At 50.7% G+C, this 134,169-nt stretch overlaps 3 protein-coding genes across 12 annotated transcripts; 2 read left to right on the forward strand and 1 right to left on the reverse strand.

Annotated features, from left to right (window-relative positions):
• The first annotated feature begins 437 nt into the window (after positions 1-437).
• NAXD (NAD(P)HX dehydratase) lies at positions 438-21,891 on the forward strand. 3 transcript variants are annotated; one of them, XR_009498766.1, is made up of 11 exons: positions 537-657; positions 3,927-4,077; positions 5,983-6,028; positions 6,662-6,750; positions 9,841-9,949; positions 17,421-17,471; positions 17,550-17,654; positions 18,481-18,601; positions 19,626-19,746; positions 20,221-20,361; positions 20,441-20,531. XR_009498766.1 is itself a non-coding variant. In XM_059903087.1 (10 exons), the coding sequence occupies exons 1-10, from the start codon at positions 485-487 to the stop codon at positions 20,637-20,639; spliced, it is 1,038 nt and encodes a 345-aa protein (XP_059759070.1). In that variant the 5' UTR covers positions 438-484; the 3' UTR covers positions 20,640-21,891. The 3 variants fall into 3 exon arrangements, 2 of the variants coding, with proteins under 2 accessions (XP_059759070.1, XP_059759069.1); XM_059903087.1 differs by lacking the exons at positions 537-657; positions 20,221-20,361 and adding an exon at positions 438-530 and having other exon boundaries at positions 20,441-21,891; XM_059903086.1 differs by lacking the exon at positions 20,221-20,361 and having other exon boundaries at positions 20,441-21,891.
• Positions 21,892-23,278: 1,387 nt separating this feature from the next.
• On the reverse strand, positions 23,279-59,171 carry CARS2 (cysteinyl-tRNA synthetase 2, mitochondrial). 6 transcript variants are annotated; one of them, XM_059903079.1, is made up of 15 exons: positions 58,936-59,171; positions 58,547-58,597; positions 54,778-54,895; positions 46,139-46,210; positions 45,929-46,034; positions 42,069-42,152; positions 39,850-39,979; positions 36,268-36,401; positions 33,863-33,930; positions 29,029-29,095; positions 28,099-28,237; positions 26,524-26,647; positions 25,924-26,022; positions 23,614-23,807; positions 23,279-23,493 (listed from the first exon to the last, which is right to left on the reverse strand). In XM_059903079.1, exons 1-15 carry the CDS (start codon positions 59,145-59,147, stop codon positions 23,349-23,351), a joined length of 1,743 nt encoding a protein of 580 aa, XP_059759062.1. In that variant the 5' UTR covers positions 59,148-59,171; the 3' UTR covers positions 23,279-23,348. The 6 variants fall into 6 exon arrangements, with proteins under 6 accessions (XP_059759062.1, XP_059759063.1, XP_059759065.1 ...); XM_059903080.1 differs by having other exon boundaries at positions 23,614-23,817; XM_059903082.1 differs by lacking the exon at positions 23,279-23,493 and having other exon boundaries at positions 23,720-23,807; positions 29,034-29,095.
• Positions 59,172-62,621: 3,450 nt separating this feature from the next.
• On the forward strand, positions 62,622-69,363 carry ING1 (inhibitor of growth family member 1). 3 transcript variants are annotated; one of them, XM_059902940.1, is made up of 3 exons: positions 62,622-63,016; positions 66,045-66,202; positions 68,423-69,363. In XM_059902940.1, exons 1-3 carry the CDS (start codon positions 62,685-62,687, stop codon positions 69,121-69,123), a joined length of 1,191 nt encoding a protein of 396 aa, XP_059758923.1. In that variant the 5' UTR covers positions 62,622-62,684; the 3' UTR covers positions 69,124-69,363. The 3 variants fall into 3 exon arrangements, with proteins under 3 accessions (XP_059758923.1, XP_059758924.1, XP_059758925.1); XM_059902941.1 differs by lacking the exons at positions 62,622-63,016; positions 66,045-66,202 and adding an exon at positions 63,808-64,129; XM_059902942.1 differs by lacking the exons at positions 62,622-63,016; positions 66,045-66,202 and adding an exon at positions 65,215-65,305.
• Positions 69,364-134,169: the final 64,806 nt, after the last annotated feature.

The following is a 134,169-nucleotide window of genomic DNA, read 5'->3' on the forward strand; positions in this document are numbered from 1 at the left end:
ACACAGCACAGAACAAATAAAGCTTTTCCATTGGAGCTAACTTTCTAATCAGGGTTAGACCTTTGAAAATGAATGAATGAATGAATGCACATGTCAAGTAGTGAAAAGTGCTATGAATTAAAGCAGGGCAAGGGTGCAGGATGGCGGGAGAGGGGGTGTGAATCCTCTTATACAGAATGCGCAGGAAGGGATTCGCACGGATAAGACGGAAGTTGAGCCGAGACCTAAATTAGATGAAACCGACCGTCTCCGGCCGTCTTTGACTGGCAGAGGCCAGTCCGGGGGCGGAGCGAGTCCGGACCTCGGACCACTGGGAGTCGGCCGCCCGCTTCCGGCGGCGGCGCGGGGGCGGCCGAGAGCCCGGAAGTCCGTCGAGGGCGGTGAGTCCCGCGGCCGCGCGGGGGCGGCCGGGAGACCGGAAGTCCGCCGAGGGCGGTGAGTCTTGCGGCCGCGCGGGGGCGGCCGGGAGACCGGAAGTCCGGGGATGGCTGTGTGTTCCGGCTTCGGGGCGGTCAGGGGCTGCCTGGGAGGTAAGCGCGATACTGGCCTTCCCGGCCATGGCCACCCGGGCGGGGGCCGGGGCTGCGGTTGCCGGCGCCGCCGTTGTCGCGGTGCTCTCGGCCGCGCTCGTGCTCTACGGGCCGCCACTGGACGCAGGTACTCCGCCGCGGGCTGCTGGTCCGGGCGGGAGGCGCCGCCGTGGGGCCGGAGTCGCGCGGAGTCGCGGGTCCTGGGTCCACCTGGGGAGGGGTCAACCGAGGGACCCCGAGGCCCCCGGCCAGGCCTTGGCTGCTGAATAGAGCGGACTGTGTAGAAAGAATCGGGCGTAAACGGGACAAGTGCGTCCGACTTGGAGAACCATCCCTTCCTGTATGGTTTTCCTCTCTTGCCCTGCGGATATTATTGTACCTAAGATTTTCCAAACCGATGGACAGTGTGTTGTATTATCTCACTTCTCCCAGCAACGTGGAGAGGCTGCTGTTTTGTACAGAAGGAGGCCCTGAGCCAAGGTTCCCAGCCAGAAAGTAGCTGAAATGGTAAAACGCGTTTTGGCTGTAGCCCTTAGCAGCAGGCAGGACGGAGAGTAACTGTTAGGGGGGTTTGGCTGTTTGGTTTTGGACACCGTAGTTCCAGGCGATTTGAGGAGCATTGAGGGGCCCCTCAGCTTCTGCACTTCGCTCAGTCACACCAGCCCAGGCGCTTCTGGGCACCAGTTTGTTCGGAGATATTTTATCGGTCGCAGTTAGTCTTAAATTCGTACACTCCGTGATTGGTTAGCAAGATTTCTCTTTGAGTCTGCTTGAGATTTCATTATTAGACCGAGCTGCGGAGCTTTTACCAAAAACTGGCTTCCCATCCCAGCTTTAGGGCATCTCAGTTAATTTGAAGATTGCTGTCACATGTTCCAAATTAGCTACGGTTCACATTAAATTAAAGCAAGAAACATTGGTATTGCAAAGTTGTGAGTGGCAAGTAATTCTAGAAAACAGCCCAGAATAAAGAAATCTGTTTAACTCTCCTCAGCCACACTTCTTTAAAGCAAACCAAAACCAGACAGGTGTGACCTGTTCTTCTAGATTCAGAATTGTATGAAGACAAATTACTAGGATAAATTTCAAGTTGCCTCTTGCCAAGGCCTTTTTATCCTTAAGAACTTTGATGTTCATATTTCAGTATTTCTGTGGATAAGTCCAAATGGTGCATGTCAGTAAGCCAGCTGAAACTTGCTTCTCTGTGGAGTATAGGGAAGTTTAACTGACCTTCCTTCGGCCCTCTCACTAACAGGTGTCGATCTCAGGTGAGTGTCACAAAACGCTAACGAGCAGGGAGGATCGTGCTTTAGCAGTCATACAATTGCAGTTAAAAAGTGAAAATGCTGTACTTCTCAACAGTGATGTTTTTTACCCATCCCAAATTGGTTTCAGAAGGCATTTGAGAAGGATTTGACTTGTCTTTTGGTTGGTGGCGTGATTATTTGATTTAAAAAAAAAAAAATTCTTCTGCCTGAAAATGGCAGCATTTTGGTAAACTGGTGTCTGATGCCCTGGCTTATCCGTTCCTAACAGTGGCATCTTCACAGGTCTGTCTCCGAGCCTCAGTTTCCTTGTCTGTAAACGAAGGATAAACTGGCTACGAGTGAGGAGAGTGAGCCAAGATGCCGTTAATTCCTCAGGCATTTATCGAGTGGCTTATTCTGTGCCGGACTCTCTTCCAGGTGGCTGAGGGTGGGAGGCCAGCCCTTAAGTCACAGGTGGGGGCTGTACCTCACTCTGTGGAGGCAGAAGGTGCAGGGGTGGCCCTGGGATTCTCTGTGTGGCTATAGCTGCTTAAAGTGATGGCAGCTAATAAACCCAAAACATTGTAAGGGACTCAGAACGATCCGTGAGTGACTGGTTAAGTTTGGATTCTGTCTTTACGATTTCCAGACTTTAAAAAGCACCTGTATTTATTGTTGTGGGGCATTTGGAGGAGAGAGCATTCTCCGATATCCTCGCATTGACCAGTCACGTCACGCGAGGTGTGTTCAAGTTTGACACACATGCATGGCAGGCGCCTCGGACGGCTCGTCAGCGGTCAGCAGGGCCGTCCTGAAGTCCGCCTGTAACAGCTGCGGTTCCTGTCCTGCAGCCGGCCGGGGAGCGCAGGCAGGGGTGTCTCACAGCCGCTCTGCACGGTGGCGGACAGTGCGTGGCTGGGAGTTTGGGGTGCAGGCGGCCTGCGGGAGGCTGGGGCGGGGGGCGGGGAGTGAGAGCTGGTTGCTCTGTTAGGTCAGCGCCTCTGTGGCCCGGCTCTGCGCCAGGCGGGGCTGGACTGATGGTTGAGCAAGCCTTGTTGTGCCTTTTCACGGCCAGAGGGTTAGGGCGATTCTGTTTGGAGTTTTAATCCTGTGTTGATTTGGAAGAAGGTAGGAAGGCGTTTGGATGGATGGTAATTAATATTCTTTTTGCATCTTGGGGTCTAAGCATCCGTCTGATATATCGGCTAAGGAGGCGTTTACATCTACTCATTAAAGAAAATTACTTGAATAACTTTGTTGAGTGAAAAGTAAAATTGTAAGAGTGATAGAAGATAAAGCTGTTTTACCATATGTATGGAGCTGAGTCAGTCTCTGTTCTTCACTTGGATTTGTGACCCACGTCTGGTTTTCCTCTGCTGCTGAGATAATGGGAAGATAAAAATATTGGATGCCTTTTTTGTGAAAATGTTGTTCATATCAGCAAAGACCCTTTAATTCTAGAAAAAAATGCATGCTTTATTATCTGTTCATACATTGGGCTCTACAGAACAGAGGATTTCTCTCACAGCTGAGCTTTTTTAATAATATGGCAAAACATACAACACAGGAAGTTTTTCAAGAAAGGCCAATTAAAATTAGCTATTTATAGACAATTCAATGATCAAACTATTTTAAAATGCCACTTTGAACCCAGTGTAAGATGTGTTCTTTATTTAGAACGCCCTTTCCAGGTTATTTGATTAGTATCTAATTGAGTGTTGGAACCGTGACTGGAAAACGAGGTGGGAATAACATGAACCACCTGTCTGGCTTGAACAGACCGTGGAAAGTAGCAAAGGGGAGAAGAGACCTAATAAACTTGAAGGAAGATTACGATGAAATATGTGTAGTTTTTAAGTAACAGTATGTTACATAAAACTTCCTGAAAGGTTAAGTAGACTTCCAAGACGTCTGATACATTCGAAGGAAATCTGGTCCATGCAACAGTATTAGTAGTGTTGTGTTTGTTGTTGCTTCTGAACAGCATTTGCTTATAGAAATGAAATGATGAACCATTGGATAAAAATCTACAGCATTCATATTAAGCCAGTTTTGGGAAGTGTTTTGATTAATGGGGTATTTTGTTCAAGTCTGTTCTTGATGTATGCTGGTAGACACTTACCTTTCTGAACATTTTCCTGTTTTTCAGTTTTAAATCGAGCATTTCCGCTGCATACGGCACGCTCAGTGACGGACATGGAGGCTGCTTTGCAGCTGGTGAGGAACGTGGTGCCTCCTCTGGCCGCCTGGCAGCACAAAGGGCAAGCTGGCAGGATAGGCGTGGTGGGAGGCTGCCCAGAGTAAGTGGCGCGGACGCAGCGTCCCTCTCTGGCTGCTCGCCTACCTGTCGTCCCGCCGTCCGTCCAGTTGGACCCCAGGGGTCATTTCCAAGTGTCCTCTGATAGTCTGGCAGCATTTTTCAGTGATGAACGTTTGATTGAATAGCTGAGAAAGCACGGGGCCCCGACTGGGTGGGGCTGTTTCCTCTTACTTTGTGCTCGCTGTCCTGACGGCATTCGTTACCGTGAGCCTGTGTCGCTTCTGTCATCCGGGTAAAGACACTCAGCGTCTGCTTGCTTTCCTTCCTTAAGTTAAAGATATTCCTGGAAGTTCCTCATGAAATTTGACAGATCCTAGCTATTTTCCAAGGCCCTTTTTCTCTTCTAGTTTAATATATTATGTTGCTGTGTCGACATATAAAGATTTGTAATTTGTCCTTGCTTGTAAGTGATACCTGCTGCCTTTGACTTAAATTCGATCTTGGTTACCATTCAGTTTCTGCTTCCTTTCTGTTTGCACTGATATGCTCTTTGCCTAGTCTTATATTTTCAACGGTTTAGCATTTAGTTGGCTGTATTTATTAAAATAACATGTAGCTAGGTTGTGTTTCTTTACCCAGTGTGACAGTGACTGCTCTTTCTAAGTGAGGGGAATGTATTTCTTTTGTTAGCGAGGCTTGTATTCACACTGTGGGGTGAGTGTGTATGTCCGCTGTCCTGTCCTTTGGCATTTCGGGCAAGTTCGTGGCTCTGCCCTGGGGAGAGTGTCACACGTGCAGCGTGCCCTGAGCGTGTGTCCCTGTTCGGGTTAGCAAAGCTCTTCTTCACCCCAGGGATTGAGGTAACAGTTACAGTCACTCATCTGATGTCAAGTTCACGGATTTTCCTTACTGTGCTTGAAGTGCCCTTAAACATAGTTACAGCAGTTTCTGAGCAAGCAGGTGGAAGCAGGAGGGAGGCGTGCGAGTCTTCTCGTGTGTCCCCACGTCCGAGGTGACAGCTGCCTCTGCTCACCGCGGCTCTCGGGGGTGGGTCCTTCTCCTTGGGGCACCAGCCAGTCCAGGGGCTCCGGCCTGGGGTCACCTCGAGCACTCTCTCTCTCTCTGCAGATGCCTGTGGGACACTCTCCCTCTCTTCTCAGACCTCCAGGTTTTGTTTTGTTTTGCTTTGTTTTTTCCCCTAACACACATCCCTACCGTCCTCCTTGCTAACAGAACCCCAGTCTTGTTCAGTCTATGTTGCATTTTCTCTTACTTGTATCTGTGTGCATTTCTGATAAATCAAGTGCTTTCTGTGTCTATATTAGTCTAGAGAGAGGTGTCATCTTTATGATATTAAGTCCTCTCATCAAGTGTACATCTTTTCTATTCTTTAATAGGTTTTAAAAATGTCCCCACAGAGTTATCATGTGTTTTATAAGGTTAATTCCTAGATGCTTTATGATTTTTGCTGGTATGGTAGATGCTATCATATATTCTAATCAGTTATTCCTGGTGTAGAAAAAAACATTTTTTTTCGGTTGATATAAATCTTGCCGAGCCATTGTATACTAGGAGATTCATTTTTTAACAGCTTTATTGAGGTCTGGTTGGTATACAGCAAGCTGCAAATGTTATAAATGTACAGTTTGGTAAGTTTGACCTCTGTATGGCCCCCTGAAGCCATCCATCAAGGCTTCAGTTTGAACATTCGCATTTCAGAGAGACCTTGGGGCACCTGGCCAGGATCTGCCTCTCCTGACATGGTTCAGAGGCCTCATAGGAAAGATTGACTTTCCTGGAACTGATCTGTGTTAATAACCCTTTCCCGAGCTCCTACTGAGGGTTGGGCTGTGCCCGGGTGCTACGTGTCTGTGTAATTTACTGATAAGCCTGGTGTGCTTGCCTCATTCTCAGAAGTTTTTGACTGTAAATATCTTCTTTTTAGGTACACTGGAGCCCCCTATTTTGCAGCAATCTCAGCTCTCAAAGTGGTATGTTTGTTCATAGCTTCTTTTTCAGGATTTTTCTAGTAAAGAGTTGGATTATTTAAATATGACTGAAGGAAATGTTTTCTGAATATTCTCTCAATATTCAGAGAAATCTGAATAACATTTTGGGTAATCATGGGAAGAGACGTACCTTTAAATCTACCCTGATCTCTTGTGCAGCCACAAAGTAACTTGGATTGGGACTCATTTTCTTTTAAACTAAACATTTTTTAGAATTGTACTTCACCGCAGTGATCCAGGCTGCCTTTTCAGTCCTAGCATAAGCAGTGGACATCTTTTACCTTGGCAGTTGTCACGGCAGCGTTTTGATCAAGTCCTGAAGGCCCAGTGGCACAGGGACTGTGACATGGGCTGTGCTCCCTGCGGACCTCATAGTGATGCCACCTGAGCCGGGCGGGGCCACCTGCCTCTCTGGCGGCAGCAGAAGTCCGCCTCTCTTCCCAGGCCTTTCTTAGGCTCTCAGCCGCCTCCTGGCTGTGGGTTACCTGCGGCAGTGGGTGCTTTTCTTTGGCGGACAGTGCTACGGAATTCGCACGGTTGTACCAGAGCCACCAGCGCTCTGAGTGTCTGTCGGGCGAGTCCCGCGTTAAGCCGGCCTCCTGTGCCCCTCCTCAGGGCGCGGACTTGTCCCACGTGTTCTCCACCCAGGATGCCGCGGCTGTGATCAAGTCGTACAGCCCGGAGCTGATCGTTCACCCGGTTCTGTGAGTGGGGCCCCGGCGGGCGCGGGGCTTGTAGCCGCTCTCCTGGGTCCCGGGGTCGCCGCACCCTCGTGGAGCCGCTGAGCAGTAGCTGCGGTGCAGGGAGGGGGCGGGTGGGAGGGTGCTGTCGGAAGAAGCGAGGGAGCTGTAATGAACCCGCCTCTGTAGTCAGTAAGACAGACAGGCAGACGGTGTGCAGGAAACCTGGGCACCAGGGCTGCCCGGGCTGTGCCCTGTGGCCCGTCGGCAATGGCCAGAGGGTCCTAGGCCCAGGGGGGGCTGTGGGCCTGCCTGTGACAGTGTCTCACGTGGCAGCAGTAATGCCCGTTCGATCGTTCAGCAAGCGCTTCGTGCTGGACGCTGTCCTGGGTTCCACGGGGACAGCATGTGACTGGGCAGCCCAAGACCTGCCCCCGTGCAGCTTCCTCTCCAGGGCAGCCCTGTGCCCTGGAACTTTCTGCAGCGGTGAAGCTTTTCTCTCGGTGCTGTGCGAGGCTGTGGCTGCCGAGCGCTTGAAACGCGGCCAGTGGGACTCGGGCGCTGAGTTTTCACTTTGACTTTAATTACACGTAAAAGCCCCGTGTGCTCAGCGTCTGCTGTATTGGGCCATGTACACAGCTTTGGAGGACAAACGAGGGAACAGCTTGTCAGGCGGTGCTGAGGACCGCAGGGAGGACGGGGCGGGGAGTGCTGGGCGCGTGCCTGTGTGTGGCGGGTGCTCCTAGGGTGCGGTGGGCAGTGGCGCAGGGCGTGGCGTCCAGCGGAGGCGCAGACGCGGGGGGCTGGGGGGGAGCGGGCGCAGGAGCTCGTGCTGCAGGCCTGCTGGGGACACTTAGTCTGGGGTGCTCAGGAGGGGCTGGGTGACCACAGAGGTTCAGGGCCACACTCTGCCGGTCGTGGGGGTCATAGTAAGGGTTCTGGCCCTTGGGGCCCAGGGCGGAAGCAGGCGTCCCGCTGGGAGGCTGTGGTAAGCCCCTGGGGACGCTTGCGTGCTGGGCTGGAGACCGGAGCGGGCCGGAGCCTGGCCACAGCAGGGGAGCGCAGCCCCGCGCTCGCTCCCGGCGGGCGGGATGCGAGACCCAGCAGGAGAGGAGCGTCGGGAAGCCACCAGGGTGTGGGCTGAGCAGCTTGTCATCTCCGCGGCCTGCTGATGTGCCGGCGGACGTGGCTGGTGGCCGTGTGGTGGGCAGGGGAGCCTAGATCTGGGAGTTGCCAGCGCGTGGGCTGCGTTTAAACAGGAGGCGAAGCTGTGTGTGGGTCGGGAGGCCTGGTGCGCTGGCGGCGGGCGGCTGGGAGCAGACGGGAGGGACGTGGAAGGGGCCCGAGGGCGTCCTGGGGCCGAGTGGAGAGCTTTGCGGACGGTCCTGGAAGAGCCCGTGCCTGGAGCCAGAGACGAGGCCTCGGCTCCCAGTGCGGGGTCGCTGGCAGCCCGAGGGGGGCTGCTGGGGGCCGGGGAGGGGGGGGCGTCTGGTAGCCTGTGGGCCCTGAGGGTGGCGGCCGGGCCTCAGAGTCGCGCGCAGCCGTCAGGCCTGGTCCTAAGGGGGGCTCCTGGTGTCGCGGGGGGTCGGGGCGCCGCCGGGCACCCCGCAGGCCTGAGGTGGGGACGTCTGCACCGCAGGTAGGAGTGCAGCCCGCCCTGCATCTGTGCGCCTGTGTGGTGGAACCAGACTGGCACAGGTCATTTTGGAATGAGTCATCGTGTCTTATTTTAACGTGTTTTACGTGTTTTTTCCCCCCGTGAGTCTTATTTAAAAAAAAAGAAAAAGGAAAAGAGAGTGTTGTATGATCATGATTATATACCCTGCATTATTGACTCTATTTCTGATGGGAAGGAAGTTCCATTTGCCTCAGCTTTGCTGAGACCCAGATCCGCTGCCTACCTTTGCGGAGTTCGCAGAAACACGTGGACCACTCGAGTAAAGTGCTTGGGGTCTGTCCCGGGGCCTGGCAAGGGGCCCGGCACGTGAGAGGCTCCGTGCTTCGAGAACGGAAGAATACGCCTCTGCCGCCCTCGCGTCACGCCGTACTGGCTCCTGGTCTCCGTGCAGCCAGGCCGGCCTTCGTCCTTTCCCGTAAAACAGCCCTTTCTCCCCGTGTTTCCTGCCCCTGCTGCGCCCTCCTTCTCCTGTCTGCTTGTCCCGAGGGGGTGGCTTCCCCCGCGAGCCTCCTAAGTGGAGGTGGCTTTTCCTTTGTTCCCCCAGCCACCGGGTCGGAGGTGGGATGTGCGTCCTCCCGGACCATCACCTCTCGTTCCAGAACCTCCAGCTCCTTTGAAACTCACATCCACTGACCCAGTACCCCTTCTCCCTGCAGCTGTCTCAGACCCCCCATCAGTCCGTGGATATTAATGTCTCGCCACCATTGCTCCCGGGACTGTTGCTAATGTGTGTGTAGGGAACTGCTTTACTGGGGTATGATTCACGATAAAATCCACTGACTCTAATTGTACAGTGGTTTGCGGTGTGTTTACCAGGTTGTTACGTCACAGATAACCTTAGAACACCCCCACCACTCCAAGACGGAAGCCCCTCCCCGTCGCCACCCCGGCCTGAGGCGACCTCTCAGCCGCTTGGCTTCTGAACGTTTGCCTTTTCTGATCACGTCTCCTGCATGGAGTCAGGCGCTTGCGAGGTCTCTTGTGCCTGCCTTCTTTTACTTAGCATCTTGTTTTCGAGAGAGTTGTCCACATTGTAGCACGTGTCAGTGCTCTGTTACTCTTTAACAAACAAAAACAAAACCCAGAAGTCCCCCCCCCCCACCCTGCCAGCTGCTGGCAACCGGCAGTCTCTTCTCTGTGGGTGAGTTTGGTGTTGTATTTTTGCGGTTTTTTTGTTTTGTTTGTTTGCTTTAAAGTTTCCACGTATAAGAGATAGCATATGCTATTTGTCTTTCTTGGGCTTGTTTCACTTAGCAGAACGCTCTCAGGGGCATCTGAATGTTGAAAGCTAGACAACTATGGTGGGGTCCTGGCTGGGGTCCTGGAACAAGAAAAGGACATTGGGGGAAAATCTGGAAAAATCTGTAGTTTCATTAATAAAGTAAACAAGTAAATGAAAATTTTAAGTAAGCTGTTTTGCCCTTTTCCTTTTTTAGTGACAGCCCCAGTGCCGTCCAGGATGTGGAAAAGTGGTTGCCCCGACTGCACGCCCTGGTCGTAGGGCCTGGCTTAGGCAGAGACGACGCTCTTCTCGAAAACGTCAAGGTAACGTGTAGAATTATTAACCACGCCTGTTCCGACAGGCTCGGCCCTTAGATCGGGGGAGTCTGATGGAATTGCATTTTCCGTGGTTTGTTGCTCTGTGTGCGTCTTGGAGGAGGAGTTGAGACGGACAGAACGTGGTCTGGGGAGTAGAGGAGATGCTAGGCGTAAAGGTAGGGAGGCGCTTAAACCAGAGCGGGGCCCCGCTGAACGGCGCTCTCACTCCTGGGGCTCTGGTCTCAGGCTGTGGCCGAGGAGGTCTCCGTGGGGCCCGACGTGACCAGAGTCCCAGCGTCCGGGCTGAGCGGGCTTAGCGGTGGCCGGGCGGGCGCTCAGGCTCGCGGTCGCCTCCCCGCGACCCCTTCCTGCTGGGGACCCCTGGCGGCCTGCTCCTGGTGCCCCCTGTAAGGGCGCGGTGCCCCCCCGGGGCTGGCCGAGGGCCACGCTCTGTGAAGTGCTCTTCACGGTGCCCGGTTGGGCGCACAGAGCAGGCCCAGTGGGAGTCTGTCACAGTGAGCCAATGGGAGAGGGTGCTTCTGGGTTGTTCTGGCGACTTCACCGTTGCTGTAAGTTGTGCGCTTAGAAACGTGAAAGGTGTTCTAGTGGGTTTAGCTTTGTGTCGTCAGCGGGTCCTCTTGAAAGCCCTTGTTACTTTAATTTCTTAACCTGGTGCTTCTCTGACCACCTGAGGTCCTCACTGGTCTAGAAATCCCTGGGCCTCGGGCCCCACGGGCCAGTTGTTCTGCTGCCTTTGCACTCTCTTCTGTCCCCTGCCGTCCTTTTCAGCTAAAGCCAGCGTAGCTGGCGCGGGGTGATGGGGGAGTGGGCAGGAGACCCTAGTTCACCCTCACGTGTACACGTGCATTCGTTTACTTTTTCGTTGATGATTTATGCTCTTCCTTATTACTGAAACTTTATGCCTGCTTTAATCTAAAAAGATGAAACTAATTTTTTAGCCTTAAAAAGTTGAAATAGAAGTAAATACTATCCTGGATCAGGGAAAATAGACAGCTCGGATGGCACACCAGCCCCACATTCTGTGTGTTCCCGCTGCCCAGGTCCTCCGACGCTGCCCTGGTGTCACTCTCTGAGGGGACACATCTCGGGGACCTTCGGAGCTCTTCCTGCCCTCCTTGGGGCCCTTCTCAGTGCCCCCAGACCGCCTGCCCCAGCTCCAGCCCTGGGAGGTGTCGGCTACGTGCCTCGAGGGGGCTAGCGGTCATAGTGAACCTGATTTGCCACTCTCGTTTCAGCAGCTGGAGGGGCTCTTGGCCCAGCTTCTGCTTTTTGAGTTAAACTAAACAAAAGCTCAAGGGAAAGAAGGTGTAGGGCGCTGTGAGTGTTGGTTGGACTTTCCTAGCAATCTCTGTGGGTAAAGAACATTTTAAAAGGCAGATGTGTGTTTGCTTTACCAGAATTTAGTGAGAACATGAATTTTAAGGGTCCCTTCCACGAAAAATCTTTCCAGCCTTTAGGGTGAAAGCTGGGGCTGGAAATCTCACTTTCTTCAAGCCCATGAATTATCACTGAGGAGAAACAGTAGCCGTGACAGGTGACTGGGGATGGAACTGAGCAGGAAATGTGTTTTCGACTTTAGCGTCGATAGTTGGTCCGTTTGTTATTGCCTTTTTCAAATGGTTTGGTTAAAACACATGTACCCTCTGTAGGACATGATGCTAAGTGAAGTAGGCCAGGTGCAGCAGGACAAACACTGCACGATCTCACTTCTGCATGGAGTCAAAATAGGTGAGCTCGTAGAAGCAGAGAGAAGGGTGGCTGTGGGGCGCTGGGGGTCAGGGGAGTGGGGAGAGTTTACATTCTCCCCCGGGGAGGTGACGGCGGTGTTGGTTAGCTTGACTGGTGATTATTTCACTGTCATCTGCACGGGCTCGCCTTGGAGATACCGGGGGTTCGGTTCCGGACCACTGCAATAAAGCAAATTCTCGTCATAAAGCCAGTCACGTGAATTTTTTTGGTTTCCCAGTGGAGATAAAGTTAACGTTTGTGTTATACTGTAGCCTGTTACGTGTGCAATAGCATTATGTCTAAAAAACAGTGTACTGGTTTTTAGAAAAGCGCTGAAAAGCGCTAACCGCCGCCTGAGCCTTCAGTGAGACATCGCTGTTTTGCTGGGGGAGGGTCTGGCCTCCACGCTGGCGTCTGCTGAAGGCTGGGCGGCTGTGGCAGTTCTTGGAACGAGGCTGCAGTCACGTTTGCCGCGTTCACAGACGACTCCTCTCACTGACGATTTCTCTGTAGCGTGCGCTGCCGGTTGATGGCATTTTACCCCCAGTAGACCTTCTCCCACAGCTGGGGTCAGTCCTCTCACGCCCTCCCGCCACCTTATCATCTGCGTTGAGGTGATATCCTGCACCTGTCGTCATGCCAACAGCTGACTTCAGTGTCTTACGTGGGCGCAGTTTGTGGCACCCAAAGCAGTCACAGTAGTATTGGCAAAGGTCACTGATCACTGATGATCCCAACATAGTGAGTATAATAATAACGAAAAGTTTGAAATAGTGCAAGAATCACCAAAATGTAACTCAGAGACAAAAAGTGAGCAACTGCTGTCGGAAAATGGTACCGAGAGCCTCACTGCACGGACGGGTGCAGCTCCCCTGACCTCGGGTCCCCCGTCCTCTGTCCTCGTCACCGTGCTCCTCCGACGGGGGACGGCTCAGCCGGAGCCGCGTGCAGATGTGGTGCGGTCCCTGTGCTGCGTGTCACCACGCTTACGAGTTCCCAGAGCAGCCCTCTAGTAGCCGTTAGTGTCGTTTGCATTTTAGGAAACTGATAGAGATGACGTCTGGGCGGGTATCAGACTCCCGCGGTCACCCAGGTAGGACGAGTGGCCTTTAGCTCCAAAACGTCTGGTGCCAGCATCGGTACCTCGGTAGCGAAGCTCTGAGAGAAGCATGTGAGCTTGTACTTGTAAGAGCATCTTCAGGGGCTGTGTAGGTAAAGAGCAGTATTCTTTGGAATCATGCTGCGGGCTCTGGGGACAAACCCCACTGCTGGCCGGGGCGTGGTAAAGAATTGGCAGGTCTTTGTCCCCCGTCCCTCGCTCCCGGGACTGACAGGAGTGCCTTTTGTTCCTGCTGGGCCCTTGGGCCGCACGGAGTTCGGGCAGTGAGATGACCAGGCTGGCGGCTGTTCACAGCAGGAACGGGGGGCTCGTGGCGGGGAGGGGCGCAGAGTGAGCCCGGCTGCGGCGCGGGCAGCGGTTGGTCCAGCTCCGTGGGCGTGATGAGACCCCGGTGACCTGGGGGAGCTTCCTGGGGGGCCCCAGGTGCCTGGAGAGTGCCTCGTGTCTCCTGATTCGGCGGGGGTGGCCCAGGAGTTGTCAGGGGACCCGCGCAGGCCTCGCCCCTTGTGTCTCTCCATCTGGCTGCTCCTGATTTGTGTCCTGTAAAAGAAAACCGATAGAAGGCATTGCGAGCCCCTCAGGGACCACGTTGCAGAGGGAAATACCTAATGCAGGGAGGGTCCTAGTTTGTGGGCGGTGTGTATGGAGAGTCTGTCCACGCCCACCTAGACGGCACGTAACGAAGCAAACTTTGATATGTTATTTGGCTGGAATACCTTAACTGTTTATTTTTTTCCTACAACCATATTACAGACAAGTGGGCTGTGATCAGCCGAGGAATATTGTATCTGAAATGCTAAAATAAGAAATAACGATTGATGACAGACACGCAAAAACACAGTCTGTATCAAGAGGGATTGCATGTGGATTTACGGTTATAAAAGCCAGAGTTCTCCGTGGTTCAGGGTCTTTTCTCTGTGACTTTAAGTTCATAATAAAACATTTAGTATGTTTATCTTTAAAAACAACCCACTTTGCAACGTGCAAGTTAGAAATTGGGATGTGAGCGCGCGGCCGCCGCGCTTCCCAGCCTAGACTCGAGTTCACGTCTCCATGCATGGCCAGTGGACTGTCCGCCCTCTGCCTGTGAGACAGCAGTCGTGCTCGTGGGAGTTCCTGGCGTGTCTGGAGCACTTCCTGGGTCCCAGCTAATACAGAGCACCGCACTGCGCTTTCCCCTCGGTGCCGCGCAGAGCAGGCGTTTAGTAGATATTTCCTGAGTGAATTCATTATCTGGTGTCATCCATTAAACAACCCCGTTAGTTAGATTTCTGTTCTCATTCGTGTTTTTCCGTGAGGAAATTGAATCCTGGAGAAATTGAGTTACAGCCCCAAGGTGGTCTGTAGCAAGTAATTTGCTGCTTTTTTTTTTTTTTTAACAATTTTGTTGAGATTTTTACATACCATTCAACTCACTCATTTAAGTGTACAATTCAGTGGCTTCTAGTATATTTATGGAGTTTGCAGCCATCACCACAGTCCGTTTTAGGACATTTTCATCACCCCAGAAAGAAGCCCCACCCCCGTTAGCACTTGCTCCCTGTTCCTCCCAGCCCCTGGCGACCACTAATCTACTTTCTGTCTCGATGGATTGGCCTATTCTGGACCTTCGTAGGAACGGCATCATACGATGTGTGGTACCTTGTAATTTCAAGGCTCACCCTGTTGTGGCAGGTTGTCAGCGCTTCACGCCTTCCGTTGCTGTGTGATAGGCCGTTGTATGGAGAGACCGCGTTTTTAAAATCTATTCATCAACTGATGGACATTTGGGTTGTTTACACTTCCTGGCTATTACAGATAGTGCTGCTGTGAGCCCTCATTTACAAGGATTTTTGTGGATTTGTTTTTCTTTCTATGGGGTATATACCTAGAGTGGAGAAGCTGGAGCACACGACAACTCCGCTTGGTGTCTTATCTAAGGGTTTTGCCTGACCCAAGATTTACTCCTGTGTTTTCTCTTAAGAGCTTTATTCTTTTAGCTCTGTGGTCCCTTTTGAGTTAAGTTTTGTGTATGGTGTTAAGGAAGGGGTCCAGTCCAGTTTTATATCCAGTTGTCCCAGCACTTCTTCGGGCCAGTGAATTCTCCAGGCATCCTTGTTGAAAGTCAGTTGACATCAATGTGAGGGTTGATTTCTGGGCTCTCCTTTCTGTCCCATCGATTGTACAGCTGTCCTCGTGCCAGTAACCACACTATCTTGATTATTGTATCTGTGCAGTAAGTTCTGGAATCGCAAAGTGTGGGTCCTCCAGCTTTCTTCTTTCCAGTATTGTTTTGGCTGTTCTGGGTCCCGTGAGTTTCCATGCGTTTTAGGATCAGCTTGTCACCTGCAGAATGGACAGCTGGGATTTGGGTAGGGGTCACCTTGAATCTCTAGGTCAATTTGGGGATCACTGCTGTCTTAACAATATGGAGTCTTCCAGTTCATAAGCTGGTTTTGAACCGGAGTTTGTGGATGTAGGATGATGTAGGATCTTGACTGACCCGCCTAGTATCTGTGCTCCTTTTGCAGCTTGTTGTTTTCCTTGATGGATGTGTCTTGTTTTCCTTGATGGATGTGTCTTGGAGACTTTTCCTGGCAGAATATGCAGATGTTCATTATTTTTAATGGCCTCATCATAATATGCTGTAATGTATTTAACGAGTTCATTTCGGCTGTTTACAGCATTTTTTTCTATTAGTGATGCCTTGAACATTTCTGTATATCTGTTTGTTTCTTTTGGGTGTTTTCTTTAGGATAAATTTATAGAAGTTCCATTGCTGAATCAAAGAGTATCTGTGGAAGGTAGAGATACTGAATAACATCCTCTGAACTGAGAAGGAACTTTAAGACCGAAAAACGAAGCAGGCAACTGAGTGAAGTGCAGTTCTGGAGTTTACGTGGGGACTGACATACAGGCAGGATCGGGTGGAAGATGACCGACCCAGGTGTCCCTAGCTGCACGGAAAGGGTCCAAGGGGATTTCTGAAAAAAGAATCTGACCGCCAAGTGAGACGCATGTCTGCACTGATGGGAACTGGGCTTTATTTCTCCCCCCACCCCGGGGGGTCTCTGCAGAGGCACTCCTCCAGTTTTCATATCAGACAAAGATGGTCAAGTCGATTGGGAACTTGTCCGGCTTGGGCGCATTCCTGGCGAGTGGGCTAAAGCTCAGTCACTCACGCAGGGAGGGGAAGGGGCAGGGCTGCGGGCCTGAGATGGAGCCGACAAAGTGGAGTCCGTGTGGTCCAGCCACACAGTGCGAACCTGAAACGTTTTTGAGAGATGCTCCCAGATTTCTCCAGAAGCTTGTAGCGGTTTGCTCTCCAGCAAGGGCTGCCCTTGCCGGGATGTGCTCTGGGGAGCTGTCACTCCTTACTCCCCCTCCTCGTGTGTAGAAAGCTCCTTGTTCCACTTTAGCCCTCCTGACCTGTGTGTGGCTGGCTCCTTCCTTTGCCCGTTCTTCCCTTAGGCTGTGTGTGTGTGTGTGTGTGTGTGTGTGGCTTGCTGCCTCGTCACGGCGTGTGCTGGTGGCGCTGACCCTCCAGATGCCGTGACCGTGACAGGGTCAAGTGCACAGGCCCTCTGAGCCATGGAAGCAAGACCAGCCCCCCGTTCTCTGCGTCAGGAGGCCGAGTGTCACATTGTGTGTTACTCATGTGCTCCCCGTGGTGTCGGCTCACGTCTCCCGGGTCTGAACATTCACTGGGCCACTGTCTTTGTAAGAGCTCTAGTAGGAAAGTACAAAGACTCAGAAAATCTGAATTGGTTCTAACAGTAACGCCCGACTCGGGGCAAGCAGACAGAGCATTTCCACTGTTTAAGAAGGAGAGAGGCTTCCGTGGGCCCCGTACCCTGACCCTCCACCGAAGGGGCTTTTGGACACACTCCCAGCACTCGGACCAGCGTCGGCAGGTGCGACTGAGGCCCTCGGGCAGGACAGCCGTGCTGGGTGAGGCTGCACTCCTCACTGCTACTCTACGGACGTGGGCTTATCTCCCAGTGTTTTAAATTATCCCTGCCTATCATGTATCTCGTTCACCGTTCTAACGTTTTCTGTTACCCAGTGTTTTATCGGGTAGAAGTCCTCTTCGCATGCTGTTGCCATAAATGCCCTTGTCATGAAATACTGGTTCATAATAATCAGCAGTCATGTTGATCAGACACACATATAATTTTCAAGCGAAAAACCTCAAACTTTTAGTATAGCCTTCTCAGAGAGAAGTGATTCACTGTTCATTATTACGGTCAGTGATTTGAAAACACGTGAAGTGTTACTTATGAGAAACAGATAAAAACGAAGGAGTCGGGGAATTCCCGAGACTTCAGCGCTCTCAGCTCGCAGTCCTGAGCGGTAGAATCTGTAGGAGATTCGGAGGTGCCGGCTCAGCTTCGTGGGCTGGCCTGGGACCCAGCACTGCGTGACGGTTCCCGTGGGCTCTTGTTTTCAGAGTTCCCAGCGCCCTGCCTTACAAAGGCTCTTTTCTGATTATTTTATGCATTTGCTTTATTATTTCCTGTCTGTTGGATGATGGCCTGATGTTGAAGTCCGTCAGGAACGGCTCGGTTTCTTTTACCTTCTCTGAGAGGCGACGGGCTTGTTGCTCAGCCTGGCTTCCCTTCCTCGCAGGGCATTTTGGAAGCGTCCAAGGCCAGGGGCATCCCCATCGTCATCGACGCGGTGAGTGCGGCCTCCTCTCCCGTCCCCTCCTCCCCGGGGCCCCCGCGGCCTCGCGGTGACCTGAGTCCTCGTCTGCAGGACGGGCTGTGGCTGGTCGCTCAGCAGCCGGCCCTCATCCAAGGCTACCAGAAGGCGGTTCTCACCCCCAACCACATGGAGTTCAGCAGACTCGCCGAGGCCGTGGTGAGTCAGCTGACGTCCCGGGCAGGGGTGAGGGGTGCGCCCTGCGGCTCTGCCCCGGCTCGTCCTGCGGTGCACCTGCGGGGACAGACGTGCAGAGGTGGGTGGACATGTGCATTCCCGGGTGTGTGTAATGATGGGGCATCTTCCAGTTAGCGTGTCTTTGACTGGATGAAAGGTGGCCTCTGGGGTCAGCCCGCCCTCCTGCCACCGTGCACCCTGGGCGGATCACTCCATCCCTGCCCCTGCCTCTGTGAAATGTGGAGCGTGATGGAATCTGCGTCATAGGGTTTGTGAGGACGAAATAAAATAATACAGCTGACCCTTGAACAGCGTGGGTTAGGGGCGCTGAAGGCTGCACGCTGTCAAAATTCTGAGTGTGATTCACAGTCGGCCCTCCGGATACGCGGTTCCCTGTGTCCTTGGTCCTGCATCTGTGGATTCAGCCAGCCTCGGATTGTGTAGGGCTGTGGTATGTACTATGGGAAACAATCCACATGTAAGTGGGACCTCGCGGTTCACACCAGCGTTGTTCAGGGGTCAGCTGTATATGTAAGCCCAGCGTCCTCACGTATTAGTGCCCGTGAATGTTTGCTCATTATCACTCGAAGTTGCATCCCTCGCAAACCTTTACAATCCCAACCATGGGCCAGTGGTCCTGACTCTGGGCCTCCTTCCCACTGGTGGACGGAAACGTCTCTGCACGTGGGGCCCGAGCTCGGCCGTCGGCAGGTGCCCAGCGGGCCCTCCCCCGGATGAGTCGGGATCAGAGAGGATGGGCTCTTCCCGTGTCTGATGACAGCTGTGTCTGTGTTGTCCTCCGTCGTAGCTGGGAGACCCCCTGGATGGCAGGGACCGCTGCAGAGCTGTGCTGAGTCTCAGCCGGGCCCTGGGCAACGTCACCGTGGTCCAGAAAGGGGAGCAGGACGTGATCTCTGATGGCGAGCAGGGTGAGTGGCCGAGGGCTTCACGCCACGTGTTGGCCGGCCACGGTGGGCCCCAGCCCCAGGGGGACCTCCTGTTCACACACGGTCGGTCACACACGGTCACACACATGCACACGTACCCCCCAGAGAGAGGGACTCCCTGGTGAGCGTGTCAACCACAACTTCTGGAAAGGCCATTTTTGTCTTGTTTCTCGCTGTTTTGCGAAGGGAAGTGGCAGCGATGAGTGCTGGTCCTGGTCGACACCAGGTACAGGGCGCAGTTCCGTCCGTGCTGCGCAAGGAGAGCCCCGAGCGGAGGCTCTGGACAGCGGGCGACCCTGCAGGCCCGTGGCCGCCTCGCCTGAGGCACAGGTGCAGTTGCTTGAGTCTTTCACTGCTTCCTGTTGTTTTATAAAAACGCCCGGAAAACGGAGACACCCGAAGAGCCGCCGGTAGGGCGGGAGCCCCCGGGCCCGAGCGTGGCCGCAGAGCCCAGCAGGCCCGCCCGCGTCCGCACCGGGGCTCGATGCGTGGCGCCTCTGCTCCCTGCAGGCGAGCCCTCCTGTCACTGAAGTCTGCCCCGGAGGCAAGAGCACGCCAGGCGTTGACGAGGGAGCTGGACACACGGAACCGGTGCCCAGGAGTGTGCGCACTCACACACACCGTCACACACACACGCTCGCTGTCATGCGCTGGACAGGAGACACAGAGCCTTCTCTGCGGGGCCCTGAAGCCGTGGGTCAGACGCTGGAAGGTGCTCTAGACTCTAACACAGAGAGCGTAGCAGCTGGTTAAGACGTTTTCCCAAGAGATAGAAACTTCTTGGCACAGCACAGACGAAGTCCCGGCAGGGCCGCTGCTGGTGCCGTGGGCGTCTCCTGGCGTGTGGAGCGGGTGCCCTGGGCCGGGGGCGCCGTCCCCACTCTGTCCCCGCAGACCCCTCAGTGCTGGCCGGGGGAGCTGGGCCTCCGCCTGCCGTGTCAGGACGGGCGGGGAGGAGCAAGGTGACGGAGCACGGCCCCTCTAACACGGCCCCCTCGCCCCGCAGTGCTCACGTGCAGCCAGGAGGGCAGCGGCCGCAGGTGTGGCGGGCAGGGGGACCTCCTGTCGGGCTCCCTGGGCATCCTGGCGCACTGGGCCCTCCTGGCCGGCCCCGAGAAGACCAACGGGTGAGTCACGTCTTTGTTCCTCCCGTGCTGTTTCAGCAGTTGCACGTTTAATAGGTGGCTGCTTGGAACATTCCGCTGAGGTGCCGGTGTCTCGTGGAAGAAGAGCCCCCAGGGCAGGGGTTGGTCCCAGGATGCTCGCCTGGGAGCTCCGGTGTCCCTGCTGGTGTCGGGGGTGCTGCTCGGGGGTCTGCGGCACATCCTCTGCGGGACCGGTGCCTCGGGGGACGCGCAGGCGGGGGCGGGGCGTGTGCCGGGGGGGGGGGGCTGTGCACGGGGCGCAGCGCCCTGAGCGGTGGGGCCCGCCGTCGCCGGCGGGGGGTGAGCCCGGCAGCCCGCCCCTCGGGGCCCTCGGCCTCTCCTCGCTGTGCCCATCCTGGCGACCCCGGGGGCCTGCGGGGCGTGTGCGCGCAGCGGGGCTGTGATGGGTCCAGGAACGTAGCAAGCAGCTCGTCCCCAGGCTCCAGTGTCTTCCAGGGCCTAGAAGAGCACCGAGCACTTACCCTGTGACCGAGCGCCGGTCTGGCTTGCAGCCGGGACGGGCCGCGTCCTGACCTTTCTCCAGGCGGACGGGCGTTTCTGATAGGCCCAGCGGCACGTTAGACTGAACTTGCCAGAGTGGGTCCCAGGGCGACCACGGGAGGGGCGGGGAGGGCCTGCGGTGGCCATGACGCCCCGCTAAGCCGCTCCCCCGCAGGTCCGGCCCGCTCCTCGTGGCTGCCTTCGGTGCCTGCGCGCTCACCCGGCAGTGCGCCCGCCAAGCCTTCCAGAAGCACGGCCGCGCCACCACCACCACGGACATGATCACGGAGCTCGGGCCCGCGTTCAGCAGACTCTTCGAAACCTCAGCCGGTGCAGACGGAGGGGTGGCCCCGACGGGGGAGCTGCGTTTGTGACGGGGCCCGCCTCCGGTCCGTCCGAGTCCGCGCCGTGCGGGTTGACGCAGACGGTGTCAGAGCTTGGAACGTAGCACTTTCTGGCTCAACTGCTGTGTGCCTGGAGATGTTATGATAGGAAACAAAGTATTCCTGAACTTTCTCAGCTTCTGGGCCATATCAGGAAAGAATGAAGAGACTCACATGACAGCGAGACCGTCTGTCACCAGCTCAGCTGAGGTCGTGGGCTTTTGCTGTGCGATTCTTCTGTTTGCGAGAAGTTCCCCTCCTCCGGTAGTCCTCTCGGGGGGATCCCATCGCTCGTTTTCAAAGGTCTACGCGAATGATGTTTTCTTTCTTAAACTGAGGTCCCCGAAAGGATGTAGTATTCATTCTTTAGCTCATTTTTGTTTCTTTTTGAATTGTGATTCGGTTGGACACGTCTGGGCAGAAATATTAAGCATTGCTTGTTTTGGTCAATTGGTTGAAATATTTCAGAATAATTAGAAATCTGTTAGAACTTGGAAACCCTTTTGGAGGCAGCTGGGAAGATCACAGAAAGGAAGCGAATGGGACCCTGACCCCTGAGTGCGCAGGTGGGGCCTCTGGGGTCCCTCACGCTCCCACTTCCCCTGGCCTGTGCGCCAGTCGGGTGCTGGCTGACAGGCCCCAGCGTGGCACATGGGAGTGGGAGGGACGCCTGGGGCTCCGGGGTCGGGCGGGAGGTGGCACCCAGGTTGGGGGCACCAACACTGTCCTCACGCCTGCTCACGGGGCAGGACGGCGGGTTCCTCTGCTTCGAGAGTGGGTGTGGCTTCAGGAACGTTCTGAAGAAGTTCTCTCTGAAACTGTAGTGAGTCGTCCCGTCTGCATCAGGTCAGCTTGGGAGCGGCTGTGTGAGCAGTTCTCTTCGTGGCCCGAGAGCTGGCTGTCTCCCGTCACACCTCTCTGCGGGGCTGGTTACAGCACGTGCGCCTGAGCGCACTCTCCGGCATCCGTGCCGCCTTCTGTGGGGCGGGGCCTGGCCTGGCCTGGCCTGTCCGTCTGTCTGTCCTTCCCCAGTGACTCCTGCTCTGTGGTCAGAAACCTCCCCGCAGAAAGGTCCCACTTCCTCTAAATAGTCGTGGACTTTCAAGATTTCCTTTAAAATGTTTACCATTGTTATTTCACATCTAACTGTAGAAGAGTTTAAAAGTGTCACGGACGTTTTCTCCTTTGGGGAATTACGCCTAAATCATGGTCTCTATTAAAAAGCAGATCTGGTTTACTTCAAGGGAGAGTTTTGTATTTTTTTCTTAAATAGCCAGAATCCACCTTTCAACTTAGTCCTGAGTGAGGACATTTTCAGATACTAGGGAGATAAAAACCACCCGTCTGTCTAATGGTATGGTTTTCACCGCTGCCTACCAGTACCGTTAAAATGAAGTACTAAGCCCGCAACGTAGCTATTCTTTCCATAGAAGACAAGATTCAGCCCACACGGGAACTGTTGTGTTTTTGCCCTGAATCCCTTTGCTTGAAAAAGCACAGTTAGGGGCCCGTGCTTCTGAGTGAGGTGAGCGGTTGCTCCTTGTCCTTGGCAAACCCGGGCGCACTCTAGCTCCAGCCGAGGACACTCCGCCAGGAGACCAGCACCGAGGCACATCTGGTGGCCAGGTCAGGCTCCGGCCGGACAGCCTGCCCCGAGTTCTGAGTGGCCCTGCTTGGCTGGCCCGTGTCGGGGGCTGCCCGCCCTCTGGGATCCTGACTCCACTGCTCACGGGCTGGGTCCCTTGTAGCAGCTCAGCTTCTGAACGGGTTTCCTCATCTGCAGAACAGGAACCCCCTGCCTTTCAGGGTCAGGAAGGTCAGTGACGACGTTAACGCGGCTGCTGGGCCAGCCCGGCTGTGCGCGCGGCGCCTGACGGGTGCTGACCTGCTGCCCGGGGCCGCGCCCGCAGGATCAGTCAGTGCCAGCCCCACAGCGGCGGACGCGGGCTGGCCTGGCCTGGCTGAGAGCTGGGGGGAGCGGCGAGAGGGTCACCCCGCTTCCCGCTGGCTGGCTGAACAGCTGTAGCCCTCCCGCCTGCGACAGAAAGGAGACGGAGCGCGAGGCCGCCGGCAAGCTCGGTCCCAGGTCGCCCGCGTCGTGCCCGCCTGTCACACCTGTGCCCTCACCCGTGTCAGCCAGACTCCTCTCGAGCCACAGCGCTGGCCCCGTGGTGTCTGCTCAGAGGCAGCAGAGGACGGTACCCCAAGCACCAACTGTTTAAGAAAGAGGTCAAACGGAATAGAGGTGAAACAGAGCCTATCAGAGGAAACGGGCTGGACGCTCGCAGGGGTTTCCTCTGTTGGCGTTCTCTGTGGTTAACAGGTTACTTTGTAACCAGGAAAATAAATGTAAAACCGTATGCCCACACCCAGTCCAGCACTGCCCAGCACGTGGGGTACAGGCCGCTTCTCCTGCTTGAGACCAGGTGACCCCGGGGAAGGGGTCCCGCCTGCCCTTCCCATGACGTCTTCCGGGACCCCGTGTAGGACTGACGTCCTGGTCTCACGGTTTCAGGGCCGTCCCACGATGTCAGGCCCCGGGCTCAGGGGCCAAAGGCCATGGTGTGGGCTGATGTGACTTTACTGAACTACTGCGTCTGTGGCCGTCGAAACCCATCCTTCAGCACATCTACTAGCACCCGTGGGGCCATGACAGTTTGGTTTATTTTAAGGTTAACTGAGCAGCCACAACAGAAACTTTTAACATCGAGCTTTTATCGTGACTTGAGGCAGCACAGAACCGCGCCGGGAGCTGTGGCCTCCGCATCCCGTGTCCTCAGCTCCCTGGTTTGGGGTCTTCTGTCCTCGGGTCCAGCAGCTCCCACGTGGACACGCCGCTCCTGTCCTGGGGAGGGAGACGGGCCGGGTGCGAGTCAGGGCGCGGGGGCGGGGGGCGGGGGCGGGGACAGGGCGGCTCAGGGTCGTCGGGGCTGCATCCCGGCCCGCACCTGCGGGCGGTGCTCACCTTGATGCTGACACCGTGGGCCGCCAGGTCCCGGCGCAGCGCGTCGCACGCCTCCAGCAGGGGCCGCCTCTCCAGGAGCTGCCGCCGCGCCTCCCCGGGGGCCTCCCCCGCGGCCAGAGCGAACTGCCGGACCTTCTGCCGGAAGCGGACCAGCTCCTCGACCAGGCTGTGCAAGGCGGCCGGGCTGCCGGCCCCTGAAACACACTGCCGGGCGCCGGCTGAGCGGACGGGGGCCCCGGGCCGGGGAGGGGCCGGGGGCGCGGCTCATCTCCCCTCCCCTCGCCCGAAGGTCCCAGTCGCCCAGGCCGGTGAGCGGGGGCTGCCACTGCAGACGGCCAGCACCTGAGGGTCATTGGGCAGAGCCGGCAGGCCTGGGCCTTGTCGACCAAGGAAACCAAACCTGCTGGCTCCAGCCGCCGTTCAAGGCCCTGGACGTCCTGCGCACGGGTGGGCGTGCGCACAAACGCGCACACGCGCAGCCCCGCGGCGCTCTCCCCCGGGGCCGGGGACCAGCAGCGTGGGTGCCGGCCGGGGGAGCTCCAGGGCTGGCGTGGGCCCGGAGGCCTTCCAAGTTGCCAGGCGTCCTCCCCCCCACCCACCCCACGGAGGAGGGGCCGGCGGTCCAACTCCTTCAACCTCACGTGATCCGCAGCCACTGCTCCCACAGTAGAAGACGGCTCGTTACAGAAACGTGAGCCCCCAGCGGGCTCCGGGGGCGCCCCAGCTCGGGGAGGAGGAGGGCTTGTGGTGACCCAGCAGAGACCTGGCCCCCTCAGCCTAGTGTGAGCCACCAACAGGCCCTGGGCCGCCCAGGGAAGGCCGCAGTCCACTAGGGAATCAGTGTCTCTCAATAAACCAAACAGAAATCATCACAAAGATACGCGAGTCTTTGTGTTGAGGCCAGAGAAGCTCACAGCCTAACAAACAGTCCTAGGAGACGTCCCCGCTCACGGCCAGGGCAGCCGGCGCCAGGCCTCAGCTGGCAGGTCCCCCGGCCCGGCGGTGTGGGCTGTGCCCACGGCAGCAGGTGGCCCGGCAGGGCCCACAGGGAGATCCGGGTCGGCGTGCCCCCGTGTGCAGTCCAGGCTCCCCTGTTAACAGCCTGTTCACACTGTTTTAGAAAGTGGCAACTATGGCCCTTTCCTTTCCGCTCCTGATCCTAAAAGGCTGTTAGGGGAGGCAGAGCGAGGCGGGCCCCCTGGAGGAGGAGGGACCCTGGCCTGGGGCGTCAGGCAAGGACGCTTCTGTGCAGAGGACAGCCTGCTGGGGGTGAGGGGAGAGGCGGCGGCCGCGGGGAGACAGGTACACATGGGGAGGGCAGCGGGTGAGTGATGTTGGGAGGTGGGAGCCCAGAGGGGAGGGAGGTGGCCCGGGACTGCTGGGAACGGGAGTCGAGGTGTCGGCGGTAACAGTCGATACGGAGAGGGGACCCAGGATCCCGGGGGCTGGCTCCGCCCGCCTAGGGCCAGAGCAGCTGTGGGCAAGCGCAGCGAGCACCTGGTGCCCAGACCCTCCCCGCCGAGAGCAGCCAGGCTCCTGGGAGAAAGGCCGACGCCTGCCTGCGACACAAGGTACCGGATGGGCCGGGAACCTCAGTGCAGGAAGCAAGGACGTGCCAAAGGGGTGGGGCCGTGTGCGGCACCGGCCAGCTCCACGCTCTGCCCCCCAGCCGCCAGCCGGAGGACCCGAGTCCACAGTGGAGCGAGGGAGGGTCTCTGTGGCGTGGTCACGGTGCACGTCCCGGGCCCGGGACAGACAGTCACGGCCCAGAGGATGGCGTCACGTGTGCTGAGTCCCTGAGGGGCCGGGGTGTCAGGGCGGGAAGGCCACGGAAGGCCGAGGGACGCCCCCCACACACGGGACCGGAGGCCCGGCGGCCGAACAGCCCACGGGCCTGGACCGGGCCTCTGCTGAGGAGGGCGTGACGGGGACGGGGTGGGGGGGCCCGGGGGCCAGGACCGGGGGTCCCTGACGGCTGGGGCTCAGAGGGCGCCGGAGAAACGTGCTCCCTGCGGCCCGACTGCCGTGTGCACGGAACCCGTGGCGCGCCGCCCAGCGTGTAGCGGAGGCGCGCGCTCGTCCTGCTCAGAGCCTCGTTTCGGCGAGTAAACCCCAGCCCTGAGCACGTTCCCCTTCTAAGGAACGTAACGCATCTGAAGCGCGGGGTACGCCTGGCCTTTAGTTACCGTTACAACCGGCGCTTCGAAAGGGAAGAAGTGGCTGTTCCCGTGTTAGCGTGTAGATTAGCATGTTAGCATGTAGCATGTAGATTAAGTCCCACGATCAAGGACTGAAGGGAGAAGGGCGTACCTGTCGCTCAGCCAGAGAAATCCCCACTGTCTCAAAGAACTGCTCCACGTAGGACACGATGGCACCGAACACGGCGGGGCTCCTGGGACCACCGGCCGCCTGCGACAAGTCACCCAGAGAAGGCTCTTGAAAGGCAAGAGCACCAACCCCGGGCAGGTCAGCCCCCGGCGGGCGCGGACGCAGCCCTGCGAAGCCGGCGCTCCCGCCCGCGGCTGGGGCCTGTGCTCTGAGCGCCTGTGCTGGCACCGAGCCCCAGGGCGGCGGCGGCAGCAGGTGGCCTTCGGGGCGTCCCTGGGTCCTGGGCGTCCGAGTGGAGCCTGGCGCCAGGGCCCAGGGTCGGGCAGGGCTGGGGGGCAGTCGGGGTCCCCACCCGGCTTCCTTCCCCATCTCACGTCTTTGTGACAAACTCGGACTCCACTGAGCTCCTGTGTCCACGTGCCGGGCCTCCCCACGGCCCACAGCTCTACTGACCCCGGCCGGGACAGGGCCACACTCAGGGGTGGCCCAGAGGCCACCGGCTCTGGGAGCTGGGTGGCCCCAGGGGCTGGCGAGGCGGCGTCTGCTCTGTCCTCAAAACTGTGGCCACGTCCCAGGAGTTACCTCGGCGGCCGCCTTCAGCTGTCTGTTCCCGTGGTGAGCCAGGTCCGTGACGGCGTCCACCGCCCCCGGCGTGTCGAAGTCGTCCGCCAACGCCGCCTGCACGGCCCCCTTGGTGCGGCCCAGCCTTTGGGGAGGTGAGCAGACGGGGCCGCTCCAGGGACCCGGCTGGGTGGCAGGAGCCACAGCGCTGGCCGGGTCCCAGTACGGACGCCCCCCGGGGGCTCCACCCTCGGGCTCCCCGCTCAGCTCCCACCCCCAGGGCAGCCCTTCCAGCTCTTTCCCTCTGCTGTCAGACCCCCTCAGGAGCCGGCTGCCGCGAAGCTCGACCCCCTCAGCCCCTGGCAAGGAAACGGAGGTCACCGTCACCTCCTCCTCGCCTGCCCCCTGCCCCGTCCCCAGCGGCACCGTCAGGTCCCCTTCGAGCCACCCCTCGCTCACACGCCGTCCTGCCCGCCTGCCGGTCAGTCACCGGCCCCTCCGAGGCTCCGCCACCGTATTGATTCCCTGCTGCCCCTCGTCCCAGACTTTCCCCACCTCCTCCGGGTGCCCTGCTCCCCAGGCACAGGAAAGGGTTGGGCAAAGCCCCCGAGCTCTTCCCCCCGAGCCTGGGCCCGAGTGACCACGGGGAGAAACAGACCTTTGCTGCCTGGGCTCCTGCGACCCAGCGCTGTCTGTCACCCAGCGTGACCTGACCTCTCCTGACTGATGCGCAGACTCCCCTGCACGCCTGCCGGTGAGCGGCACTGCCAGTCCTTCCCTGGCACCCGCCGTCGGGAGCGTGGCCGAGGGACTGACGGCTCCCAGCCACACAAGGCCCAGCTGCCCGGCCCCAGGGCGTGGGCTCCGGCCTGGGCTCCGCTGTGACCAACAGGCAGCTCCTGCCTGCCTCCTGTGGATGCCCTCCTCCCGGCCGGCCCCGAAGGAGCCCCGGGCCCTCTACTCCTCCAGCGGATCCCTGGGCGGCGGGGCACACAGACCCCGCCCACCACCAGCCTCCGGGGACCCCCGATGACCCTGCCCTCATCTCCCTCTGGTATCCCCCGAGGCTCTGTCCGTCTTCCCAGTTTCTCACCATCTCTGAAGCCAATCTCAAACCTTCCTCGCATTTTTTTGGATGCAGTAAGACACAGAGGACCAGGTCGAGTCGTTTACCCAGCAGCAAAAGTGGAAACACCGTCTCCGCCTCCGGCTGGGCTCCGTCCTCCCGCCCGCGCCACCACTCGGTTCACTTCCCGGGGCCCCTTGCTGCGCTCCCACCTCTGCAGGCACGGCCGGCCTGTGGCCCCGACCCCCGGGGGGCGGGGGGCACACGCTGGGCTTCCGGGCGCGCCCGTCGACCCCCGTCACCGCGACCCGGGTCCCCCCTCCTTCCTTCAGCAGCTCGCTCGTCCGCCCACCCGCCCCACGTCCGTCGACCACGCCACCCACGAGGCTCCTGACGCTCAGTCGCGACCGTGGGCCGTCCAGGCCTCCCCGAAGGCAGGTCCCTGCCCCTCCCCTGGCGGGCCCGGGGCTCCCACCAGCCCCACCCCCGTGTCCACAGCGCTCCCTCGGGCGGCCCTGAGCAGCACCCACCTCTCCCACAGCGCGTCCTCCTGGACGGGGCCGCCCGCCAGCTGCCCCCTCATGTAGGCCCGAGCGTCCCCCACGAAGGCGGCCACGGCACGGAGCAGACGCCTGGCCTCGAGCATGGCGCCGTCGCTGTAGTCCACGGCTGCGGGGAGGGGGCCCGGTCACCCGGGAGCCGCGAGCGCCCGCAGACCGCCAGGCTCTGTCCTGACGCCGGGCGTCCGGCCCCCTGGGAGGAAACATGGACACCCCTCCCCACGTGGGTGGCCGAGGGCTCATTCCCGTTGACAGATGTACAGACAGACAGACGGCTCTGGAAAGCGGGGGCCCCGCCGGGCGCCTGAAGCGCCTCTGGGGAGGCCAGCCGACCGGTGCCACGAGGACTCGGGCTCCGTGTTCCCGGAGGAACAGGAGACCCGGCCGTCACCCCGCCCGCGAGCGTGCGGGGACAGATTAGGGACACTGGCTGCGCCCGGGCGGCCCCAGGTCTCTGGACAGGGGTCCAGCCAGCGGGGAGCGCCGGGGTCCCCAGACTCGCCTTCGGGGCTGGAAGGGGACGTGCCCCCTGGCCCGGGGGAGGGGCGATGCCGTGCTGAGGGCTCCCGGCTCAGGCCCTGTGCCAGGACGGCCAGCCCACGAAGCCGGGGGTCAGGTGCCGCAGCCCAGGCTCTCCGGGCCCCGTGGAGCGCTGGGCACCCGAGTCCCACAGCAGAGCCGCGGCCTCGGGCCAGGCTCCGGGGTCTCCTGGCCGAGCGCCGGGACCGTGCTCCCTGGAGCATCCTCCTCGGGCTTCCGTCCAGAACCCAACCTCAGGGCACGAGGGCAACACCCCAACGGCACGGGGCGCACCCCACCCGGATTTCGGGGTCCCCAGAGGCCCTCAGAGGCTCCCCGGGGCCGCACGTGAGGAGCACCCAGGCCTCCCTGCCAGCTCACCTGACCTGTAGCTGCTCCGCAGGCAGAAGAGCCGGAAGACGTCTGGGGAGGCCGTGCTGAGGAAGTCCTGCAGGGGGCGGGGCCGGGAGAGACGGGAGCCACTAACCCCCAGGCACACGCAGCGCTCCTCCAACCACCAGTGTGGACACCTGGACCGCCCCCCGGGCAGTCGCGGGGTGTTCGCCCCCCGAGCCTGTGGCAGCGTCACCCCCACGCGGCCTGTGCTGTCGCTCATCTGATGTGACCTGCGGGGCTCAGACCCACAGCTGGATTCTGTTAGTGCATTCACTCAAGTGAGGGAGGGCGTGGATTCCTGTATCTCGATACAATCAACACCTGTCAAAGTCCTACAGATTTCATTCTGTGTGTTTAAAGACGTTAAGTTCTAAGGAAGGGGCCACAGATTTCGCCAGGCCAACAACAGGATCGACAGGGAAAAAGGTGAAGAGCCCCGTCCCACCCGACCTTCATCAGTAAGAGACCCGGTATTTCAACGTCTGTGTCCGTCTCCTGGTGCTCCTTCCCAGAGTGTGAAAAAGGAGTATTTCTTCGTCCCCTTAATTCCCCAAACTAGCCAACTACCTTGAGGCCCCGTGCGGTGGGCAGCACACAGCGTGCGTGTTAATTCCCGCGTTTGCGCAGTCACGTGCCCTCGTGTTCTCACCCGTCACTTCCCCTTTAAATCTGCAAGCAGCAGCATGGAGACCGAGCCCCTGCGCCGCGATGTAGTTGCTGCACCACGAACAGCACAGGCAGGTAAAGAACTAGCACTGTCGCGCACGGCGCATCACTTACAGAATGCTAAGATGCGGATGCGCCGTTAACTGCAGCGTGTCTGTAACGGCGCCAGAAAGACGAGGCTTTAGTGAACCACACGCCAGACACCCAAGGCCAGGGCTGCATCCTGTGCCTTCTCTGCAAGTCCTTCTGTGTCCCGTCGGCCGTCACTCCAGCCACTCTGACAGCGCTTCCCCGACCTGCCAGGGTCTCGTGATAACCGGCTATGCTCGGCGGGACCCCAGTAAACACGCAGCTCAGCTGGCGTGGGGTCACACCGGGGACAGAGAGTGAACACCGGGTACCCGGAGGGCCTTTAGCCACCCTCTGACTTTTCCCTCTCCTTTTTGAATTATTTCTTTAGGTTTCCTTCCCCACCGAAGCATGGACTCAACTGCTTCATAACTTGTTACAAGTCCTCTCCTGTCTCTGACAATGTAGCAGGAGGCCTCTTCCCCGTGGACACGCTTGCCTTAGGTGAGGATTTGTTTTTGTAAATTGTTGTCTGTTTAGCTTTTTATAAATCGCTGCCAGACGCTTGGTACGTGTGGCTGTGGAGCTGTTTGGGCAGAAGCAAAGCTGTGCCTCTCCGCAGCGTGGCCACCATCAGCAAGCCCTCCCCGCAGCCCCGGGGCCCTGACCGCTGACAGACACACGACACGCCGCCCCCAGCCCCACGCGCGTCTCTCTCCGAGTTGGTACCTCTCCTGCACTCCTGACTTTCTGCTCATAATCGTGCATTTAGTCACAGAATTTAAAAACTAACATTATGGATATTTTACATCTGTCTAGGTCTTCGGTTTTTTCTGAGAGAAATCTCTTCTCCATTTTAGCACTTTATGTTTTCAGGGGTAGCCATGTTCTCTATTTCATCCAAAAAGGATTTTAGGTGGTTTTATTTTAAAGGGTTATTCCTGGACTTCCCTGGCGGTCCAGTGGTTAAGACTCCGCGCTTCCACCGCCGGGGGCACGGGTTCAATCCCTGGTCGGGGAACTAAGATCCCGCACGCCACTTGGGCATTCCCCACCCCCCAAAAAAGGGGGGGAGTTTCCTGCCACTCAGAATGTGGACTCATTCAGATAAACCTCAATGTGTGTTTAGAAATCTAAGTTAATAGTTCTCCAAACGCCAGCAACACTAAAGGGTATTTATTTTCACCACTGTGGGATGCCCCTATGGAGACAGAGAGTTCAACGGAAATCTGGAATCTAACCTTTCTACGGCATTCTGTGTCTGTGGACCGTTCCCTGATAATGATATAGAAAGAAGGTAGGACTATATCAAACTAAAAAGCTTCTGCACAGCAAAGGAAGCGGTCAACAAAATGAAAAGACAGCCAAGAGAATGGGAGAAAACATTTGCAGACCATCTATCTCATAAGGGATAAATATCCAAAATATATAAAGAACTCACACAACTCAATAGCAAAAAAAAAAAAAAAGATTCAAAAATGGGCAAAAGAAAAAAAAAAAAAAAAAATGGGCAAAAGACTTGAATAAACATTTTTCCAAAGAAGACCTACAAATGGCCAACAGGTAGGTACCTGAAAAGATGCTCAACATCACTAATCATCAGGGAAATGCAAATCAAAACCACAATAAGATATCACTACACCTGTCAGAATGGTTGCCATCAAAGAAAAGAACTAAGTGTTGATTAGAATATTGAGAAAAGGGAACCCTTGTGCACGGTTGGTGGGAATGTAAACTGGTACAGCCACCGTGGAAAACAGTATGAAGGTTCCTCAAAAAATCAAAAATAGAGTTACCATACAATCCAGCAATTCCACTTCTAGGTACACATCTGAAGGAAACAAAATCACTATCTCGTAGATATATCTGCACCCCTATGTTCAATGCAGCATTACTGACAATAGCCAAGATACGGAAACAACCTAAGTGTCCACTGATAGATGAATGGATAAAGAAGATGTGACACACGCTCACACACACACATACACGTGCATATACATACTACGGACTATTAATCATCAAAAGAAGGAAATCCTGCCATTTGTGACAACATGGATGAACCTAGAGGACACTGGGCTCAGTGAAAGAAAGCAGAGAAAGACAAATACTGTATGATCTCACCCACATGTGGAATCTTAAAAAAAAAAACAAACTCATAGAAACAGAGAGCAGGGAATTCCCTGGCAGTCCAGTGGTTAGGACTCTGCGCTCACTGCCGGGGCCCTGGGTTTGATCCCTGGTCAGGGAACTAAGATCCCGCAAGCCATGCGGTGCGGGAAAGAGAGAGAGAGAGAGAGAGAGGGAGAGAGGGAGGGAGGGAGGGAGGGAGGGAGGGAGGAATGAAGGGAGGGAGGGAGGGAGGAAGGAAGGAAGAAAGAAAGAAATGGAGAGCAGACCAGTAGTTGCCAGGGGCTGGAATGTGAGGCTGGGGAAGACTTTGGTCTCCTACAAAGTCCAACAGCAGGGAAGTAACTCAGTCCTGGAGTAGCACCCACCATGGGCCACTCACTACGTGGTCAGGAAAGTTATGCAGACTTTGTAATACCTATGAAAATTTTAAATGCATGTACCCAAGCAGATGTAGTTTAATACGGCCATGAAAAATATAATTTAAATGGCCATCAATAGGGGATGGTTTAAATTAATTAAGGTGCGCCCTTACAATAGATGATTCAGCCATTCAGATGAGTTAACTCCATATGACTCATGCAAAAGACTCAGTAGTTTAAGAGACACCTGGGACAACACCACATGCACTAATGTTCGCATTGTAGGGGCCCCAGAAGAAGAGAGAAGAGAAAGGGGCAGAGAGCTTGTATTTCCAGCTAAGCTGGAAATCTGCCTAGCCTGCGAAAGGAAATAGACATCCAAGCCCAGGAAGCACAGAGAGGCCCAAACGAGATGAACCCGAAGAGATCCACAGCAAGACACACTGTAATTAAAATGGAAAAATTAAAAACAAAGAGAAAATCTTAAAAGCAGCAAGGGAAAAGCAACTAGTTTCTCACAGGGGAACTCTCATAAGACTGTCAGCTGACTTTTCTGCACGCCAGAAAGGAGCAACATGATATACTCAAAGTGATGCAAGGAAAAAACCTACAACCAAGAATACTCTACCCAGCAAGGCTATCTTTCAGATCTGAAGGAGAGAGAAAGAATCTTACAGACAAGCAACAGAACCCCTAAACCAACATTACACGACATGTTAAAGGGACTTCTCTAAGAGGAAAAGAAAAGTCCACAACTAGAAATACGAAAATTATGAAAGGAAAAATCTCATTGGTAAAGGCAAACATTCAGTAAAGACAGAGTGACCACTTATAAAGCTAGTGGGAAGGTTAAAAGACAAAAATACTAAAAATCATCTCTATCCACAATAAGTAAAGTGATACACAAAACAAAAAGATGTAAAACATGATGTAAAAAACATTAAACATGGGAGGTGGGTAAAAATGCAAGCTTGTTAGCATGTGTTCAAACTGAGATCATCCACTAAAATAACCTCATATATACATGGGATGCAGCAAAAGCAGTCCTAAAAGGGAAGTATTTAGTAATACAAGAAAAACCTCAGAAAAACTTAAGAAAAATCTCAAATAAACAACCTAACTTTACACCTTAAGGCACTAGAAGAAGAACAAACAAAACCCAAAGTTAATAGAAGGAAAGAAATCATAAAGGTAAGAGCAGAAATAAATGAAATAAAGACTGAAAAAAAATATGAAAGATCAATGAAACTAAGAGCTGGTTCTCTGAAAAGATAAAATCAATAAACCTTTAGCTAGACTCATCAAAAAAAAAAAAAAAGAGAGAGAGAGAGAGAGGGCCCAAATCAATAAAATCAGAGTCTTGGAACAGGGAGGGGGAAGAGGCCGAGGCCCCCAGAAGCCGACACAGGAGGGGACAGGACAGGAAACACCGCCTCGCGCTTTTAGACAAGAAAGAGCCGTTTAACCCAGAAGCAGGAGAAGCCCGTCAGGGCGCCGGGGACATGGGGAACCGGAGATGGGGGTCTCCTGATGCACATCAGCCTCCGCGACACGTCGGCAAACTGGTGGGCACACAGGAAACACAAGCACATTACCTTAATTGTGATGTAGTTCTTCAGTGATTTGGACATTTTCTCTTCTTTGCCCTTCACGTGCAAATGCCCTGAAACAAAAACAAAGTCACTCATTCTGTACCCCCAGAGGGAGGGTGAAGGAGGGCGCGTCTCCAAAGGCGCCTGGACTCCGGGAGCCCTGACCCGTCGCACAGCCCTGTGTGGATGCCCACACAGGCCCCCCAGATCGGCCCCGCGCTCAGCCCGCCAGGAAGGGGGGCCCACGTCCACCCTGGGCCAGGGCATCACACTGCGGGGACGGCCCCTCCCTCTCCTGTGACTCACCAACACAGGGGACCTGACTCAGCGCCCGAGGAGAGGACACATCTTTGCTTCCACAAAGTGTGCGGGTCTCCGAGCAACACTGCGGGCGTTTCTGTAGCTCGTTTTCAGACATATCCCAGCCTCAGCACCGTTTCACCACCGTGTGTGAAAGACGGGGGACCCGAACCCCCTCAGGACTCCTCCATCTGAGCCTGGACCACATCTGTACGAGGTTCACTTCCAAGGGAGCTGTGATTTCCCAACAGAAGATTCTTCCACATTTTCTGACACAACTTCAAGCACCACCTTTTTTCAAGCCAACTCTTCCAAGAACTGGTTACAATGTGGCTTCCAAAAAGCTACGTAACCTTGAATATGTCAACCTATGCAGCCTGCCATATACACCAAGTACAATTAAAGTTTTAAGAAACTGACAACATCTGGAAAACGAAACTCATCTGACTGCTGAACTCTACTTCCATCCATTTACTTCAGGAAAATGCATCGATTCTCCAGGGTGTCAGGAGACACAGCTGTTCCTCCGGGACAGGGTGAAAGCGGGACAAAGAAGATTCCAACGTCCTAACAGATCGTGGGTCTTAACAGCAAAACCCTTCCCCACACCGCATCCAAAGCAGCAGGACCTGCCGTGTGCGGACACAGAGCCCCGTGAGCGCTGGCACTGCCGCGGGTCCCGTCTGAAGGCAGACCCAGTCACCGAGGGGCACCGGTGCTGACGGCAAACCCCAACTCCTCACGCGCGCCACCGATGAAGGGCCTGTGGGGACCAGCCCTTGCGTCCCGATGGGTAACACGGGATCACCTGTCCCCGAGCCTGCGACCGGGCACGGGAACACCTCCATCCCCGGGACCTGCGACTCACTCCCCGGATGGGCCCGGAGCTCTCTGCTCTCCCAAGTCCTCCCGCTGAAGGGGGAGACCTGGTTCCACGCAGTTTATGACAAGAGGAGTGAGCCCCGACCGGAAACGGGTCCGGGGGTCCCTGCTGAAGCGCCGGAGGAACGGAGCCGGGGCCATCGGGCTCTCAGCCCGGCACAAAGGACGCGGGTTCTGGCTCCTGTCGGGCGCCAAGCAGGGACACGAGGTGGAAACCGGACCTCGGCCCCTGCGCTGGGAACGGCAACTCAGCCCGTCCCTTTCAGATGACCTCAGGGCAGCACCGAGATGCGGGGTCGCACAGAGAGCCGCGAGGCTGGCCCCCGGGCTCCGGGCGGGGCACACGGGGTGAGGTGGACTCGGGGTGGCAGAGACGCTGCAGGGCGGGCCTGCGCGGAAGGCAGCCCCGCTGGTCACTGTCACCCACGTGGACCCTCGCCGCAGACCTGAAGCAGCTACTGCGTGTTACAAAACTGGAGCGTGTCTGCGTTTAATACCACCTCGCTGGCAAAACCTGGTTTCCTTAACCTAAGGACTTAAAGAAATGGTTCTTGTTGGCTTCCTGAGCTTTAGATGTTGACCGTGTTTGCATCTCCCAACCCCATCACTACCAAAGGCTTTTCTCTTTCTTCCCCTCAAATACCTTCACTGCCCACTCCAGAAAGGTAACAAAACCAGTTCACGGTGGCTCCACGACCTTTGTCACAATCTTGGACACGTGAATCTCCCCATGCGTCACAGGAAATTCCAAAATTGCTTCGCTCAAGACGCCGCTGGTCTCACAACTTCGTATCCACTTCTGAGAGCAGACGACTGGTGTGACTCACGAGGATTTTTGAACAGGGAAACGGAAGGCAGCGCTTTCAGAGAATGACAGATATTCACGGTGCCGATGTCACAGCTCAAGAATGGCGTATTCATAATCATTACGACATCATGCTATTTGAAATTCCCTCTTCGTAGTTTCCTTTCAAACAAACTCCGACAGAACAGCACTGCGTAACATTTTCCGAACTCTCGTCAGCTCACGTTTCAGTTCCAAAAGGCATATTCGATATTCCAGTCCAAGGAAGTTCACGTCCAACCAACAACAAGTCAAAGACAATTTAAGGGACAACTTTGTTTCTTGACCTATTAGCTGATGCAGGTGTTTCCAAAGGTAGCTGTTTCACAGACAGAGTCGAGAGAATTGAAATGGAACAAATCAATCTCAAGTCATCACTCACCAGAATGTAGGAAATAATTCCCCCACTGCTGGCACTGGTGAAAGACCTCGCACTGTGCGATTTCGTTCTCGTGGTGAGGAAATGCTAAATCTATGCCACCCGAGTGGATGTCCAGCCGACTTCCAAACACCAAACTGCAAGACACAGCGCAGAGCAGGGAGTTAACTCACTCCAGTGACACGGTCTCCAAACCACCTCCCGTATTTACTCCTTCCAGCCCTGGGCCACGCACACACCGAATGGAGCCCAATTCCAAGTGCATGATAATTCACCTGATGCAAACGGAACCTGACATTTGTTTTTACTTCATAAAATCTCTAATTCATAGCTTTTCCTCCTGGGAAAGAGACTTCATTTTCTTTGCTCTGGATACAACATGTGGTTTTTAAAAACTTCAAAATTACTTTTTCTTACTTTCAATAGGCAGACCTTAGTGGTTGTTCAACTATAACAAAAAAAGAACTATAAAATCAAGAGATTTTTAATTTGGCTTTTGAAAAATGAGCCATTCAGCAGCCATGCATGCATAACAAAGTAACAGAATTCAAAGTGACACATTTCAGCTGGCGGCATTTCAGCTATAAGGCTGCTCGGTCCCGAAAAACCTCAGTCCACAGAACTGCACGCTGCACCTCTCAGGCCTGCCGGGGACACTCAGTGTGTGCAGCTGTCACCAGAGCACCTGCAAAACAACCGGTACCAGCACCAGTGGTCCAGGCTGACCAGCAGCTGCTTCAGAGGACGTTAAAAATGCAGATCAATGAAAAATGCAAAAGCTCGCACAACGGAAAGGGGGCGCAAGGCGGGCCCGTCGGCCCCCCCGGGGGTGCAGACACCGGTGAGTTTTCTAAAAATGGTTAAAAATAGATGTTTTCAAAGATGCCACAGCCTCACTGAGGTCCTTCCTGCTGAAGGCCAACTCTCCTCCCACTGGCCCAGCTCTGGAAGAACCACGCATGCACTGGTCACACCTGAGCTGAGTGGGCGAGCAGGTCGTCCAGCACCGTACATCCTTGGCAGTGGGTTCTAGAGAATCTCTAATAAGAGTCCTTCACATTCAAACGCTATGAGGGCGAGCGTGAGATGGGAGGGACCAGGACTGGGGAGGAGCGTATGAGGGGCCACACTTGCATTTGTAACGAGTGACCCATTTTTACAAAGATCTGAAGCAAATATGACGAAGTTAAGACTTAACAGCTAAACTGTGGGTCTGCAGTGTTCGCTGTATTAGTCTCTAGTCTTGTCTGTATGTCACACCTATTTTAAAATAAGAGAAAGCTGAAAAGGAATAGAAGTCCATTTTCATTATTTAGATTTCAACAAAAATAAAACATTTAATGGTAACATTACATTTGAAATTTACTAAATGTTTTCTGCTTTAGAGAAATTATTTGAATCTAAAAGATAAAGATCTTTTTACAACACGATGTATATCCCACACCACTGTTAAATCAACAAGTATTTGTAAATACTTTTACGTGTTTACAGTAGGGCTGAGAGCTGGACATGTCTGTTTGTTTTTAACATTTATTTATTTATTTATTTACTTTGGCTATGCTCGATCTTGGTTGCGGCACGCGGGATCTTCGTTGCGGCGTACCGACTTCTTAGTTGCAGCATTCTGACTCTTAGTTGCGACACGTGAACTCTTAGTCGCAGCACGTGAACTCTTGGTTGTGGCACGCTGACTTCTCAGTTGCAGCATACATGTGGGATCTAGCTCCCCGACCAGGGATGGAACCCGTGCCCCCTGCACTGGGAGTGCGAAGTCTTAGCCACTGGACCGCCAGGGAAGTCCCCAGTTGATGGTTTTTTAAACGAAAAGTTGGACCCCGTTTCACACTGACAACAGGGTGTGACATCTCAGGAGTTTCAGGTGTGTTTCCCGGTAAGTCATACAGACATCACCACGGGCGAGGGCAGCTCACGAGGGTGAGCGCGCAGCGAGGGGTGGTGGAGGTAGGACCCCTTCTGGGTCTTCACTGGGATGGGCACGCTGGCACAGGCCGGGGGCGGAGGGTGAGGCTTCCCCCGGAGAGTGGGGCGAGCCTGCACCAGAGACGGAACCAGCGCGGGGCCGAGGCACAGGGCAGCCTGCTCCTAGGTAACGTTCACGCCCAGCCAGGAAGCTGCTACGTGCAACAGCCGACAGGAGGACGACTGGGTTTGCGATACGAGGACGACTGGGTTTGCTGATCTTAAAATTTGGGGTGTGGCTGGTAGTTTGAAATGTTCACCTTAATCATACTTTGTTTCTAATTTTAAAAATTGATTACAGGGGCTTCCCTGGTGGCGCAGTGGTTAAGAATCCACCTGCCAGTGCAGGGGACATGGGTTCGAGCCCTGGTCCAGGAAGAGCCCACGTGCCGTGGAGCAACTAAGCCCGTGCACCACAACTACTGAGCCTGCGCTCTAGAGCCCATGAGCCACAACTACTGCAGCCCATGCGCCTAGAGCCGGTGCTCTGCAACAAGAGAAGCCACCGCAATGAGTAGCCCGCGCTCGCTGCAACTAGAGAAAGCCCACATGCGGCAACAAAGGCCCAGTGCAGCCAAAAATTAATTAATTTTAAAAAAACCTGATTATAATAAATATCTGCAACACATCAAATGTATCAAAATCCATGAGTTAACGTGCAGGGCTCAGGGAACCATGGTGGGAACCCCCGAGGCAGGCTGGAAGTGGAGAGCCCAGGCGGGATGCGGCCTTCGGTACCTGCGAGCACACATGCAGACACACGCACACACACCTGCACACACACACACACACACACACACACACACACACACACACACACACAAACACACACGGGCAGAGCCAAGGGAGCGCCGACGCCGGAGGGACGGTCCACAGGGCAGGTCCACAAAAGGAAGGTGGATGAGGCCCCAGCAGAGGCGCCAAAACCAGAAGAACGTTATTCCACAGAAGCCAGGGAGCGAGCAGGGGTGTCAGCGGCCCGTCACAGACCGGGCTGACGGTCACCGTGACCTCAGGAGACCAGAGTGGGTGGGGACGCCCGTCAGACAACAGTGGGGATGCGTGGACAGTGAGAGAAGAGACAAAAAAGAGGGTCCCTGGAGGAGAATGGGGACCAGAGAAGCACTGTGTTTACAGGGGTTCCCAAGACAGACACGTCCCGGGCGTGGTGCTGCCCGAGACAGAACCGGCAGAAAGGGCAGACGGAAGGGGACGCTGGGGGTCACGCTCGAGGTGCCTGGTCCAGGACCAGCTCTGGGGCCGAGGATGGGGGTCCAGCCCCTCGCCCAGGTCCCTGGCCGCCTTCCTGAACCTACCGCGGAAGAGATGCTGGCACCCCCGGAGCTGGCCTGCGTGCGATGGGCAGTCAAGAACTAACTGCAAAGCGGGCTCTTCTACTAAAGAGAACAAGCGCTGATGTTGGGGAGATAAACGTGTTCTGGTTTTGCTGTTTCCCTTCCCACGGCCGGTCCCCCCCCCCCCGGGCGCTAAGCTTCCTTTCCAAACCACCTGCGTTGCCGGCACTAGGACCAAGCCTGCCCCGCCTGCACCCTCTGCTGGCCGAGCGTGCACATCACAGCACAGACGACTCCGGGAACAGCTCACCTGGCGATGGTGGAACACTCGGTATGCCAACCAGGCCTCCCGGCTCCCCACGGCGAGGCCCAGGACGGCTCCCGGGGCTTCGCCGCCTTCCACAGTGCGAAGTCGCTGGCATGCCGCTTGTCAGAGTGACCTGCCAGTGACAGACGGTTAATCAGCGGGAGGGAATCGAGAACGAACCAACACAGTCAGCCCCAAACAGGTGGACGCATGTCCCCGATTCCGTTCCTCTGAGAAGTAACCTCACGTTTCTCGTGCACGTGTTTTTCTCTTTGCCACGTGAAAGCTAGACGGCTACCGGATACTCTTCTCTGTAACATGACAGAAGCACGCGGTCCCCCGCAGTGCGGCCCGCTTCAGTAACCTGAGCGCTGCGCGCGGGGTTGCAAGCACGTGCTGCCTGAGGGGCCTCCTCCGCACGCGCTCTCATTCTCCCTCATTCCGTCTCTGTCAGTAGCTGAGTTTCAGAGTCACGGTTTTCAAAGAGAGGTGATAATCACACAGAGCAAAAAGGGAAATACCAGAGTACTGTATCAATCACATTCAGAAAGCAAGAGAACTCGGAAGAGGAGGGTTCAGGGCCATAGGACAAGCCGGTACGGGGCTCTCTTTACGTTCCAGAGCTGGGAGGCCACCAAGATGCCCTTCAGTGGGTGATGGATAAACAAACTGTGGTCCATCCAGACAATGGAGTGTTACTCAATGCTGATAAGAAGTGAGCTTTCGAGCCATGAGAAAACATGGAGGGGGATGTCCCTGGCGGCCCAGTGGTTAAGACTTCGCCTTCCGGTGTGGGGGCTGCAGGTTCGATCCCTGGTGGGGGAGCTAAGATCCCACCTGCCTCGCAGCCGAAAAACCAAAACATAAAACAGAAGCAATATTGTCACGAATTCATTAAAGACTTTAAACGTGGTCCACATCAAAAAAAAAAAAATCTTTAAAAAAAAACAAAAAAAAGGAGGAATCTTACAGGCTTATTACTAAGTGAAAGAAGCCAGTCTGAAAAGGCTAGACTGTATGATTCCCACTCTGTGACATTCTGGAAAAGGCAAAACAATGGGGACAGTAAAAAGATCAGTGGTTGACAGAGGCTGGGGCGGGAGGGGGGATGAACAGGCAGAGCACAGAGGATCTTCAGGGCAGAGAAACTCTCTGCGCGATACTATAATGACGGACACCTGTCATTACACATCCGTCTAAACCCACAGAGACACCAAGAGTGACCCTGATGTAGACTACGGACTCGGGGTGAGGCTGGCGTGTCAGAGCAGGTCCACCAGTTCTAACACGTCCCACTCCGGTGGGGACGCTGGTACAGCGGGGCAGCGGGCGTATGGAACTCTCTGCACCTGCCGCGCGATTCTGCGGTGAACCTAAAACTGCTCGAAAAAATAAAGTCTATTTTTTTTTTAAAGGGCTGCTGATGCTAGAATGTGTAGGTATCAGAAGTTCCTCCTCTGCTCCCCTAAGGCCGGGGCCACGCCTCGCAGGCGTGGGTGGTCCAGGACGGGAGCAGGATAACAACGACCGAGCACACGTAAGAACTGTTCTGAGGAGTCAACCCAACACACCCTCTGTAATTAGACTGAAATGACACGGTTCATAGGGCGGGAGGGTTACGCCTACAGACAGAGACAACTCAGACAACTTGTCTTTTGGGTTTTTGCTCATTTTTTGTTTGATTCTGTTAAATATCAACAGTATCCTTTAAAATGATGTTTACGTCAATCCCAATCTCCCAATTATTTTTCATATAGTTCTATATACTTATTATTTCTTCTCCATAAAAATGACTTTGCAGAAGAGGGTATAGGAATAGATTCGAATACAGCGGGAATGTCATACATGCTAAAATACGTATGGGAACTTAACGACACGGGGAAGTTTACGTGGGAATTTATGTATGATAAAACACCTACGGGGATTGAACACGTGACAGCAGCCAGTTGGACAAGAGCGTTAAGACGTGACACCCCAGACGGCACGTGCACGTGCAGAGCGCCCCAGGGAGGAATGGGAGGCCGCGTGTCACGTGCTGCGGGAACTTTCTACTCTGCGTGGTCTCTCTATTCCAAAAAACCCAACTAAATCGAAAACTCGGGTGTGATCGACGTCCGGCAACATCACCACGTCTGAGAGAGCAGGCGTCCTCGCCCCCCTCGAGCACGGGAGGGTCTGGGCTTTGTCCCCAGAACCCCACGGGAGGGAGAGGCTGGACCCACCTGTCTCTCCCACGGGGGCAGGGGCCACGCCGACCAGCTTGCCGTATCTGTCTCCTCTTGACTGCAGGTCGAAGTAGACGTTGCCTGTTTCATAAAGGTGACCGTGAAGCTCGTTTCTGTCATCAACACCCGCATCTACACAGGCCTCACAGCTAATGACAATTAGAACCTGAACCCAGGATACGGCATCAGCCTTCAGGTGGCGCCTTTCACTGTATGTTTAAACCAGAATTAACAACAACACTGTATTGTAAAAGCATGCGTTTGCACACATCATGAACGTCCGGTTGTGGAAGGGAAAACACAAATGTAAGTTCTCTGTAAGATGTTGAGCCAGTTCTTTTCAACAAGAAAGAAGGCAAGTGAGTTTATCACTGGCCTGCCTTCAGCTCTGGGCCCTGGGTTACAGACCCATCAATAAAGCAAGCCTTTTTCAACCCAGATACCCTAAGACCACCCTGCCACTCAGAACAGGCACCCCACACGAAAGCATCCCCCCCGCCGTGGGGTCCTTTCACCGAGGTGCACGCGGGCTGCGGGTGCCAGACGACCCTCCCACGGGGACCCTGCAGAGCCCGGGAGCCCTGCTCGCCCCCAGTCGGGAAGAGGCAGAGCAGGGAAGGCGGCGGCAGAGCCGCAGACCTGGCGGGAAGAGTCCTGCCCCGAAGGAGCCGGCGCTCAGGAAGGCCGACGCCGCGGCCACTGGATCGCACTCCTGACCGGCCACCTGCACGCCGCGATCAGCGCAAGGGCCCAAGGTCGGGTGCGATTTTTTTTTTTTTTTAAAAGGCTAAAGACTGTATGATTCCATTCGCATAACTTTTTTTTTTAATATTATCATTTTAACATTTAATGATTTATTTATTTATTTTTGGCTGTGTTGGGTCTTCGTTTCTGCGCGAGGGCTTTCTCTAGTTGCGGCGAGCGGGGGCCACTCTTCATCGCGATGCACGGGCCTCTCACCATCGCGGCCTCTCCTGTTGCGGAGCACAGGCTCCAGACGCGCAGGCTCAGTAGTTGTGGCTCACGGGCCTAGCTGCTCCGCGGCATGTGGGATCTTCCCAGACCAGGGCTCGAACCCGTGTCCCCTGCATTGGCAGGCAGATTCTCAACCACTGTGCCACCAGGGAAGCCCCCTCGGGTGCAATTTTTAACCTTCGCAAACTTCTGGTTTTTAATCTTCACATTCTTTGTACTGACAGTTACTAATCTGTATCTGCACTATCCTTCTTAGGGACAGTGGCCTTGAAGACAGGTTGCTTTAAGATCCAGGAAGCTTTTACGGGACTTCCCTGGCGGTCCAGTGGTTAAGTCTCCGCGCTTCCACTGCAGGGGGCCCAGGTTCAATCCCTGGTCGGGGAACTAAGTTCCCGCCTGCCTCACAGAGCGGCCAAAACAAACAAAACGAACACAAGATCCAGGGAGCTTTGACTGTCAGAGACCCATGTCCCCGGTCACTCTCCAGCCCAGCTGGCGGGGACAGGGCAGGCGCCAGTGCCACAGGGGGGCAATCGGCAGAACAGTGGGGAAACGGCCCCCGGTGACTGGGCTCTGCCAGTCCCCCACGGGGTCCTTCCTCCGCACGCAGTTTATTACTGAGCCCGACCTACATGCCGGGGTACAGCAGCGAAACAAATACTGTGGGAACTGCTTTCTACTAAGTCAGAATGCGGACAGCACTTTGAAAATGCTTTGACGGAGAAACTGCTCCCTTGATAGAGGACACGTTTTCCCGAACCTGGGCTTACTTCACCCATTTGCTGAACAAATTTTTTCTTCACAAATAGTTCAAAGCTCAAATTAGAGTCAAGCTTTTGTGGAACTGCCACAAAATCCAAATTACTGGAGTTCAAGTTAATGCATTTATTTTAAATGAATTATGTTTGTGTCACCATTATTAAAAATGTACAACCTGGGCTTCCCTGGCGGCGCAGCGGTTAAGAGTCCGCCTGCCAATGCAGGGAACACGGGTTCGAGCCCTGGTCCGGGAAGATCCCACATGCCGTGGAGCAACTAAGCCCGTGCGCCACAACGACTGAGCCTGCGCTCTAGAGCCCTCAAGCCACAACTACTGAACCCGTGTGCCACAACTCCTGAGCCCGTGAGCCACAACTACTGAAGCCCGCGTGCCTAGAGCCCGTGCTCCGCAACAAGAGAAGCCACCGCAATGAGAAGCCCGTGCACTGCAACGAAGACCCAACGCAGCCAAAAATAAAAATAAATTAAAAAAACAAAACAAAACAGGACGACACGCAGCATTTATCCTGTGCCACGCCTGGGTGAACCCCTGGTGCCTCAGGACACAGGTCTCAGGTCTGGTCACTCCTCCACCTCCGGTTCCAGGACCGCGGGGAGACGCCTCCTGTATCTTCTGGAGCAGACGTGCAGCTGTGCATAAAGGGCCTCGCCCTATGTAACCCCAGCGCCATCACCAGCCCCAGGCGCTGCACCGAGCCCTCCCGCATCCCGCGGCCTCTGCACGGGGCTGTGTCCCCTCTTCCGTCTAAGACACACCCACTGTGTTCTCTCCACAGCTGAAGACACCGACCGGGTCCCCTGTTGTACAGAATGCCCGTCTTGGGGTGCTTTGTCTGGCCCTTCCTCTGGGTCCAGTTTAACTGGTTTAGGAGCTGCTGCTTTTGTCTGGGGCCCCAGGGCAAGGCTGCACCCTGGCGTTTTGCTGCCTCTGGGATCCTGCCTTTTTTCAGCTGCACCACCTTCTCCCCAGCCGTGCCTCCCAGATCCTGCCCATCCCCAAAGCCCTGGCCAAAGCCTCCTCCCTCCCAGGAAGCTTCTCCACCCCCGGGGCTGACGGTGAGCTTCCTCAGCTCTGATACTGGCACCGTCCCACTGGGCAGCCCATCCCGTGCTGCCTTATTTGCACAACGTGTCGGTTCTTGGACCAGAAAAGCCTCTGACCTCGTGAATAATGCCCAGAGCGCCCAGCCCGGGTCGGGGCTCTGCAGGTGCTGCCATGCTCGTTGTGAGTAGAGGACAAAGGAAGAAGTGTGACCCTCGATGCGGTGTACGGGGATGACCGGACAGGGAGCACCTTTCCTTCGTGGTCCCGCCCGAGCGCTTGAGAGGCGCGGGGACCCTGCCTGGAGCCGCGTGCAGCCTGCGCACACGAGGACTTGCGCTTTTTCCTTCACGTATTTGCTATATTCAGGTTTTGTCTCCAAGAGGATCAGGCAAAGCACCTGAAGACGGGGTGTTCTGTACAAGGGACCCAGTCAGTGTCTTCAGCTTCGTGGAGGGAACACTGTGGGTGTGTCTTAGACGGAACAGGGGACACAGCCCCGTGCAGAGGCCACGGGATGCGGGAGGGCTCGGTGCAGCGCCTGGGGCTGGTGATGACGCTGGAGTTACGTAGGGCGAGGCCCTTTACGCACAGATGCGAGTGGCAGTGTCGGGAGATCTGCCGTTTCTGCCACTGGCCCATCAAAAACGACCCTCCCCTACGCGGAGGGAGGGCCAGTCCTTAACAAGGGAGTGGGTCTTCAGAGCGACCGCCACTGTCCCCAACTGTGTTGTGAAAAATTATAAACAAAGTTGAAAAAAGGTTCCAGTGAAGACTGTACCCCCACCCAGACCCCGTGGCCGCTGGCACCTGGCCACGTTTGCCGCGACGAGACCGACTCTCGGATGCTCATCTCGCCTCTGACAGCGCAAGGTATTTTGAAAGAGAACTGATTCAATAGCTTCACAAAGAGACATAATCGTAGAAAATCTCACAACATTTTTGCCGTAAGAATCCTACCAAGAAAGACAGTAAGACGTTCGGCCACCCAAATATGCAGCCCGCCCGTCAAACTCCTACGGGTCTCACCCAGCGATCAGGTTAATAACATAACTGCTACCTTTCGGGGTGGAGTAAGCGTGCCCGTTAGCAATGATTCTCTCGATAAAAGCAATTATCTGAGGAATGTTTTCAGTTACCCTCAGGTACACGGTGGGTGGGAGAACCTGTAAGAAAGCAGAGGAGAGACACGGTTTCCGCAGCTCCACGCGGGGTTGGGGGGGGTCAGCCCCACTGACTCCACCGTCCAAGCTGCTCATCACCCACCTACCTTCAAGGCTGCCATGTCTTGTTTGAAGTCTTCTTCATAAAGATTGGCCAGGGAAGCGGGCGACACGTTCATCTGTAAGAAGATGAGGAGAGCATGCGAGTCTGGGGGGCTCACGGCGGAACCCCAGAGGCACGGCCACCCCTGACGGCCCGCCCAGCACGGCCTCCACGCGGTCCTGGCCCACAAAGGGGCATTTAATCGTCCTAGTCCCTTAGCTGGTCAAAAAGCTTTACTGACCTGCTTTCTGGTCAGAGAGAAAAAGGAATAAACCGTGTCATGATTTCCGTTATGTAATTCAAAACAAAACCCAAAGACCTACAAAGTAGCCTCTGCTCTTCTAGGACCAGGGCAAGCCAGGTCACCCCGCCTGACACACAACCACTTGAGTTCCCGACTTGTATCCCTTATCTCTCAGGGGGCAAGAGAAAACAAGTCACAAGTGCATGTGTGAGGAAATGTCTCAGAAACATGTGAAAGCGATGCAGCCCCCATCGGTGGGGACCGTGACGGGTGTTCCATCTGGAGGGGCCAGGGCTGGACGTCGGGGGCAAGCAGAACCCCCAGAGAAGTACGCTGAATTCTGAACGCAGGGGCTCTGGATTCGGGGGGGAGGGGGGCCCGGCACACACGACAGTCCTCCCTAGGGCACTTCTTACTTTTCAGCAGAAAAACATGCCCAGCACAGAGCACGACCCTGACGTCCTGAAACCCTACGCGGGTCCACGACCGTGAGCTCTCAACTCCGCCGGCACCTGCGTCTGCTCCGCGCTAGGCACCCCTGCCCTGCTCCCCTCACCCCGTGAAACAGCGTCAGGGTGAAGACACTCCCGCTCCGGAGGACAACGAAACCTCCTCAAGTGGAAGGCCACCCCGAGCCCCGTCACCCTGAGGCCACCTTCGTCCCAGCCCCGGGCCCGAAAAAGGAATCGTCCTGGAAACCGAGGCCAGGGAGCGTTTACTGAAGAAATAAACCTGGTGAACAAAGTGTCTTTTTCGCTGCGTGGTCCGGGGCAAGACAACAAACCTCTCTGCCTCTGCTTTGCAAGGTGGAGAGTCCCAGCGAGTCACCCCTTAGATGGCTCCGGGGATTCCCGTGCACGCGGGTGAGACAGCGGACAGAAGAGCCTTGTTCATATCACTCCCCCGCAGACAGGACACCCAGACCCACTGGGCCTTCCCCTGAGCGTGGCCCTGTGGCAGAGCAGACCTCCTAAACAAGAAATCTGCTACCGTACATCTATCCAGAGGACAAAAGGCCAACCGAACAGTAACGCCTAAAAACTCGGTGCCGTTTCAGAAGTTTCAAATAAAACGCAATGTGGGACCAAAGATCAGCATCTATCTGATCAGTATTTACCTGATTTCAGTCTCTTGCACGGCAATTCTCTCTTGGAGAACACGAGCAACGTAAATGTGCGCAAGCCCGGCCGCCCTCCCACAAGGCAAACACCGTCAGAATCGTCCCAGGAGCACAAGCGTGGTCAGCTGGGTGCTTGTACCGCCTCTCCAAAGCCCCCCACGCGCCTGCGCCTGCGCCTGGTCTCCTCGGCTGACGCCACACGGTAGCGGGGACCCGGGCACGCGGTGCGCCGAGCGCCACCTTCCCACGCAGGCCTGCGTCCGCGTCCGTCTCCCAGCCGGGCGTGAACCTCGCACCACCCGGTCCGCGCTCTCGCCGTCTCCGGCCGTGACACCCACGCGAGTGCGCAGCCTGAGCTACAGACCCGCACGTGACGCCCTGGTCGAGGACACACGCACACCCTTCGCAGGCTGCTGGCAGCGCCTCCGGAGGTACTGGAACCTGACCCGCCAGGCTCGGGCACAGTGCTGGCGGACGGCTGGACCTCGTCGATGTGATACTAAATAATAGCACGTTCTCGTTGCATCTTTAAGCTGCAATTCTTGTATTTTGAGGGAGCTTGAACATCTCACGTGTTTAGGGACCATCTGCACTAAACCATCTGAAATGAACCTTTTTTCTACAGAGTTGTAGGTCTTTTAGGTCTTTTCTTATTGATACGTAGGAAGTATTTTTTAAAGAAAAGAAACCAACCTTTTACCCCCAGTAGGAATTTCAATTTTTTTCACAGTCTTTCAACCTTATGGCTATTTTATGGCAGGCAGAAAATTTCATTTTTATATTTAGCAATCTTTTACATTTCTCCATCTTTTCTGGGTTTGGAAACAAACTTAGGAAAGCCTTCCCCAACACAAGGCTATAAAAAGTGCCCCAAGGTTTATTCCAGTAATTTGTGGTTCCACTTCTCTTATGTGAAATCCGATCTGCTTCAGATTTGGTTGTGAGGCATATATCCAACTCTGGTTTATTTTTTTCCCCAGATGGTTACCCAACTGTCAACACTTTTTGGTGAGTAATTCATCTGTTCCCCAATGATCTGAAATGCCATCTTTATCATAAAATAAATTTCCATGATTTACTGTGTCTATTTCTGGACTTTCTAGTGTGTTCCATCGTCTGTCTCTTGGTGTAACTATAAATTAATGTTTAATCTCTACAGCCTCCAGAGACGCAGAAAGCGGACGGGGGTGCTTCGGGGTGGGGCGCAGGGAGGCTGGAGGGTGGGGTTTCTGGGGGGAAGGGTGGTGACGGTCACCATCTCGACACCGGTGATGGTCACAGGCGTGGGGGGTTTATCGGGCTGCACACACTGTGTGCACTACGTGCAGCTTCCCTTGGGTCTGTTCCACCTCAGTAAAGCTGTGCTAAAAAAGGGGAAAGAATATATTAAAAACAACAACTTTCTATAGGTTTTTAACTGCTTTAACATCTGGTAGGGCTACCCCCTCCCTTGTCCTGGCTACTCTTGCTATCTGCTCTTCCGTGGGAACTCCAGGATCAGCGTGTCCAGCTCCGATAATACGGACACACGGTGTGTGGGGGGCACCTCTGCGCAAACAGGCACGTCCTGCTCCGCGCGGGGTGAGGACGGCTGCGAGCGCTCCCAGTGACAGTGAACTGCAAGTGGGCATGAGCTGTTGCTGGCTTGGGGGAGAGGGAATCATATTCCAAAACTAACATTTCAGTTCTAGGCAGCTGGGCCCACCCCACGAGGGGCTCGCGCTGCTCTCTCCACAGAACAACCTACAGGAGGCGCTGCTGACACGGGTCCTGGTCCCTGTTATTTCAGACCCCCGCTGGATCACCTCAGCTGAGCTCTCCCTGGCAGGGGACCCCGCCGGTCCAGCCCTCGCCCTCAGCTGCGCGTCCAGCCTTCTTCCCGGAGGGAAGGGCACGCAGGCCAGGGTTCCGAAGCACAGAGAGAGTAACTCGGCTTGAATCGCTGAGACATTTATCGTTTTTCTTAACAAAAAATGCGACCATGCGAATATACCTCGTTTCTTTTCATCCTTACCCCAGAAATCTTCCTGCGGTTTTTATCCCTGACAAACTACAAAACTGTGCCAAAAATTAAAGTCAAGGAAGTGATTCAGAAAAGTGAAATATTATAATTTAAAATATTTTAAGAGCAAGTGCTGGAGCAGATGGCATGAAGGTATGGCCATCGTCAAAAACGTTTGCCCTCAGTAAAAAGAACAGCCTCTCTGCTGGATCCGAAGAAACAAACAGGTATCTTCGTAACTCTGTGTTTCAGATGAACGGTTTATCCCCTTGAAGTAAGACTCTATTTTGAGGACAGAAGAGACCCTTGGATGCCAGGTTAGTATCCTGCTGTGTAATAAGTACTGAAACGCTCAGGTGTCAAAAATTAAAACATTCTGCGCTTAGGATCTTTAACCAATCGTACCCACTCTCACGTTCTAAGTAACGCAAATTCTTTGCAAGTTCTTTATAAAGTAGCAAGCAACGCCTCCCGCGGGACCCCCTGAAGCCCCACTCCTCCTGCGCCTGTGGACGTCCAGCCCCTCCCTCCCCAGGCTCCCGGCCTTCACCCCGCGGCTGCTGGCCCACACTCCCCTAACCCCCCGCGCACCCCATCTTTCCCCTCCGCCGCCCACCCGCCAAGCCCCCCCCCCCCCCACCGGTGGCTGGACAGCTCCACCTCCGACTCTGAGGCCTCACAGCCAACCCCAAAGCGCCCAGGGCGGGGACACGCCTGCGCGGCCTCACGTCCCGTCCGGGCGTGAGGACAGGTGGAACGCCGGCCTGGGCGCCGTCCTTCTCGAGCAGCCTGCACTTCCAGACGCCGCCCTGCCGCGGGCTTCCTGCAGGCCGCTCACCCAGCTGCCACGCCAGGTCACAGGCTTCTGTCCTCTCCGTCCTACCCCAGCCAGCGAGGCGGGGCTCCAGCGTCCACCCTGCTCTGCGTCGCGGGACCGACCTTCCCACCAAGCGTCCCGGACCCTGTGCGGCTCCTGCCCGGATCCCAGCGGATTCCAGAGGGACGTCGCACGCCTGCCCCCCGCCTTCCCCTTGGTCTGTCCTCACCGTGGACGACAGGACACTCCTTCCTGCATCGTGTTCGCTCAAAACCTCCACTCTAGGACCCCAGGGCTGCCACCCCAGCAAGTGGCTGAGCACAGACCGAAGTGAGATGGCCCTGGACAAATGGCTCCAGGCGGGAAGACAGAGGGACAGCGACAGGGACAGCGACAGCGACAGCAGCACACGGCCCCTGCCAGTCGGGGGCTGCGGCCCCGCCCCTGCGGCCCCGCGCCGCCCGCTCCCTTCCCGCCCCCGTCTCCCTCTGCTCCCCCAGCCCCTGCTCCCTCACAGGTCCCCACGAAGCAGCAGCTCCCGCGTCGGCATCTCATGACCTCGCCTCTAGGCTCCGGTGGTGGACCAGGGTGGACACGTGACCGCAGGGACACCGGACACAGGCGGGGGATTTGGAGACCAGGCAGAGACAGAATCAGGCCAGGGCTCGAACTAAACCGTCAGAGAGAACCAGGGACGGGATGATGAACCGCCAGCGCTGGCACCGCCTGATCTTCACCTCCAGCCCTGCAGTGGCTCCTTTCTGGTACCAAACGTGGTGTGTCTTTTCCAATGCCAACCACTTCTCCGACCCTCTGACTCCAGCTGGAAGTCAATCCTATTCGTTTTGTTTTTTTAAAAATAAACTTATTTATTTTATTGTTATTTATTTTTGGCTGCATTGGGTCTTTTTTGCTGCGCGCGGGCTTTCTCTAGTTGCGGCGAGCGGGGGGTACTCTTCGTTGTGGCGCGTGGGCTTCTCACTGTGGTGGCTTCTCTTGTTGCAGAGCATGGGCTCTAGGAGCGTGGGCTTCAGTACTTGTGGCTCATGGGCTCAGTAGTTGTGGCGGGCGGGCTCAGTTGCTCCACGGCATGTGGGATCTTCCTGGACCAGGGCTCGAACCCATGTCCCCTGCATTGGCAGGCAGATTCTTAACCACCGCGCCACCAGGGAAGCCCCGTCAATCCTATTCTGCCACCAGCTCCCGGGGTCAGCACAGAGCCCGCAAGTTAAGGGCTCAGTCCCACAGGACTGCCCCACTTCAGACACCTGCAGCAGTGGGGTCCCCAGGCCACCAGCACTTTTGTCCACCAACTAGAAATTTGGGGGTTTGATGAAACGAGTCACAGAACTCAGGAGAGCACTCCACTTCCCATTACCAGTTTATATGAAGGACACAACTCAGCAGCAGCCCCGTGGACAAGACACGCGGGACGAGGTTGGGGGGGGCATGTGCATGCCCTCGGGGGGCCGGGCGGGCACCACCTCCCAGCACCTCCATGTCCAGCAACCTGGAAGTTCCAGAGCCCCGTCGTCTGGGGGTTTTATGGAGGCTTCATCCTTGGGAAGGTTGATTAAACCCCTGGCCATCGGTGATCAGCTCAACCTCCAGCCCCTCTCCCCTGCCAGGAGGTAGGCAGGGGTGGAGGGATGCAGGTGGGAGTGAAAGTTCCAGCTCAACTCATGGCTGGTCTTTCTGGCACCAGCCCCCATCCCGACGCCACCTAGGGGCCCCAGCCACTGGTCATCCCATTAGCTCACAGAAGACACACACTATCACTCCAGCTGTGGACCAGGAACCACGACAAAGACCACATGCGTATTTTTATTTCAACACAGCCCTGAGCTGAGCTTCAGACTGGTTGGGGTTTCCTCCGATACCTCAAACTCCCTCTCTCTCCACTCACGAAGCGCTCACCCTCCCCCAGTGCAGGGCGCCCACCGAGCCCTCCCTGAGGCCCTTGTCCCTGGTCGCATCCCCCCGCCCCAGAGCGGGCCGTTCCCACTGCACCGAGCTGGTCCCGTGCTGGAAGGTCCCACGGTCTACGGAACAGAGCCCAACTCCCAGGGCATTGTCCAGGCCGGGACGCCCTCCCTCTCCAGCTTCGCCAGCCGGCACCGCCCGCCCCACGTGCCAGGGATACTGCAGGATTGGCTTCCACGCAGGACACGCTCTGCTCTCTCCACGCTCTCCCCTCCACCCAGAATGTCTCGCTCTTCACGGGCCAATCCCTTCCTAACACTTAACATCCCGCGTGGGCGAACCTCCTCCAGTAAGTCATTTCCGAATTCCAGAAAGGCGCAGTGATCCTCTTTGCACCCCACCCCCAATCTGGACTTACAAAATAAACTAAGTCACACACAGAGCATCCGTCTGAGGGTCCGTCTGCCTCGCCGGACACAAGGTCCGGAGGCCAGAACTGTCTGTCTCACCTCTGTCCACACAAAGCCTCTGTCCCAGGCCTGAGCCTGGACCCGGACGGTCAATGAAGTTCAGGGACAGTCCTGGAAACAGAAGTCGAGTCCACTGTAAGGGAACACGACACACTGACTGAGCTACCCAGGCTAAACAAAAATGGGAAACCCCACTGTGCTGAGGACGTGAGGAAATACGTTTAAAGTTGGAACCCGTTTTCGGCACTGCTGGTAACCTCTCTCTGAAACGATCCGACTCCAAGAAGGGTGACAAATCGTATCAAATAAACTGCTCATCATTTGACCTAGTAATTCCACCTTGGGAAAAGTATTTAAGCAGACAAAACAGAGGGGGAGAAAAAGAAATTCACTGCAGCACTATTTTTAACACCTAGAAACAATAAAAACAGTCAAAGATGGGGAGGTCCAGAGGAATCTCTGAGTAGCCTCCAACGGCAGAATGCTGTCTAGTTATTAAAAAGGCAAATCGGTAGGAAATAGGAAGATGGGGTTTCTAGGAAATAAATCTGAGAGAAAATAACAGAATATGGGAGGAATGCAAGAGTCCAAAAATAAGGATGGTAGTAAGTACAATGTCTGTGTGACGGAAGGTTGTTAAGACTATTTAAAAATGTTTAAGAATACATAACACGAAAAAACACTCAAAATGCAATAAGTGGAAAAAACAGGTTATGAAACAATATAAAGTATAAACTGGTTTTCTAAAAAAACACTATATATATATATATATATATATATATATATATATATATATATATTCATACATTTTTAAAATTACAGGATGTAAGGCACTCAATGTAGGTTTTTCTGTAAATTAGATAATTTAACAATTTTGTATAGATCTTTAGAGATAACTGTTATAGATATACTTATATATAATTGTTATAGAGAGTTGCTAATCATAAAAAGCAGAAGAGGTGAACCTTTGAAAGTAGACTTTTAAAAATGTAACTATAGGGGGTTTCCCTGGTGGCGCAGCAGTTAAGAATCCGCCTGCCAATGCAGCAGACACAGGTTCAAGCCCTGGTCCAGGAAGATCCCACATGCCGCGGAGCAACTAAGCCCGTGCGCCACAACTACTGAGCCTGCGAGCCAAAACTACTGAAGCCCGTGCATCTAGAGCCTGTGCTCCGCAACAAGAGAAGCCACCGCGATGGGAAACCCACGCACCGCAACTAAGAGTAGCCCTGCTCGCCGCAACTAAAGAAAGCCTGCATGCAGCAACGAAGACCCAACGCAGCCAAAAATAAATAAAATAAAATAAAAAATAAATTTATTAAAAAAAAATATATATACACATATATAAAACTATAGGGAATTCCCTGGCAGTCCCATGGTTAGGGCTCCGTGCTCCCAATGCAGGGGGCCCAGGTTCGATCCCTGGTCAGGGAACTAGATCCCGCATGCATGCCGCAACTAAGAGTCTGCATGCCGCAACTGAGATCCAGTGCAGCCAAAATAAATAAATAAATAATAAATAAAAATAGAACTACAGGGACTTCCCTGGCGGTCCAGTGGTTAGGACTCTGTGTTCTCACCGCCGAGGGCCCAGGCTCAATCCCTGGTCGGGGAACTAAGATCCCACAAGCCACGTGGCATGGCCAAAAAAATAAATAAAATTTTTAAAAATAAAAAATAAAAATATAACTACTTTATTTAATCCCTGTGTTAGAATTTCCCCCCAAGACTTCCTCTAAATGCTGAATGAGATATAAGAGAAGCACCCTGTTCACTTAACAAATGAGAAAATTAAACCTCATATGAGCTAAATTTCCCTAGCCCCAAAATGGCCTTTTGACTTTCCTCTGTAAACAGGGAGTGAGGTATTTACCCTGGAGGCTGAGGGGGCAGGGAAGGGCCTGCATTCAGGCCGGGAAGCCTCCATGGACTGAGACGAGGGTATCCTCGCGGGGCCACGTGTGGACAGTAAGGCCGGAAAAGTCTTGTGAAGTGCAAATAAGAAGTGTCAAATAGGGGTTAGAATACTAATCAATCAAAGCATTCATCAACATAATCCACACTTACCTCATTGGCTCTTTTGATTATTTTATCATCCACGTCTGTAATTCCCATCACCATGATAACGTTGCACCCAAAAACCCTGGTCAGGATCCTTCGAATTATATCAAATCTAACATAGGAGCTGAAAGAAAAAAAATGTTAGGGCATTTTTAAAACCGAAAGTCACGGGCTTCCCTGGTGGCGCAGTGGTCGAGAATCTGCCTGCCAATGCAGGAAACGCGGGTTCGAGCCCTGGTCCGGGAAGATTCCACATGCCGCGGAGCAACTGGGCCCGTGAGCCACAACTACTGAGCCTGCGCGTCTGGAGCCTGTGCTCCGCAACGGGAGAGGCCGCGATAGTGAGAGGCCCGCGCACCGCGATGAAGAGTGGTCCCCGCTCGCCGCCACTAGAGAAAGCCCTCGCGCAGAAACGAAGCCCCAACACAGCCAAAAATAAATAAATAAATATATAAAAAAACAAAACAAAACCGAAAGTCATCACTGTGATCTTCAAAAGTGTGCGGTGCATTTAACATGATGCCGCACGTTAACTGTGAGTGTGTGATATCAAGGACAGTTCCAAGGACAGCTGACAAAAGGAAAAGCCTTTTACTGACTGGCCCATGTGGGTCTGCATGAGAAACTGACAAAGGTACTGCCTCAACTTCAGGACACCACACTAGCATTTTTAACTTTACAGGCGTTGAGTTTACATCTATTCAATCGTATAAAAATTCACTTGTGATGCAAGCTCAGGAGGTGGTCAAGATACTGAGAGCTTTTACCATCCTTGTTCGTGTTCTAGAATAACTAATGTTTCACCGTGACAAGAGATAGAAGCAAATAATGACAAATCAAGACAGGGACAATCCCATCAAAGCTGGATAAGATCATTCCTAAGAAATGTGCACACAATTGTGGAATATGGAAACACCAGCTTATGGACAGGCTGTACGGGGGTAATTCAGACTTGTGAAAGCAAAAGGGCTTAAAATCGAAGATCCATTTAAAATCTCAAGAAACTAGTTTCCCATAAAAACAACCTTAAAACTCAGGGTCAGCTAATCTCATGCTCATCTCTGTTATCCACATGGCCAACATTTGAGCTCATAAAATCATTTTCCCTCGAAAATGAGCCTCATTATTGTATCCCTTGAACTCCCAACACCCACCTGCCCCAAAGAGCGCTGAGGCCAAATTCCAGGGACAAGCATCTCCAAAACTCCTTCTCAAGGAGCTAAAAGGTTAAATATCCTTCTGAAGCGTCAGACTGCTTATTTACGAACTGGGCAAAATTCCACTACCTCATAGGGTTGCTGTACATCATCTTGGTGCCTGTGCAGCAGGAATTCCAACTAATTCTTACTATAATTATCATCAGTGTACCCCTCTTTGTCGAGTCAGGAAAACTCTACAAGAAATGAGACTTAAGAGAAAAAGCTAACAGGAACCTGAAACAGAGTGAAAAAAGAGTCAAATCACACGCGCAGCCCAGAGGAGCTCGGGGGCTGCGGGTCCCTGATACCTGCTTGTGGCTGCTCCCCGGGGCCTCCCCAAGCACCGTGGGAACCCTGAAAGCCCAGGTGCAGGACCAGCTCCCCTGGCTGAGGCCGCGCCCCTAGCGGGGAACCTGGACTCGGCAGACACCCGCCTGCCCCTCAGCTCAGCACTTCGCAGCCAGGGGACCTGTCCCCATTTACACTCTGGAGGTGACAGCACCACCACCTGGTGTGGTCAGAGGATATCACTGGCTGGGGTTTGCGCAGCGTTTAGAACGCACGTAGCCAGAGCTGTGTCTGGTAAGTGTCTGTCTCTTTAACATAGAGGCTGGCGGGGCGAGCAGGGAGGGGAGTGTGGAGACACGAACCTGGAGAGTGAGGAGGGACAGACCCGCGGAAGGACACGGTCCTGGGCTTTGGGATTTCAAACTTTACTTAAAAGCAGTGGACCGTGCCTGACCATCCCTGACCCCAAGACTACAACCTCTTCAGAAATCTCGTAGCACTTAGGGTTCTACCTCGCAGGGACACCCCAGATTGAGGACTCTCCCTGATGAGGCGCCACTGAGATGCCCAGAGTGGTTACCCTCAAGTGGGGGCCCTGGGCGAGGGAGTCGGACAGGAGGCTTCTTGGGTGCTGATGACGTTCTGTTTCTCAGTCTAAGAGCCATGAACGTTGTCTTGGCCGTACGCTGAAGATCTGTACTCTCTCCCGTATTTGTAAGGACAGATACAAATCACAACTGAAAGGCCTGATTCTGCTAGTCGAAAATAAGGGAGAGGCTCTGCTCTACTCCCCCTTTCTTTCAGAATTTCTTCCTCAGCCCTTTTAAAATGTACCTAAATGCTTCTAACGGCTAAACAAGCCTCTGTCAGTCTCATAACTCAGGAAAGTTTCAAGGACCTGGGAGCCTTCACTTTGAAATGAAGTTACCAAGAATGTTCACCACCCAATGGGAGGGGCCTAACCTGTGCCCGAATCCACACTACAGACCTGCCTGAACCAGAGAGCTGGGCCCACTCAGCTCACACAAGACTGCAAGTCCCTTCTGTCTCTGCAATCCTTTCAGCGAGCTGCCTGTGCGTCCCATTCTGGTTTAAGTCTTATTCGATAGTAAAATTGTTTTCTTTCTCTTTTGCCTTTGTGGAGAGGTTTTCCAGGGTGGGAGATACAATAACCTCTACTGTTTTCAATATTTCCCCCAACATATTTAATACTTCAATAAAGAGATCAAAATATGCTTTTTATAATTAAGTTAAGTTAGCCCAAAGTGAAGGAAAAAATGACTCCTAGACTATTTACTTTGTTATAACACACACAAAAAAGTTCAGATCTTGCTGGGTGATATATAAATTTTTGAAATACGTACTGAATAAAGGTGACTTTTAATCTAGATCTGAACAGTAACAAGTTTAAAAGATGCACAAGAGAAAATATTAGGAAAAGCAGCAATTTCAACAAACGTAGAAGGCAGCACATTACCAGGTGGAGACAGGGAGCACATGGAGGTCAGATGCCCCAGGGCCCACCCCAGCTCTCACACTTCCTAACGTGTTACCTATCCTCAAGAACTGGTGAGCCTTCACCACACTTCCCACCTCAGGGACTCGGTTAAGAAGCACTTTATGGGCGTTTTCATAAAATTGTGAAGATTCAGAAAGATGGATACTACTATCCCCACCTCAAAGATGAAGAAACCAGGACTCAAAGTGATAAAGCAGAGGACTTCCCTGGTGGTCCAGTGGGTAAGACTCCGCACTCCCAATGCAGGGGGCCTGGGTTCGATCCCGGGTCCGGGAACTAGATCCCACATGCATGCTGCAACGAAGAAGTCCGCATGCTGCAACTAAAAAAGATCCCACGTGCCGCAACTAAGACCCGGCGCAGCCAAAATAAATAAATGAATAATAAATAAATAAATATTTTTAAAAAAACAAAGTAATAAAGTGGCCTGTCCAAAGCTGGGAAGTAAATAAGCAGCGGGGCCAGAAATAACTCCTGACCAGCTGATTCAAGGGCCCTTGGAAAGGCTTCATCTCACTACCCAACAAGAAGCACCTGATTCCAAAACAGGTCCTTCTTCACTGCTCCTCACTGCCTCCCTGACCTTCCTCACCTGTGAAATGGGACCAAGTGAGACTGTGACATGTATGCTTCCCACGATGCCTGCAATACAGTAATTATTCAGCATTCTCAAGTTGCCACTTGAGGGATGGCAAAAACATGCAAAGGCTTTTTCTTTCCAAAATAAATGGTCCCTTAAAGTGTGAAAATTCAACCTCAGGACACTCACCAAGCATGACCCAGGTGTGCATGATCGTAGACAGTTGGTCCACAGCTATACCTAGGAACAGAGTTAAAATCCACCATGAGAAACATATTTGCAAGAAACGGCACCCCACTCTCAGTTAGGATCATCATATAATCATGCCTTTTTTGAAAAGTAACCACTTTGGGGGAATGCATAGCCGGGGCTGTATTACACTTGAATCGCTAAATGCACAGCCAAACCTGTGAATCACTATGACTTTAAACATGCTTTTATCACTTATTAAATGCTTCCACCTGAGAACCCAATCCCGCTTTCCATGCAGAGGCCCCGCCTCCGAAAACGCTGGGTCCACAGCCCTTCCCGCCCCACCTCCCGCAGCACCCCGCCCCCCCCAAATCCCCGGGGGCTACCAGGAGGCGGTGTCCGCGCCGCTCACGATCAAGGGGTCTTTCCTCCCGGTGAGGCTGTTGTACACCTTGACGCCCGTGTCGTAGCCCGCAGGCTGCAGCCAGCCCTGCCCGCGCGCCCCCGACGCCGCCCGCCCCGGCCGCGGCCCCGGCCCCAGGCCCAGCGCGGCCCGAAGGAGCGAGGGGCCCACTGGGACCCCGCGCGCCCGCAGCATGGCCACTCCGCGAGCCGCGCGCAGATACTCGCCAGCCACACCCACTCCGGGAGGGGCCACGAGGCCCCGCCCACACGGAAGGGGCCCGGTCACGCCCCGCCTACCCCGGAAGAGGAGGTCGGGAAGAGGCCGCCCCGCCTCCCTCGGGCTGTTCGGAGCGCGCCGCGGCGCAGGGGGAGGGGCAGTGCCTCAGGGTGGGGGAGGGGAGCGGCAGGCTGGGGTGGTGTCCCAGCCCCGGGCCGCGCGCGGGCCGAGGCGCTCCGCCCTTCTCCTCAGCGCGGGACCGAGCAGAGCCGGTGCAACCCGGGCCTGGGGACGGGCCTACGCGCGGCCCGGTCCGGTTCACGGGGCGGGCACCAGCTGCCGGCTCCTCGCCTGCTGGCGAAGCAAGTCTGCACCCCAGCGCAGCACACAGAGCACGTCTGCACCCCAGCGCAGCACACCCTGTCTCCGCATGAAAGAGCGAAGCTGGGACACCACCCATTCATCAAGTACGCGTAGTAGGAAATGTCTGCCTGGGATTCATTTTAAGATTAAAAGTTATGTCATCTCGTCTCTTGAGAACAAAAACATTCTGAATTGCGGTTTCAACGGGACTTTTTAAAGGTGGATTCTCTTGAAGTTACTTTCAAATTATCTCGACAAACGTGTCCCTATTGATATCAAAACCGTGTCAAAAACAGAAAGAGAAAGAACGAAAGAAAGGATGAAAGAATGAAAGAGAAAGGAAGGAAGGAAGAAAGAAAGAAGAAAAAGAAAGCAAGAGAAAAAGAAAGGAAAGGAAAAAAGAAAGAAAAAAAAAATCCCTTTTGCTTTTGCAGTCCTCAAAACAGCACATAAGTTCCCCAGTTCTTTCTTGGGCTTGTTTTGGTCGTCCTACAGAAAGGCAAGTGCTTAACTAGAGACAAACAATTATCTTCCTAGAGCACTTAAACTTTTCCCCAAGATCCCTGGAGTCCACCTCTGCAGCTAAACGGTAGTGTAACGTGAATTGTGTTCTAAGGCATGACGCTAAAATGTTAGAATCTGTCGTTCAGAATTAGGAGACCTCCACATCAGTGCTAAGCACACACTCCCCAAATACAGTTCTGCTGGTGCATTACCCGATCCCTGAATACTTTAGATTGCAAGTTCTTCTGAACTCTCTCACTGTACCCACCAACAAATTCAGAAAAGGATTGCAGAATCAATCTCTGATGAAATCCACCTGTTGTGCAGGTGGGAGAACATCTGAGCAGTAAAACATCTGATAGAGAAAGCTCTGACCCAGATATTAGATATGCCAGTAAAATAAGAAAATGAACAAAAGGCTTGACTGCAATCTGTGAGAATATGCGGAATTCAAGGAAAAAGCTAGAAGTTTTGAAAACAGATTTAGTAAGACAACACCAAACCCCGCACATGAATCTGGATAGCTGGCATGTTTTAATTGGCCATAGGACATCATGATTTTTAAACTAACAATGGTATCTTCTGTCCTCTGAAAATTGGTCCCGTAAGGTGCTCAGCCCTTGGCAGGCAGCAATGCTACCTTAAGTCTTCTGGGAATCTTCAAACAGTGATAAACATACCCATTATTTAATGATGCTTAAAAGCATGACTCCTCTTGCAGGTTCAATATTAAAGTAAAAGTGACTGGGAAGATATATTAGCACATACAGCAAAAGAGTGAGAGAGAGAGAGTTGAGGTGACTCCTCCCAGTCTAGGTCAGAACAAAGTATATTAATGATTCCAAAATATCACGAATGCCATTTCTTAGTCCTTCATGACAACAGCAAAAAAAAAATGTAGTTCTCAGCATCACATTTTCTTTCAAAGCAAAATTTCTAAATCGAAAGTAGAGTAGATAAGATAGCACATATTGTTTAGGGCGATTCAAGTTTGAGATGAATGTGTTAGGATTTATATTTTAAGCACCTCTAAAAAATTGTATGTTCATCTCTTTTACTCCCATAGGTTTCAGCATCTCCAGTTAAACTAGAAATATAACCTTCGAAAAAAAATTTAATAACTATTTTTGAAACACACTCCAAAGAACAAACTTTAAACAACCAAAATGCTTCAATCTATCCTCAAAATTAAACACTTTTCTTTAGTGGCATATCTAAAATGCGTGGTCACAGTTATGCGTTAGCTATTGGTCTTCTAACCTTGTCCAGAAAACGGTAAAGTCATTGGCATACACTTTAAGAACTTTGTAAAGCTAATCAAATATTTTCTGACTTTTTAGCCCAAGGGGTGAATTAAATGTCTTACAGACATTTTTTTTACCACTGCATCCCTAGTGCATAGAACAGCAGCTAGCACATGCTAGGTGCTCATTAAATATTTCTTGTTGAATGAATAAGTTTTTTTCTTTCACGTGTCTGTGAAGTCCATGAAAACATGAAGAATCATTATTGGGATGACATCGTGATTAAAAAACAAACAAAAAAACTCCAGTTTGCTTATCATTGGAAGGGGTAAATTATTTCTCACCTTTATTCTTAAATCAAGATAAACACTACTCATTTTAGAGCCGATGAATGCAAGGATTAAAAGAACCTATCTCTTTCTTGCAACTGTACTTTAAAATTACTTATATGTTTTTTTCTTATTCAACGTTTACTCTCTATCCCATATAATGTCTCCGTTTCCACATAACGTCATAGTATTAAAGTCTTTCGTGCAGGCTAGTGGCCAGTAAATGAAACTTATCATTTGCTTTAAACTGGGCCAAAATTGGAAAAATGCGAATCGCTAAGTAAAATAACAACCATTTTCCTGAATATCGAAGTGAACGTTCGTTCTCCTGATGTGAGGGTGGGTTAAGGGGGCTGAGAGTAAAGATCAAACCCGTTTACTTGAAAGTGTAAGTATTATTCGTTGTTTATCACCGCATCAACGATCCAATGTGAACAACTCATTTCGAAAGACAAACAGCTCCATTTAGTCTCGTTTGCGCCCCGCAGATCGCTGGAATGAGCACCGCTGCAGATAATTACCTATTTTATAAACACTGGATTGGTCTGCAACGCTACTGGGTTACAAAGAGTAACTTAAAACTTCCCGGCGGTCGTGGTTGTCACAACACTGCTTCTCCGGAGACTCGAAGCTCCAACCAGAACGTGCCGAACCTCAGAGCATCGCTCCCCGACCAAGTGGAGCGTCCGCGGGGCAGCAGGGCACCCGGGAGAGAGGCCGAAACGCCCCATCCACGAGCCGAAGGGCGCGGCGCCGCCCAGGCGCGGAGCTGGTAGGGACGTCCGGAGGCTGCAGCCGAGCTACCTGACAGGGTTAGAGACCGCGACAGGACACCCGCCCCTCGGAAGAGGAGACGGCCAAACAGCAGAGCACAGCCGAAGCTGCACAGCGCGCCAAGCCAGGAACACCAGCCGTGGCGCAGCCCTGGGCCCAAAGGCCAGAAGCCAGCACGTGGCCATGCCCATGGGCGGGGCCTCGGCCGGAAGGGGCGGGCCTGAGCGGCGGCCCGTCGTCTAGGCAACGGGGCTCTTCCGAAAGTCTCAATCGAGGAGTTTAGGGCGGGGAGAGGAGCCATGGGGGGAGGGGAGGGGCCGAGACAGCACAGGGAGAGACCCCCCCCCCCCAGGACCCCGGCAAGTGGAAGCCTGCCCCGCCCTGCTTTGGGTGGTCCTTCGCAATGGGGGCGCGGACTTAAAGAACGGATTCCAGGACACAGGCGGGAAGGAGTCGGGGTGGCCCGCCCTCTGCGGGGGCCCGGCGTGGGGAACGGCTCCCCTCTCGAGCCGCTTTGTCTCCAAGCCGCTCAACACTGGGCTCCGGCCGGCAACACAAAGGTGGGCGGTGAGGACTGCGCAAGCGCGCGAGCCGCCGAGGCTGCTGGGAGTGGTGGTCCGACCGCCGAATGGTAGGTCTCCCGCGCGGGCAGGCTGCTGCCTGGGCCGCACCAGTGCGCATGCGCCATCGCTTCCGGCCTGCTCGGCCAGCCCTGTCCCTCCGCCCCCTGGAGGACGCGGGTTTCTAGTAGTAAGAGCCCAGGAGGAGGTATCCGTGCTCACTCCGCCTTCTCTTCGTCCTGATTGGACTACTGAGGTAAGAGCGGCAACTCGATTGGCTGTCGAGGTTGCCAGTCTGTTCCGAGCCGTACTTATTTCCCGCTGCAAGGCGGGCTTCGGAGAGCGAGGGGCTGAGTACGGGGAGGGAGGTGGCGATCTGGGCTCGCCATGGTGCCACTGCCGGGTCGGTTCCGGCCAGGTCTTGGGCGGGGCTACCTGCTGCCCCGCGTCCCCCTGTGGGCGTGCAGTGCCGCCCGACGCGCTCCGCCTACCAGTGCGAAACTCCTAGTAAAGTTTGCGCCTCGCCCGCCGCCCCTTGCCCCCGCGACCCCCGCCCGAGCAAAAGTGACAGACAAACCCACACCCCCGGGCGGCGGGGTTGTTGAGGGGCATGAATGCGGTGGGGGCGGGGCCCACGGGGGAGGAGGGCGGAGGGGCCGGGGCGCATGCGCGGTGCTGGGGGCCGAATGTTTCCCAAGTGTTTGAAACTGGTATTTGGGTTTTCCACGTTGGACAAGTGCGGCGCGGCGGGCGGCGCGCGCCCCTTCCCGCGCTCGCTCGGCCCCGGCCCCTGCCCCTGCGCCGGGGTGCGCGCCCGCACGCCCGCCTGCGCCCGCCCCGCGCCTGAGGCCGCCGAGCGCCGGTCCGGCCCGCCAGGCGCCGGTCCCCGGGCCCAGGCAGAGCGGCTCGCAGATGTAGCGGCGCGGGGCCGGCCGGAGGGGGGGCGCCGGCGGGCGGGAGCCTTGCATTTTGCAGCGCTGGGCTCCGAGGGGGCGGGGGCCGGAGGAAGCGGAAAGCCGCGCGGAGTCGCCGGGGACCTCGGTGAACCATGTTGAGCCCTGCCAACGGGGAGCAGATCCACCTGGTGAACTATGTGGAGGACTACCTGGACTCCATCGAGTCTCTGCCTTTCGATCTGCAGAGAAACGTCTCTCTGATGCGGGAGATCGACGCGAAATACCAAGGTACGGCGGGATGGATGGGCGGGGGCGGCTGCTCCATCCCCGCCGGTCGCGGCGCGCCGCGGGGCCGCGGGCCGTCCTGCTCCCCTCCTGGAGAGCCGCGAGCCCGCGGCGGGGCCCTCGCCGGCAGAAACAAAAGGTCTGGAGCGTCTTTGATTTGCCAAGGTCCTTGTGCGCGAAGCCCGGACACGGAGGAGGAAGGAGGAACGAGAGGTCTCAACGCCAGGCTGCGCGAGCAAAGCGCTCTTTGTAGTGAAGTGACGAGGCGGGGTGCTGCGGGGGAGGGGGCGCAGGGGGCGCAGGCTACAGCGCCGAGGGAGGGATGTGCCGCGGTCGCTAGGCTGAGGGGCGCAGGGACGGGGCTGCGCGCAGGGCTGCTGGGAGGGCGCTGCGGACGAGGGGTCCCCCGGCCCTGCTCGCTATCCCCGGAACCACCTTCACCCAGTCCTGAATCTGAGTGTTACATAAAGTCCGGGGTCCGTACTCCGCGTGGTGTAGCCCCAGTCGCCCCCGCCCAGCCCCCGGCCGTGGACACCGAGTGAGGGCCGACTTGCGAGGGGCGACGCGGCCGGGTGTAGTGTGCGGAGGGCCAGGGCTTTATTCCGTGTGTGCAGTGGGGAAGGGGAGGGCAGGGAAGGGAGGATGGGGCGAAGAAGTCGCCCATCTGTGCTGTGCTCGGGGGGCGCAGGCAAGTATTGTCGGCTTGGAGAGGAACATGGCAGGGGAGAGGACCTGTGGGTCGTTCTCTGCAGCCCCGGCTGCCCAGACTGCCGGAGAGAGACGGAGGGTTCGGGTCCGCTGGGAATTGCTGGCTGTTGGGGAAACTTTCCTTCCTGGTCAGGCACGGCATTGGGGTCTGTATTTGGAACGTGGATAGTCACTCGGAGTTTACCCATGTTTACAGGACTGCGCAGCAGGCAAACGGAAGAGTGGGGGGAGGTGGAAAGCCAGAAAGCGCCCCACAGCGCACTAAAGCCCCTGAGGGGAAGGCGCCCCTACGCGCTCTACTGGAGGCTCGGCTTCGCAGCGACTTTTATAGGAGCCTTATTAGCATATTGCGAATGTTCCGCCTCGGCCTCCTGTAATTGGCCGTGGCATCTCCCATGGAATGTCCTTATCAGTCCGCTGCTGAACCATTGGTTGCTGGGCCGGATGAGGGCGGGCCTTGCGCAGAGACTGGCACGGGTCTCTGTTTCCGCTGCTTTCTTTTTTCTCTTTGGTGGAGGGGCGGGGAGGAGGGAGGAGGTCGAGTTGATTTGAATGTCTTCGGGTCGCTCGGCCTCCGCCGTCGCATTGGCCATTGGTGTAGCTAGGGCGGGCTGTGGTCTCTGGTTCTGCGTTGTGATTGGTGCCCCGCATGGCCTCCGCCCTCCGGCCCGGCGATCCCCATAGGCAGTGGTTCCAGGGGCGCGGCGTGCTGCCGGCTGGTCACCTCCCCATTGGCAGGGACCGGCTTGGCCCCGCCCCCATGGACGTGAGCCTGGTCACTTCTAGTCGCGGAGCAATGGCGGCGCCCGGGGGACAGGGCGAGGCCGGCAATCCTTGCTGCCGGGGCTGCCGAGGGCGCAGTCGGGCCTCCCGCCCGGGCCCCGAGGACCCGCGGGTGCGGCCGCGTGGAGCGGGGGAAGCGTGAGTGACCCGGGCCTGGTGAGTCGGTGACCCAGGACAGGGAGAGCCGGGCGGCCCCCGAGGGGGTCCCGTGTGCGCTGAGCTCGGAGGCGGCTCGGGTGGTGGAATGACTAAAGCGGAGAGTTAACGGGTTTCCCAGTCTTTGAGGAATTCGTCGTCACCGGCACTGTTCCTTAGCATTTTTAGGAAATCTCAAGGAGACCAAAAAGTTCATCCTGAAAATTTTCGAGCGTCCACGTCAGTATACCGTTGAGGTTGCTTTCTTACAGCTTTCCTTACTGTCTGGCAGCCTGTTTTACCGCTTCAGAGCCGGCGTATCTTCCGTCGAGTTAATACACGCTCAGTGCGTACTTGGCTCCTTCGGAGAAAATCAGTCCCACCCGCACCCTACCCGGCTCACGTGGAAGCCAGTGCCGAGTGAGCTGCAGAGCCTTAACATCCGTCATGGTAATAGTCGTAACTCATTTGGTTGGGACTTGGTACTTAAGTGTTGAGATACGCAGTACAGTCTAATCTAAAAATTAAGGCTTTATTTTTAAAAGAATTCCTAGGTTGCAAGTCAAACTTTGGTTAACAGTGTTTGCATAGTAAACATCAACTGGACATTAATTCATAAGGATGGATCATAATTAGTTTACCAATGACATTTGAGGTTATTTTGAATTTAAAATATTTTTCAGCTATTTTTGAAGTGTTATTTTTTAAATGCCCACGCACCAAGGAAGAAGACTTCATAAAGAACTTCAGCGCAATCCCTGTGTAAAACAAAAAAAACATTTCTAATAATTGGACAGATCAGTTTAAATTTGTCTGCAGTCTCGCTTAATCCTTAGATTCTTTCCATGGTACCATTGCTTTCCTATAGTGTCAGTATGGAGCATTTTTAGAAAGAAGGGTCAGCAGCGGTTGGAGCTGATGAAGCTGAAGAAGCCAGGTGTGCTGACAGGATGCCGCCCCAGTTAGCACAGGGGTTCCTGTTTACAGATGTTTGTACTTCAGTGGCTTTGTTGATAAGAGTACTTCGCTTGGGGCATCGAAGAAATGTATGCCGTTGTGTAGGTAAAAGAATTATTTCTTGGTAATTTTGTAATAGGGTGTTTGTTTCTTTCCCACAGCGGGGCTTCACGTGGCAGTAAGCTTGCGTGTGATGTAGAAGAAGCTGTATGCTATTAAATTAGCAATATGATGGAATTGTTCTCTTTTCTATGAAATGATAACATTGTCTTTAGAAATTTGGTTACCAATTAAACCAACTGATATAGTTTTGTAATGTGTAATCCACTTAAAAAATAAATGGCAGAAACTCATATTTTAGCACCTGTGAAATAGAACTTGGATAAGTTGAATAGAGCTGTTTATTTTCGGGAATAATAACTCCAAGAGCCCGTGAGACTATGGCATTCCTCCTTTCTGGTGGCAGACTGTCTGTATTGTTCCTCTAGGAAGTGTCTTCAGCGCTATCTTCAGCTGAAGAATGTAGCCTGGAAGATAATATGTGCTTAAGTAGTATTTGCCTGAGTTCATATGTTTACTCTAGTGTGAGGTTTATGCCTTATAGCTAATTGGATATAAGATCTGGAAGGGGTTATGTCACATTTTATACTCGCCCCACCCGTATCCTCCCGCAGCTTCCGAGTTGGAGAGTTGAATTGCCTTATTTTAAGAGACTACGAAAGGTTTTCAGGAGAAAAATCTGATACTATTTAATTTCATGGTTACTGTTTAGGGAAAATAACTCTGGGAATTTCTATCTGTGTATTTAAGTAGATTCTTGGGAAGAATATTTACTTTCCTTATTTCAATCAGATTATCTAACAGCTTTTATTTCTTGAGAAATTGCCTAATTACATTTGCCAAGTTACATTTTAAAATCACATACACTGTCTTCTAACCTGTCCAAGAAGATTTACATTCAGTACTGAGGGGTTTTTGTTTGTTTTTGATAATGTTTTAAAATCTGTTGCCTTTTATAGATACAGATGTGATTGTTTTAAGCAGTAAATGGAAATGTAAAATCTGCAACGTTTGTTTTAAAGCAAGGCTGGGTCGCCTGGCTTATTGTGACAAACCATTCTTGTTTTCAGTAATACACGGTAATACAGAGGTATTCCTGTACGTGCTGGGATGGAATGATGTGACCAATAAACTGAGGCCCTGGGTCACTATGTAGTATTTATGTACGTTCTCTAATTTAATCCGGTATTCTAGATGTCAGTGCATTAAAATAGCTAAAATAATAGCCTTTAACTTATTACAAAAATATTTGGATAGAAGCAATGGAAATGTAGGACATAATCATTAATTTTGTAGAAAATAAAGGTTTGGACCTCAGCACTTTACCTAAACTTGAACCTTCCCCATAGGTGCCTGTCCAAGGAGTTTTCGTTACCCAATCTCTGAATGCACACAGAGTCCCTTGGGGAGCTTTGAGGGGCACTTTGATAAATAGGGACTGTGTTGATGTTGGTATTTAGTTCTAAAGATTTTTTCACCAGGAAAAAAAAAAAAAGCCTGCCAGAGAGCCCTACAGGTTGACAAGTTTTCATACTAGGAAGCCTTGCGTTGATCCTTTTTGTCTCTTAACAATTACTTTTTTTGTAGATCAGAGAACCGAAAGCCTCGGCAGGGTTTATGGCGAGGGTGTAACGCTTATTGGTTCCTTTGCAGAGATCCTGCAGGAGCTGGATGACTATTACGAGAAGTTCCAGCGGGAGACGGACGGCGCCCAGAGGAGAAGGGTGCTGCCCTGCATTCAGAGGGCGCTGATTCGGAGCCAGGAGCTGGGCGACGAGAAGATCCAGATCGTGAGCCAGATGGTGGAGCTGGTGGAGAACCGGGCCAGGCAGGTGGACAGTCACGTGGAACTCTTTGAGGCACATCAAGAGGTCAGTGACACCACTGGCCACAGCAAAGCTGGCCAGGATAAGTCAAAAACTGAGACAGTCGCGCAGGCAGAAAAGCCTAACAGCAAGCGGTCCCGGCGACAGCGCAACAACGAGAACCGGGAAAACGCAGCTAATAATCACGACCATGATGACGTCACCTCCGGAACGCCTAAGGAGAAGAAGGCGAAGGCCTCCAAGAAGAAGAAACGCTCCAAGGCCAAAGCCGAGAGGGAGGCATCCCCTGCGGACCTTCCCATTGACCCGAACGAGCCCACGTACTGTCTGTGCAATCAGGTCTCCTATGGAGAGATGATCGGCTGTGACAATGACGAGTGCCCCATCGAGTGGTTCCACTTCTCCTGCGTGGGGCTGAACCATAAACCCAAGGGCAAGTGGTACTGCCCCAAATGTCGAGGGGAGAACGAGAAGACCATGGACAAGGCCCTGGAGAAGTCCAAAAAGGAGCGGGCCTACAACAGGTAGTGGCGGGCCTGGCTGGCCCGAGGCGAGCAGGACGAGCCGAGTATTTATTGCATCGCCACCTGGACGGGCGCGGGGACTGCGCGTGTAGCCTTCTAAAGACTGTTGGAAGAGGAGCTCTTCCTCTCGTAGGGACGACCGGGGTTCTCTTTGCTTTTCCCTTGGTGCACATGTGTAACGAGAGAGTGGTCTGTGGATAAGCATTTTAGAAACTGCAAATATAGGTTTGAATTAAACACTCGAGTGGGTCTCTGGTTTCTGTTGTTGTTGGGAGTCGGGGGTGACTTGGAAGCAACCGAACACATTAAATGTGGAAAGAAGAAATTTCACTTAGCTACTATTTTATTTTTTAAAAAATGTTATTACTTCACGAGCAGATTTTTAAAAAGTTAGCCAAGTTGCTGAAAATATAACCCATACCAAATTTGTTTCTTGCTATAATAGTGTATATCCATGTAACAATTCAATAGAAAGGTTTAAAGTTTGAAAATCATTTTTTAAAAAAGCTAAATGGTTACATTTTACCTGACAAACGTTTTATATGCTGGCCCGTTCCCCAAATGGCCATTTTTAATGATTGGGTACATTTTTTTATTAAACCAAACAGGAGTGGTCCAGTCCTGGAGCTTCAGATCACGCTTTTGCTATCAACAAATACTAGTGTGGCTGTCTTTAACTTACACAAGGTGTACAAATGTGCATTTTCAAGTGAACTTGCACTTGCTGTATTAGAGTCAGAAGTGCAGCCAGATGCCGTTGTGTGCATGAGAGCCATATAGACTTGACATCAAGAAATAAATGCAACTCGGCCAGTTTGTTCATCTACCGGTATATTTAATCTTGACATAAGTAAGTGTTAAATTTTTGTCTTAAAAACGTGTACGCCAGCAGCTTAGACAAAGCCTTAAGCAAATTTTGTATTATTGTTCTCACTTAATAATGAAGTAGAAGTTATCTAATTGCCAGCAAAAAATAAGTGTTAAAACAGAGTATATGTTTAGACCAGGGGTGGGGAAATTACTGCCCACAGACCAAATACAGCCCACCACCTGCTTTTGCATGGTGTGTGAGCCAAGAATGATCTTAACATTGTTAAATGGTTAAAAAAAAAAAAAAAATCAACATGAGAATCCAATTTCGTGACATATGAAAATTATATGAAATTCAAGTTTTAGTGTCCGTAAATAAAGTTTATTGACACAGCCAGGCTCATTCACTAGCGCATTGTGTGTGGCCGCTTTGGTACAGCGTCAGAGTTGAGTGGTTGGGACACAGGCCATACGAGCCACAAAGCTGAAATTATTTACTTTCTGGCCCAGTCGAAGAACTGTGCTGACCTCTGATTTAGACTGACTTCTTGCATGGTAATCGGTGTCCTTCACTGCCCACATATTGAAAGGGTCAATGGAATTTTTCTTTCTAAGCGATATATGGTTCATTTTAACCCTGTATTGGAGAGAACAGTTTCTCTCCGTAGTCTGCTGAGTCCCTGAAGCTACCACAAGGAAGAATCGAGGAACCACTGTAGCATCTGAGCACGTGTATGGCATGTGTTTATTACACGTAAAACCATAAGTTGTTTTCTGATTGTTGACTTCATTTGGTAAGCAATTAATGAGAACTTTTTTTGTGCCAGACATAACTCCCTAACTTTTACATTGAATTTCCAGTACACAGGGCTGTTTGGTAGAGAAATGCACATTGTAGTTGATCACACATTAACACGTGAACTGTTTGCATATCAATACCTACAAATGGGCATTTGCTTTCCAGCAAAACTCCCAAACGTTTAAGAATCTTAAGTGTTTAAATTTGATAAGCTTTACCTAGACAAATAAAAATTAAGAAGTTTACTAGATGAAAATAAGTTAACTAAAATAGTCAATGACAGTCCAATGGCGAGAAGAGCAATTTAAACCAATCTTTGCTTGTATAAATTAACTATATTGAAAACAGTTCTATTTGCTAGTTTTCCACTTCTATTTTAATTAGAGCTAATGATGAAAGTTAAGTTATGGAAGAGAAAATTGAAGAGAACATATTTGCTAATACTGGATTTCTTCATGTTTATTCAGTTTCGGTGTAGACAGCTCTACTGGAGAGAGACAGGCACAGGGGCCAAAACTTGCTGTGTCCGAACTCCATCTTTGTCCCTTAGGGCTTAGGTATTGAATAAATTGCCTAACCCGTGATCATGGTTCTTCACTTTTAAAATACAGTTCACCCTTGATCAACATAGGTTTGAACTGCATGGGCCCACTTACATGCGGGTTCTTTTCAAAAGTAAACACTGCAGTACTGCACGATCTGCACTTGGTTGAATCCGTGGACCCTGAACCCCGGATACAGAGGAACTGCAGGGACGGAGGGCCGACTCTAAGTTATACTCGGATTTTCCACTGCCCTGGGGTCAGCGCACCTAACCTCCGTGGTGTTCAAGAATCAACTATATGTTTCATTTAGGGTGGTTCCGAGAACTAAATGAGCTGAAGTAAGACACTGGCATAGAGTTAATCTAATGCTGGGTCTTTTTTCCCTACCTTTGATGAAGTTTCCAGTAAGGACAAATGGCTAGCCATGTTTTCTTTTTAAAATGTGGAGTGTTACAGAGGCAGAGTTTGTTAGATTTAGCTGTCTTTTAGATCACTTTGATTAATTCCAGTGGACACTGGATAAAAAGTCACAGATAAGTGCTTAGAACCTTATCACCAGGTAAGTGATAAGAAAACAGAAAGATCCAGGTAACCCTCTGGGAGTGTGGAAAATGAGATTGAATTCTTTTTGTATTTATTTAGGTTAGTGAAAAGCTATCTAATGCAGAACAGTTGCTTTTTTTAATTTGCTTTTTGGTTTTTTTGATTTAAACATTTTTATGGAGGTATAATCGACATAACATTAAATGTTAATTATGTTTCAGGTGTACAACATAATGATTGGATATTTGTATATATTGCAAAATTATCACCACTCAGTCTAGTTGACACCTGTCACCACACAGTTATAATTTTTTTAAATCTTGTGATAAGGACTTCTTAAGATTTACTTTCTTAACTTTCAAATATGCAATACAGTATTATTAACTATAGTCACCGTGCTGTACACTGGATCCCATGACTTATTTATAACTGGAAGTTTGTACTTTTTGACCCTCTTCACCCATTTCAATCACCCACCACCTCTGCTAACCACCAGTTGCTTATGTTTAATAACCAAGTTGTTACAGTCCAGATAAAGGGTCTAAAATGTTTCCATTAGAACATACTTTATTTTAAACTGGGACAAGGCACCTCAGTTCACTCAACCACTCCATATCGGGCAGCCACGGCATGGTGTACCTGGGGCACGGGGTGCTCAGAAGAGGGTACCTTCGGGGTCCTGAGAAGGAATACTGCCGTGACAGGACCCCACAGGCCGCCCACAGAGACGTGCCCTCCAGCTACTTGGACGTTGTGGTGTGGTCTCGGTACCCGAGACCATCTGTGGGTGCAATTGCTGAAGTCATAAAGCATTTACCAGAGCAAAATCCACTGTATTATTACTATATGCTTTTCTTTTTTCTTTTTTTTACTGTATACTTATTTAGAAAGAATAAGTATTTACTTGAAGTATCCTTTTGTACCTCATGTTCATATCGTGTTCCAGGTCACATGTATTAAGGTATTAAACCTTTCACTAAGCAAATGATGAACTTTCTGTCTGTGCACTTTTAAAGACGTAATGTGCTCCTGCAGGAGGGCCTGGCCCTTGCCCATCGTTCTGTCTAAAGTAATTTATGACTCTTAGCAGTCGCTGGCATGTATAGAACAAGATTTTATGGAAATTGCCACCCTCCCTGTTGTAGCCTGTGACCCACTCCTCTTTCATCTTGGTTCCGGTGGTTTTAGGCAATCTGGGAGGTAGACTTCAGGATTCGTTTAATCTGGAGAAATTGCTGGTCAACTGCAGCTTTTCTTGACGCACTTGTGTCCTCATCACCCTCATTCTACACGAGTGTGGAGGCTCCGGAAGAACACAGTGGTTAAAGGTGTGTCGTGACTCAAAATAGCCTCGGGAGGTTTTTATGAGGGGTTTTGTTTCAGAATATTTAACATAACAGTTGTTTTCCTCACAAACCAAACAGGAGCGTGCTGTGTCCCCCGGCCCCCGAGAAAGGTTGACAACATCTTTTGACTGAAATGAAACAAAGCATTAGGTCACTTTTCTTTCCCTGCCTCAAATTCTTTGTATTATCTGATTTTGTTCCAAAAAAAATGGGGTTGATACTTTCTCAATTTAAAACCCTTACTTGAGAAGAAGTCACTGCAAACTGAGTAACGGGTTAAATCTTGATTTGAACCATTTAATACTTCGTTAAACCCAAGTGTTCCTATTAACCCAGAAAATGCTTTTGTTTGAGCAGGTCCGCTTTAAATAAAGTGAGTCAGCACTGCTGACAAATTAAGAGCCACCAGTCACCGCCTGCCACATGCTAGCACTGCGGTAGGTATTTGTACACTTAGGTTAAACCTTTATAACAACCCTGCCTCGAAGGTGTTAGTCCTCCTGGTGAGGATGCTAAAACTCAGGTGAGGGGACCTGATTCTCACAGGCCTCTCGCCCCTCACTGGGCTGCAAAGCCTGTGTCCTCTTACCGCCATCCTGCACCAGGACGCCCACGGGCAGTCAGGACCTGGCACCGTTGGCCCATATTAACTGACGCCGCAGTGATCTTGCCTCTGTCCTCGCTGCCCTGGGCAATGGAGAATTACCTTCCACTTATGACTGAGAAAACTGAAGAAGATAGGAGAAACTTGCCGGGCCCAGGATTAGAGCTGGAATAGGAGCCCAGGGCGCAGGGCACTCAGCCTGGGGTGTGCACTGCTGGGCTTTTAGCTGAATGAAGGACCTGTGTTACCAGGTGTAGCATCTGCACCTGCCGTTCCTCCAGTGAAGCAGTGCGCCGTCCTAGCGCATTTCCGGTCTGGCCCCATAGTAAATTTCAAGCAATTTACCAGAGGCAGAGTGCTCTCCGGGCCTCAGCGTGAGATGTGAGGTCGGACGGTTTGAATCGGGACTAGTTTACCTCATACAGTCGGACCTCCGAGAAGTTGCTTTCTCAGCCCAGTGTCCTCAGAGACAAAATCAGGCCAGCGACAATGCACGTCTATCCCACGGCAGGAGGATCGGCCTAGCTAAGGTGTGCAAGTACCTTACAAATGCTAAACACCGTGCCAATAATGACTGGAGTAATACTTCTGGTCAGTTGTTGATTATTCTAGTTAACAGATGTATTCTGAAAAATGAAATTGAGATTCCTTACAGCTGGAGAGAAACAGTCAAGTCCAGCCTTAGAATAAGGCGGCCACTTCCTCTTTCCTCCTGCCTGAGTAAGTCTGCAGCTGCTTTTCTATAAATGATTGTTTCTCTTTGTAGAACACAGAAGTAAGTAGAGAAATGGAGTTTTTATTTTCAGCAGCTATCAAAGCCCAGTAAACTTCTTGCTGACTCACCTCTCGGTTGAATTTGAGTGTGGAGAGAAGAGTGGTTCAGTCCCTTCTGTGTGTAGGTGAGGAAACTGAGGCCCAGAATGATAGTCACTCAGCAAGTCAGCGGTGGGGCTCTTGGACCAGATCTGGGTGTTGTGACTCCAGGGAGGCCCATCCCACTGTGCCACGCTGTTCCACGCGTGGCCTGGTCTCACTTAGACACTCTCCGTGGGAAGCCATCAGCCTTCAATGAACACGTGTTGAGTAAATAACGAATCCAAGAACTGACATAGAAAAACAAGACATTTTCTTCTCTAAGTTCTAAATGTTCTATAATCACACCTAAAATGGAATTTCAATTGGTTTGTGTGGAGGAAAGATTTTTAGGACAAATGTATAAGCCATTAGAAAGGCAATGTTTCTAAATGATTGATATTTGAGAAATGGAATTTGGTTAGATTTTGATTACCCAATGCACTGAATACTTTCTATTATAAAATTTCATAAAATCAAGTGTCAATAATTGTCCATAGGGTTTATTAGCAATTTATCCATTTACAAAGATGCTTAGAAATGGTTTGCTGTCTCCCAAATTTTATTTTGCACAACAAATTGCTTGATAAATACTTAAGTTTCCTCTATGATTGTATTTAAGCATCTTTTGGTTGCCAGTAGCAGTAATTGACTATGCCTTAAGCAAAGACGGCAGAGAGAAGGGACGGCTCAGAAAATCCAGGAGCCAGAGCAGCAATGAGGGCAGGCAGTATGGCTTTCTCTCTGCAGCACACATGTGACTTGAGAAACAGTTTGGCCCAGGTAGAGACAGATCCACTTGGCATTAACTATGGCCAACGGGGCAGATGGTGTGCTAGACTGGGAGCTACTGCAAGTCTGGCTCTGACATTCAGGTACTATGTTTAGAGTCAACCTTCCCTTTTTAAAATTCTTCTTGCCCTGATGGATGCCATGTTTAAAATGGATAATTATACTGCCACCATGGCAACCAGAGTGGATCTGGCTTCATTCTTTCCCCGATAGTTGGGACGTGCTCAGCGAATGGAAATTATCATTTGTATCTTAAGGTAAGTAAAAATTAGGTGGTGGTGAGGGTTATAATTATTCCATGGTCAATATACATGATTTTCAAAATATTTTTGGTTCCTTGAATCATAGATGTACTCCATAAACAGGAAAGACTCGAAGTTGACCAACAGTGAAACACTTTCAGGGCACAAAGATCTGCCCTAAAATATCGGTCAGTTGAAGGTAGGGATACGCCAGGATGAACTTCACAGATCATCATTCAATGAGAAAGGCTAGTAATGAACATTTCACTTTGCAAATTTTGAGGCCTTATTTCTAGACTCAAGAACATTAACAAAAGTGAAAACTAGATTTAGCTGCACAAGGGAAGGATAAGAAAAGAATGTGTGAGGACAACTGTGAAATAGCTGGGGGGTTATTCCATATTACACTATAGTTCAAAAATGATCTTCAAGGCCAATGTAAAGAAAGGACACACTATTATCATTTTTATTAAGCTCTGACAGGACATATTGGTGTGATGCAAATCTTAGGTGAAGTTATAATTCCTGCCACTGAGTTTGCAGTGCAACCTACTTTTTGGAAAATATGACAACTGAATAGACCACAGAAGAACAAATTTGATAATACTAGCAAAAACCTAAAGTGACAGCGTTATGGTAGTTACTGGGGCTACTGCCTTGAGGAAGCAAAATACACGGACAGATTTACTCACCTTATTTCCTCTTTTATTCCTATGAGGTTCCTTTGTAGTCTGACTCTTAATATCAATTTTATTTATATTTTCTAATATCCAGCACAAGAAAGAAGCCAGTGAAGGACACTTCTGGCCTTACTGGTAAAGTCACAGCACTGAAGCGTGCTATGGGATAGAAGACTATTGCATCACCAAGGGTGGACGTTCCCCTCGTTGGTGGGGCAACTTGGAATGTTTGACAATTGAAGGTGTCAGGCCAACATTCCTTAAGTGCAGAAAAAGCAGAAGGTCAGCCCGAGAAATAAAAATGTGGACGATAAAAATCAAATATCTATGGGAGCCACAAAGAGCTTCTGATCGATATGATCAAACACTAAAAAACTGCAGGAAATGTGCAGGAGGGAAAAAGTTTTATTACATCCTTAAGAGCAAACACAAGAAAGGAAATTCTCCACATGCCAAAGCAAAGGAAGTCAGAGTCAGAAGAGTAAGCAGCTGCTGAAGAGGTGGGCAGGTGACAGGGGCCCGGCCAGTTGAAATGCCCTACCTGCTGGCCGTAGTGATGAAGGTAAGAATGGGCAGGTACCCCAAGCCTATCACTACGCATCTTTCCTGGAACTTTCTTCTGGAGCTACAAGCACGATTACTTTTTCTCCTTCCATTGGAGCAGATAACCTGTGAGGATTTAGGTCTGGGGCTTCCAAGGTGGCCTCGCCCATCACATGGAGAAAGTGTGCCTGGAAAATGAGAGAAATATAGTGCCCTGATGGCAGCGTTTCAACCTCCGAAGCCACACGAACCCCTGGGACGGCCAGTTACGTGAGTCAGTAAAATCCTTTTGTTCTTAAGCCGGTTCAAGATGGGTTTGTATACTAACCAAATCTACTACGACCTCCACTTCCCAATCTACTGACCTCCCCAAGGTAACAGCTATCAACTGTTGGTGAGTATCTAGCTTTACAGATCTTCTTCTTAGAAATTATACACACTCCTCTACAGTGGTTTTAACACCACAGGTTTCACACTCCTGCCATCAAAGATGCGGTCTCGTTTCCCTCCCCCGGTCTCGGGATGAGCCTTCCCACCCGCCCTCACGAGGAGAGTGAAGCAGACATGGTGCCGTGAGAGTTTCAAGGCTGGGATGCACCAGCAGCACAGCTTCTGACGGATCCCTCCTCCCCACGGGTGCTTCGCCTCGAGACAGGTGTTCCTGCTGTATCTTCAGCTGAGCCCCAGCTGGTAGCCAGTGCAACCACCAGGCGTGTGAGTGAGAACCTGCAGACGATTCCAGCCCAGCCCCCCACCCCATGCCAAGTGAGCAGAGTTGCGCTGTCCCCACCAGCCCTGCCCAATTCACAGATTCCCGAGCAAACACATTTGCGGGTGGATTGTTACATAGCAGTAGACAGGCAGAACAATGCCTAGGCAAAGATACAGTTTTGCTTTGCTTTGTTTTTAACATAAGTGGGATCATATCCTATGTATTGATCTTCAACTAGCTAATTTTTTTCTTATGTAACACTTTGCCCTGGAGATCTTTCCCTGTCAATACATGGAGATTAATTCAGTATAATTAACTACTGCAAATAGTGATGTCCTATGGATATGCCATAATTTATTTATACACTCCTCTAACGATCAGTATTTAGATTGTTTCAACTTTTTTTTTTTGAAAATCATGCTAAGATAAATGTCTTTGTGTTGATCTCATCGTGCACGTACATGTGTATTTCTCTATGAGAGATACATAGAAATGAGATTTTTAGCAGAGAAGATTTTACACTTTATCTTTCTACTGAATTGTAAAAAAAAAAAAAAAGCTGTGCCCTTTTATATCTCCGCCAACAGTATAAGAGAATACTTACTTCCTCTTGCCTTTAGTGCCATTGCATAGTAACCAAATAAAGGTTTTCCCATTTTGAGAAAAAAAATATAATTATACATGGTTATATCTGAAATACTTAAAATATTACATATTTTATACCTATTATATAATACATACATTTTATATATGTGTATTTAAATATAATTTGCACTTTCTTTGTTTCTAGTTATTTTCTGCAACTCTTCAGGTGTATATTGGCCATTTGTATTTATTTGAAGATTATTCATTTTCCTATTGCTTTGTTATGTACAGATATTTTTCTCCTATTCTGTTATTGTTATTTTATATTTGTTTATGTCATCTTCTGTCATAGGAAACTTTACATTTTGAGATCACCTCTGAACTTTTGTCTTTATAGGGTTACATTTTGCTTAAGAAAGTCTTTTCCACCCTAAGACTATAAAATGTTCTCCTATATTCTTTACATTTAAAACAATGTCTGCTTTATCCATCTGGAATTTATTGTGGTGTTTAGGGTAGGGAGTTAATTGAAATTCCATATGGTGTGGGAGAATACAGGTCCTGAGGCAGAAGGACCTGTCCTCGGGCTCTGGTACTTAGGAGCTGTGTGACCTGCGTGCACTTTCTTCATCTCTCTGAGGCTCAATTTCTTTCATTTGTAAAATGAGTAATAGTACGTGTCCCTCAAAGTGTTAATATGAAGTTCAAATGAGATAATATATAAAAGTGCCTAGAACTTAAACTTAATGTGTATATTAACTCTCACCAAATATTTCCCCAAATGGATGGTCAATTGTCCCAACCCAATATTGGATAATCCGTTACCTTCTCACTCATATGGAATGTCAACTCTATTATATACTCATTTTTTTATATATACATGGATGTCTCCATTAGTTTCCACTGATTCATTTATTTATTCCTGCAAAAACAGACAAACAAAAACTTCACTTTATGGTATTTTTTTAATATTTAATAGGACAAACGTTCTATTTGTTTCCATGAACTATTATAGATTAATTTGGAGAATACCTGTGTATTTGCTATTTGAATCTTCTTGTGCAGGAATATGGTATATTTCCATTTACTCATGAGATCTATCATAGCCTTCTGTGAAGTTTTACCATTTTCTTCATAGTTCTTATTGGTATTTTGTATTTTAGTTTCTACCTTACATGGACCAATTTTTCATGACTTTGCTGTATTGGCCATTATTTGCAGTTAATTTTTGTATGTCGATCCTTGATCTGGCCGCCTCGCCTGCGGACATTTCTCTTTCAGTGAAAGAGAAATTCATTTCTCAGGTGTCAGTGGGCTGAGATTTTCTAGCTGTGCCTGGAGCACCTCCGTGCTGGCGGCTGCATTCCTGCTCAGAGCCTCTTTTCTTTCCTTCACCAGAGTCCTGTTCTGGTTCTCGTGGAAATGCTTAGAACGTTTCACCATTATTCTGATGTTGACAGAGATTCCTAGTGAATACCGTTTGTCAGGTATTCTGACAAGTTACTCCCATGATTTCTATTTCCAGAAATTAGTGTTGAATTTTGTTAGATTTTTTTTTTAAGTATTTGTTTATTTATTTATTTATGGCTGTGTTGGGTCTTCGTTTCTGTGCGAGGGCTTTCTCCAGTTGCGGCGAGCGGGGGCCACTCTTCATCGCGGTGCGCGGGCCTCTCACTATCGCGGCCTCTCTTGTTGCGGAGCACAGGTTCCAGACGCGCAGGCTCAGTAGTTGTGGCTCACGGGCCCAGTTGCTCCGCGGCATGTGGGATCTTCCCAGACCAGGGCTCGAACCCGTGTCCCCTGCATTGGCAGGCAGATTCTCAACCACTGCGCCACCAGGGGAGCCCTTGTTAGATGTTTTTCTTCAGTGGGGTTGGGGGTGGGAGCCGCTACATGTGGATCTTTCCTTTTTTAAAAAATTGAGTAAATTTTCTAATTTTGAAAAATCTTGGCATTGTTGCAATAAACTCTTCATAGACATGATAGATTGATCCTTTTAATGCACTTCTGTGTTTGATTTGATAACATTTTAGTATTTTTATGTCTCTGAGATAAAGCTTTTTATTTAAGCTGTCCCATTTTGTTTTGATGTTAGGATTACATTAGCCTTATAGAATGAGTTTAGAAGGTTTACCTCTTTTTTCATGTTCTGGAAACATTTATATATCACAGGAGTTATTTGTTCCTTAAAGGTTTGTTAGGAATAACTGGGCAAACCATCATTTTAGCAGTCCTTTCCAATCCCTTCTAATCAGGATCTCTGCTTCTTCTTGACTCCATTTTGCCATTTCATATTTTCTATATTTTATATTGTATTTTTCATTAAAATAATTATTTCATCTAGGTTTTCAAGTTTATTGACATACACTTGAAGATGTTACTTGTTATCTCCTTGATGACTACAGTTATGGAACCCTCTCCTTTCTAGTGTTATTTATTGTATATTGTCTCTTGTTTCTTAAATTGGGTTGTCAAATACTAGTCTATTTAACTGGTCTTTTCAAAATGCATGTGCCTGGCTTTATTGATCAAATCTGTTATTATTTTCATTTTATTGATTTCTTCCGTTATCAATATAACTTTCTTCTTTCTTTGAGTTCATTGTATTGTTTTTTTCACATTATTTATTTATTTTCCCTCCTGCCTTATGGAGGCTTATAATTGACAAATAAAATTGTATGTGTTTTAAAGTGTACAACCTGACGGTTTGACATATTCAGATTTTGTGACGTGAGTACCACAATCAGGCTAATTAACACCTCCATCACCTCACATTGTTTCCTTTGTGTGTGGTAAGAGTGCTTAATACCTACTCTCTAAGCAAACTAACACGACACTGTTAATCAACTATACTCCAACATAAAATAAAAATTTAAAAATAAGTAAATAAAATAAAATATTAAAAAATCTGCTCTCTAAGCAATTTCAAGGATACAATACAGTATGAACTATAATCACTGTGCTGTCATTAGATCCCCAGAACTTATTCATCTTATAACTGAAGGCTTGTGCCCTTTGACCAGCATCTGCCCACCTCCCCAACTCCCAACCCCTGGTAACCATCATTCTACTCTCCGTTTCTATGAGTTCAACTTTTCTTTTTAATTTTAGATTCCACATGTAAGTAAGATCATACGGTATTTGTCTTTCTCTGTCTGTCTTCTTTCACTCAGCACAATGTTCTCTAGGGTGATCCCTGTTGTTGCTAATGGCAGGATCTGCTTTTTTGTCATGGCTGAATAATATTTCATTACATTATATCTGACATCTTCTTTATCCATTCATATGACGACAGGCACTTAGGTTGTTTCCATATCTTGACTACTGTGAATAAAGCTGCAATGAACATGGAGGTGCAGATATCTTTTTGAGATACTGGCTTCATTTCCTTCACATGTATGCCCAGGAGTGGAATTGCTGGATCATATGGTAGTTCTATTTTTTAATTTTTTGGGGAAAATCCATATTGTTTTCCATAAGGGCTGTACCAATTTACATTCCCACCAACAGTACACAAGGATTCCCTTTACTCCACACCCAGGCTACCATTTATCATTTGTATTTTTGAGAATAGCCATCCTAACAGGTGTGAGGTTGTATCTCATTGTGGTTTTAATTTGCATTTCCTGGATGATTAGTGATGTCAAGTACCTTTTCCCGGATGAATTCCGGATGATTAGTGATGTCAATGTACCTGTTGGACATTTCTATGTCTTCATTGGGAAAATGTCCAGTTGAGGTCCTTTGCCCATTTTAAAATTAGGTTATTTGTTTTTTGCTATTGAGTTAGTAGGGTTTCCTTACATATTTCCTTATCATATATATGATTTGCAAATATTTTCTCCCATTCTTTAGGATGCCTTTTCATTTTGTTGTTTATTTCCTTTGCTGTGCAAAAACTTTTTAGTTTTGTATAGTCCCATTTGTTTATTTTTACTTTTGTTTCCTGTGATTTTGGTGTCATATCTAAAAAATTATTACCAAGACCAATGTCAAGGAGTTATACACTCTCTGTGTTCTTTTAGTAGTTACGCTAGACTTTTCACCTACATACCTAGCAAGGCCTGAAATTAATTAACTTTTTTGCCCTCCTCCCCAACAATATAAAGACCAATTTATCTACATTGTTGTCCAGTATTTCAGTATTATTTTTCCTCACAAATCAGACATTACCATTATTGTTTTATAGAGCCAGTATTCGTTTACTGTCTTTGCTTACCACACTCCTGCATCTCAGACGTTCTCTTTGGGATTTTTTTTTTTTTCTTCCTTAAATTCTGACTTTAGGGGTTTCCTTTAATGAAAATATGTAAGTGGTTTGCTCTTTCCAATTGAGTCTAAGAATACTTAAAGTACATTTGACTCTCAATTTTACAAGGCAGTTACTCAGGGCAAAGAATTCTAGAGTGGCAATTTTGCTCTTGACTCTTGGAGAGAGGTTTCCTGACTTTTGACTTCTCTTGCTGCTACACAGACATCAATCCTGTGTCTAAATGCCCTTCCTTTGTGGTGATCTATCCTTTCCTTCTGGCAGCTTTTAAGGTCTTTTTTTCTTTTGAATTCTGCAATTTTACTTTTGTCTGTCCAGTTTTGTTTTCTAAGTTTTCTTAGGATCCACCTAGCTTCATTGATCTGAAGATTGGTAGCTTTGAACAGAATTAAAAATATTTAATATCTATTATCTTTTCTAATTTATCTCATCCCTGTTCTCCTTGTTATAGCCATCTGGAACTCCAATTACATACACATCATAATTCTCATTCTATTCTTCATTCTCTTAATCTCACTATTAAGTATATTTTCTTTCTTTGTCTCTACACATTACACTCTTTGGCTCTATCTTCCAAGTAATGAATGCTCTCTACAGTAATATCTAATCTATTTATTCTGTACATTAATTTTAAAATTTCAATAATATTTTTCATTTCTAAAACTTCTACTTGGTTATTTAAAAATTTTCTTTGTTCTTTGATCCATTATTAGATTCTTTTATTTTCAAATCATTTTAAACAGTTATTTTATAATGTTTGTGTGATAGTTCTAATTTCTGAAGTCTTTGAGGATTTTATTTCGCTGTCTATAATTCTCACTTCTGGTACCTTGTTTCCTTATTTTATTTATTTATTTATTTACTTACTTACTTACTTCCTTTTACTGTGAAACAGCTAATCTCTTTGGAATTTTACCTGTAGAAATTCTTGAGGCCTCAGTTGAAGGTAAGTTCTTCCATTGAGGAGTTGCTTTTTCTTCTGCCAACTCACTAACAACCTGGAAACCAAGTAAAATTAAAATCCCAGCTTGTGGTTTTTCAAACCATACAACTAGGAGAAATTCACACCACAAACACACATGAAAGCTGGCTTGTGTTTTCAAATCTCCCCCCTTCACACAGCACCAAGGTAGAGAAAGACAACTTTCCCTGTTGTCCTGTTCTGCAGGGCAAATTTATTTCTCATTCTAGCTTTTTAAGAATGGACTACGCTGGCTTTCCCACTGGGCTGGGTTCTGGGCCAGAGCGAGACCTGAGAAAGGTCAGGGAGCTCTGCCCCAGAATGTGTTCCCCCTGCACCTTGGGTCCCACACAGCCCTCTACTCTGCACCTTGGGTCCCACAGAGCCCTCTGGGAAGAAGCCAGGACTCCAGGGTTTGGCCTAAGGAGAAAGACATTTTTGTCACTAACAAGGATTTCTGCTTTCCTTTAGGTTTTGGCCTCGGTGGATTTTTTTTTTTTCAATCTCATGCCATCTCAGCAATGCATTTAAAAAATATTTTTTAAACATATTAATCACTTCAATCTGAGGGTATTCAGGATATCTAGCCTGCCGTATTGCTGGTGATAGAAGTCTTTTATCAAATCCCTTCTGCCCAGTAAACATTGAGTTCCTGGAGACCAGGAACCATGACTGATTTCATTTTTCTATCCTGGGACCTGTCACCATTGGTGTATGCACAGAAGTGTTATTTGAATGAATGCCAAAGCCAGTCGTTTCAAGTTGAAGTAATTGGCTTGAAATTCTAGGTACCATCAAGACAGTTTTTCTCCTGAAAACTTTTTTTTTTTTTTTTTTTCCGGCCATGCCTCGTGGCTTTCGGGATCTTAGTTCCCCGACCAGGGATCGAACCTGGGTCCCCTGCAGTGAAAGCGCCAAGTCCTAACCACTGGACCGCCAGGGAACTCCCCCTGAAAACTCTTAAGGCTGTAACTAAACACCACAATATGGATTAGAGAATTCCTTGGGAAGTTGGCTATCCACACGAATGTTCTTTTTTAATCAAATTAACTGGGAAGTTGCCCAATTGTATTTTAATTTGAGTCACATGAATTCGATACAATAGGCCAGCAGAGATGTCTGTGTTGCAGACAAATTGCACAATTATGGGGATCAGATTGCAAAGGTTTAGAAAAATATTTTCAGCATAAAATGTTTGCAGCTTCTGCTGCTTTCCAATGACGTTTCACATTCCCTCGCTGGTACTGACGTTTGCCAAGATCACTGGATTATCTCACTGCCCCCTCCTTCCTCACTCAGGATGCATCTCCTCAGTCAGCTTCTTGGGGTGCGTGGTCCATGCACTGTGGTGAACACAGGCTGCAAAGAAGGCGTGTTCCTGCCTCCGTGTCCTCCCGGTCAGAGACTCGTGCTAATCACTGCGATGGAGCAAGAGATAAACCACAATAGAAGCAGCATCGGGCAGGCAGTAGCACAGAGAGTGAGGCAGTGTGTTTTGGAGCAGCTGGGACGGTTTTCCTGGAGAGGAGACTGCTGGGTGGAGAACAGAATGGAGGAGAAGGCAAGGGGTGTGGGTCAGGGGCAGGAAGCAGTTTGTGGCCCTGTCGCCCCGGGGTCGGGTCCCAGGCTGCCCTCCTGCTATGGGCAAAGCTTCATAAAGCCCCTGCGGGCTCAGATTTTAATGCCTCCACCCACCCCGCCCAAGACTCTCAATGTTTATTGCTCCCGGCACTGTGCTCACTGGCCCTTCCAAGGTGAGCCCTGACCAGATGGCCTTGCGCCCTGTCCCCGCTCTTCCGAGGTGACTTACACCTGTGCAAGTGCCGCTGCCCCCAATGCCCTTGCCTCACCTCTCCTTCCCTCCCTCTCTTTCTTTTTTAATATTCTACAGGATTTTCATTTGTTCTTTACCATAGCTCTCTTCCTATGGGAACTAAGTTGAAATTTAACTTTTTTTTTTTTTGCCTTGCTGCACAGCTTGCAGGATCTTAGTTCCCTGACCTGGGGTAGAACCTGTGCCCCCTGCAGTGGAAGCGCGGAGTCCTAACCACTGGACCGCCAGGGAAGTCCCTGAAATTTAACATTTTAAATAAATGCAAACTTGAAGTGCCGTGATCTCTATTTAGAAATGTGAGTGATAACATTTAATACAAACCAAGAGAAAACACAACCAAAATACCCAGAACATACGCCCTGTCCCTCATGAGCACGCTTCTCCTGTGGTTATTTATCCATCCTCTTTCTTCAACTGGCATTTCTCGTATTCTGAATTGAAATACAGGCTGAATATATTTTTTATTAATTCCTTTAGTATTTCAATCAACTCCAAAGTGCATTGTGACCCCCAGGAGCTGCCCAAAATTGTAGCATACTTATAATTTATTTTGTTATCCTTTAAAATTTTCTAGTTTTAGGGAATTCCCTGGCGGTCCAGTGGTTAGGACTCTGCGCTTTCACGGCCGAGGGCCTGGATTCAGTCCCTGGTTGGGGAACTAAGACCCCACGAGCCGCATGGCTTGGCCACAAAAAAAAAAAAAAAATTCTATTTTTATGTTTCATAATATATATTAGCATGTTTCACGTAACTTACAGATATGCATAGACTGGGGTGCATGCTGCAGCATCATTTGTTAATGGGGTGAACGATGAAGACAATTTGGAGAACGATGGTTTGTTTAATGCTTTTCTCAAGCAAAATGCTTCTGGTTTCAAAGCATATTCTACCAGGCTTCTAATCTACTGCCAGTTCTACTAACATAAGATTTAAAGAGTGGAACATCTAAATCATAAACACAGTCTTATCTTGCGAATGTTTTGTTCAGTGATAAGAGTCTTGCTGTCTTTCTGAATTTGTTTTCCATCGCCAAGAACTTCTGAGCTGCTTTGTAAAGATGGAGGTTCCTGGCAGGTGGCGGGGGAGATATCCCAAGAAAAGTATAAACTGGCAGCTCCTCCCTCAAATCACATTAGCGAAGCTCAGACTGGGGTGGGCTCCAAGTGGCTTTCCTGCCTCCCAGACCTTAGGGCTGAAGCTTCTCTGTTTTGCTGATTGGTTCTGCCTCATTTGAAAACCTCATAAATGCCTACGCTATTCGGTTCATAGACTCAGAGGTTTTAAAATCCCACCTCAACTTAAAAAAAAAAAAAAAAAATTAAATTCTGTTCTTCTTTGCCAGTTCAGTGAGAAATACACTACCAGATTTTACAAGTTTGATTTCAAGCTTGATTTCTTCTTTTGTTGTTTTTTTCAAATTTAAATTAATTGTTTTCTTTTTAAAAAACTTTGTTTTGTGTCTTTTAAGCTTGATTTCTTTATTTTGCATACTTGCTTCATTATTCAAAATTAATTTCATGGCCCCTGCTATTATATTCTAGGGTTGGTAATCTAGGTTTTTCGTTCTATTTAAAGAGTAATGTGATTGTGTGTGATAAAGTATCTTTTCAAGTTCCGGAAAGCGTTAATGAAACTCTCCTCATCATTGTAAAATGTATTTAAAACTGAGATGTCTGCTTAAGGCCATCTCCCTGCTGTTCCATGGAAAAGACATTTTGGAATCTAGACCCTTTGATAATTTATGGTTTAAAATTTGTATCAAATGAAGAAAATGTAGCTCCTTAGTCCAGGTGCCTTTCTAACACAAGTCATTCCTAAGTAAGTTTTTTGGTCTTTCAAACATAGCTTGAATGTTGCCAGGTTTTATCTGACGAGTAAGCAAGTGTGGCCCTGAAGGCACTAGGCATAGACCCTAAGGCACGTGTGACCCCTCGGTGCCCCTGCCCCCTTGCCCCGCCTCTCCTGGTCCCCACCCAACCCCTTGCAGACATCTAGGGTGACCAGCACGCCTCTGGGAATCTCTCCTCCTACTGTCTTGCTGGGTCCTTCTTCAGTGAAGTTGGTGCAGTTTTCAGTCAACCAACAGATGCTCCTCAGACCCAGACATAGGGGCCCAGCCCTCGGGTAGGAGTGGGTTCCCTGACAGTGGGGCTCCAGCCCCAGAAACGCTGGCTCAGCAGCAGCGTAACTGGCCAGACTGTGAGTCCTCCAGCAGATCCACCGGGTGGTGGGTTTCCGGGCCGTCACCTTTCTGCAAAGAATCGCAGCATGGTGTCTGAAACAGCCCGGCGGGGTTCCTCACCAAAGACTTGGTGTTTTCATCTGAAAATGGGGAGAGTGGATAATATCACCTGCCACACTTAATCTAATGGGGTTATTGTGAAAACCAAATAAAAAAATGGGAATGAGTACCTGCACTTTGTAAGTTACAAAACTTATCCGCTCAAATTATTTCTCCGCGTCCCGGTGGACTCCTCTCCCAGCCCTTCTCTGTCAACCCAGTGCTGGCTGGCTTGGCTGGTGCCTCATCTTGGGTGTTTATGAAGCCGACCTACCCAGGGCTCCCACCTCCTTACTCTCTCCTAGTTCTTCCCGGCGCCCCGAGCAGGGACCCCCAGGTTCCTGGTCACCACGGTGGCTTCCACCCACACCTCTCACCAGTGCACTCCCTCGTCCCTCCCAGCCCTCCCCTTTCTCCCCCGTGAAAAAACTCATCATTCTCCATATCTTTTCCTTATGGTCTTACTTTCAGATTTTTCATCCAAAGAGCTCATTTAGATGCAATGGATTTCTAGATCAGTGAGGAGACACCTTTGACCTTGGGGGAGAGGATCTGACCTTTCACTGACCTCCAGATGACCCTGCATCAGCTGCATTAGCCCTCGGATTATTTCAAGCGCTCAGTGTCCCCTGGATCCATAGTTAGCAAAATCCTATGTAGCCAGAATCCTATTTAGGATTTAGTTTGCTAAATCCTAGCTAGCTAAATCCTTTGCTAGAATTCTATTTCAACAAGCTCAGAGAAACTTCCCAGGTACTTCTCTGAAGGCACCCTCCTCTGAGGGGGGTGGGAGGTGGTAAGGGGGTGTAATCGGCAGACAGGGCGAGTGCCTGGTGTGTGAGACCTGTAGGGTGTCCTTCCTGACTGTCCCACAGCACCACTGCCACACACGGTCTCAAGGGAATAATCAGACATGTTTGGAAAAATTGACATAAGAAGATACACATGGCAGTTTTAGTTATAATTTATGTTACTATTTATAATTATTTTAGATAAAAGTTATAAACAACCGAATTATTTAGTAATAGGAAAATGATGTAAATATGTATGCTTGGCTGGATAGTGGGAATACAGTGCAGCCATTGAGAATTTCTGTTCGGAGAACACTTAAAGGATGAAGAGGGCTTCCCTGGTGGCGCAGTGGTTGAGAATCTGCCTGCCAATGCAGGGGACACGGGTTCAAGCCCTGGTCTGGGAAGATCCCACATGCCACGGAGCAACTGGGCCCGTGAGCCACAACTGCTGAGCCTGCGCGTCTGGAGCCTGTGCTCCGCAACAAGAGAGGCCGCGATAGTGAGAGGCCCGCACACCGCGATGAAGAGTGGCCCCCGCTTGCCGCAACTAGAGGAAGCCCTCGCACGAAATGAAGACCCAACACAGCTAAATAAATAAATAAATAAATAAATAAATAGAGTAGCTATTAATTAAAAAAAAAAAAAAAAACATGTCCAGTTAGTCTTAAAAAAAAAAAAAAAAAAAAAGGATGAAGAAGTCTACGTACTCTGGGACTTTAAAAATGACAAAGCATTATGTAAACATTTTTCTTCCAAGATGAAACTTTCTGTTTGTGTGTCTATCTCTCCTTTTTCCTGAAGACCAGTTTAAATGACCAAAGAAACATGAAAATAAAATTTTAACTATCGTACGTACAAGTGACCCTAAAGCAAAAAACGTGTGCGGGCTTAACCTTCCCCCTCCCACCTCGAGGGTGGACAGGACTTAGCCACTTGCTTCCAAACAACAGAGTCTGGAAACGGGACACAGGTAACTTCACAGTGAAGACGTCCTGTACCCCAGTATGACGTGGGGAGAAAGAAGGCGCCTTCCATATTCTTCCAGAAAACCCATAACCCTTGTCTAAACACAATGAAAACAGAGAAACCCATGCTAAGGGACACTACAAATTCCTGAGCATTGCTCACCAAACTGTCAAGATCACCAGGGACAAAGGAAGACTGCAGACCTGCACAGACCAGAGGACACCGAGGGACTACGGTGACCAGATGCAGTGTGGGGTCCTGGACCGGATCCTGACACAGAAAAATGATGTTCACAGAAAAACTGGTGAGATCCAAATAAAACCTAGAACTTCGTTAACAGTAATGTACCAACGTTAAGCTCCTAATTTTGACAAGTGTACCATAGTTATGTTAGAGAAACTAAGGGAGGGGTATATGGGACTCGCCTATCTTCGCAACTCTTTCTGTGAATCTAAGATTATTCCAGGACTTCCCTGGTGGTGAAGTGGTTAAGAATCTGTCTGTCAATGCAGGGGTCACGGGATCGAGCCCTGGTCCGGGAGGATTCCGCATGCCGCAGAGCAACTAAGCCCGTGCACCACAACTAATGAGCCTGTGCTCTAGAGCCCACGAGCCACAACTACTGAGCCCACGTGCCACAACTACCGAAGCTCGTGCATCTAGAGCCCGTGCTCCGCAACAAGAGAAGCCACCACGATGAGAAGCCCGTGCACCACAATGAAGAGTAGCCCCCGCTCTCCGCAACTAGAGAAAGCCCGCATGCAGCAGTGAAGACCCAATGCAGCCAAAAAAAAAAAAATAATAAATAAATAAAATAAATAAATTATTCCAAAATAATAAATTGCTTAAAAATGTAAATCTTAATTTAAGACAACACTGAATTCATTTTATTTACTTATTTATTGTTTTTAAATTTTTTTTGGCCAAGCCACGGCTTGTGGGATCTTAGTTCCCCAACCAGGGATCAAATCTGGGTCGCCTGCAGTGAAAGTGCTGAGTCCTAACCACTGGACCACCAGGGCATTCCCAAACATTGAATTCAGAATAAAAAGAATTACACAAGTTAAAGTGTGGTGCTTTATAATTATAATGGGAGCAATATCTGATGAAGATATAACAGTTGTCAATAAGGCAAAAACATAGCATCTCCCTTCCCCTTCTCCTGGGTCAGCGGCAAGGATCGGCTGGTGTGACTAGTGCATTTGGTGGGGCTGGGGGCTGAGAATTCAGTGGCTCAACCAGCAAGTTTGGCAGCGCTGGGCTGGGGAGGGCGTCTGTGTGGTTGGCCCGGCAGTCTTGATGCCAAATAGATGGTCTGAATGGCCAGGAGGTTTGTCTTATAGGCAATTGAGCAAATAAGTAAATGCATTGTGGATAAGCAGAGCCATGTTCCAAACACTTGGAAGATTACAAATATGGAAAAGGGGAAGCTTAAATGATCTCTGTTGTATTGAATTAGAATTAGTCATGTCCGTAGGAACTCATGGCCTTTAATATGTATAGACAGGGAAATCGATACAGATGTGCGTGTGCTTGCATCTATGTTTCCTAGTTCTGCCCACTTAGGGCTCAGAAGCAATGGCAGTCCAGTGGCCGTGAGCACACGCAGCACCCAGATCTTGGTTTCTAATACCATTGTCCACTGAAAGGAGCTGGGGCTTCCAGAAAAATGGCTGATTCCAGCCTGCACAAAGACAATACAGCTGAGCCTGGAATGCCTTGGGTCAGAAAGTAAGAAAGTGCCAAAGATGTTGGGAATGTGTCAAAACAACACAGGAGCCATCTTGAAGGAGCTTCTGTGGGCCAAATCTGAGCATCAAAATAAAGAAGGATCAAAAGAGATTATGACCCATTGAATAGTAAGAATCCATGGATCTCTTCTGACATAAATAAATAAATGAGTAAGTAAATAAATAAATGTCAACCAGTAGAAGTAGAATGAGTGATGGAATTAGAAAATCAACATTTGGTAATACAACATCGTGGTAATACTTCAGGCAAGAGTCATCACTGATGTGGAAGAGGATAGATACATCATTTCAGAGTATCCACCCGCAAGCTGTTGCCTTCACAGTGGGGCAGCCTGGCAACCTGCTAACCGAGGGATGAAAGTTAATTTCGCGAGCAATGAGACAAATTGACACAGGCAATCCTGAAGAGCAGCAGTAGTGAAGCAGGTCTAATTGCTATTTATCAAACTTCGCATCTTGAAACAAAATACACCTTCCTTTTTAGTGTCTACCGAAGAGCCACAAAATTTGCTTGTGTTATATATTAGTCCACAAAGAAAACCCCAGTAGAATAAGTATAGTTGATGATTATTTCTGTGAGCAGATGCAGTTTTGAATAAATGGGCTTTAATATCAGTTCTATCAACCAATTTGGGCCCCTTAAGCTGGTGGGCTACAAGTATTTTTTAGCTTTAGAGTATTTTGTCTCTGAAATAATGCAGAGACGGGCAGCCCCGTGTTTATCCAAAAGCCACTTTATTTCAAGGACTGTTCAGATATCCAGGGGTGCACAGTGTCAGATTGCTCGCAGAAAATGCCTCATTACGTTCTATGCCCTTGTGCTGGCCAAGTGGAGGGTCATTAGTTTTCATTTTCATTTGTGTGTTGGTGTTTCTTTTGTGAATGTCGTGAGTGTTGTTGTTTTTTTTTTTTAAATTAATTTCTTATTTTTGGCTGTGTTGGGTCTTCGTTTCTGTGCGAGGGCTTTCTCTAGTTGCGGCAAGCGGGGGCCACTCTTCATCGCGGTGCGCGGGCCTCTCACTATCGCGGCCTCTCTTGTTGCGGAGCACACACTCCAGACGCGCAGGCTCAGTAGTTGTGGCTCACGGGCCTAGTTGCTCCGCGGCATGTGGGATCCTCCCAGACCAGGGCTCGAACCCGTGTCCCCTGCATTAGCAGGCAGACTCTCAACCACTGTGCCACCAGGGAAGCCCGTCATGAGTGTTTTAACAGTGTATTTGCTGGTTCTTTCTTCTTAACATTTAAAAAATACAGTATCTATAATATTTTTATAAAAGGTAAACGTCTACTTTGTCATTTTCTATTTTTAGTTGCCTACAAAATATTACTAATTAATATATATGTTACTTTTATAATGAGAAACAATAATTATATTTTTAAGTCATTTTCTTAACCTTCTGTAAGCTCGTCCGTTACAAGGTGAGTGTGCAGGAACCTTGAGGGATGGGGGTTGGGATGATTTGAACAGTAAGTTCAGTGAGAAGGTCATTCTTGTCGATGGTAGAGGGAGGAGCCGTCTGTTTGACCCTAGAGGCCAGACCCCTCCACAGCCGTGGGCCTCGCAGTTTCTGTAGGACGTGTTGCTTGCTCTCCACCGGGAGGGATGCTCTCAGGTGAGTCTGAGAGCCGGCGGGAGGCCTTAGATCTGTGATCGAATATTGCCTGCGTGGACCCTCTCTCCCACACCTTGCTGACGAGTCCTGAATTACAGGCTGCAGAATCTGGGGGCTTCTTGCTTTAGAGAACCAGGCGGCGATGCTGGTGGCGGCACAGGGGGGGTCCACGTCTGCTCTGGGAGGGTCAGCCCCCCGGGCTTGGCCTGTGTCAGGGAAGCAAGCTGCCTGGAGGGAACCAGGAGTCTTGGTTGACTTGAGGGCTCAAAGGGGTTCAGGGGCTTAGAACAGGAGCAAGGAAAGGTGAGAGGCACTAAGGACAAAGGTACAGGCGCCCAGCCGGGGCCTTCGGTGGTGGGGCCTCGGGAGAGCACAGAACACTGACGTCTGCTTGGAAGGTAACTCCCCGGGGGTGCACAGGGAGTGAGGTGCTGGTGAGACGGAGAGGCTCGGGGAAAGGCAGCTTGTGGAAGACTCCTGAGCCTGGTCTGCCCACCCCAGTGTGGTGGGGAAATGAGAGGCGTGGACGGTGCTATGTTGCCCCTGGACCTGCAGGGGGGGATGGGCAGCCACTGCTGGGGACGGTCCTTTCCCCTGGGCACTGGGTTAGTTGCGGACACTTGGGGAGGAGCCACGGAGGGGATTCAGGGGGAGAGGGACTTTTTTTTTCTTTTTAACTTTAAAAAAAAATTTATTTTAGTTTATTTTTGGCTGCGTTGGGTCTTTGTTGCTGCGTGCAGGTTTTCTCTAGTTGCAGAGAGCAGCGGCTACTCTTCCTTGCGGTGCGCGGGCTTCTCATCGCGGTGGCTTCTCTTGTTGCAGAGCACAGGCTCTAGGCGCGCGGGCTTCAGTAGTTGTGGTGCATGGGCTTAGTTGCTCCGCGGCATGTGGGATCTTCCAGGACCAGGGATTGAACCCGTGTCCCCTGCATTGGCAGGCGGAGTCTCAACCACTGCGCCACCAGGGAAGCCCCGAGAGGGACTTTAGACTCTCGTTCCCTTTTGCATTTTAAGGCCAGGCAATCCTGAGTCTGTCCAGCGTCCCTTTTCTTTCCAGTTTCCGCAAACGCACCTGCCTGTGAGGCCCTGGTTTGTTCTGCGTGTGCACTGTGCCTCCTTAGGCTTCCTGCGATGGGCCTCTCGGCCTTGACCTCGAGAACGCACTTCACAGACAGGAGCGCTTTGCCAATTCACACTGTGCTTTTGGATGCACCTCTAATCACCAGGGTGAGCAGTCAGTGAAGCTAGTGGACACTGGATGTCCAGAGTCAGGCCAGGTCCTTCCAAACATTTGAATCTGTGTCTGTAGTTAAAGGCCTGCAATCTTGCATCTTTGACCAGTCGGGGCTTGGGGGAGGACAGTGGGAATGAACTGCAAGTCTCTCCCCTGTGGTTTTAGCCTGCAGGCCTCGGGGGTGTTGTGGTTTTTTGAAGGTCCTCATGAACACTGGCCCATTGGGCACTTTCAAACCACAGAGTGGGGTCTCCAGGGCCCACTAGAGGATGGACAAGTTGATGTAGATCATGGAGCCCAGGAGAATATGCCCTGAGGATCTTTCCGAATTGATTGCTAAATTCTTCTCTTTTCTTAATGAGGGTCAGGAAGCAACAGCATGTACATCTGAGTGGGAACAAGGCATAAAGAGTGGGTGCGTAGGTGAATGTGGGTTCGGATGGGGAGCTGGGGGGAGGGGTGGTATAGAGGAGAGGGAGGGGCTGGGACAGACGAAGAGGTTGAATCCGTAATAAAAAACTGTCAAAAAAAGAGGAGCCCAGGCTGTTTCACCCTGAATTCTACCAAACATTTAAAGAAGAGTTCATACCAATTCTTCAAAAACTCTTCCAAAGAATAGAAGGGGAACACTTCCCCACTCATCGTATGGGGCCACTAGTATCCCAATACCCAAACCAGAAAGGACTCCGTTTAATATCCCATCCCCCTGCCTTTGGTTCTATTCTCTAGGTTGTCTGCCTTCCTTCTGATTATTAAGGCTATTTATTTCTACAGTACTATTTGATTTCTTTCTTATTTATTTATTTATGGCTGTGTTGGGTCTTTGTTGCAGGGTGCGGGCTTCTCACTGCAGTGGCTTCTCTTGTTGCAGAGCACGGGCTCTAGGCGCACAGGCTTCAGTAGTTGTGGCACACGGGCTCAGTAGTTGTGGCTCGCAGGCTTAGTTGCTCCACGTCATGTGGGATCTTCCTGGACCAGGGCTTGAACCCGTGTCCCCTGCATTGGCAGGCGGATTCTTAACCACTGCACCACCAGGGAAGTCCGTATTATTTGATTTCAAACACTAAAATATTATATAGGCAAGTCTATTCTTTTCACTTTTACCCCCACATTTCTTTTTTTATTTCATACAAGTCTTTGATTTCTAACTCTTTATTAAAAAGTGCCTATTTTCTATTTCTGTGTATGTCAAAATGTACTTTTCCTTCCTTTGACCTGGACTTACTTTCTCCATTTATATTTAACTAAATTTGATCTCTTTCTCTCCTCTAATAAGATACATTTGTCTCAGTTTAAAATTGCCAATTCAATTTTTTTTCTGATAAATATTGTTTCTTTAACGTCTTCCTCTGTAGGAAATTTTTGTTTTTTACCTGTGTCTTCTTAGGATTCTCTTTGGAGAAAGAGCCCTTTTGGGGTGCTTGTTTCAGTCCCCCCTTCGCAGTTGAGGGGGTCTTTCATGGTGGTTAAGAGGGTGGGATTTAGAATTCTTCAGCTCTGCTCCCAAAGCACATGAGGGGACGGGGGCAGAGGGCCCGTGTGCTGGGCGTGGTGGTGAGATGTGCAGTCTCTGAGTGGAAATCGGGGTTATGAGTCCCCAGGGTCCCCCAGACCAAGACAGCTCTGCAGCCATGAAGAGGACGTGCTCTTAGAATAGATGGAACTGTCAGATTCAGAAATCAGGGTTGGAGTTATTGTAGAAAATGCTTCAGAATACTTAACATCAAAAAGCGGTAGACAACCAAATTACATCTGGAACTGGAGGTGGGTACAGCAGAAGATAGTGGTCTACAGCTCCAACCAGCAAGTTTTTAAAGATTAAAATATCCAGCACTCAGATAAAGAGGCCCTTTCCAAAAAAGGTAAGTTGGTTTAAAATTTTCCCTAGGAAAACTTAGGTATACATTTCAAAAGCCAAAAACTACTCTCATCACTTGACTCAGCGGCTCCGTATCAGACATTTATCTCAATAATAATAACAGCCAATGTTTATGGAGGCCTGTGAGCGCTGTTGTGATTGCTTTACGTGTATTTGTTAATTTAATTGAAAAGAAACACCATGAGGTAGAAATTACTCTTACCCCCATTTCCTGGTGAGGAAACGGAAGCCCAGAGCAGCCCGGCGCTGGAAGGAAGTGATTGGTCAGGGCCCCCGAACACGATGGAGTCTGGAAAGTGGGAAACTTCTGAGGATCCAGCATCAAGTGTCTGTGGGTGGGACCGGGGGGAGTGGGAGTCACTTCCGCCTGGCTGTGCACCAGCGCCTGGCGGGTGGGCGTGTGAGCAGCGGCTGTGGCTGGTCCAGTCGTGTGTCCTTGGCCTGTAATGAAATACAGACTCCCTGTCAGACGTGGTCCACGAAGTGCTTTCTGGTCCTCGTGGCTGAATCAGAGACAACATTTACACACTGAAGATGTTCCCTAGGGGATTCGTTAATTCAGTTGTCACCGAATGGGGAAGTTCTTTTGCTTTTGTTTGCTTTTCATTTAAAACCCTGCTCCGAAGTGGTAGCTTTCTGCCGCCAGCTCTAATTTTACAAAAAAGATGCACAGGTTTGCAGCAAAAGGGATCTTCGGTTCACTGACTGGCCCGAGGCCGCCAGCTCCTATCAGAGGCTGAGGAATAGACCTCCGGGATCTGATTCTGAGTGTCACGCTTTACTCACTGCGGAGTGAGCTCTATTTGAAAAAGGTGTTTTTCTCTAATAACACTTTAAATTTGTTTTAAAAATTATTTTATTTATTTATTTATTTTTGGCTGTGTTGGGTCTTCGTTTCTGTGCGAGGGCTTTCTCTAGTTGCGGCGAGCAGGGGCCACTCTTCATCGCGGTGCGCGGGCCTCTCACTATCGCGGCCTCTCTTGTTGCGGAGCACAGGCTCCAGACACGCAGGCTCAGTAGTTGTGGCTCACGGGCCCAGCTGCTCCGCGGCATGTGGGATCTTCCCAGACCAGGGCTCGAACCCGTGTCCCCTGCATTGGCAGGCGGATTCTCAACTACTGTGCCACCAGGGAAGCCCGTTAATAACACTTTAAGGTGCATATTTGCTCTGGGGACAACAGAGAGCTAAAGCTCAATGAGCCGTTCGGCTCCGGCAAAATCACGGGGAGAATTTCAGAAAGAAACCGGCCGTCATGCATGTTCTGGGTTTGTTTCCGCCTCCTTTGTTAGTCTGAGGACAGTGTCTGCTTTCTGCTCCCAGATTCCCCAGCTCAGGGCACCTGTCAGTGTCCAGTGGTGACCCTTCAAGGTACCCCTTGGCCCAAAGAAATACCTGACAATCCTGTTTATTAAGTGGTAGCGTCCAAACAAGTATTTGTATCCTCACAAGCAGGTAATTGTTTGAAAAAATAATACACATGCATCAGAATTAAAAACAATATTTCAGTCATCCTTACATAAGAACAATTTCCAGCTAATGGGCGAGCACACCTAGTTGTTACCCCTCAGCTTCTCTGTCCTTGCCACTTGGGGAACCACCACCCTCATTATCGTAGGGCCCTGCCACCCCCATTTCCTGGTCCACGTTGATTTTTGCCTGGTACTTGCTTCTTAGCACAGCAGCTGGAGGAAACCCAGCTCCACAAAGGCATGGAGCTGCTATCTGATGTGAAGTTGTGGACTCCTTCAAGCTCGTCGTTCCCCGGAACATTACTGAGTATCCTTGGAAGTATAAAGCATCCCGTGGCACACTGGGGTGTGTGGTGCCCCCCAGGGTTCCTCGGCACACAGTCTGGGGACCACTGGCATAAGCTCAGTTTCAGATTTGCAGCCACTGATTTAGGAAATGTACAGGCGTGAAATCGGCCCCAGGAAGTCTCCTTGTCCGATATTCTGTGACTGTAAAAAATTTGTACATTTGTGAAAAACACTTCGCAGTGGCAACAGAGGTCAATCAAAATTCTTCACACCTTCCTTTGCATGAGCGCACATAATATGAGTTAATCTTCCAGGCCTCCCTTTTGGGTGAAGAAGGCCAAGTAAGAATGAAAACAATATTCTGAGCAGCTTCTTCCTTTTTCTTCTTTTTTGGCTGCACTGCACGACTTGTGGGATCTTAGTTCCCCAACCAGGGATTGAACCTGGGCCACAGCAGTGAAAAAGCAGAGTCCTAACCACTGGACTGCCAGGGAGTTCCCTATCCTGAGCTTCTTAGCTGCATTTTCCTGTGTCTGGCTGGTCCTGAAAATCGTGCTCCAGTTTTCTCCCTTTTCTGAAGGCGGCTCAGGCCCAGCAACCGGACCTGACAACTAAACCCTGACAGTGAGAACTGGACAAGACAGGAGGCGTCTAGGACTCCAGGCTGAGCAGTGAGCATGAGAAGTGTCCCCTACACTAATGACAGGTCAGTCTTCACCGAGTTCCCGAGAGCACCGTGACCAACTTCCTATGCCTGACTGATGCGGTGGGAAATTATCAAGCGGTAAAGGAAATTGACTCTATAGAAAGCCTTATTCATATTTTTCTTGACTGAAAACCCAAATGGGCCCCTGAGGGACTAAAGTTCCTGGAGCTGCAAAGATTTGATCATGTGTAGAAGATGGTCTATGTGAAAAAAAATACCTGAATTCCTCGCCTGGGTTCTGTAAAAGGAGATTCAGACAGACGGGACTCCCTCTCTCATAGTCTCACTTGGGGAAAGAATTGATATTATTTAAATGAATTAAGCCTCAACTGGTTATAAATCTCTCTTAATCCATGTCCTTAATTTGAACTTTTTATTGTTCACCAGATTTTTTAGCCTTTTTCAATTTTAGAAACCCTTCCTCTAATGCCCCAATGCTCCGTGATCTTGTGTGAGTGTTTCTGCCCCCTTCCCCCAAGCTGGGAATTCAGAGCTCACCAGTGTGAGCGAGAAGGAGATGAATCTTTACGTAGACGTGCAGAACATCCCTTCTGCAAGGCACATATTCATGGTGGTGCCCAAATGTGAGATGACGAATGCATTTCCATGAAATCCCATTTAGTACGTGACCCATGATGTTGGCAAAGATGGAGAGAGAAGAAAACATCTCAAGTTAAACCCAAAGGAAATGGCCAATTACATACAAAGGGATCCTCTTTAACCTGTTCTTAAAATGAACTTTTTATTTTTGAATAGCTTTATTTAGATTCATACAAAAGTTGCAAAGAAAAGTCTGCAGGGAGTTCCCACCTGGCCCACACCCCATTATTAACATCTCATTGTCATCATTACATGTGTCACAACCAAGAAGGTAGCACAGATACATGACTATAAACTCTATGCTTTACCCTGATTTCATAAGTTTTCCCACTAATGTCCTTTTTCCATCTCAGGGTCCCATCCTGGATCCTCATGTTACAGCCTGAATATTGTGTCTCCTCAAAATTCATATGTTGAGGGCTTCCCTGGTGGCGCAGTGGTTGAGAATCTGCCTGCCAATGCAGGGGACACGGGTTCGAGCCCTGGTCTGGGAAGATCCCACATGCCGCGGAGCGGCTGGGCCTGTGAGCCACAATTGCTCAGCCTGCGCGTCTGGAGCCTGTGCTCTGCAACAAGAGAGGCTGCGATAGTGAGAGGCCCGCGCACCGCGATGAAGAGTGGCCCCCGCTTGCCACAACTAGAGAGAGCCCTCGCACAGAAATGAGGACCCAACACAGCCAAAAATAAATAAATTAATTTAAAAAAAAAATTCATATGTTGAAACCCTAGCCCCCAACATGAGGGTATTAGGAGGTGTGCACTTCGGGGGGAAATTGGGTCGTGTGGGCCGAGCCCCCATGATAGGATTAGTGCCCTTAGAAGGGACCCCAGAGAGTCCCTCGTCCCTTCCTCACCACGTGAGGACACAGCAAGAAGACAGTCTATGGACCAGGAAGTGGGTCCTCACCAGACGTGGAATCGGCAGGTGCCCTCATCTTGGACTTCCCAGCTTCCAGAACTGTGAGAGAGAAATAACTGTCTGTTGTTTAAGCCACCAAGTCCTGAGCCTGTTGTATTTTTTGTTATAGCAGCCCGGACTGACTGAGAAACCTCACAGCCTTCAGGCATGATGTCTCCCTGGTCTGTGACGTTTTCTCAGAAGTTCCTTGTTTCTCGGTGACCTTGACAGTTTTGAGGCATACTGGTCAGTATTCTGTATGCTGCCCCTCAGTTTGTGTTTGAGTGATGTTTTTTTTCATGGTTACACTGGGGTTATGGGCTTGGGGGAACCACATCCCAGAGTGCTGTGCCCCCCTCACCCTGGCACACAGGTCCCTGTATCCTGCTTGGGTGTAAACTTAGTGGGGAAATTGCTGTGACATAGGATGTGCACATGTTTAACTTCAGTAAATGATGTCAGAGTTTTCCAAGGTGTAATATCAATTTACACACCCACCAACCTCATCTGGAAGTTTCTGCTTCTCTTCAACCTCACCAACACATGTTATTGAACTTCTTTTTAATTTTAGCCTTTCTGATGTGTGTAGTGGTTTGCATTTACAGGGTAACTGCATTTGCAGTTACAGGGTAACTGTTTGCATTTTAGTGAGTTTGAGAGCTTTTCATTCTTATTTTTTTATTTTTTTTAACATCGTTATTGGAGTATAATTGCTTTACAATGTTGTTAGTTTCTACTGTATAACAAAGTGAATCAGTTATATATATACATACATCCATCCCCATATCCCCTCCCTCTTGCGTCTCCCTCCCACCCTCCCTATCCCACCCCTCTAGGTGGACACAAAGCACAGAGCTGATCTCCCTGTGCTATTCGGCTGCTTCCCACTAGCTATCTCTTTTACATTTGGTAGTGTACGTACGTCCATGCCACCTCTCACTTGGTCCCAGCTTACCCTTCCCCCTCCCCGTGTCCTCAAGTCCATTCTCTACGTCTGCGTCTTTATTCCTGCCCTGCCAACTAGGTTCATCAGTATCGCTTTTTCAGATTCCATATATATGCATTAGCATAAGGTGGCTATTTCCTTTCCCATGTTAGGGAAGTTTTCGACTATAATCCCTTCAAATATTTTCTCAGGTCCTTTCTCCCTCTCTTCTCCTTCTGGGACCCCTATAATGCGAATGTTGGTGTGTTTAATGTTGTCCCAGAGATCTCTTAGGCTGTCTTCATTTCTTTTCATTCTTTTTTCTTTATTCTGTTCTGCGGCAGTGAATTCCACCATTCTGTCTTCTAGGTCACTTAACCGTTCTTCTGCCTCAGCTATTCTGCTATTGATTCCTTCTAGTGTATTTTTCATTTCAGTTATTGTATTGTTCATCTTTGTTTGTTTGTTCTTTAATTCTTCTAGGTGTTTGTTCTTCAGTTCTTCTAGGTCTTTGTTAAACATTTCGTGCATCTTCTCCATCTTTGCCTCCATTCTTTTTCCGAGGTCCTGGATCATCTTCACTATCATTATTCTGAATTCTTTTTCTGGAAGGTTGCCTATCTCCACTTCATTTAATTGTTTTTCTGGGGTTTTATCTTGTTCCTTCTTCTGGTACAAAGTCCTCTGCCTTTTCATTTTGTCTATCTTTCTGTGAATGTAGTTTTCCTTCCACAGGCCGCAGAATTGTAGTTCTTCTTGCTTCTGCTGCCTGCCCTCTGGTGGATGAGGCTCTAGCTGAATTCTTCTAGCTGGTGCTGGCGGCACCTACCCCAGGTAAGCAAGCACTTTCCTTCTGTCTCTACCTGCGGCCACCTGCCTCTCCTCAGATTTCTGGTGAATCCTTTGTCCTGTGACCTTAGTGCTCTGATGGGCTTAGGAAAGCCCATCAGAGCAGGAATTTGTAGTTTTCCTGTCTTCTCCTAGTTGTAAGGGTGGAAGTGACCCTCTTTCTGGCTTTCTACATCCCCAAGCAGAAACCAGAATAACGTTATAGTTTTGGAATCTTTTCCTGCTTTTGAGTGGATCGTGTAGATAGACCATGAGATCTAGTCATATTTTGAATATTTACATGGACATCGAGTTTATTTATTTTAATGGCTGTACAGCATTCTATGTTATGGTTATGCGACCATTTATCTTTTTTTCTATTACAACTGTGCTTGTATGCATTTCTTTGTGTAAACTCTGAGTGTTGGTTGGAGTAGATCTCAGTGGACTGATTGCTCGGTTTTAGAACAAAAGCATTTGTTTTTCACTATAGTCTGCCAACTCCCTGCCCAAAGCGGCTCCTCACATTTATACTCCCACCAGCAGAATGAAAGTTCTTTGTAACCATGTTCTTGCTAACAGTTAATATGGTCAGGCCTAAAATCTTTTGCTAATCTGATGGAATGATATCCTGTCATTTTACTTTTTCATTCCCTGATTACTAGTGAGATTAGGCATCTGTTCAGATTTTTATTGGCCTTTCTGAATTTTTCTTTCTACCAGCCTGGGTGCTAAAAAAGTGCCTTTTATACACAGAATATCTCTAGAAAGACATACAAAACATTAATATGGGTGCTGCCTCTGGAGGAGGGGGCTAGGGGCTGGAGTCAGACAGGAGACTCTTTAATGCATCCCTTTCTGATTTTTTTAAAACATCATGTGCATGAACTGCTGTTTCAATGAGTCCATTAGTATTTGAAAACACCGATAAGTGAGAATCAGACATTCGCACACACCCCCCTCGGTAAGAAGACGCAGGCTCGGGGAATGGGTCCTCTCCATCCCTACAGGAGGAGGGCGTGACCAGCAGAGAACAGAGTCTATGGAAGCAGACGGAGCAAGAACCAAGGGCCAGCGCTCAGCGCCTGGGGTGGCGCCCCTCCACCTTCCTGCGAGGCCCAGTCCTCTTCCTTTTTCTTCTCATTCCCTCCTTTCTTTCCTTTTCCCTTCTGTTTAGATCTTTTTAGCCTCAAAATAAATCCCACTCTTTTTTTTTTTTTTTAGTAACAACAACATTTATTGAGCATTTCTGTGCCAGGGAGGTTTTTTTTTTTTTTTGGCCTCGTACCTTGCGGGATCTCAGATCCCCAACCAGGTATCGAACTCGGGGCATGGCCGTGAAAGCCCAGAATCCCAACCACTAGGCCGCCGGGGAACTCCCAATACATCCCACTGTGATTTAAGCTGGCCTGAGTTCCTGTTGCTCATGGTGAAAGTACTGGACTGTTAGGTCACACTGGGAGACAGGAGAGTGAGGCTCTGGCACCGCCAGGCCTGGGTTCCACCCCTGGCTGTCCACTTCCTAATGTCCAAAGGTGTCATTGTCACCTTTCTGCGTCACTGATGGATGGTATTTCATTGTATGCATCCATCCTCCCATAGATGGGCCTTTGGGTAACTTCCAGGTTTACTATTACAAATAAAGCTATTGTGAACATTTCAGCACATGTCTTTGGTGGGCACGTGTCTATCTGTTGGCTATAAATCAGAAATAGATTTGCTAGTTTTAGGGGAGGCGTTTGTTTAGCTTTGTAGAGACTGCAGCACACATTCTGAGAGTCGTTTCACCAACTTCGGCTCCACCAGCAGCGTGAGAGTTCCAGCGCTGCATGTTCTCAACAACACTTGGTGTTGTCCCTCCTTTTCGTGTTGGTGTCGGGCTTATTGCATTTTTAAAGAGTTGCTGGCCTGGAAATTTACAACAAGAAAATGTCAGCCATGCCATGCTCACCCAGCTCGTGCCCCGGGAATGAGGGTGTCAGGACAGTGACTGGCAAGAGAGGGGCTTTGCCGGCAGGAATGAGCCTCTGGGGAAATGGCATTTCTAGCCACAAATTAGCAAATTGGCATCACTGTTGTATGGTCTCGGTTAACGTGAGCTTGTCCTGAGGGCTCAGCTGCCCATAGTGAGTGCCTGCCTCATGGGAAGAATCAGTGTTTCCAGAAATCAGAATAGCAGTTGCCTCTGGGGGTGGGATGTATGATGGACCAGGAGGGTGTGTGAGGGAAATTTTCTGGTGCTGAGAATGTTCTAGATCTTGACCTGGTGAATATACATGGAAAAAAATCATCGAGCTGTACCCGTACGATTAGTACACTCTACGGATTATACTGTGTGTGTATGTAGACCCCTGTTAAAAAAAAAAAAGTAACTACGTTCCCTTCTCTTCCTCTATTGGACAAAGGAAGACCTCTGTCAGCCTGGCCCCTGTGATTTTGACGAAGGAAAGGAAACGTGGCATCAGGACAGAGAGGAGACGGCCTGTCAGCTCTTTCTGGGAGAGGGGACAGGCCTGCATGGAAGGTTCTTCCTCTGAGCCGGCGGGAATCCCAGCTAATGCTAAGGGCCGTCAGAGGACCAGGAGTGGAGGGGAAAATACAAGTCTGTTTTCCCACGTGTCAGTAGAAGGAAAAAGTTAAGAAAAAGGTGTTACCTTCGGATTTACAAGGCACCATGCTGGGTTTGCCAGTAGAAGAAAACCCAGTTGCTCAGCCAGACTTAGAAAAATATTATTTGGTCCCTGAGTGAAAACAGATGCTGCTTCCCATTACACCCTCTGGCACCCACCAGCAGCAAGGCGTTCTTCCTGCTGCCTGATCAGATGCACGAGGCTAGCGAAGACGAAAGGAATTCCAACTTCGTCCTCTCCAACTTCTTCATCACTTGTCGCATTTGCCTGGTGACAAGTGGGCAGGGAGACTGTTCTCCCACTGAAGTGTATCTCCTTGCAGTTTATCTCGTCCTCCCATCACGGCTGGACACGCAGGGACTGTGCACCCCCCACTCGCCTCTCCTGGACCCTCCGAGCGGGATTCCAGGGAAGGACTTTCTTTTTCATCAGGTCTAGGGGTTGGGCTGCTGGTTGACTGATTGCTTCCTCGGCCCCCACTGATTGAATTTTTCCAGCTTTAGAAAGTGGCGTTTGCCTCCTTGCCCGGGCAAACAATAATTTAGGCTGTGAACACAGGTCAGCATATGACAGTTTAATCCTTTCAGGCACCTGTGGGGCTTCCTGTGTGGCCAGCCCTTGGCTAAGCTGCCAGCGGGCTGTGTATCTGGCCTCAGCCCGCCCATCTCCCTCGGTTCTCTGTACCTGCCCCCCTTCTTCCTTCCAGGATCCCTTACCTGCAGCCGTGCCAGCTCACACTGTCATTCGCCATCATGTGGACTCGGTCACACCTTCTAAAGGATTTTCAGCCAGAACTGGATTTCTCTGACACCTTAAGAAGCTGCCCCATAATAAACCACGGGACAAATAACACTCGCCCTGTTTTCACAGCCTGAACTATTATTTTGCTTGATTTATGGGGAATTAGACTCAAGGAAGATGTTGGTCTTTTCAGATGTTGCTAAGTGCACGCTGAAGCCCATCGGGGTCAGGAGGGAGCTCGGGCCCTGCTCGGCTCTCACAGCCCAGCAGGGTTCACAGGGCCTGGCAGCTGCTGGGATGGAGCAAAGAGGTGAAGGAGGGCAGCGAGTGCATCGGCACGGGGGACCCCCAGCCCCGGACTGGCTCTGGGCCGTGCCAGTGGCCCTTCAGTCCGTGCCAGGGCTCACGCCCGGTGGATCGCTGGCGTTTCTCTGAAGCGACGAGTTCACAAGGCAGCCCACCCGACCATCGCTGCCCAGCAGAACTGGCCACATTCTCTCTCCGCTCTGTGCAGTGTGGTCACCTTTGCCCGCTGAGCGCTTGAAATGTGGCTCATGAAAGAAATTTTAATTTTACTTACCTTCCATTAATTTGCTGTTTTATTTAAATAGCCACGTGTGGCTCTGGCTACTTTATTGGACAGCACGGCTTTGGAGAGTGCGGAGAAAATCATCCAGACTTCTACTGATATTTATTCTTATCTAACAAAGAAACTAACATCGCCAGCACCTAATATTCAGAGTGGCCCTGGGGCCCTCGCTTAGTTGGCCTCTGGGGGGGTCACTGCCGCAAGCTGTGCGGGGGCCTGGCCGGGAGGTCCCAGTCAGAGGGTGACCGTGGCGCCTTCGTGGCTTGTTCAGAGTCTCATAAGTAGCCTAGGTGTGTGCCTCTTTTACTGGATTTGCAAATTATCTGGTTTTAAGAAAAACTAATCATTGCAAAGTGGAACATTGATTTAGAAAGAGTCCTGTGCAGAATCACAGGTTGACGGTCACGTTGATGAAACGGACAGGACAGAGGGGACACTTCTTTTTTTTTTAATAATAATTTTTTAAAAAAATTTATTTATTTATTTATTTAGCTTGGCTGTGCCGGGTCTTAGTTGCGGCACACAGGTTTCTTAGTTGTGGCATGCATGCAGGATCTAGTTCCCCGACCAGGGATGGAACCCGGGCCCCCTGCATTGGGAGCACGGAGTCTTATGCACTGGACCACCAGGGAAGTCCCCAGAGGGGACACATCTGCTCCAGCATGGCATGGTGTGTGGAGACCTCTGCAGGTCTAACTGGACCCCTGCTCCCCTGTGTCTGACAAGGCCACAGGATTCAGAGCGACCAAGACTGTGAGTCACAGGTTTACCTTCCCCATCATCCAGGATAACCCTCCCCGAAGGGTAAGTCGCGTCTTGAAATATTGGCTAATAATAGTATAAAGTCACCGAGATGAGAGAGACACTTAAGGATCAAACACATGAAAATGATGACAATTTTTTTTTTTTTTACTGTTTTAAAGATCCTAAATATAATACATTATAAAATTTCACTAAATGTTTGAAAAATTTCCAGAAGCCTCTTTGGATTTCAAATTTAGCAGCAGTTTTAGTCAAACACCACGGAGGAAGCACTTCCATCTGTGGGTCAAAGAGCCGAAATACAAAGAAAGTAATGGGGCAGCGTGCCGAAACGCACGCCTTTGTCCCGGGCTCTGTGGGAGCGAGTGGGAAGCATCCCGAGACTGAAAGGGAGTGGGTTAGAGCGCGGTACACAGCGAGGGGGGAGCTCCTATCCAGGCAGATAAAAGCATAGAGGCTCCTTGTTAGCGTCTTATTTTAAAATGATTTCAGATTTACAGAAAATTTGTAAAACTGGTACAGAGAGCTCCCCCGTACCCTTCACTTAGTTCCCCTGATGTTAACGGCACAGTGACGGACACCAGGACAGCAACCCTGGCATGTGTTGTTCACCAGCCAGCAGACCTTCTCTGTGCTTCTCCTGCAGGATCCCATCCGGACCCCACATGGCGTGAGTGTGAGGTCTCCCCGCACACTCCCATTTGGGAGTGTTCCTCAGTCTTTAATGACCTGGACACTTTGGAAGAGTCACGGACAGGTATTTTTCAGGATGTCTCTCCCTTTGGGTTTGTCTGATACTTTCTCAGGTGTCAGGAATGCCTCGGAGGGCACGCTGGGTGTCTGTCCGCCCCTCATCCGGGGTCCACAGGTCCAAACATCTCGCTACTGCAGACACTAACCGCCGCCTCCTCACTAAGGTCTGTTTGCAGGTCTCCCCTCGAAAAGTGCTGCTGTTCCTTTTGTAACTAGCAAGCGTCTGGGAGGCACTTGGAGGCTGCACATGTCTTCTTGCTAATCAAGGTGTCTATGTACCCAGTACTCATGACACCCGCTGTATTCTGCTCCAAAACTAAACTGAAAAGAGATCCATTTTCCACTGTGTATCTATAGAAAGATGTGTCATAGAACATATATTCTTTTTTTTTTTTTTTTTAGTTTAGTTTATTTATTTATTTTTGGCTGTGTTGGGCCTTTGTTGCTGTGCACGGGTTTTCTCTAGTTGCGGCGAGCGGGGGCTACTCTTCATTGTGGTGCGCGGGCTTCTCATTGCAGTGGCTTCTCTTGTTACGGAGCACGGGCTCTAGACACGTGGGTTTCAGTAGTTGTGGCACACAGGCTCAGTAGTTGTGGCTCGCGGGCTGTAGAGCGCAGGCTCAGTAGTTGTGGCGCACGGGCTTAGTTGCCCCACGGCATGTGGGATCTTCCCGGACCAGGGATTGAACCCATGTCCCCTGCATTGGCAGGCGGATTCTTAACCACTGCACCACCAGGGAAGCCCAGAACATATATTCTTAACAGTAACTGGCTCTTTTATTAAAGTAAAAAATATTTAATGGAAAAACTGTAACCAATCTCATTGACTGAAGCAGAAAAGGAAAGGATCTGGATAATAGTTATTACAACACATGTGAGACTCATTCACTGTATCTGCATAAGTGAGTTACAACAATCAGACTCTTGTAGCCACAAGCCTCCAAGTGCTACAGATGCCATCAACACACTTATGCTGATTTAGAAATGAAAACATAAAAGAATGTTTATACTACTTTGTAATGAGGTGGGGAATGAATATTTTTTTGTACCAGAATTATTCTGGTTAAATTGTAGCAGGATAATCAAAAGTGTTGAACTTAAAGATGAATTATACAGTTTTCTGTTACAAAACCACAACATAGCTGTTCAAACTTTGTGACCTGCCATTGGGAAAACTAATGGCTGTCAGAAGGATGATTCTTAGCAGATATTTAAAAAATAATAACCAACACTGTTAATTTTGTACCTTAAAAATAAAGGTGATTTAAAAAAAAAATGACTGAGAAAATTACAGCTTTTTGAAAGAAACTTGAGAGAAGCTTTTGAAAACAGATGGGCTAAAATTTTTATTGTTGCCTAAAATGATGTGTGTCATCTATTAAAATGCTCCTGTCTGCATACTTAAAAAAATAGACTTTATTTTCTATCTTATTTGACAATCTTCCCCAAAATGGTGGGTTGCAATTCCATTTGCTATAAAATGTTAATATGCAGTGACTTACGATTAATTTGCGAGAACAACTAATTGACATCATGGAAGATGGAAATTTACTAGCTGAATTTCAAACAAAAATGTTTGCAGAATTGGGGGCTAAGATTGAAAAATGAGTAACATGATTTAGTAAGTCAATTATTCATTACTGTTTGGGTTTGTGCTTCATTGAGGAGTATTTTTTTTTTTTAAAGGACTTGATCATTTTTTTTTTTTAAATTTATTTATTTATGGTTGTGTTGGGTCTTCGTTTCTGTGCGAGGGCTTTCTCTAGTTGCGGCAAGCGGGAGCCACTCCTCATCGCAGTGCGCGGGCCTCTCACTATCGCGGCCTCTCCTGCTGCGGAGCACAGGCTCCAGACGCGCAGGCTCAGTAGTTGTGGCTCACGGGCTCAGTAGTTGTGGCTCACGGGCCCAGTTGCTCCGCGGCATGTGGGATCTTCCCAGACCAGGGCTCGAACCCGTGTCCCCCGCATTGGCAGGCAGACTCTCAACCACTGCGCCACCAGGGAAGCCCGAGGAGTATTTTTTACAAGTTTGAGAGCCATTAAAATCAAGTATCAAAGTACACAACTTAGAATCAGACCTTCAAATGCTGTATCAGAAAATGTTAAACTAAGAGTCTCAAAAAGAGTGAAGTGTGTTCAATCACATCACTCTCCACTAAAAATACTATTATGTATTATTGTATTATGTACTACAACACAATACAAAAAAATTGTATTATGTATTATATATGTATTATGTATTATTTTAGGGAGGATAAAAAGGTTTGCCGTACCATAAATAAATAAAATAACCCACAATTATTTTAGGGCATTATTCGTTTAATCTTTAACTCAGCCTTTAAGCATGTTTATTGTTGTGTAGGTTTAAAAATGTAGGTAATATGTTAGCACGGCCATACTTATATATGGTTTAAAAATACATAATTATGTAAGGAGAGTTCGCTTAGATATTTTCACTTCTGGGGATGTGAGATCAAAAGTATTCTTAGACCACGGCTCTGAATCCAGGATGGCTTGAACCTCAGAGCAAATGTTTTATATGTGTTACTTCATTCAATTCTCATAACAAGAAGAGGTGAGTCTTCTTTGTGAAGTGATAGTTGTCCCTAGTTTTTAGTTCAGGAAGCGGGAGGCTGAGAGAAGGTGGGAAGTAAACGCGTGGTTTAAAGGCAGGAAGGGATTCGCCGGAACTGAGACCCAGCCTCGTGTGTCTTCCCCCCGCGCTCGGACTCGGGTGAGTCTGTCCCCAGGCCCCACGGAGTTTCTAAAATGGGCTTTTCCCCTCAGTGTGGAGGCTGAAACCGTGAAATCCTCTTCCATCCTCACGGGCACCTTTGTTGATGCCCCGTGTGCTGTGTCCAGTAGATGTGGAACCGGGGATCTGAATATCAGGACTTGCAAACATTCACCAAGGACAGTGGTGAACGTTTAACTGTCTGCCGGCGCCCCGAGAGAATCAGAGCTGTGCCAGTCTGTGTGTGAGGTCGTTGGGTGCCCATGTGCGACGACACTATTGTGCTTAACTTCTGCTTTCATTTGGGAGCCCCTGCACACACGCTGGCTCATCGCATTATCACAAGAACGCTTTAGACAGGTATTATCTACCCCACTTTCCCTTGTGGGCAGGTGGGAGCGGGCAGGGCGCCGGGGGCTGAGCGAGGACCAGCCTTGTGGGGCGCTGTGGCCACTCCAGGAGCATGAGCGCGCCGGCGTTCACACCAATGAAGTGAGGGGGGAAAGAGGTGATTCTGAGTCCCCATTTTGCAGAGAATTGACTGAGGCTCTGAAGGGGAAGTTAAATGACTTTCTCAGGGTCACACAACTTGTAAGTGTGCCTCCAAAACCCATTCTGAATCTACTGTATCTTTCTGTCTGTGTTACTAAACGCTTCGTTCAGTGGTTCTTACCAGGGGAGGTTCTGCCTCCGAGGGGATCTGTGGGGACGTTTTTTGCAGTTGTCGCAGTGATTGCTGGTATTTAGTGGGCAAGGGCCAGGGATGGCGAAGGTTCTGTAAAGTGCAGGGGGTCCCACACAGTAAGAAGTGTCTTATGGCTGCCCAGCTTTGGTTTTACGGCGTGTTTGTCGTTATCTGGACGCAGAATGAAGCACCACATTAGGGTGCGGAGCTGGACAGCCATGGAGGGGTGCCATCCTCCTCCCGTGGTCCATAGTCAGGTACCAGGACCTCCCGGGGCAGTGATGCCGGGGCCCAGACTGCTGGGGAAGTGGGTGGAAAGCTCTGTGTATATTTCCTCTTCCACATCCTCCCTGGAGAATTTGTTCTTCGGAAGTATTTGTTCATGACCTCTCCGCCCACGTGCAAAACACTTTTAAAAAGCCATCATGGTGTCTCGGGATGTTTTGTAATCAGGCGTCTCTGGTTCTATTCCTGGTCCTCCCCCTTTGGGGCAAGTTCCTAAACCTCTCTGGGCCTCGGCTTCTTTGTAGAATTGAGTAAAATCGCAGCCTCACTTGGTCGTCCAGGAAACCAAATGAGGCAGAGCCTGTGCCTGAAGCACACGGACCACTCGTGCCCCGTCCACTCCCTTCCTTCCTTTTTCTGCTACAGGAGGAGTTCAGTTTGCCTCCTGTAACGTATCCCTCATTTAAACAGGAGAAGTGTTTTCATCATCGAGAATGTCTTTCTTTCTGCAGTTGTTCTTGTTCAAAACAAACAAAAATAAGTAAATGCATGGCTACTATTCTGAGCATCGCAAGGGCTGTGGCCTACTTTGAGATTCTAACACACATCTCCCCGCACGTGCACAGACACACCTGCCCATGCACTTTTACAGGTAAGCCTGTCTCCACCTAGAAAGACAGGGTGGGCGTGGCTCCAGAGGACGCCTGAAGGCCGCCCTGGGTGGTGCTGAGCTGTGGGGGCACCCAGACCTGGCGTGGAACCGGGCCCTAGGGCACAGGCAGGATGGGCTTTGGGCCAACCGGCTGCGGGCCTGCGGCCTGGAGAGACAGGCCGCTCGCAGACGGACAAAGCCTTCAACTGCACACACAAGCACCCGCAAGTGCCCGCACCGCCACCTTGATTGCCAGGGCCGACCCCCGTCGCCCTGCCCTCCCCTGTTACTGAAGCATCTTCTGGGGCAAAGAGGAAGCTACTGTGGTCAGGGTGTGTGAGAAGCCAGCACCATCATTGGCAGTTTCACCACTAAAAGACCTCATTAAGTCAAGCATCTGAGAGTGACCAAGTGGAATTATTAACTTCGGGGATTTCCAGTTTGGTCTGCATTAGACCATGACCAGAGAAATTCACGCCAATGACAAGCCAAGCGCTTGAGTTTTCCCTCTTAAAAAGTTACTTTTAGGCAGAAGCCACGATGCTCTTTCCGCGGAATTGTTATACGATACTGTGCAAACTGCAGGAATTTTCCAAGTGAGCACTTGAAAGCAGTGGTGCCTGGTGGGTTGCGATTCCTTGGACAGAGAAACAAAAGACAATGTGCCCTAAAAATAAAGCCCAGATAGAGAACCTGATTTTCCACCTGGAGGTCACCCAAAAGCATGGTTAAGAATCTGTATTGGTTTTTCAAGGTCTTTCCAGGGAAAGAAATGGAGGAGGGAGGTGAGCTTTTGCTTCAAGCGGCATCAGAGTCCTTGCTTCTCTTTTGGCCCAGGTCTTGCTATGATCCCTGCAAGTTTTCACTGGTGGTTTACAGCCTAGACCGCCTGGCCCTCGGGGGGACGCTGAGCTGATGGGATCTGCAGGCAGGACCCGCGCATGGACGGCCGCTATCTTGCCCTGGTCACACTCACATACCAGGTGAGTCTGAGAAAACAGCCAGGAGAGAGAGGGGTGTGCTTCCTCATGCAGCGTGACCCCCGGAGAGGCAGCGAGGGGTCCTGGGTGAACAGACGTCACCTGCAGGGCTGGGATGAAAACTCCTGCCTTTTAGTCCCAGTGGTGGGAACTGGGGGTAATCAAACCAAATCCTGTTCTGCCCTTTTCCGATGTTGCAGAGTTGTAGCAGGTCACATGACCCAGCGTCGGCCCTTCGGAGATGACCGTGGCCCGAGGGATGGCCGAGCAATGGCTTGGAGGGAACCCGGGCTCCTCCTGCCCAAGCGCAGGGAACACAGTGTTGTTTGTAAAAGCAAAAATAACGGCAATAATCTAACACCTGTCGGTGGACCGCTTCAATAAATGTTGGCGCAACCGAACAGGAAAATATATAAAAGCATTTCAAAGAATGAGGACGCTCTGTATGTACCAAAATGAAACCACTTCCAATAAACAAAGTAACAAAACAAAAGTACTATGAGGAAGTGTGATTCCTATGCTCTCGTTTGTGTGAAGTAGATGGCACCCGTGTCTACTGGGTATGGAGATAAATATACTTTTACACAGATAATGCAGTACATAATACTTGAGATGTCTAAAAACCAGTAACAGAGCTTGTCTCTGGGTAAAAGAAACACGAGCCTGAGGAACAGAGGTGGCACCAGAGCTCTTATTACATGTGCAAAGAATGTCACAAAAATAAAAGAGTAAAACAATGTAAAACTTCTCATTTTTCCTTTCGACCATGTTTACTAACTACCGCACAGCTTACCCTGCGTTAGCTGATGGGATGAGACAGAGAGACACCAGGTTTGCCGCGAGCATCGGGCCAGGAGGCGAGCTTGAGGCCGGGGTGGAAGGGCTTCACCGTGCAGCCGGGAACCCAATGCGCTGCAGCACCGGCGCTGGGACGCGGCTCCAGGGGGAGCCCGTGCAGGTCTCTGCTCCCGTGGGCTGTTGGGAAGCCCTGGGCTGGCTGGGGGGCTCTGCATCCATGGGGTCCTCACCTCGGGATCCTGGCGTCCGTCGGGCCGACAGTGCTGTCCGCAGGCGCCCAGGGAACCATCATCACTTCTCTACATTCACGGAGCTTAGATTCCGTCATCCAGTTAAAGGAGGCGTTTCTCAGAGCCTGGTGGGCGGGCGGGGGGGACCAGAAGGCAGCCCTGCCGGCTGTGCCTGTGCTTTGCTGGCCTCATGTCTGTCTGGGACAGTGCAGGATGGACAGTGCAGGTGGCTGGAGAGTGGGTCACACCGACTAACAGAGTATTCAGGTTAAGAGAAGGGCTTTCACTGCGTGTGCAGATTGCCAGTTTGCGAAGAAGGTAACAAAGCGCCTTAGCTAGGAATCATCCACTTTGCTCGGATGACTCAGAGGCGCCTCAGCGCTCAGGGTCACACTAGAAACCAATCATGGTTTCACGGGAGGACAGAAGATTGCGTGATGAAACGTTTGCCAGGAAATGGGGTCTCCAGCCTCAGCATTCCCGGGCACCTCAGGGAGTGGCCCTTTGTCGGGGGCCGCTCTGGGCTTTGACCCTGGCAGATTCCTGGTGTCGAGGTTCGAAGTTCGAGCCCTGGCTGCCGAAGTGATCAACACCCCGAGCGAAGCCAGCATCAGCACCTTAATTTTAAAGGCGTGGGATCTTGGATTCCTGAACTGGACTTTCACGGCGGGGCATAGTCTCCAAGGTCTGCTGCAAAAGGACAGGACGCGGGTCTCCAGCAGGCTCCCACTGCTGGGTGCTTGGGTGAGTCACGGGGTCACCAGAGGGCAGCAAGCGGGCGTCCCGCCGGCCGGGTCGGGGGGCTGTCTCCTCCCCAGGGAGCTCGAACCCCGTTGAGCCCGTGGTTTGAATCTACAGTGCGGAGGATTGACACCCCGGCCTCACATTTAGTTAACTGGCGAGGTGTGATCATTGAGGCACTGCCATCGCCCCGAGCGACGCAACCCGCCCGGCTCCTGCGTGTGCGTCGGGCGTTCTCTCGATGCGGCCGGGCCCTGCCTCCCCGTGAAGCACTAAGGGAATGCTTCCGTGGTGCTTCACAGGAACTTGCACTTAATCCCCTCAACAGCCGTTTGAAGTGGGTGTGATTTCCTCCGTGTTGCCCGGGAGAGGAGTAATTCAGGCAGGTGGAGCCGCCGTCCGAGGCCCCTCCCTGCCTCACCTAGACGTTCAGGGGTGAATTTGGCCACTGCGCCCCAAGATGCTCGGAAAATGCACCTGCACCGCCCGGGAGCCGGCGTCTCGGCCCTCCCGCACGGCCGCGGCTCTGGGGTAGGTAAGGGCCGGGCCCCCCGCAGGCCCGGCAAGGCGGCTCCCGCGCCCTGGCCCTGGGACGGGAGAGGCCGGGCTGACGGGCGTGCTCGCTGCCTCGGCCGGGGGTCAGCTCAGGGCCCCCCCGCCCCCCCGCGGGGACGACAGCGCCGGCCACCAGCCTCTGGGTGCAGCCCTTCCCGGAAGCGCCCCGCGCTGAGGCTGAACCCACGGGTCGCCAAGTCCTCGTGCTACCCCAGGTCCCCTCCAAGCCCGCGTTTGCCCGCCCTCCCCCGCTGCGCCCCGCCCCGCCCCGTCCCGACCTGCGCCGTGTGTTCTCACTGGCCCGCCGGGGCCCGATTTCTTCCCGCTGGAGCCTCAGCCCTCGCTCTGCGCCGCGTCCTCGCCTCTCGGCCTCCTGGGCTCGACGTGGCCTCCTCGGAGGCAGGTCCAGGGCCCTGCTCAGCAGCGCCACTGGCTGTCTGTCCCTCCTGCAGCAGTGAGGGCGGATCGAGGGACGGTGGTGCCGGCAGCGGGAAGGGGCGGTCGGGGGGCAGGGGCGGGGCTTAGGTGGGGGACAGGTCAACCTGCCCCCGTGCAGGCAGCAGGGGTGGAGGGGCAGCGAGGCAGGCACAGTGGGGCGGGAAACGGGGGTCCCAGAGGGGGTGCTCCCGCCACAAGGTGCCCCTCAGGCAGGGTCAGCCCACAACTCTCTCCAGCGTTTCTTCTTGGCTTTGGCCTTCCTTTAATTCTAAATGTGGATTAAAATGTTCTCAGGACTTTCAAGGACCTTAGGGATCAACTGGCTGACGGGTGAGGAAACTGAGGCTCAGAGACATTGAGTGATTTGCCCAAGGTCACACAGCCGGCTGATCAGAGACTGGGGTGCGGGCCCCCGTCGCCGTGTATGCGGGACCACCACTCAGCAGCTGAAACAGCACATGCGTGTTTCTCTGATTCTGTGGTCGGGAGGCTGGGCACGGCTTTGCGGGGCCTGACCACGCTGGCCTCTGTTTGCAGTTTCTGTCTCCTTTCCCAGCCTCAAACCTCCTACCACCCTGATCCTTCTTCTTTAATGCCCCTCGAGGTTGCTCCTGTAGTGCTGCTGGGTCCTTTGCATAGTAACAACATGATTCTTTCACAAGCAGACGTGTTTTTACAGCGCTGTTCAATAGCCCACCACCTGCATGGGACTTTCCATCGATTCTTGTCGGGAAGTCTTCAGGGTGCCTTACAGATAAGTGGCCTTTTCAAAAACATTGCAAAGGACAGAAGGACTAGTGAACGTATTGCTTTGGGGCCCTTCTGTGCCCTTGTTAAAAAGAGAGGAAAGAGCTTCATTTCTGAGCATCCCAGGTCCTTTTCCTGTGGCCACAAGGGTGCAAATGTATCCGTTTTGATTTACTTAAGGAACGGTGTTGCTCTAGGAAATGACACAGTAGCATTGCAGAAACAACCGGTCACAGATCCTTCGGGAAAGCGACGTCCTTCCATCCATCTAACCTACACTTGAGGTTCTCAAGGCAGGGGAGGGAATGAAACAAAAACAAGAAAGCCCATCGACACTGGAGCATTTCCATAATCAAGCTACACCAAAGATGCGTGGCATGCTCACTCCCCAAGTGACAAAGCTTGGACACACGGACAGCAGACATACAGATAGCAGCGCCCACCAAGCTCCTGTTCTCTCCAGGTGGCCTTTACATCAGCCTGGCTCCCGGACGACCTTCACCGATTTACCTAATCCCTCTGCAGCTTCATCCCGGCGGCACACTGGGAACAAGGACCCGTCAGAAAGGTGGAGGGCAGGCTGCTGTCCCCTGGGACACGCCTGTGTTGTGTGTGTGACATTGCTCTGATGGGGCCTCCACGTTTCAGGGTCTCCCCAGTCTCGTAGGCTCAGAACATCAGTAGTTATTACAGGAGACAAGGAACTGATGTTAAATGAGCTCCCCCAAATCTGAGGTCACGGTATTAGTCTACAGCAAAACTAAACCCAGTGGGCAAAATACAAGTGTTGGCGGATCCTATAGTCCCTCCTGTCTCCATTCCAGACTGGGTGGCTTTTGACCACAGGAGTTTGTTTCTCGCAGTTCTGGAGGCTAGAAGTCCAAGACGAGGTGCCGGCCGATTCCATGTCTGGTGAAGGCGGGCTTCCCGGTCCATAGACGGCTGTCTCTGGCTGTGACCTCACGTGGCAGAAGAGGGGAGGGACTGTCTGGGGTCTCTTTTAAAAGGGCACAAGTCCCATTCATGGGGGCTCCACCCTCATGACCTCATCACCTCCCAAGGGCCCACCTCCTGACACCATCACATTGCGGATTTGGTTTCAAAATATGCATTTGGGGGGACACAGATATTCAGTCTACGGCAGCTCCTTAAAGGCAAATCTACGCGTGGAGACCAGGCACAGTCCGAGGGCTGCCTGGAGCATTGGACTGAGCCGGGCAGGGCTGGGGGGTGGACGACTGGAGCGGTTGTGGTCCAGCTATAAGAACTGGGCCCCCACTGGGAGCCCGCGCGCTTCGCACGTTGTGGTGCCCCCAGGTGGGCCCCTGACTGCTGGCCTGTGGCCCTCCCACAGGGCAGGATGCGTCCAGCTGATTCCTGCGAGCTTCCACACGTTTGTGTGTTTGTCCCCCACGCAGGTTGATCTTCCACGACTTTTCCTAGAGGTTCACCACCGACGTATGTATCCCCGTAGACACGCAGCATTTGGTTTTGTCGTTTTGGAACCTTATACAAATGGAGTTGCACGTTACGTATTCTCCCACGATGTTTCTTGCTCAAGACACATCATGTTAATTTGCACAGCTTTGTCCCATTCTTTACGACAACTGCATAGTATTTTTTTATGTAACACACTGCAACTTACTTATCCATTTACTCCTGATGGATCGATGCCCAGCTCTTCCCTCCCACCAACAGCTGGTATTGCCTGGCTTCTAATTATGAAGTGGTAGCTCGTCTGGTTTTAAATTCTCTCGATTGCTAATGAGGTTGAGACCTTCACATATGTTTATGGGCCATTTGTGACTCCTTCTCTGCAAACTGTCTGATAGTGTTTTTTGAATATTTTTCTATTAGGTTATTTGTGTTTTTCTTGTCTGTGTATGTGAATTCTCTGCATATTCTGGATATTAACTGTTTGTGAGTTACCAGCATCTTTTCCTAATCCTGGCTTGTCTTTTTAATCTTTTTTTTTTTGTTCAAACAAACATTTTTTTTTTTTATTGTGGTAAGAACTACCCTCTTAACAAATTTAAAGTGTACAATACAGTATTGGCAACTATGGGCATAATTTTGTAGAGCAGATGTCTAGCGCTTAATCATCTTGTTTTTTAATCTCTTGATGGTATCTTTTGATGAGTAGAAGTTTTTAATTTTAACATAGTTCAACTTATCAGTTTTGTTCATGATTGTGTGTGTGTGTGTGTCTTCAGATCCAAATGCACCCCATGGTTATAGAGAGAGTCTCTTTATTATCTCGTAAAAGTTTTACAGTTCTTTTTCGTATTTAAGTCTTTAATCCACGTGGAATTGATTTTTTAATGTGGTGTGAAATAGGGATGTAACATCATTTTCCTCTGTGTTTAATGTATTGCCAAGGTACTACTCATTAAATGGTACTTACTATTTATCAAATAGGGCACACCTGCTCCAACACAAATCTGTTTCAGGTATGAAGGGGCTTGGTTCTTGGCTCCCTGCGCTGTCCTGCTGTCTGTCTGTGTGTCCTCTTGCCCACCCCACGCTGTACTAACCATTCAGCTCCCTGAGTGGTCCTCCTCCTGGGAGGGTACCTGCCCCAGCCTTGCTTTTCTTCCACACAGTCTCAGCTACACTGGGTCCTTCATTTTTCCATGTAAATTTGAGAATCAGCTTTTCAAGTTCCATAAGAAATAAAGCTCATTGTGATTTAAGTGAAATTCTATTGAATCTACAAGTCTGTTTTTACTTTTTTATTGTTATTTTCTAAACTTCTCCCCTCAAAAACAGTATTCAAGTTTCATGTAGAAAACTGGAAAACCCAGTAAAACAAAAACAAAGAAAATCACTAAAGCAAATCTCACCACTAGAAATAAGCACTGCTAACATTTTAATGTCATTTTATCATCTTTTTATATATAGTCTATTATATACAAAATACCTATTGAATACATGTATACATATACAGAACATATATAAATATAACACATATATATACATATAGAATATTTATATATGCTGCAGACCACATGTTATCAACCCAAAATGCCCATTTTTTTCTCTTCTCTGGACTCAGGATGCTCTGTCTAGTTGCCCTGGGCCAAGCAGACGTCTTGACCCTGCGTTGTGTCCTCTCCTGCATAGGACCGTGCAGGCAGAACCACTGCAGCGGCGGGGCTGGAATGCCCTTCATTCCACAGACGCCACTTCCCTGTGCCACTGCCCTGGTGGAAGTGCCCTGAGGAGCCTGACGTGTGCATCCCGGGCTGGGATGTGGTTTGGAAGACAGACCCTGAACTTGACAAAAGGCGAAGGAATCTTAACCACTTGGTTTTGCCTTATTTCCCTACTTAGGTATCCAAAGAAGTGATATTTGATAAAAACCCATGTCTAAATAAGACAACAATAGCTCTTTTGACAAGTACAAAATGAAAATTCTAAATGTTGCTACAGCATGTTTTTCACTGAATTGTGAACACTTTTTTCCCTCTTAACTGGCCATAGAATGATGGGAGGTACCATGTAGACTGTGGATGGGCTGGTACAATCCCCCGGCATTAGCACTAGCGTCAGTTCCTATGGGGCGTGACCCATCTGCCTAATCGCCTGCTTCACAGCAGGTGGACAGCTGGAAACCCCTTCCTCCCTCCCATAACTGGGAACCAGCTGTTGTTCTGTTTTGACTCTATGAGTTATCAGTGACTCCCCCTAATTGTCACGCCCAGATTGAGGTTTGGTGTTGTGTTTTAGGTACCATGTGTGTTATCAAAGATGCACCCTGAACTCCCCTTGCCTTCTTTAGGATGGGAGTTCAGTGGACATCACCAGGTGGCCAGGAAGGTGATATGGAGGGTGCTGCTGCCCCCTGCTGGTGGAGGTGGACATTGCCAACCATCCAAGCAAAGGCAACCAGAGTTTCCCGTCCCAGGGGTATCTTTTTCCCACAGGCCACACAGCTAATTTGATGCAGAATCTGGGATTTTCCTGTAACATTGAAGTGAAAACCACCCGGGTACACAACTCCAAAGCAATGGTGGCATTGCTACTAGAGTTAAGCTAGTCTCAAGCAGAAGTTATTTTTTTCCTACTGCTCACCAGGTATTAAGTATTTATGGTGAAATTTTGCTTTTCCTGGACACTGGACATTGTAACTATTTCAAATGTATTATTTTGTTATATACTGTGTATTCACTATTATTAAAGTATTTTTTAAAATTATTATTTATTTGTTTTTTGGCTGTGTTGAGTCTTCGTTTCTGTGCAAGGGGTTCCTCTAGTTGAGGCAAGTGGGGCCACTTTTTCATTGCAGTGCGCGGGCCTCTCACTATCGCGGCCTCTCTTGTTGCGGAGCACAGGCTCCAGACGCGCAGGCTCAGTAATTGTGGCTCACGGGCCTAGTCGCTCCACGGCATGTGGTATCTTCCCAGACCAGGGTTCGAACCCGTGTCCCCTGCATTAGCAGGCAGATTGTCAACCACTGCGCCACCAGGGAAGCCCATTAAAGTATTTTTTTAACATGTACTATGGCTACCTTTTTAAAGAATCATTTAAGTATTTTTAGTCTGCCTTATATTTTGTACCAATTTTTAGTAGTACATTTGCTCTGTCGATATGAATTTTATATACATTTATTCTAATTTGTTTCACATTGTGGCTTGCTTTTTATTTACTGGTATTTCCTGAAATACAATTCCCATGTTGGCTTTTAATGGTATGTGAAGCATTTGTAAATGTATTAGTAAATTTGTTGTGTTTACTTGTGCCCTATTTAACAAGATTTCAAACACAATTTATTTATGTTTGGCTCTATGGTTTTCCATTTTTCTTTTTCAGGTTTAAATCACCGTGATTTTTCAGGTTAAAATCACCGTGATCTCATCCCAACTGGACTCCAGTGCCCGGTATAACTTTATGTAGGTTTGCTCCTGTCATAACCCTTGAAAACAGCGTTCCATACATAAATGATAAAAAAATGCTTAAGATTTTGTTTTTCAAAAATGTCCTTGTTGGGTTAGGAGCCCACATTCTGGGTATGGGTAGACGGGCCTGCATCTCCGCCTGCTGCCCTGTAGGGGTTATGATGGGGAGGTGAAGTCTCGCCTGGGTGTGGGGCTGTAAATGACCTTTGCAGATCAAGGGCTTTGGGGGCTGCCTCTCTGTAGCAGATGGCCACTTCCTGCCACATTCCCTAGAGAAATCCTCGGAAATAAGGAGTTATTGTCTCCAAGAGTTTGTTCAGCTCAGAGATAAATGCATACTGGACTGAGAACACAGGTGTGCAAAGGGCCTTCACATCCCAGGGACCTGCTCCGGTTTCTCTGAAGTGTGAGGTGTGCAGACCCGAGGGAGCGGCTTTCTGGCTCAGAGTTCCCGCCACTGAAGAACAGCGCTGCCCTAGCCACTTCCCACCCGCAGGGGACGGCACGGGTGGACCCTGCTGGGGACTGGAACAGGGGCTTCCTCTTCTGCCAGTTGGTCTCTGCATGTGGTTGAACCGGTTCGTGTAATGGGGGCCTGAGCTTGCTTCCAGTTCTGACAACCCAAGTACACGAATGGATACAGTGACTGATGCTTGTCTGTTTGACGCTAAAGAAACATGCCTTGTGCAAGAAATCAGGTCGTTTAAACATCGTCAACTCCCATTATTAGATATCAAAGGTTATTTTCATAATGGATGATCATTTATTATAATTTGAAAAACTAAACATCAAACCCCCAATGAATTGACTCTAATATTAATGCAGTAGCATCATTGGATGGGGAATATTCTGGAATCTTGGGCTGTTTGCTTTTAGTGTAACACAAGAGAGCCGGCTTTAAAGCAGCTGAAGGACTACGGTCTTGTTCGGAAGAAGGGCCGGCCAGCAAAGGGAGCAGAAACAAGGGAGTTCAGAGCCCATCTAGCGCGTCCTGCCCAGGTTCCCTCCGTGTGAGCCCCCTCCTCTGGACAATCTCCCCTGACAACCCCACCACCCACCCTGGGGGAACTCATCCCCCGTGGCCCCTGTACTCCCCCCTCGTGGCACAGAATCATAATTCCCTGTTTACCCGTGTGTCCCAGAAGCGGGCTGATCTCCTGGAGGTTAGGGGACACTGTGTGCCCTTCGCCCCGCAAGCCCGCACCCGTGAGGGCTGAGAGCAGAAAGAAGCCTGGCTTTGGTGCAGCCCTCCGTGCCGGCCGTCTCCGTTCTCTGTTAAATACATCCTCAACACAACCGTGCCGGTCACTCACACACCCACTGGGTCGTCTGGCCGTGCGTGGCTCGGGGCCAGACCCTGGAGCAGGCGCCTCGGCCCCAGTGCACACATCTGGGGCGGCCCGAGGCGCCCAGGCCACAGGCCTCTTTGTCGCATCCAGACCTCCCTACGTGCTTTTCATTTGAACTTCCACCAACTTCCGGGGTTTGTTTACGAGCAGCTCAGGTTTCTGACAATGTTTTTAGAAATCTGATGAATAATTATCATGCTACCATATATTCTGCTCCGTGAGAGGAGAAAACTCAGAACAACCTGAATGACTTATTCAAGGCCCCGTGCAGCCCCAGGCTGAGGCCAGGACGGTGCCCAGGAGTCTGGCCTGTACAAATCAGGGGTCTCTGGGGAAGCAGAACCGGCAGGGTTTATACACATACAGAGACGTGTTACCGGGAGTTGGAGAAGGAAGCAGGGCACCAGGGCAGCTCCACCTAAGCCCTCATGGTCACGACCACTGCATCAACCGGTGATTTGGATGTGCAGTCTTGGGGGTTGATTTGTTGGTGGTGAATTCCACAATGTGGTGTTTATTGGTTAATCCACTTAAAGGGGGATGACCCCCAAATCCTGAGACTAGGTTAGGACCACCACCTACGACAGGCTGATTATGACGAGTGGGGACGGAGGCTAGCGTCGCTGGAACGGTGTAGCCCACCAGAACCTGCGGTGGGGGGTGTTACTTCCTCCGTCGGGACCCGGAAGCTGAGCCCTGGGCACTGAGACACGAGCCCGGGTCCCAGCCGAGGGACAGAGCGTGACTGAGCGCAGCCCGGTCCAGTGCTGGAGCCACGGTGACGGGACGCTCAGGGACGCTCAGATCTCAGCGCCCGTCCTGCCCTTGTGCTGGTTCTTTCCCGGGCGCCCAGGCGGATGTGAGTCATGCTCGGAAGGAGACCCATTTTCCAAGTGGTTGGTTTTCCTGAGCGAATTTCTGCGCCAGCTGGAATGGCTTCCAGCCCCTCCCCCCGTGACCGTCAAAGCCCGGCCAGAGGAGGGTCAGTCTTTCCGGAGGTGCCAGCAGGTGGGCTCCAGGCTCATCTGGAGGACAGTGGCTTCAGGATGGGCTACTTGTAGAGCAATCAGCCGTCTTCATAAATTAACTGATTGCCTCCTCATATTACGGTAGAAAATGAGGGCTCAAATTGCTGATGGCGAATTTGACAACGTGGGGTGACTGATTAAGGCATGTAAAGGGGTGGCCCCCAAATCCCAAGGCTAGTCAAGCAGGTGGAGGGGGTGGAAAGTAACTACAGAGAAGTCCAGCAGATGTGTCTCCTCTGAGCTGCCCTCTCTTCCAAGGAAGGCCCTGCTGAAGTGCTGATACACAAAATCTACTGGACGTGCCCCCCAAAAATCAAAACCTCAGCTTTTATTTACATGAACACTGTTTATCTTTCTTCCTCTTTCTTTAATTCAAATAATATTATATGCAGTACTGAGAGCGAAAGTGCATTAACACACGCACTTCTGGGGATGGTTTCCAGCCCTGGTGGGACGCGTCATCAGGACAGGCTGAGGAGGAGATGTAGTGATTCCATGACTCTTTCCATCGGTCCCCAACTTCCCTGCTCAGGTGGCAGCAGAAACAGGGTGGCTGGCGGGTTAGAGCTGGGTTCCAGAAGGCCTCACCTGCAGGCTCGCCCACGTCCAGGGGCCAGAGAAGCCCGGCGGTCACCGTGGGCAGCTGCATTGGGTGGACCCCTGCCCCTGGGAGCAGCCAGCGAGCGGCTGAAGGCTGACTGGCCCCTCAGCTCCTCTCCCCGGGGAAAATGGGCCTGATGGTGGGGAATCCCCGCCACCACGCAGAAGCCCCTCAGCCGGGTCCCCCTTCCCCTCCAGACGCCTGCCCCTCTCCCTGGAACCTGCCCAGCCTGCAGGAGGGTGCTCAAGCCCAGCCCCCCTCCTAGAGCCTCCAGGAAGGAGACTTCGGCCCAGAGCCCCACCTCCTGCCCCGGACACTTTCCCGCGTCACCGCTCTGCCTGAGGACTCCGCGGCCCCTGCGGCCCCCCCGCTCCGCAGAGGGAAGCCGGCCTCGGGGAGAAGACGCTGCAGCCCCTTCGCACAAAGTGCTTGGGGGCCTGGTTAGGGGCTGCTCTCCGCACACAGAGGGGGCATCTCTGCAGGGTCCTGCCCCCGGGGCAGGCACCACTCCACCTCCTGCATCCTGAGGCCCCCCCCGTACTCGGGACAGTGGACACACACAGTGGGTGCGGGATAAGCGTTTGAAGGTGGAACCAAGTTTGGGGCAAGGTGGAGTCACGTGCAGGCCCCAGCCTCCCTCCTCATCTGCCACGGGATCGGCGGCCCTGCAAAGCTTGCCCTCTGGCAGCACCTCAGAGGCTCCGTGGGGGACTGCGCCCGAGGATCAGCGCCCCCGAACCTTTGCATTTCCTTCTGGTCATTTCCTGAAGGGAATTTTGCAGCTTCAGAGATAGAGAGATCAGGTTTGACAGCTTACAACTTGCTTTGTAAATATATTTATCCTTCAAGCCCGTTGAAGGATAAAACTGATCAAACCCGTCTCACTCAACACCTCATTAAAAATTGAAACCGGAAGAAAACACACTCTGTCCGAAGATGAAGGCTTTAGATCGGGACAGCTCCCACAGTGTCACTTCTTCCTGCTGGCGTCACCCCCAAAGCCACCGCTGCTAGGGACACGAGTTAGACCTTCTGGGCTGCCCAGCGAGGCCCATCCCCGGCTGTTTACAGCCTCTGGGTCCTGAGGCTGGTCTGCTGCTCAAACACAAAGGAAGCTGCTCCTCTGGGCCTTCGCGGAGGCCTGAACGGACGGGCGCCATGGCCAGTGCCCAGTGTTTGTCTTGTCGGCCAAATCGCAGGTTGCCTAGGTGCGCACTGAATTCTCTAGATTCTGAAGCAGAGGGCGGAGAGGAGCATCTGCAAGCCATGGTGCTCAGGGTCGCCGGGAGCCCCCAGGGGGCTGGAAGAGGCGGGAAGGGTCCCCCTCGCGCCTTCAGAGGGAGCCCGTCCAACCTGCAGACTGTGTGGGAACCCGCTTATGTCGTTCAGCCCGCTGTGCGAGGGGCTTTGTCCCATCAGCCGCGGGAGCCCCGGACCCGCAAATGAGAGGTGGTGGGTTGGGGGCCAGAAGGCACATCATGTCCAGGTTCCGACGAGACAACAGGCAACCGAGGCAGACGAGGCCTAGTGCAGGGAAGCCGGCCTTGCCGCTGCGGCCTCTCCTCCCCTGGGCTCCCCGTGGGCCCGAAGCTGTGCCTTCCGTGTGGGAGGAGAGGCGCGGGGACGGGTCCCAGGGCCCCGCCGCCCTCACGCCCGGTACCCCGCTGCACACCCACGTGCCGGGAAAAGGGCAGCAGGGCCCGGAGCAGGCCATATGCTGGCCCGGGGGCGCCCAGACCCCGCTCCCCCGGCCCCGCACGGCCTCATGTCCCCGCCTCCTGGGCCCCCCGGGGAGAAGCCGTCCTCCCTCCTGGGGCCTCCGACGGCCTGGCCTGAGGACAGCCGAACGGGAGCCGTCCCGGGAGGAAGACCCAGGGCAACGGGCTGCGGTGCGTCCCTCTGTCCCCCAACCCAGGGGCATCTGGGGCCGGCGGGGAGGGAGGGGGTTGAGGGCAGAAACGCAGACCAGCACGTGGGCCAGGACGCCGGGACAGAGCAGTCAGCAGGCCCGACTGGAGCAAGCCGAGTTCACACACAGCATTCCTTTAGAAGGTCCTCGGTCCTGGCCCAGATGCTCACAGCAGGGGAACGGGGTGAGGGCTGGTGACCCGACCCGTCTCCTCACATCACACCAGGACCTTCCTAAGGGACGGGGACCTGACCTTCTCCTCACAGCACGTCTGGGGACACCCCTGAGGGCTGGTGACCTGACCTTCTCCTCAGAGCACGTCTGGGACTCTCCCGAGGGACCGTGACCTGACCTTCTCCTCACAGCACATCTGGGGACCTTCCTGAGGGCTGGTGACCTGACCTTCTCCTCACAGCACATCTGGGGACTCTCCCAAGGGATGGGGACACAGACAGTCTCAGCACACAGATTTTGTAAACTCGTGACCTGAATTGAATTGACTATGACCAAAGGCCTAAGTGTGTCAAATGTAAACAGTAATGGATGGGCTGCTGTCTGAGGTGCAGGAATTTGAGGGCTTCTTTCTCACGGTACCTCCATAACTGCCTGGGTCCTAAATCTCTCTTGGCTCTATCTCTTTTTCTTTTTCTTCATGGCCGTGCGGCGTGTGGGATCTTAGCTCCCGGACCAGGGATCAAACCCATGCCCCTGCATTGGAATGTGGATTCTTAACCGCTGGACCGCCAGGGAAGTCCCTTAGCTCTATTTCTTTACATCAGAGCGTTGGGTCCCTCATTAAAACACGGTGATTATTGGACCTATGTTGCGTTTTCCTAATTTATAAGACCTGGATCCATCAGCTGTCCAATCTGTCTCCTGTGGCTTGGGGTCACCCCTCCCTACGGCCTTGTTCCTCTCAGGTAGATGCCGGCCACGTCCTTCAGTCCTGAAGGCCAGCTCCTCCCGGCCCTCTGCCCGGCTCCACTCGCACCACGTGGCCCTTTCTGTCTAAGGTCCCCCACCTCCCTGGGGAGCTAGTATTAAGGAGAGCTGCCCTCCCCTCCATGTGCTCCTCAACCTCGCTGTCTGACTCTGGTCCCTTCCTTCCACAAACCCGTCCTCGCACGCGCGTGGCCCCTTTGCCCCCCACTCTGATGGGGCACTTCTCCCGTCTGACCCTCCTGGACCTTTCAGCAGCTCTGGGCCCCGCTGAGCGCGCCTTGCCTCCTGAAAACTCACTCCCCGCGTCCAGTCAGCCAGCTCGCGGTGTTCCTCCGACGTGCCTGCCCAGTCTTACCGTCTTCTGCTTGGGCCCCTCTTCCACTGGCCTCCTTTACGTTCTCTTTCCTTTCCTAGCCTCGCTAGGTGAACTCACCCATTCCCACTGTCACCTAGAATCTGATCACGTCTCAATCCATATACCTTCTTAGATCTTCTCGAGTCTCAGACTGAAATGCCCATTTACTCACTGTCAACTAGATACATATTGTTCTATTTTATTGGAGTTGATTTACAATGCTGTGTTAGTTTCAGGTGTACAGCAAAGTGAATCTGTTACACATATACACGTATCCAATCTTTTTTAGATTCTCTTCCCATATAGCTCATTACAGGGTACTGAGTAGAGTTCCCCGTGCTCTACAGGGAGGTCCTTATTAGTTATCTCTTTTACATATAGCAGTGTTCAACTAGATATTTTCACATGGCTGTGTTATAGGTTAAATTGTGTTCCCCCTGAAAGAGGCTGCAGCCCTAACTCCTGCTACTTGTGAATGTGACCTTATTTGGAAATAGAGTCTTTGAAGATGACCCAGTTAGGATGAGATCATTAGGGTGGGCCATGGTCCCATATTTCTGTGTTCCTATAAAAAGGGGAAATTTGGACACAGAGACAGGTACACACACCCAGGGAGAACACCATGTGAAGATGAAGGCAGAGATTTATAAGCCTAGGAGAGGGGCCTGGAACAGGCCCTTCCCTCACAGTCTTCACAGAGTACCAACCCTCTGGCACCTTTGTTTCAGACTTCCGGCCTCCAGAAATGGAAGACGATCTTTCTGTTTTCTAAGCCTCCAGGTTTGTGGTATTTTGTTCTGTTGGCCCCAGGAAACAGGCAGTAATAACTAATTCTCACATGGTGCTTTCCAGGAGCCAAGCGCCTTTTAAGGGTGTTCCAAGCATTAACTAATTTAATTCTACACCAATCTGTGAAGCAGATGCTGATTCCCCCATTTCACAGCTGGGAAGATTGAGGCGCGAGCGCTGGCTGCGTGGGTCCCCAGAGCCTGTGCCGTAGCCCTTCCGCTCTCCCTCTGACCCTCCAGACCACCTGTCCAGGTGGCTCTGAGCTCCCCCTTCTCCTGCCCCCTCCCCACCGTTGCCTGGGAGATGAGTCAGGTGACAGGAAGGGAATCTGCACTCAGCTCTTCACTAAAAGGCCCGAATCCACCACTATCACAGCTGGACTTGGATGTTAGAACTCTCAGTGGCGTGGAGGTTAGGTCGACGGTTCAGGTGAAAGAGACAGTCACCGCCCGAGAAGAGGCCATAAAAGCCTGCACGAGGGCAGCCTCGTGGGATGGAGGGGAGGGGGGATTCCGGAAACGGGCAGGATTATCGTCGCTGTGACATGGTGAGCGGCTTGGGGGAGGGGGTCAAGGGCTCGCATGTCCTCCAGCTTCAGGAGCTGGTACATGGGGTCCCTGTTGCCAGGACAGGGGACAGCAGGATGACTGGGTTTGAGAGCCTTCTAGAAGGCAGATGAATATTTGGAGCTGAAGCTCAGGAAGGGGTTTGGGCTGGTAACCAGAATTCAGAATCCTAAGTAGTGTTCACAGACGCAGGTAAAGTGTCCAGGGAAGACGTTGGCCTGACTTGTTACCCCTCCTCTTACCTTCTCCGCCAGCTTGCCGAGGGGCAGGCAGCTCGTAGGGACGGCAGTGCTGGCCTCTGCCTCCATCGAGCCGCCCCACCAGCACCGAGAGCCAGAGGAGGGGCCCCTGGCACACGGTGGCGTGGGCGCCCCACTTTTCCACCTAGAGGAGGGGAGGGGGCTTACAGGCTGGGGGTGGTGAAGTTGGCTGTTGCCCAGCTACTTAAGGAGAAAGAAGATTTCTCCTACGTGCTGGGCGGGCGATGCCCTCCAGATGGGACCGGGGGTTCTCCCTCTACCCCTGGCCGCCCTTCTGCCCTTGGATTCATGCTCATGCCCCGCGGGGGCCCCTGTTATGAGTCTCTGCGGCCAGCAAGTCCATCCCGCCTTCAGGACACTTCCACGGAGGCGCTGCCCCTTCCTCGGACCCTGCCTGCCTTGGGCCGCTTCCTGGAGCCCCCAGGCTTCCGCTGGGCAGACTCTGCTGGTCGGAAGAGGCGCCCTGGGTGCACCTGGACACTCTGCTCTGCCCAGCCTCCCAGGTGGGGCAGGTAGAGGCTGGGCCCGGTCCTGGGTCCCCCGGCTCCGCTCCAGTCTTCACTCCAGCCGAGTGTAAGGTCCTGCTTGCTCCTTGACCATGTGACTAAGTCAAGCATGTCTCAGATGCTGCTTGTGACTTTACTGAGGAAAGAATATTCCTCCTATGAGCAGCTCCCTGTCCTCGCGCTGAGGCAACAGCGGGACCCTGTTACGACCCTGAGAAGGATGGCGCTTTTTGCTGCCCTGTCTGGGGATCCGTCAGCTTCACACAAGAACTGCACCAGTTTGGTTCTGCTTTCACATTTGCACTGAATCACAGCACACGCGAAAGGCGCGGACCACAGTTGTGTGGCTTGAGGACGGCAGCCAGTGGGCTCACCTGTGAAGCCATCATCCCGGTAAAGACGCAGAACATTTCCCCAGGGGCACCCTGTGCACCCCCCCGTCACTCAGATTAGATTAAAAGGAAAACAAAACGAACCTGAACTGTATTATTTTTATGAGACAGTCAAAAAAATAGTCAAGAAATAAAAGAACAGGCAAATGCAAAACAAAGAGGAGCAGGCAAAGCGGGATTTCAGGTCCTGGTAAGATAACAGGGCACGCACAGATGGCAGCCTCGGATGTGGCTCGCTGGAGGAGGGCTGAGTGACAGGACTGGGCACGAAGGTGGGACAGTGTCTTGGGCACCACGGGGGACACTTGGGGGCTGCCGACCGCAGGACTGTTCTTTCTCCAAGTTTTGAAAGGGTGGGGGAGGGCGGGTTAGGGGGCCCAGGGGGACAGAGTCAGTGGGAGGGGTCACCGAGAGGGGGCAACCTGAGGCAAACCCACGGGCAGGGGCTGCGGGATCAAGGCGGGGCCGTCACCCCCCAAGGCCCGCCCAGGCCGGGGCGCAGAGCCTGGAGGCCGTCCGTGGTGGGTCTCCTCTGGGGAAGGGAGCGGGGCTGGGGGGCTGGACGGATGCCGCATCCACGCATCTGCTGGGCTAAGGGGTATGTCGCGAAGTTAAAGAGAATGGTCCACCTAAGAAGGGAAACAGTCAGTGCACCAAGCCAGACACATCAGGCAAAAACCCCACAAATCCAGGGAGAATCTGTAAAATCCCAATCCCAGTGGGAAGCTGTAATACCCCTCTCTCAGAACCTGACCAGTCAAGAAGGAAATAAATAGACATTCAGGGTTCAAATAAGAATCAACGAGCCAGGGTCTGTGTGAGTGCGTGTGTGTGCGTGTATGTGTGTGAGATATTCTCTTCTTGTGAAAATAGAAATTTCCCAATTTCTTTGATATCAAAGGAGTTTTTCATAAATTGTGAAAAGTAGAGTTCTTATAGACCACACTAATCTGGAAATTAATAATAAGAAGCCAAAATATTTATCCACTTGGAAATTTGGAAAACACTTTAGAAAATGATTCCCAGATCAAAAGGCAAATAACCTCTAAGTGACTAGTTATGTAGAAATCTGTAAAGTGAGTATATTTCATCTTAAAACCTTTAAGATGAATCTAAAGTCATAATTAGAGAAAATTTTATAGCTTTACCCGTAATTACTTTTATTATTGAGCAGGAAAGTTTGAAATGAACAAGTTAAGTATTCATTATTAGAAACCAGAAAAAGAATGAATAAAAGAGAATAAGAAGGATAAAATTGAGAGTGATAAAATTAATAGAGTACAAAAAAACCCCTGGACCAATAAAAAATACCAAAAGCTTGTTATTTAAAAATATATATATTTGGGAAAGCCAAGTTCCTGGCAAGCCTGACTTTTAGGAAAACTGAGAGGGAATATACACAATCAAATTTAGGAATGAGAACAGGGATGCAACGGCAAAAGATGCAAGAGATGAAAAGAACTGTAAAAGCTATCTGTACAATTTTTTTTAAATTTATTTATTTATTTACTTATGGCTGTGTTGGGTCTTCGTTTCTGTGCGAGGGCTTTCTCTAGTTGTGGCAAGCGGGGACCACTCTTCATCGCGGTGCGCGGGCCTCTAACTATCGCGGCCTCTCCCGTTGTGGAGCACAGGCTCCAGACGCGCAGGCTCAGCAGTTGTGGCTCACAGGCCCAGCTGCTCCGCGGCATGTGGGATCCCCCCAGACCAGGGCTCGAACCCGTGCCCCCCGCATTGGCAGGCAGACTCTCAACCACTGCGCCACCAGGGAAGCCCTATCTGTACAATTTTTTGTCAATAAATTTGAAAATATGGATGAAATTAATGACGTTGTGGAAAAATTCACCCATGGAGTGGGAGTAAGCCCAGGTAGATAGCCTGATAACCACGTAATCCTGTGAAAAGCATAGCAAAGACTCACCACCAAAAGAAGGTGAAAAGCTGCCAGAGTCAGACGATTTTTCAAGTGATTTTACCAGATATCCAGGGAACATGTAATCCCTATTTACACAAACTGTTCTAGAACAAAGAAGACTCAAGTACCAATCATTTCATAAAACCTTCACAAACAACTTAATAAAGATCCCCCCCATACACTGTAGAGACATTCCTTCCTCATGACAAGCAAACACACCAAGTAAATCATGAGCAGACTGAACCCAGCAGTGATATGTTAAGAACTCAGACTGCGGTCAAGAGGGGTTTATTCCAGAGCATGGGGACTGCTTCCTCCCTGAGAGATCCATCAACACAGCTTATCATATCCCACGTTCCAGAGAAGAGAAGACAACTTATGGAATTTTATCACTGCACGACCAAAACGCAGCGGATAGAATCAGATTTCCTAATCACAAGCTTGGTGTAAATAGAAATAGAATAGAACTTCAAGACTATAACAAAAGTGTCTTCCAGAAACCAACAACAAATACAACCTTAAATGAGGAAATACTGAAGGTGTTAAAGGCAGAAACCATTTAGAAATGCCCATTCATGTAATATCGCTTCAGACATTTCAATCAAAGCAACAAAGCAATAAAACTGAGTATACAAATACTGCCAAAGAAAAGACAAACTATCATTACTCTCATTTTTAAATAATGGCTAAAAATTAACTTTATTTTTACCAGATTTATTGAGGTACAATTGGTCTATAAAAAACTGGACATATTAATGTATATAATTTGGGAGCTTGGACATATGTATAGACTCCTGTCACCATCACCACAGCCAAGTAAATGAACACATCCATCGCCTTGGAAAGTTTCCGTGTCTCAGTTTTGTGTTTTTTGTGGTGATGACATTTAACAGGGGAGCTACCCTCCTTGCAGATTTTTAAGTGCACAATACCTTTTTTTTTTTTTTAAAGATGGAAGTGCTGAATTTTATTTTATTTTATTATTGTTTTAATAAATTTATTTGTTTATTTTTGGCTGTGTTGAGTCTTCATTGCTGCGCGCGGGCTTTCTCTAGTTGCGGCGAGCAGGGGCTACTCTTTGTGGCAGTGCGTGGGTTCCTCATTGCGGTGGCTTCTCTTGTTGCGGAGCACAGGCTCTAGGCACGCGGGCTTCAGTAGTTGTGGCATGTGGGCTCAGTAGTTGTGGCTTGTGGTCTCTAGAGCGCAGGCTCCGTAGTTGTGGCACGTGGGCTCAGTAGTTGTGGCACGTGGGCTTAGTTGCTCTGTGGCATGTGGGATCTTCTCAGACCAAGGCTCAAACCCGTGTCCCCTGCATTGGCAGGCGGATTCTTAACAACTGAGCCACCAGGGAAGCCCCACAATACGTTCTTGTTACCTTTCAGCACATACTGTACAGCAGATCTCTGGAACTACTCATCTGGTGTAACTGTAGCTTTACACCCATGGCAGCCCTGCCCCCTCCCCCATAACCGCTGTTCTGTTGTCTGCTTGTCTATGTCTATTTCAGGTGCCTCTCAGCAGAGGAACATGCGGCTCTTGTCCGGTGGCGGGCGTATCTCACTCAGCATAACATCCTCCAGGTCCATCCACATTGCTGCCAATGGTAGGAGTTCCTTCTTTTGCAAGGCTGAATAATATTCCATTGCATGTATATGCTACATTTTCTTTTTCCATTCATTTGTCAATGGACACTTGGTTGTTTCCATACCTTGGCTCTTGTAAATAGTGCTGCAGTGAACATTGATCGGACGGCAGACAGCTCTCTGAGATACTCATTTCAATTTTTTTGAATATATATCCAGAAGTGAGATTGCTGGATTGTACAGTAGCTCTATTTTTAAGTTTTTGAGGAAACCCTACACTGTTTTCCATAGTGGCTGCACCATTTTACATTCCCACCAACAGAGTACAAGGGTTCCAATTTCTCCACAAACTTGCCAACACTTAAAAAAAATACTAACAAAAATACTCATCCCAACAATGTGAGGTGGTGTCTTATTATAGTTTTGATTTGCATTTCCCTGATGATTAGCAAAAAAAAAAAAAAAAAAAAAATCGAGCACCTTTTCACGTACCTGTTGGCCATTAGTATGTTTTCCTTGGAGAAAAGTCTATTCAGATCCTTTGCCCATTTTATTTTATTTTATTTTTTTTCATTTAAAATTTATTTACGATTTAATTTGAAAACAACTTTTCAAGCATGGTAAGTTCTGGGGATGCAAAGTCAAGGAGTTTTTAGACTCACAGTGGATACAAGTAAACAGTGTGACAGTGCTGTGGTATCTACAAGAGCAACCCAAATAAAATGGAGAGAGAGATGCAAATAAAATTTACCTAAAATATTTGTACATTTTTTCCTGTGATTAGATTCCCTACCTCTATTCTACATGTACACAGAGTATAATGTATATTATCAACAAATTATCAACAACAAAATTATGGGCTCACTCACAAAGTCCCATTTTTAGAATGCATCTATATATGTAATACAAAATGAGAAAAACCAATTCTCTTTTGTATAATGTGAGACAAGCAGAAAGCAGTCCTGATAGGTTATTTTTATGTGTTGCTACTTTCAGCTCACTCTTATATGCACACCAGAAAGGCACTTCTAAATCTAATCTCAAAAAGTAAATATTGCATTGTTCACATTATTTGTACCCACATTCCACATGGCCATTATCATTTGCTTGTTTTATTTTATTTTTATTTATTTTTTTTTTTAGAAATGTATAGGCTTTTTTATGGTTTTTTTTAAACATCTTTATTGGAGTATAATTGCTTTACAATGGTGTGTTAGTTTCTGCTTTATAACAAAGTGAATCAGCTATACATATACATATATCCCCATATCTCTTCCCTCTTGCATCTCCCTCCCTCCCACCCTCCCTATCCCACCCCTCCAGGTGGTCACAAAGCACCGAGCTGATC

Source organism: Balaenoptera ricei, chromosome 18 (genome assembly GCF_028023285.1).
Source record: "Balaenoptera ricei isolate mBalRic1 chromosome 18, mBalRic1.hap2, whole genome shotgun sequence".
Classification (NCBI taxonomy): domain Eukaryota; kingdom Metazoa; phylum Chordata; class Mammalia; order Artiodactyla; family Balaenopteridae; genus Balaenoptera; species Balaenoptera ricei.

What these genes read in the sequence shown, in the direction of transcription:
- NAXD (XM_059903086.1), top strand. Translation starts at nt 558, where the DNA reads ATGGCCACCCGGGCGGGGGCCGGGGCTGCGGTTGCCGGCGCCGCCGTT. An exon ending in CTGATCGTTCACCCGGTTCT is followed by an intron (nt 6,751 to 9,840) that starts GTGAGTGGGGCC and finishes TTCCTTTTTTAG; the next exon opens with TGACAGCCCCAGTGCCGTCC. An exon ending in GCAGACTCGCCGAGGCCGTG is followed by an intron (nt 17,655 to 18,480) that starts GTGAGTCAGCTG and finishes CCTCCGTCGTAG; the next exon opens with CTGGGAGACCCCCTGGATGG.
- CARS2 (XM_059903079.1), bottom strand. Translation starts at nt 59,147, where the DNA reads ATGCTGCGGGCGCGCGGGGTCCCAGTGGGCCCCTCGCTCCTTCGGGCC. An exon ending in CGCTTACTCCACCCCGAAAG is followed by an intron (nt 42,153 to 45,928) that starts GTAGCAGTTATG and finishes TTTATGAAACAG; the next exon opens with GCAACGTCTACTTCGACCTG. An exon ending in TGCCCCCGTGGGAGAGACAG is followed by an intron (nt 39,980 to 42,068) that starts GTGGGTCCAGCC and finishes TGTCACTGGCAG; the next exon opens with GTCACTCTGACAAGCGGCAT.
- ING1 (XM_059902940.1), top strand. Translation starts at nt 62,685, where the DNA reads ATGGGGGGAGGGGAGGGGCCGAGACAGCACAGGGAGAGACCCCCCCCC. An exon ending in GGTGGTCCGACCGCCGAATG is followed by an intron (nt 63,017 to 66,044) that starts GTAGGTCTCCCG and finishes ACTGTCTGGCAG; the next exon opens with CCTGTTTTACCGCTTCAGAG. An exon ending in GAGCCTTAACATCCGTCATG is followed by an intron (nt 66,203 to 68,422) that starts GTAATAGTCGTA and finishes GTTCCTTTGCAG; the next exon opens with AGATCCTGCAGGAGCTGGAT.